Source organism: Pelobates fuscus, chromosome 13 (genome assembly GCF_036172605.1).
Source record: "Pelobates fuscus isolate aPelFus1 chromosome 13, aPelFus1.pri, whole genome shotgun sequence".
Taxonomy (NCBI): domain Eukaryota; kingdom Metazoa; phylum Chordata; class Amphibia; order Anura; family Pelobatidae; genus Pelobates; species Pelobates fuscus.
The window spans coordinates 106,053,407-106,197,585 of NC_086329.1; the positions used below are offsets into that span (position 1 = coordinate 106,053,407).

General features: G+C 41.5%; 1 protein-coding gene across 1 annotated transcript; it reads left to right on the forward strand.

The window, feature by feature from the left end:
• Positions 1-45,509: 45,509 nt before the first annotated feature.
• Positions 45,510-96,039, forward strand: LOC134582681 (uncharacterized). Its single transcript, XM_063439331.1, has 9 exons — positions 45,510-45,633; positions 46,871-47,200; positions 48,187-48,489; positions 48,680-48,799; positions 48,966-49,009; positions 78,619-78,709; positions 79,203-79,523; positions 92,873-93,190; positions 95,708-96,039. The coding sequence occupies exons 1-9, from the start codon at positions 45,510-45,512 to the stop codon at positions 96,037-96,039; spliced, it is 1,983 nt and encodes a 660-aa protein (XP_063295401.1).
• Positions 96,040-144,179: the final 48,140 nt, after the last annotated feature.

The window sequence follows — 144,179 nt, forward strand, 5'->3', positions numbered from 1 at the left end:
CACTAATTTATATATTGGATGGGTGAATGCAACTAGTTTGGGGTATGACTGGATGGTAAATGTGAGTGGTTGGAAGATAAGTGTCACAGGCATATGAGAGGGTGGTATGTGTGTGTGGAGGCTGCTTGTGGTGTTGCAGCTTATTGAGGGCACTGCCTGTATGGTTTTTGTATGAGTGTGTGTGACTGCTTGTGGTGTTGCATGTGTGAAAGTTGTCTATTTCTGAACTAGCATGTTTCTGGGGACACTGCATGTGTGGGATAGGCATGAGGCTATTCTAGACTTAATATAAGGCCAGGGACTAATGAAAGTATTTAGAAAATCGGGCAGACTAGATGGGCCGAATGGTTCTTATCTGTCGTCACATTCTTGTTTCTATGAGAGTTGTAGAGTTGCATGTGTGGGAAGGAGGCTATTGTGGGGTTGTGTGTGTATTTGTGTGGATGGGGCAGATTGCAGGGCCGTGTTTGTGTGAATGTGGATAGGAGCTATAGTGGTATAGACAGCTGTAGTGTGTGTTTGGAGGGAGAGGGTCAGTAGGGAAAGTTTGATGAGAATTCTGGGCTGTGAAGTATGGGAGCGGAGGTGGGATAGGGTTTGTAGTGTGTTTGGGTGGGTGATAGGAAATGTTGTGTGAGAGTTGAAGATGAAATGCGGCAGTTGTGTGTGTGTTGGAAGAGAGATAAAGCTGCGTGTTTTTTCATACATGTTGTTGCATTGAACACGTTGAACAGCCCTTCTCTCACTTCATTCCTCTTTTCTCATGGCCACCTTTAACTCACTGGTTCCCCTTATCTCCCATCCTTCCTCTATTTGCGTCTCCACTTCCAAGCATTCACCTTATTGCTGCCAGGTGTGGCTGGGGTTTCTCAGTAACAGCGGGCAGATGGAACTACAGGAGGTTATGTGGGGTTATAACGCTGACGTCATCTCCACGTGTGCTCCTGTAGGTCCATTGGCTGCCTGATGGGAAATGAGGACCTGCCACTGCGGATGCCTGGCGGGAAGAGAAAAGAGCTATTTCCCTTCTCTCTAGAGCACTCCGCTACTCCCACTGTACTACTGGTCATATGTTATGATAAAAAAGTGTTACCCTACATGCACACTGATCTCCCCATAGGCTATACTGTGTATACCATGCCGTGTATTTAACAATGTACACAGGGCCCAGTCTCAATCATGTGCAGATGTTATTGTTGTGTACTGGGCCTCTACCCAATCAAATTGTACAAGCAAGACAAAAAGAAGCAGCACAGTAAGGCCCCTCAGGGCCAATTGGGTCCTGTTTTAACTGCTCCATTTGCCCTACAGTATAGATGGTTCTGGATACAATGCCAAGATGGCTGCCTACACAGCTATCTTGTTTAGTAATCATATCAGTGTTTAGTATAGCTTAGTTCCATGAAAATAATATTATTGATTTGAAATGTCTTTTTAATCTAATTTATGTTAACATACTGTCAGGTGACAGAGCCGCTTTAATAATATTTTAACCCTTTATTTTGCAGTGTCAGCCTCCGGGTCCCGTATTTACCAACCTCAGGAGATCCTGTATCCGGATATCAATAGCAGCGCAGAGATCTCCTGTAAATCCAGAGAATCCTGGTGGGGGGGCAATGTGCGTTACTGGTATTATAGGAGAATGGGAGAAACTCTCACATTCTTATTAGATTGCAGAGATAACAAGACATCCAGTAAATATGCATGTTTATCTATTGATGAATATAGTACAGTTCTGAAAATACACAACGTGCAGAGGAACGATTCCGGAGTTTATTACTGTGCGTTTTATATAGATGCCAGCATTGGTAATGGGACAACGCTAATAGTATCAGGTAGGATATTTTTAATATTAGCAAATAGTCTATTTTATTTGAATCTATCTATCTATCTGTATGTCTGTCTGTCTATCTATTATGTTATTATTTATATAGCGCCAACAAATTCCGCAGCGCTTTACAGTGGGTAGACGAACAGACATGTAGTTGTAACCAGACAAGTTGGACACACAGGGACAGAGGGATTGAGGGCCCTGCTCAATGAGCTTACATGCTAGAGCGAGTGGGGTAAAGTGACACAAATGGCAAGGATAGTATTAGACTAATGACAGTTGCAAGAGAGGAATCAGTCCGGAGTTATTAACAGTTTAATTGATACGCTTTTATGAAGAAGTGGGTTTTTAATGATTTTTTGAATGAGTGGAGACTGGGTGAGCATCTTACGGAAGAGGGAAGTGAGTTCCACAGGAATGGTGCAGCCCTCGAGAAGTCTTGAAGGCGAGCATCAGAGGTGGGAGTACGGACAGAAGATAGACGTAAGTCTTCAGCAGAGCGCAAGGGCCTAGACGGGACAAACTTGTGTATAAGGCAGGATAGATAGGTGAGAGCAGAATTATGTAGAGATTTGAAAGCAAGAACCAGAATTTTAAACTGAGCCCTATATCTTACAGGAAGCCAATGTAGGGACTGACAGAAGGGAGAGGCGTGGGAGGTGCGGGCGGACAGGAAGATGAGCCTCGCCGCCACTTTCATTATAGACTGTAGCAAAGCAAGTTGGGAGCACGTAAGACCACTGAGAAGTGGATTACAGTAGTCAAGGTGAGAAAGTATAGTGGAATGGACAAGCAACCTAGTCGCATCTGGCGTTAAGTAGGGTCGGATGCGTGCAATGTTTTTGAGATGGAAGCAACAGGATTTGGCGATAGACTGGTGTGAAGGAGAGGTTGGAGTCAAAGAGAACACCTAGGCAGCGAGCCTGCATTGTGTAGCTGATGGTAGCACCGTTGACTTGGACGGAGACAGACACAGGAGTAGCAACACTTGAGGGAGGAAAGACCAGAATTTCAGTTTTGGTCATGTTTAGTTTAAGGAAGTGGGCAGCCATCCAGTTAGAAATAGCAGAGGCAGTCAGAGACACTAGTCAAGAGGGACGGGGCGAGATCAGGAGAGGACAGGTAGATTGGCATGTCATTCGCATATAAATGATATCCGACGCCAAAGGAGTTAATGAGTTTACCAACGAAGGCAGTATAGATAGAGAACATTTGGGGACCAAGGACTGAACCTTGGGGGACACCAACAGAGCGGAGTTGGTGAGAAGAAGCAGAGTCAGAGAAAGAAACACTGAAAGAGCACTGGAGGTAGGAGGAGCACCAGGAGAGAGCAATATCTTGTAGACCGATATTGCGGAGGATGAGAAGAAGCTGTTGATGATCAACAGTGTCAAAAACCGCAGAAAGGTCAAGGAGAATTAGGAGAGAGTAGTGACCACGAGATTTTGCAGTGAGTAGATCATTGGATACTTTGGTCAGTGCCGTTTCCACAGAGTGCTTAGCGCGGAAACCAGACTGAAGCGGGTCTAGCAGAGAGTTGGACTCGAGGAAGTCTGTCAATCTCGCATACACAACTCTTTCAAGGATCTTGTATGCAAAAGGCAGTAGCGAGATAGGACGGTAGTTGGATGGGGAGTTAGGGTCAAGGTGGGGTTCTTTAGAATTGGGGTTACAGTTGCATGTCTATCTATCTTTCTTTCTATCTATCTATCTCTATTATATTTATGTATCTATGTATCTATATTTGTATGTAGCTATCTATCTATCTCTATTATATTTATGTATCTATGTATATATATTTGTATCTATCTATATATCTCTCTATCTCTCCATCTATCTGTTTATCCTATCTTGACACATTCATAAGTCACTCATTCATAAGTCACTCAGTCTTTTGTCTTGTATTTTTTTGCGAATGTCTCTGGAATTCATCTCTGTAATTGTCTAATTTATATATGATGTTCCATTTAATACATTATTACACAGAGAGTCAGCAAAAATAATCTTCAACTCTCCACTCCACCCAAGTGTATACCCAATATACCACAGCCAACCAAAAAAGTGTTTATATTAAACAAAAACAAAGACTACTGGATTACTGGAGTGTCATCTTAAATGGCTTCTTTATTTACAATTGTAAAACCTCTTTACGATAACAATTTAAATAAACCCAATACTATCACAAAAAACGTTCCTGCACACAAAAAAAACAAAATAGTATATATCACTCTAAATTCAAAACAGTGAAACTTTATAAGTATTTGTGCATAGACAAGAGTGGGCATGGGAAATTAAGGAACCACTCCCCTGAGAAGAAAAATAATTTCCCACACACCAAGTCTGGAGCGTGATTAACCCTTATTCAGTGTGGGGGGTGGGGGGGTAGGGGGGGAACAAAACAGATCTTTACCAGCTTCTACCAACTGTGTCTGCGGAGATAGCTGGCTCTGTAAGACCAGGCATGGAGAAACCACAATAATGAAAGGCATATGAAAAGGGGGAGCAGCAGCAGGAGTCATTTATTTGCGATACTGTTTTTTTTTTTCAAAACAACGTAAAGGTTGAGTGGGCAATTGATGACGCACTCACCCATTCATCCCTTTCAGTTTTTGGAATATCCCCTTTTTTCCAATTAAACGTCCCATGCTGCCACTAGAGCACGTTTTTTTTGTGTTGTTTTTTTAAACTGGTGTATGGTCATTGACGCTACAGACTGGATGTGAGGGGAAACTTCTTGTCAGGGTGGAAGGGGTGAGTTGGTTGTCATCTGTCCAGTGCCCCTGACTTTTTCCTTTTATTTTTGGATAAATGTCCTATTTTGTAATTGAGATGCCACCTTCTCCCTATTTTTCTTTAATACACGATAGTAAAAATAAAATAATCAATCAATCAATCAATCAGTTAATCAACCATTATAAAACTTTTTCTCACTTTTTAAAATTTTTTATAATCCATATATTAATCCAATATTTTCAAGTTAGCATTACCAAAATGGCTGATATTGCATAGTCATTAGTCCAGACAATATTAAGAAGAAACGTGGGAAGTTGATGCTGTCGGAAGACAACCTAGGACAGTTACAAGGGGATAATTACACGAAACGGTAACTGGAGAAAAGGAGAATGTGAACTGTCTAAAGGTGTGAGTCAAAATTAAAAAAATAACCTTTAATAAAGAGTTGAGCGGACACCTGGATGTTCGGGTCCGGCGGGTTCGGGCTCGAAAAAAAGTCCGGGTTCGGGCTCGAACTTGACGCCGAACTTGACCCCGAACCCCATTGAAGTCAATGGGGACCCGGACTTTTGGGCACAATAATGGCTCTAAAAAACTAAAAAACTCCTGGAGAGGGCTAGATGGCTGCAAAGGGAAGTAAAATGGGGGGTAAGAGTAGGACAAGTGCCCTGCAAACAAATGTGGATAGGGAAATCAATTAAAATAACATAAAATACATAAAATCTACTGCTTAGTAGATAACTCCCTAATTCCCACAGTATTAGGGAGCTATCTACCAAAAGGCTGAAAGACCTAAATTAGTCTTTCAGCCAAATTTACTAATACTAAGTAATGATTACTTAGTATTAGGAAATTCAGCCCCTACTCGCTATACCATGAGTAGGGGCGTGTTTAGTAAAAAAAAAACAAAAAACCTATTGCCCCCATCCCTGTGAGATGGGTGGAGGCCCTAAATAAGATTGTGGAGGGGGACCTACTGCTCAGGGGTGGGGGCCCTAAATAACAATAAGGGGGGGGGACCTACTGTCCTCCCCCCCGGCCCCCACCCATGCGTGGTGAGTGGGGGCCTTAAATAAAAATTTACCCCCCCCAGTCCCCAGTCGAAACCCATAGTCACCCCCCTCCCCCCCAAAAAATTACACCTACTTATCCCCCTCATCCTAAAAATAATGAGGGGGGACCCTTATCTAAATACCTGTTAAAAAAAATAGACTTACCATTTGATGTCTTCTTTCTTCTAAAATCTTCTTTTTTCAGCCCCAAAACAGGCCAAATAAAAATCCAGAATAACCGACGCACTTTAAAAAAAAAAAAAAAAAAAAAAAACAAGCGCAAAAAATAAAAAAAACCTTCTTCACCCATGGAGGGCTCTGCGCAGACTGAGCTCTGCAGGGCGGGGCAATGCTTATAAAGCCTTGCCCCGCCCTGCAATTAGACTCAGAGCACTCTGATTGGTGGGTTTAAGCCATCCAATCAGAGTGCTCTGATATGTAAATAAAGAGACTGCTCTGTGTCATTTTACACAGCGTAGAAAAAGTTATTTAGAATTTTCCCACGCTGTGTAAAATGACACAGAGCACTCTGATTGGTGGATTAAGTAACCAATCAGAGTGTTATGAGTCAAATTACACAGCGTGGGAAAATTCCAAATAACTTTCTCACGCTGTGTAAAATGTAGGTTCCCCCCTTATTGTTATTTAGGGCCCCCACCCGCCACACAGGGGTGGGGGCTCGGGGGGAGGACAGTCGGTCCCCCCTTATTGTTATATAGGGCCCCCACCCACCGCACAGGGGTAGGGGCCACGGGGGACAATAGGTCCCCCCCCTTATTAGTATTTAGGGCCTGCCGCTCAGGGGTAATAGGTCCCCCTTTAGTTTAAAAGCCCCCACTCGCACGTCGCTGGTGGGGGTTTAGGAGGGGGAAAATTTATTTAACAGCCATTGGTTGCTCACTGTTTAATAGACATGCCCCTACTAGCTGGGTCACATGCTGCACTGGCCAATCACAGCCATGCCATTAGTAGGCATGGCTGTGATGGCTTCTAAGGGCACACGAGTCAAACGCTTGTTGTGATTTTAAACTCATTAATACATTTGAATTTCATCGTTTGCCGAACATCACATACAAATTGATGCTCTTCCCTGCCTGGTAACTAATGATACTATGTGACGTCGTCCATAGCAACTTGAGGGTCCAATCAGAAACATGGTTGCGCTATTTAAACCTAAAAACCTGGGCCATGGGTTCGCCCTTGAAGAGTCTTACTGGCAAGATGCTCGTCGGGGCTCATACACCCGACCTCTGTTTACCACTTGACTTTTTTACTAGTGGCATCACGCCTTTGTTGCCTCACCACGTTATATTTATTCCCTTTGATCAGTATACTTTAGTGGAGAAGAGCAGGGAAGGTGAAGATTTTTAGTGCAAGATAGCAGCTTTATATACGCTAGGTTCCTTCGAAGGCACAGATTCATGGATTTTAGAGCCCTTGTAGGCATAGATTCATAGAACTAGCAGTTATTAGGACGCTACTAACTAGAGTTAACACATTTCTAAACATTTAGGTACTCTAGAAGGCACAGCTTTCCGAGGCGTACTTAGGCAACCTAATCGATTTACTGCACTTCCTTTCTCATATATATTATGTTATGGGGGTTTAAAGTTTTGACCGACTGCACAGGCAACATTAGCCGAAAATAGTTCCATAAGTTTGGGCCTTGCAGTCGGTCTCCGTTCGCGGAACAAAAGTCACAAAATGTTTGTCATCTATGGCTATATTGGTGTTCGTGTGAATCCCCATGTTTGCATTAATCTTTCTACCGAACGGTGGCTCGTCGGGAGTTTCGGCACGAATTTATGGAAGTCTGGAGGTCTCAGCGGTGTTTGCCTAGTCGAGTGTCCAATTTTAGTTCCAGACACTCAACGGCAAAACACCGCTGTTCGGGAGATTAAGATGGCCGCCGCCACATGTAAAACTCCCGAAATGGTGGCCACCCAGGAACTTAACAGAGCGTTCATGAGTTTCCACTTAAGAGGAAATAAAACGAATTGGGAGGTTGATTGAAGCCACACTTTGTATTAAGGTGGTCTGGTGTTCGGTAGATTTAGTTCATACGATGAATGCAATGGGTCAATATAGTTTTATGGGGACAATCAAACGAATGCAAAGTACCGAAAGCATTTTAAAACACCCAGTGTTGCACACCTTTAGACAGTTCACATTCTCTTTTTTCCCGTTATCCAGACAATATTATATCTATTTGTGCAGGTCAGTACAATCATAACCCCCTTTTAATGTTGCTGTACTGTCTGAATGGCTCTGTTGATTGTTCAGCATCGTTCCTGAATTGTTTAAGAACTAACATTTTTCACTTTGCACAAGACTAATAAATACTAAACAATGTAATAACTTAAATATGGAATAGATGTATACTACATAAAAATTATCCCGTGAGGGGTTTATCACCTTGTTTTTATATTTACATTTATTTAATTTAGAATGCATATACACATTGCAGGACAATTGAGGACATTCATTTGATTCGGGCTATGCTGTGATCTGATCACTTTTCATGTAAATACATATAAAGTTTCACTATTTTGAATTATTTAAAGTGCTTATTAAAGCACTGTTTTGTTTTTGTGTGCCAGTATTGAGTGTATTTAAATTTCTATCTTAAAGGGGTAAAACAATTGTAAATAGAGAAGTCACTAAAGATGACAAAGTTTAATATTTACTGTGAACAGAACACCATATTATTGGGGTTTTATTACACAGCCATTGTTTATATATATATCTAGGAATATTCTCGTGCGCCCCATTTTTTGCTCTCCATATGTTTAAAGGGTAATCCAGTCGTGGACCCCTTGCTCACGGTGCCTAGAGAGATATCAGCTATGCCTCACTGATGATGCCTAACAAGGCTGAAACCATCATCTGGGGTTGCTGTATCTCTTGTGCAGAGGGAACTTGCTGGCATTTCAGATCTGGACTGCCCGTATGGGTGGGACCAGTCTGATATGTTTCAGATATGTTCTCTCTGTAATGGCACAAGATGAGCTAAAACCAGCTTGAGAACTGAGCAGGGACCCACCGAAGGGCAGGTTATTCTAGTTGCTGTCCGTTCTCAGAATACTCTTGCAACCTGTTTTTTGCTCTCCATAAGTTTAAAGACGTGGACCCCTTGCTCACGGTGCCTAGAGAGATATCAGCTATGCCTCACTGATGATGCCTAACAAGGCTGAAACGATCGTCTGGGGTTGCTGTGTCTCTCGTGCAGAGGGAACTTGCTGGCATTTCGGATCTGGACTGCCCGTATGGGTGGGACCAGTCTTATATGTTTCAGAGATGTTCTCTCTGTAATGGCACAAGATGAGCTAAAACCAGCTTGAGATCTGAGCGGGGACCCACCGAAGGGCAGGCTGCTGCCCGTTCTCAGTATTCTCTTTCTCCGTTTTTTGCTCTCTTTATCTGGGAATAGCTTCATTATAACATTTTAGGATTACATGTATTTTTGAGTAACATTTCAACAAATGAAAGTTTGCCCAACCAAGTCCAGATATTTACCTTCTCGAGGGTTCTTACAATTCACAATGATGGAAACACTGAGGGATATTTATGAAAGCATCACTGACACTTTTACTTCTAATTTTCAGATTTTTGGTGCAATTTATTAAATCTGTGGGTTTTTTTTTTGATCTTTTGCTTTTTTTGCACCTTAACCACACTAGTTTTTTGACAATACTACAAATTTACAATTTTTTTTGCCATATTTTTTTCTGACAGAAAAGTGTTTAATTTCACTTCTCTCTGTCTCACCACTTTGAAATCGGCAGTCTTCCGAACTGGACATTTCTGCATAAAAATGACAGATTTAGATCACTTTTAGAAGACGTTAATATATTAGATCTAAATAATGATGAAATTGAACCGTCACTTTTCAGAACACTTTAATAAATATCCCCCAATTATTGATCACACATACATGGTGGATGACATAACTGAGATAATGCCATAAAATATGAAACATTTGAAAGTATGCTTAAGTTCTTATGTTTTTGACAATCCTGGCTCCCTCACAGCATGCTAATGGACTGTAAATCTCTGCACTGATTTGTCAGTGTGATAGGTCAGGGGTCCCACATTATAAGAAAACTGTACAGCCCCCAGGTTCATTCATGCAAAGCAGAAATAGAGATCTTCATACAAACTGAAAACCAGTCTCAGGAAGCGTCATTCATTATCCAATTTATCAACCCATACAGCAGGAAAAACTCTTGATCTCTGTCAGGGTGGCGGTCCAGGGACCTAGACACTGTCCGGGTGGCGAGCGGACGACCGGGACCCAGTATGCCTGATGTTGAAAGTAGGAGTCACAGTGTGGAAGTGGATTAGCAGGGTCTGGAACAGGGTAACCGCACGCTCCCTGGTGTTGAGCACCAGCGTTTGTGCGGCCACATAGGAGGGCTCTGATGCAGCTTCAGCGGATCCCAGGAACTAGGAGCATGGAAATAAGCAGACCTCCCAGGAGCTGAATAGGGAGGCTCTGCAGCAGGAATGTATCCAGTACAGAAACAAGGAAAGACTAGAACAGATACCAAACATGAAAACAAGACAGAACTAGTAGAACACAGAACCAGAGAAGGATAGGAAGTTAAACCCAGAACATGTACACAATACATAAGGGAAACATTAACAGAACAGGGGCAGGACAGGACTGTACATGGACTGGGAATACAAAATAAAACAAGACAAGATATAATAGGCAAAACAAGAAGAGACAAAATTAAGTACTATATCTGAAAAATTATGGTCCTACTCTAACTGCCTAATGTCTGCTAAATGAACCATAATAAAGACTTGAGCAACTGCCAGCAGGGACCAACTGAAACAAAAGGAATCATGGAAAAGGAACGGGAGTGGCAACATAAAGCAAACATTTAAAGCAATCCTGGAGACTGGGAATTCCAGGAACGGAATAAAGGAATGAACCCAGAAAACCCAGCATAAAGAAAACCAGACATAGAATAGAAAAACCGAAAAACCAAGAAAAACTAAACAAGAATTGTAAAAAGAGTACTGGATACCAGATGCCATGCCAGAATGGTCCGCAGCCAGGAACAGGATGTGACAATCTCGCCTTCATCAATCTCTGTACCGCCTCTAATCTCTACTTCTGCTAACCTCATTCCCTCATCTGTTATATGTTAATTCGCACACGCTATAGCCAAAGAGGTTTCTGCTCTGCTCCAGTACTCCCGCCCCACCACCTGCTCCCCCAGATCCAATTTCCTCGCATCTCATCCATACTCTGTCTTCTTCTCTTTCTCTACCTCTCACTAAAATTCTCAATCTCTCTCTCTCCTCCGGCATATTTCCATCGCCCTTCAAACATGCAACTATAACCCCAATTCTAAAGAAACCCAACCTTGACCCGAACTCCCCATCCAACTACCGTCCTATCTCGCTACTGCTTATTGCATCCAAGGTCCTGGAAAGAATTGTGTATGCGAGATTGACAGACTTCCTTGAGTCCAACTCTCTGCTAGACCCACTTCAGTCTGGTTTCCGCGCTAAGCACTCTGTGGAAACGGCACTGACCAAAGTATCCAATGATCTACTCACTGCAAAATCTCGTGCTCACTACTCTATCCTAATTCTTCTTGACCTGTCTGCGGCTTTTAACACTGTTGATCATAGACAGCTTCTTCTCATCCTCCGCAATATCGGTCAGACAGTACAGCAACATTAAAAGGGATTTATGATTGTACTAACCTGCACAAACAGATAGAATATTGTCTGGATAACTGGAAAAAAGAGAATGTGAACTTTCTAAAGGTGTGAGTCAAAATTAAAAAAAATAACCCATTTCTGCTCCTCCTACCTCTCATAGTGCTCTTTCAGTGTTTCTTTCTCTGGCTCTGCTTCTTCTCACCAACTCCTCGAATGACATGCCAATCTATCTGTCCTCTCCTGATCTCGCCATTGCACGCATCCGACCCTACTTAACGCCAGATGCGACTAGGTTGCTTGTCAATTTCACTATACTTTCTCACCTTGACTACTGTAATCCGCTTCTCAGTGGTCTTACGTGCTCCCAACTTGCGCCGTTACAGTCTATAATGAAAGTGGCGGCGAGGCTCATCATCCTGTCTGCCCGCACCTCCCATGCCTCACCCTTCTGTCAGTCCCTACATTGGCTTCCTGTAAGATATAGGGCTCAATTTAAAATTCTGGTTCTTGCTTTCAAATCTCTACATAATGCTGCTCCCACCTATCTTTCCTCCCTAATACACAAGTGTGTCCCGTCTAGGCCCTTACGCTCTGCTGAAGACTTACGTCTGTCTTCTGTCCGTACTCCCACCTCTGATGCTCGCCTTCAAGACTTCTCGAGGGCTACACCGTTCCTGTGGAACTCGCTTCCCTCCTCCGTTAGATGCTCACCCAGTCTCCACTCCTTCAAAAAATCATTAAAAACCCACTTCTTCATAAAAGAGTATCAACTAAACTGTTAATAGCTTCTGACTGATTCCTCTCTTGGAACTGTCATAAGTCTAATACTATCCTTACATTTTGTGTCACTTCACCCCACTTCCTCTAGCATGTAAGCTCATTGAGCAGGGTCCTCAACCCCGCTGTGGAATTTGTTGGCACTATATATAAATAATAACAAAATAATAATAATAATAATAATAATAATAATAATAATTATCTTTTTATAAATAAATCCAACAGTTAGCTTTACTGTTTTCAGTAGAAATCTGACAACTGAACTAAGTCTCCATGAATATAGAACTGTGCAGTCTCTCGTGATATCACCTGCGTCAAATATATGGTTAAACATATGTATAATGTATTACTTTTTCCCCTGACTCCTCTTAAATTTAGATAATACCCAATCAAACAGCTCAGTCCATCTGCTGGGTTGGGCCCAGACTCTCCTCCGTGACACATCTATCCAGCTGGCGTGTGTTGTACGTGACCCTTGGCTTGTGGTCCGTGTAAACTGGAACATCTCTGGAATCCATCACACGGGCAGGATGGTTACTATGGAAGATCCCAATGGGACCTGGACTTTCCTTAACCTCATCTCAATTCCCAGAGACACCTGGGATCGCGGGGAGAGTCTGTCATGTGACGTCTGGTTCAATTCCTCTGCTATCAGCGTCCACAGAAATATACCCAAACCAGGTAATGCTACTTCTAAATCTTTATTCTACTTGTTGTTCATAATATGCGAGATGGAAATAAATGGAAATATTTCATCATAAAGATCACAGAAAAACGTAACTAGAAAAAACCTCAAAGGGGAGGTTCTGTTCCATAAAGTGTTTGAAAGTACTAAAAGTGGCATATTCCACTTGCGACTCCTCCACTTCTAATTTTTAAAACAGATTTCATTCCTTCCTTAAATGTAACAAAATGCATTCAAACTGTACTAAAACATGGATGCCTTGTGTCTAACCTCACATAGGATTAGTCTTGAGAACCAAGACTATATATCTCTGTATGTCAGTGGTTTCATAGGTACATAAAATAGTGAAATAGACTGAAAAAAGACTTGTGACCATCAAGTTTTTGCTGTTGATTAAAAAGAAGGCAAACCCAGTTAAAACAATTTCCAATTTTGCAACAAACTGCGAAAAAAAATATTCTCGACCCTAGAATGGCAGTCAGAGCTCTCCTTTAATTAAGAAGATGTTAACCCACATATTAAAAATGATATCCCTGAATATTATGTTTTTGCGACTATTCATCCATTTTATCATTAAACATTTGTTCAGACTCTGATAAAACCACCTCTTCAGGCAAGGAATTCTACATCCTTGTTGTTCTTACTGTATGGAATCCTTTCTTTTGGCTTAGACTAAATCTCCTTTTTTTCAGTCTAAATATATGACTTTGTGAACTGATCATGAGTAGAGTAGAAGGCAATGGTTTGCATTTCCACACAGTATATAGAGGGTATACTGACTATCTACAGAAAAACAAAACAAAACAATAGTGTAATACAGCAAAAATATAATGATAATGCGCCCAATTGAACTGCACTCACAAGATGGAGATGTATAAGCTCGCCTTAAGGTGCCTCCCTTCAGATCAGTAGCGTACACACAATCCATGGGCCCCCGCTTAATTCCCCCCACCCGACAGACACACACACATACAGAGACACACAGACAGACAGACACATACACACATACATACACGCACAACACATTCATACAAAGACACATACATACAAACAGACAGACAGGCACACATACATACATACAAACAGACAGGCAGGCACACATACAGACAGACACACACACATACAGACAGACACACGCTACACATACATACAAAGACACATACATACATAAAAACAGATCGACACAGACACATACATACAGACAAAAAATGTAAAAAAAAAGGTGCGCTATGCCTTTAAAAATTCTAAAGTGCTACAAAGTGAAAGAAAGTGTCTGTGCATTTTATGCTATAATAAAATAAATATCCAGTACAATAATACTGAAGCAATGTGCAAAATCACAACTGTGTTCTGTGTTGAAATATATAAAACAACTTACTAAAGAAATAGGGAAGTCACACTATAGCATAATACTGTATGGTTGAAAACAATAAATGGATAGGAAAAATGAAACAAAACTCACTTTTCTGGCTAATGTCCTCAATATGGGACTGAATGTAGATAAGAATGGAAGTATTCAGGACAGCAGCTGAGTGTAACAACGCTTTATTCCCATAAGGTTAAAAGTTCACAAAGAATGTGAGCATACCCTCTCTATATCTCACAGAAGTTCATACTCCTTTTGCAGTGAATTTCAAAGAACCGCGGCTAGCACTAGCGGTCTTGTAAAACAGTCGGCACTTGCAGGGAGTTCTTCCGGAAGGCGGAGCTACGTTCTGCCACGTGTGGACGTGATGACAGCGTGCGTGTAAAGACGTGATGACGCGTTTCGCCTGGACGACTTCCTCAGATCTTTGTAGCACTTTGTAGCACTTTAGAATTTTTAAAGGCATAGCGCACCTTTTGACGTGATGACAGCGTGCGTGTAAAGACGTGATGACGCGTTTCGCCTGGACGACTTCCTCAGATCTTTGTAGCACTTTAGAATTTTTAAAGGCATAGCGCACCTTTTAAAAAAATTTTTTATTAATTGGGTGTTTTTAGAACTGTTTCACTGAGAAAGTGCTGCTTTACCTTTTTTATTGTTCTATATTATTATTATTATTATTATTATTATTATTTTATTATTTATATAGCGCCAACAAATTCCGTAGCGCTGTAGAATGGGTGGACTAACAGACACATAATTGAGATCAGACCACGGGACGTACAGGAACAGAGGGATTGAGGGCCCTGCTCAATGAGCTTACATGCTAGAGGGAGTGGGGTATAGTGACACAAAGGGTTAGAGTAGGGGAATGAAATAGTTTGTTAGAGAAGGGTTTATTGAGTGCTTGGTAGGTCATTTTGGACAGTTGCAGGAAAGGAGTCATGGGGTGGGGGATGAGAAGCCTGCTGACAGTTTAATTGATACGCTTTAATGAAGAAGTGAGTTTTCAAAGATTTTTTGAAGGAGTGGAGGCTGGGTGAAAGTCTGATTGAGGAGGGAAGGGAGTTCCACAGAATAGGTGCAGCCCTAGACATATAAATTGAACCACAAAATTCCTAGCGCCTTTTTTTGCTTGATTTTTTTTGTACATACATACAGACAGACACACATAGACACACACAAGACACACATACATACAAAGACACATACATACATACAAACAGAGAGACACACATACGGACAGACAGACAGTTAGACACATACATACAGACAGACATATACACACACACATACAGACAGACACACACAAGACGCATATACAAACAAAGACACATACATACATACAGACAGGCACACATACATACAGACAGACACACACACACACAAGACATACATACAAAGACACATACAAACAAACACACACACATAATATTTAAGTCACCCTCCTGTTTCCTACCTTTTAGGGGCAGGAGGGTGACTTTCCCTGGGGTGCAGTGGTGGCTTAGGTTGATGGGAGTCAGAGTTTCCACTCTGCTTCCTCTCGTGCGGCTCTCTGATAGCTGGGAGGAGTGACCGGGGCAGTCACTTCCTCCCAGCTGTGATGATCTCATCACAGGGGGCCCGGTCGCGCTGTAAAAGCGCCCAGCGCTGACCGGGCCCCCTAAAAATCCATCTCCATCGGGTGGCCCTGACAGCATGGGCCACCCGATGGACCGCTTAACATGCGGCCGCGGCGGTTTGCCGCGCAGGCTGGGGCCGCATTGCTCAGTTGGCGGGCACCCAGTCGCAGAGGTCGCAGAGGTCGCAGGGGTCGCAGCTGCGACCGCTATATGTACGCCAGTGCTTCAGATGTTTGGGGGGTATATCCAAGACTCCCTCTCCACTGTTGATGTCATCACCACAGAATGGAAGGTTGGACTCAGGAAATTGTAAAAAGCATAATCTGCTTTATTGTAAAGGTATAAAATCTATAATAAAATACAGGCAATACTATGCGTTTCGTCTTGCAAAAGACTTCATCAAGGATCCACTTATAAAACAAATACAAATATAAAAGCAATCTTTCAATAAGGACAAAAGCAGATTATACTTTCACCAATTTCCTGAGTCCAACCTTCCATTCTGTGGTGATGACATCAACAGTGGAGAGGGAGTCTTGGATATACTCCCTTAACATCTAAGGGGAGCAAATTATCATTATACTTTTGCTGTATTACACTATTGTATTGTTTTGTTTTTCTGTAGATAGTGAGGTATGCCCTCTGTATACTGTGTGGCGCCATTTGATGTATAGGATACAGTCTGGAATATCTTAGAGGAAGCTGTAATATATTTATGATGATTAATTTTGACTTACACACTAATCCATTTTTTAGTGTAGGCCCACATGGTTCTTTTTTCTATATACTAATGGTTTGTATTGGCCCTGAAGAAATTTGCAGATTTCTATCATATTCCCTCTTAAGCACCTTTTTTTTCTAAACTAAACATTTCAATTTGTTAGTCTTTCTTCATATATAAAATCTTCCATTTCTCTAATTAATTTTATAGATGTCAGTGGACGATCTGTCTCCATCTGTTTACCGTTTCTGATTCCGGCCTTGGTGGGGGGAATTCTACTGCTGTCGGTCCTCTCTGTGCATCTCACCTGGATCTGCATGCAACCAGGGACAGGTCCTGGAGATTATATAAACCGCAAGAGAGAAGGTGAAACTTCACGGCAGCTTGAGTTCCAAGATTGTCTGTTCCCTGACCCTTTACAACTAAGGTTGAAAGGAATTCATAAATAAATTCCACTATAACCACAGTCTGTGACTGCTCACTTGGGAATATTAGTTATATTACAACTGATTTATAGAATCCTGGCCGTGTTATCCACACATAATAAATATACAAGACATTATTAGAGGTAACAAAGTGATGTGAAAGAATAATTGGTAGAGATGTCCCGAACAGTTCACCAGGAACTGTTCACCAGCGAACATAGCTTGTTCGTGGTCGCCGCGGCGGGCGAACATATGCGATGTTCGGTCCGCCCCCTATTCGTCATGGAGGTGGGAGGGTCTGGGAGGGAGGGTCTGCTGCTGATTGGCTGGCATGTGTCTTCTGACTGTGAGGTACAGGGTCAAAGTTTACTCAATGATGACGAATAGGGGGCGGACCGAACATCGCATATGTTCGCCCACCGTGTCGAACGTGAACAAGCTATGTTCGCTGGCGAATAGTTCCTGGCGAACTGTTCGGGACATCTTTAGTAATTGGGTTTCTAAAGCCGAGTGATGAAATATCGGACCCTAGGCCTTATTATTTAACCCTGTCTGTCTGTCCCAAAATCTAATTATTGCTATGGGCCCTATTCTAATCACTAAATCATTTCCTCTGCTTTCTCTTTCAGGAAGTGAAGCCTCTGTCTGTGTAACTGGTTCACAAAACAGAACGGAATCGACGGTATTAATAGTATTGTTACTGTTACTGTTAGTTTTGATTCAGAGATTAACAGGTTCCTCTAAGCACCATAATAACTAGTCATGATTAAACGGTTACAGATAGAGCATTAGCCATTTGCAGAAATCACACAGTGATAAGGCTACCCGCGGAGCAGAGAGACTGCTTTCCTTGCATCATCCTGTGTACATGTTTCCCATGCTGCGTGCATACGTAGGAACACTCTCTCAGTCATCCCTGTAACCTGAATGTGCATGCATGGCCGATGGTTTAGGAGATGGCTGCTCACAGACCGGTTTTACAGAACTGAACCTGGCTGTGTGTAAACTAATAGCAGCTGAGATATGACTTCGATCACAGTTACATAGATACAGTGCCTTGCAAAAGTATTCACCCCCTTGACTTTTTACCTATTTGTTACATTACAGCCTTAAGTTCAATGTTTTATTAATCTGAATTTTATGTGATGGATCAGAACACAATAGTCTAAGTTGGTGAAGTGAAATGAGAAAAATATATACATAAAACTATTTTTTAGAAATAGAAAACAGAAATTTGGCATGTGAGTATGTATTCACCCCCTTTGTTATGAAACCCATAAAAAGCTCTGGTGCAAACAATTGCCTTCAGAAGTCACATAATTAGTGAAATGATGTCCACCTGTGTGCAATCTAAGTGTCACATGATCTGTCATTATATATACACACCTTTTTTGAAAGGCCCCAGAGGCTGCAACACCTAAGCAAGAGGCACCACTAACCAAACACTGCCATGAGGACCAAGGAACTCTCCAAACAAGTAAGGGACAATGTTGTTGAGAAGTACAAGTCAGGGTTAGGTTATAAATAATATCCAAATCTTTGATGATCCCCAGGAGCACCATCAAATCTATCATAGCCAAATGGAAAGAACACGGCACAACAGCAAACCTGCCAAGAGACGGCCACCCACCAAAACTCATGGACCGGGCAAGGAGGGCATTAGTCAGAGAGGTAGCATAGAGACCTAAGGTAACCCTGGAGGAGCTGCAGAGACTGGAGTATCTGTACATAGGATGACAATAAGCCGTATACTCCATAGAGTTGGATTTTATGGCAGAGTGGCCAGAAGGAAGCCATTACTTTCATCAAAAAAGTGGCACGTTTTGAGTTTGCGAAAAGGCATGTGTGGGACTCCCAAAATGTATGGAGGAAGGGGCTCTGGTCTGATGAGACTAAAATTGAACTTTTCGGTCATCAAAGAAAATGCTATGTCTGGCGCAAACCCAAAACATCACATCACCTAAAGAACACCATCCCCACAGTGAAACATGGTGGTGGCAGCATCATGCTGTGGGGATGTTTTTCAGCAGCCGTGACTGGGAAACTGGTCAGAGTTGCGGGAAAGATGGATGGTGCTAAATACAGGGATATTCGTGAGCAAAATCTGTACCACTCTGTGCGCTATTTGAGGCTAGGATGGAGGTTCACCTTCCAGCAGGACAATGACCACAAACACAGAGCTAAAGCAACGTTTGAGTGGTTTAAGGGGAAACATGTTAATGTGTTGGAATGGCCTAATCAAAGCCCAGACCTGAATCCAACAGAAAATCTGGGGTCAGACTTAAAGATTGCTGTTCACAAGCGCAGACCATCCAACTTGAAGGAGCTGGAGCAGTTTTGCAAGGAGGAATGGGCAAAATCCCAGTGGTAAGATGTGGCGAGCTCATAGAGACTTATCCAAAGCGACTTGGAGCTGTGATTGCTGCAAAAGGTGGCTCTACAAAGTATTGACTTTAGGGGGGTGAATAGTTATGCACATTGACTTTTTCTGTTATTTTGTCCTATTTGTTGTTTGCTTCACAATAAAAAAAAAAAATCTTCAAAGTTGTGGGCATGTTCTGTAAATTAAATGATGCAAATCCTCAAACAATTTATGTTAATTCCAGGTTGTGAGGCAACAAAACACGAAAAATGCCAAGGGGGGTGAATACTTTTGCAAGGCACTGTACATAGTTGCATAGCTGAAAAGAGACTTGTGTCCATCAAGTACAATCAAATTACTGATGAATTATACTTTCTACATAGCCGCTTAACTGCCAATCTTTGTTCAAAATTGGGGTAAAATTATATTTTGGTGATTTTTAACATACACACATATAACAAGTATTTTTATGTGTATTTTGTAAACCTGATTAGTGCTACTCCTATACAAAAACCCAATATTGTATTCAGCTACATCTTCTGAGTACAAGGATACCCCCAATTTATACCTTTATCACTATCCTATGAAGTTACAGCATCATATGAGGGACCTGACCATTTCAGTTTCTACAGTTAGAGTTTTGATGGATGGATTAGATGGGTCTATGTCTGATTTGAGGCAGTACAGAAGTTTAACAGTTCAGAATACCCCATAAATGTATACTCAAAAGTAGACACCATAGGGTATGCCATATGATACATTTTGAGAATTACCGCAGAGCCAGTTGTTCACCAATGTCTTTTAAATTATGATTTTTTTTTTACATTTTTAAACATGCATCCTGGAATCTAACAGTTTATTTTGTAAATGTGATGTGTGCTATTTTGATACAAATCACTAAACCGTACTCGGCTATAACACTTGATTACAGAATGGTCCACTTCACATACCTGGCTCCCTGCAGCTTATAAACAAATGGCAAATTGAAGATGGGTCTATGGTACCTTTTGGGGCATTTTATTAGTTCACATATTGAAATTACTCCATAAATGCATACCATTTACAAATATAAACACTATGATGACTCTAATATCATATATTTTCAACTTTATGTAGGTGCCATTTTTTAAACAATGTTTAAGAAATTTGTGGCATTAATTTTTATTTTAGAATTATTTTATGTATGTTTTTAATGTTCATGTATGATACAGTAATAAAACTCCCTTAACTGTAACCAGCAACATTTCCTTAGTACAGCAATATCCCCTATGTGTACCTTTACAATGTATCAATCAACATACCAATCCTAATCTGAAAACAAACCCCAATCCTAATTCTACATCCAATCCTAACGCTCATCTTAATTCTAATCCTAACCCTAGCACTAGTGTTAGAGGGATTCCCTCTGTTGATGTCAGCATAGGGATTGTAATCTTAACCCTAATCATACCATTTAACTATAACCCTAATCCTAATCTCAATTTTAACACTAACTCTAAACCTAATCCTACACCTAATCCTAACCTAAATCCTAGCAGAGGGACTTACTTGTTAGTTTTAGAGAATCTGGCACAGTATTAAACTATCACCGAATTTATATAAAATGCATTAGTGTTTCAGTTAAACAGATATATGGAATGTTATGAAATGTCTCTTTATTTTTCAGGAAGGAATTGTGTATTCACAGCTGGACAGCTATTACCTCACTCGCACCAGAAACTAGAGTGCCTACATTTATATCCAGAATTCAGGAGGAATGCAGCATTTCAAGCTTTTCCCTTTAAAAAGCAATGATAATCCAAGCGCGCTTAGCAATCGGCTTTATATCCGCCCTCTGATATGACATGTCCTACTCGTTTTGTGTCAAAAGGGCTGTATAGAGCTCCGAGGGTTTAATAACCAAGTCGCTCTATGCTAGAAGAATGATACAAAGATCTCCAAGCCCAGTCTCCAGGACACTGAGTAATCACTGCTGAGAAAGTGAAATGCATTGTGTTTCCTGTACTGTCTTAAAATGAGTACTTCAAGCTCCAAATTTGCTACAGTTTGCCAGTGTCGCTGCCCCGTCTCCACTACTGCTGGTGGAAAGTCAGAAGCTCCTAAACAGGAGATTCCATTAGCTGTCCTAAGCTAATCCCTGCAATGTAGGACTAGCTCATTTGCTGAGAGCACTCACTACAGGTATTAGCTCTGGGAGAGAGCTTCCAACTCTTCATCATCAGTAGTGAAGGTGGTGGAACATCAAAACAACTTTAGATTAATAAAGCAATTTTAGTTTATAGATCATGATCCTGCAGTCTTACCGCCATTTGGGAGTTAAATCACTTTTTGTTTCCGTTTATGCAATAAGATCTAAACTTGCTTTAGAATTTTTATCTCCTGCTCTGTAAATTGCATTTTAATCACACACAGGATAATTTGCAGATTATAGAAGGCTATTAACAGAACAGGATATAAAAAATTCCAAATTTAACAGACTGTGCAAAAGAGGAAGTCTAAATATTAGTCCTCACTTTACAGAAAGTATTTAGGAAGGCTACGTAAGTCACATGCAGGGAGGTGTGCCTAAGGCTGTATAAACAAAGTGATTGAATTCTTAAATGGCAAAATATTGAGCAGTTTGACTGCATGAGCATGATCTTTGAGTCCAAAACTGCTTCATTGAGCTAAAGTTGTTGCGGTGCCTACAGTATCCCTTTTACAGTTTTCATGACACACACGTTATCAGTGTTAATACATTTTGGAATGCAGTAACACCTCTCCACATTTAATAGAAATGTGAAATATAATTTACTTACCAACACAAGCATTAAATATGGCCTTGATCTAATATTTTTGTATAATATAATATTTTGTATAAACTTTTACAAATGTTTTTTTTTCAGAATGTACATTTTTTTTTAAAAACTTATATCAAATACAAAAATATATTTAAAAAAAAATACAATAATATTACAATATTTTGTTTTTCTAATATTAATTAATTTTAAAAAAGGTTATCCAAAAATATTGAATTGAGGCCATTTTTTTTTAGTAAGCAAATGAGTTATATTTCACATTGTATTAACTGTTAAAACAAGGCCTAATTCGGAGTCTGTGGGCCTGATTCAATAAGCTTTCTAAATGTTTCAATACTGTTAGATAACACTTTCGGTCTGTTTTTCCATTTTGGGGTTTCTGGTATTTTTCCGTGCTGAGTGACCACAGTTGTTACTCTGTAGTTGATTAGTAATCCAGGAAGGTTTTATTTATTCTACTGTCTATGTCAGGCATAGGCAACCTTCGGCACTCCAGATGTTTTGGACTACACCTCCCATGATGCTTTGCCAGCATTATGCATGTTAGAGCATTATGAGGGATGTAGTCTACAACATCTGGAGTGCCGAAGGTTGCCCACCCCTGGTCTATGTTATCACTCAGGAAGTGGCAGCTGGGTGTGTTTTATCCACATAAACAATATGAATATTGGTGTCCATCTACACACACTTTGTGCTATTGATATTTTTCTTTTTCTATAACTTTTATAAATGTAACTATAAATGTTGCGCAGACTATTCAGTATTTGTCTTCCCAATAAAAAAAAAAAAAATCTGTCTCGTTTAAAATATTATAAACAGTGTGAAATGTCAATACACGTCTTACACAATGGGAAACATCGGCCTTTTTTGAATTTGTTTATATCAGAATTGGAAATTATTCCAGTCTGTTAGAAAAAAAACATTTTCAAATGATTTATCAGCAGCAGTCACCGAGTCTATGGGAATTTTTGTACATAAATCATTAGATTTTTTTTTTTCTTCTAACAGAATGGATTGATTTCTATATCTGATTCATCCGAGTTAAATTGAGGTCAATATTCTGTGCAACTCTTTGTTATCTTTCTTCTAGAATTACCTTTTTCATTTTATTAAAGATTTACCGGTGTTTTAAAAACCAGTCAGAATTTCTACCTGTAATCCAAAATAAATTAATCAAACTATGGGCTGTGGACTTATCAATTTTTAATAAATTTTAATCAATTTGAACCAATGTTTGTATTATTACACAAAGCACACACTGCAAGTTCCTGTGTGTTAACACAGACCGTACAGTACATACAGTCTGCTTTATTATTAAGCCGCTACAGGACTAGAATTGTGGTTTATCAGAACAGAAACAGCTCTGAAACTTCACACGTCTAACAAACACTGTCAGAAAGCAAGGCAATGGCAAGCTGCAGTTTTAACCGACAATTGTTTCTCTTGTTGCAATGTCCTTTATTTACAAAGTAGCACGGTAAGACAGTTATCGCCTAAGTTACGCAATAGTAAAGTTTATTGATCTGGAATGCTTACTTTTAATAAAAAAAAAAACTGCACCTGGTGATTAACTGCAAAATGTTGCTTAGTAATTAGCTGTGTTTGAAATGTAACTTGATTATTTTAACACCTCCATCCTAAAACACATTTATAAGATAGTTTCCCTCATAGATTTCTTGTTAAATTACTTATTTAAACCTAGACAGCAAGTCAGGGGTAGTGATGCAGGGTGTTCTGGCGTTGGAATGTCTACTGGAGGGAATGTGAGCAAGGCCGGCCCAAGACACTCTGCAGCTGGGTCCACCAAAACCCCTAACACAGACACAGTAGTAATTATGTGAGTACACTATAAGGTGTGTCTCTGGCAGGCGTCTGGATGCAGTGAGGGATGCTACTCAGAGAGTGATGTGGAGTGGTGGGTGGACATGTGGAGCAGTCACTAGCTGACATATAAATGGTGTCTCTCCTCCCATGTACGTCTGGCTGCAGCTGGTTGCTTACAGTCTTGTTCTCTCCTAGTGTTAGAGGAACTAATATAGTGTTCTGTGTCTTTAAATATTGAATGGATGGATACTTATTGGATGTTCGGGTTTGATTACTGTACAAAGAGCTGGTTGTATTGTGCTGCAGCCACTCGGAGAGGAAATGGTTAAATTCTCAGAATCAACGTCTGTGGACGGTGGTGACAATAGTTTTTACCACAATATATACCAGAAGCTGATCTCCTCTGCAACAGCCATGGACGTCCTGCGTTTACTGCTCTTTATCGAAGGTAAGGAAAGTCGTCTGGTGAGATTATACTGTTACATTATATACTAATAGGGCGTCATTTTATAAATATAAAGAACACGTCTAATACATTACAGTTTGGATCTTTTAAATACACACAGTGTTATTCACTAAGGTGGGAATTGTTGGAATTCAAAGTGAGTTTTACATTTAAATATCGGTACTGAAAACATTACAATATTTTGTAATAAGGTTTGAATTCTTGCCTAATTACACGTTAGTGAATAACGTCAAGATACATGCAATTACTAACAACCACTAGGGAGGGGCGGGGGTTATATAGGGCAAATCCAGGTCCTATTATGGAGCAAAATGATAAATAAGGAGCAATCACCAATACTTAGGTCATTGCACCTAGATTAGCACCTGTTGATAAATCTCCCACATGCTTTGTGAAGGGTAAAATGGATTTAAATCAGAGGAGACATGGCTAAGGTGTGAAGTGAGGACTAAATCATATTTCTGAATTGTTATATTTCACATTTTCGGCAATGCTGCACAACTGGAAAATATAGACATTACAATATAGACAGAACCAGTAGAAAAGGAGATTGAGCTCCCAATGTTACATTTACAGCAATTTTACATAAAATCTACAAGAAGGCTCATGAACATCGAGCTAGTCGGTGGAGATTTTATAATAAACTGTAGGTGCGAAACTAAGACAGAAATGGTAAATTACCGGCTGGGATTTTATGGAATGTTCTCTACCCAAACTCCATCATAGTGTAAGTAACCAGTATTTGCTACAAATTTACTGTAATTATTTTCTGATTTAAACAATCCATCTTAATCCTGATTTGTTCTTCGTACCAGCTATCTAAGAGCATGTTTATAAATATCCCTTAATAGTGTTAACGCTATAACTCATCGGATAGCTCACTTGGTTAGTTCACCAACTTTAGTACCCCTTGACTTTCTTCTTTCTCAGGTCACAACATAAAGTACCTTTGTGTTGGATAATAATATTACTTTCTAGAACCCAAGAAATACGTTCTTATTTGTTCAAATACCTCTATATTGTGATTTTTCATCTCACTGTTTATTGAATAAACTTATGATTAACTTTCAGAGCTGAGTAGTTTAGGTATAAATATAGTAAAAAATATTACAAATTCATTGTGCTCCAATTATTGACTGAAAGCGTGCCTTTAACTCAGTCTTTGTATCATATTAGTAAATATATTCTTAGCTCTCCTATTTGTCAGAGTTACATTTATAATGTACTAATATGGATGTATGTCAGTTAACTAATGTATAAGGTAATATATTGTGTACAATGTAATGTTACTGTACTGTGTGTATGTGTGACATCATTTATTTCAATAAGAAGAAGCTAAATAAAACTGGCCGCTAGCTAGACCGCCATTTCATAAAAGTTATAGTAAATATTCTTATTAGTGAGTAAATTCAATGGTTTCTCCAACCAAAAACAGTATTGTAATAAAACCCTGTTGTTGGGTGGAGTATGTCTTGCTGTCCTGAGAAGAAACGTCAATGTCTAATTCTCCCGTTAGCCTGTTCATCCTCTGGTGACGTCAATGTCTAATTCTCCCGGTAGCCTGATCATCCTCTGGTGACGTCAATGTCTAATTCTCCCGGTAGCCTGATCATCCTCTGGTGACGTCAATGTCTAATTCTCCCGGTAGCCTGATCATCCTCTGGTGACGTCAATGTCTAATTCTCCCGGTAGCCTGATCATCCTCTGGTGACGTCAATGTCTAATTCTCCCGGTAGCCTGATCATTCTCTGGTGACGTCAATGTCTAATTCTCCCGGTAGCCTGATCATTCTCTGGTGACACCAATGTCTAGTTCTCCTTGTAGCCTCATCGTCATCTGGTGAGGTCACTAGTTCTCCCAGTTGCCTGATCATCCTATGGTGACGTCAATGTCTAGTTCTCCCGGTAGCCTGATCGTCCCCTGGTGACAACAATGTCTAGTTATCTAAATGTGTGTGGATTCTGGGTGTGAATACATGTGTGAGTTTATCGCTTGTTATCTACATATTGAGTTTATTAATAACACATTAATATTTGCTTTAGTTAAATCCAGTTTTGTCCCCTTTATGTGACCCTGCGCTCATTATGGTGGACAGAGTTAAAGGCTTATTTAATCAACAGTAAACTCTGGTAAAATGATGGCTCTGGGAGAATTTAAATCATTAAACCTGAGTTATAAAATAAGACTAAGATTTAATGATGTTGGAGAATTATTTTACCAAATTTCAACGTTGGTTGTCACCTTACCACAAATCACAAACAGATCTCAGCCAGAATCTCATTCATACTAAATCTATGTCTTTATGTAATTCAAAGCTGGAACATTGATGATCATTAACCCTTTATTTTACAGTGTTAGTTGCTCAGGGTTTTCTAAGCCATCCTCAGGAGACCCTGTTTGTGAATATTAATGGAACTGCAAAGATCTCCTGCTCATCCAGTGAGGACCTCGAGGGGGGAAATAAGATATCATGGCACAAGAAGACACTGCGAGACGGTGACCCACCATATCTAGTTATAAACTGCGCAAACATGGAAAATATCCAGAAATATGAATGTAAATCTGAAACACACAGAGTCACTCTGGAAATATACAATGTGCAGATACACGATTCAGGAGTATATTACTGCGCTATGGTATATGTGTCTTCATTAATGTTTGCTAGCGGTACGGCTCTAATTGTTGAAGGTAATGTGGAGAATCATCCTTCTATATTATTGCAGCTATAACTTGTCTAAATTTAAATATAAAATGAATAAAACTATACATTACTGAGCATGGATTTATTTTATTCTTGAATCTTACAATACTTTCCTTGGTGACGCAATTCTAAAAGTTACTATTGTGAAACTGAAACACAGAGCATTATTTACTAAGCTGTGAATTGTGGAAAACTAACCAGAAATGTGCTAATTTGGGTCCAAAAAAATTAAAATGGAAACATTGTGTGGCGGAACCCACCTCGCCACTGGACATTGGAGGGGCCTGGCTGCCTGCCTCTTACCTGCTGACTATGGCCCCTGGAAAATTGGTACACTTAAAGATTTATATTTGGGCATATTGTACTGTATATTGCTGCTACTGGCCCTTTTAACAGCATCTATGGACACATTGGGACTTTTGGGACTACTGTCCCTTTAAGACTGTGAAGCATGTTCTAGTGTGCTGCCTGTAATATTGTATATGTATTCATGTGTTAAGTTTAGCCTGGGTGATATGTATGCAGCATTCATCTGATTGTTCGGTAGAATCACTCCATTTATTATATTGAGTGAAACTACCGAACAACCAGACCACCCAGGAATAAGTGTGCCTCCAATTACAGTTTGCAACAATGTTGCAAACGGGTAATTGGCAATCAGTGTAATGTATTCTTTGTCCTCTGGGTGGCCGCCATTCGGGAAACAAACACGTGGCGGCGGCCATCTTAAACTACCGAACAGCGGTGTTTTGCCGTCGAGTGTCTGGAACTAAAATCGGACACTTGACTAGGCAAACACCGCTGAGACCTCCATACTTCCAGAAATTCGTATGGAAACTACCGAATGACCCGCCGTTCGGTAGAAAGAACCCCATAAACAAGGGAATTCATTCAAACCCTCTCCAGGCTCTATAACACAGGCAATTCGCCTGTTTTCATTCCCTTGTTTGTGACCGACCGCAGGGCCAAAATGCATGGAACTGTTTTCGGATATGTTACCCATGCGGTCGGTCAAATCTTTGGAACCCCATATCTCACGAACCATTCATCCGAATTACTTGAATTTTGGATATGTTGTCCCCCTGAATAAGGGCTATCCAGCGATGCTGGATTTAAAGGTGTACCCCCGGGTTTTGGGGTACATCCAGAACTTGGCTGAAAAAGTGTACCGGATAATTGAGTTTAATGTTATCTGAGGGGAGGGGATGTGTGGGCTGAACCATGTATGTGATTGGTTATTTTATGCCTCCCCCTGGGTGTGGCCTGTATGTGGATTAGTGTAATAAAAGCCAGGCTGGATGAGCCAGTCCAGAGTTCCTGTTTTAACCTCAAAGTGATGTGTCGTCTCATTATTGGGGGAAGGATTTATTGTATGCTGTTCCAGTTGACTGCTAGGGGTACAAGCCTATTCGTATGGTTCCTATTCAATGGTCTACAGCATTCATACGCTTGGGAGAATTTAAAGTTTTCTTGGATTCGGTGATTATGGTGTCTGCCAGAGTGCTTGGAGCCCTCAGGAAGCACTAGGAGCATCCATTAACGGAGGTACCCAGTCGGGGTGCCAGGTGATCCGTTACATTGGTGGCAAGCGGTGGGATGGCGTCCTAGTGTGAGGTAAAGCAGCTCAGAGACACTGTTTGGATTTACAAATTGAGGGCAACGCTAGCAGTCGTGCAGCGCCCCTGGGAGCAGACAAGTATGGAAGGTTCTGGCTCTGGAGATGATTGGCTGGCCGAGGTGAGGCAGCGAGTGGCCGAGTATGGGGATGATATACCCATGGAGACACGCCGGGTGATCTGGAACCAGGTCATGGCTGAGCGAAACACAAGGCTGGACCGAGAATTCCGGTTGGCGAAAGAGAGGAAGTATGCTCAGCAGCAGGAGCGTTACAGCAGCCGAGTAGAGGCTGCATCCGAGGAGGTTAGCCGTCTTTCCCTGAGGCGGCGGGAGGAACCCGAAGTGGGGGTCCTCATAGACTGGTCCTGTGAGGAACCACAACAGGCAGGTAGAGATGGGACCAAGGTCTCTCCACCGGGATGCTGGGCAACCGGCCCAGATCCCCAGCAGCAGCCAGAGTTGCCAGGTGGGGAAGCAGGTGGCCCTTACTCACAAATGTTGAGGGGCCTCACGGGTTGGTCCTGGGAAGACCCACAGATGGCAGGTGGAGATGGGACTGCGGTCTCTGTACCGGCCCTACAGGGATGCTGGGCAGTCGGCCCAGATCCCCAGCGGCAGTGTGAAGTGCAGGGAGAGGAGAGCAGCGTCCTCCCTCCCCAGCGGCAGGCTGAGTTACAGGGGGCAGAGGTAGTTGGTCCTACCCCCCAGCAGCAGCGTGATTTTTTGGGAATAGAGAGCCCAGTCTCCGTTCCCCAGCAGCAGGACACTGAATTGGGAGGAGAGACAGTCGGTCTCCCTCCACAAAGACTGAAAGTAGGCATGGGAGAGGAGATTGTTACCTCCTCTCCCCAGCGGCAGATCATCAATGGGCAGAGTGTTCTAATGGGAGAGGAGCTGGTTACCACCTCTCCCCAGAGGCAGCTTAATGTACCAGGGGGAGACTGTAAGCCCCACACCAGCACAGATGGGACCGTGGTCTCTGTGCCCAAGTTACAGGGAGCTGAAGGGGCCGTCCTCCCTCCCCAGTGGCAGTGTGATTTGTTGGGAATTGGGAGCCCAGTCTCCATTCCCCGGCAGCAGAGTGTCCAGCAGGGAAGAGAGAGCCCAGTCTCCTTTCCCCAGCAGCAGGACACTGTATTGGGAGTAGAGACAGTCGGTCTCCCTCCACAGAGTATAGAAGTATGTAGGGGAGAGGAGCTTGCTACCACCTCTCCCCAGCGGCGGATCAGTAAAGTGCAGGGAGAGGAGAGCAGCGTCCTCCCTCCCCAGCGGCAGCCTAACACACCAAGGGGAGACAGTAAGCCCCACAACAGCACAGATGGGACCGTGGTCTCTGTGCCCAAGCTACAGGGAGCTGAAGGAGATGTCCTTGCTCCCCAGCGGCAGTCTACGGTTCAGGGAGAGGAGGTTGTTATTCCCTCTCCCCAGCGGCAGCACAGCTCACCAAGGGGAGACAGTAAGCCCCACAACAGCACAGATGGGACCGTGGTCTCTGTGCCCAAGTTACAGGGAGCTGAAGGAGCCGTCCTTGCTCCCCAGCGGCAGTCTACGGTTCAGGGAGAGGAGTTTGTCATCCCCTCTCCCCAGCGGCAGCTTAGCACACCAAGAGGAGACAGTAAACCCCACAACCGTGCAGATGGGACCGTAGTCTCTGCACCTACACCACTGGGGATAGGGACAGTCGGTCCTAGTCCACAACAGCCAGACAAAATATCGGAAGGGGAGACAGTCGTTTTTCCCCAACAACAGCTGTGTTCAACCAGGGGAGAGGACACCCTGGTTACTTTTTCCCCAAGCCTTGGACTTACAACTGGACACGAGTGGCAGGGGGCCATCTGGACAACTACCCCCTGTAAGGACAGCCAGCCGACTATCAGAGCCCCAGACCGACTGGAGGTCTGGAGTCTGGATAGTCTAAATGGGAAAGGGGAGAAATGTGGCGGAACCCACCTCGCCACTGGACATTGGAGGGGCCTGGCTGCCTGCCTCTTACCTGCTGACTATGGCCCCTGGAAAATTGGTACACTTAAAGATTTATATTTGGGCATATTGTACTGTATATTGCTGCTACTGGCCCTTTTAACAGCATCTATGGACACATTGGGACTTTTGGGACTACTGTCCCTTTAAGACTGTGAAGCATGTTCTAGTGTGCTGCCTGTAATATTGTATATGTATTCATGTGTTAAGTTTAGCCTGGGTGATATGTATGCAGCATTCATCTGATTGTTCGGTAGAATCACTCCATTTATTATATTGAGTGAAACTACCGAACAACCAGACCACCCAGGAATAAGTGTGCCTCCAATTACAGTTTGCAACAATGTTGCAAACGGGTAATTGGCAATCAGTGTAATGTATTCTTTGTCCTCTGGGTGGCCGCCATTCGGGAAACAAACACGTGGCGGCGGCCATCTTAAACTACCGAACAGCGGTGTTTTGCCGTCGAGTGTCTGGAACTAAAATCGGACACTTGACTAGGCAAACACCGCTGAGACCTCCATACTTCCAGAAATTCGTATGGAAACTACCGAATGACCCGCCGTTCGGTAGAAAGAACCCCATAAACAAGGGAATTCATTCAAACCCTCTCCAGGCTCTATAACAAAGGCAATTCGCCGGTTTTCATTCCCTTGTTTGTGACCGACCGCAGGGCCAAAATGCATGGAACTGTTTTCGGATACGTTACCCATGCGGTCGGTCAAATCTTTGGAACCCCATATCTCACGAACCATTCATCCGAATTACTTGAATTTTGGATATGTTGTCCCCCTGAATAAGGGCTATCCAGCGATGCTGGATTTAAAGGTGTACCCCCGGGTTTTGGGGTACATCCAGAACTTGGCTGAAAAAGTGTACCGGATAATTGAGTTTAATGTTATCTGAGGGGAGGGGATGTGTGGGCTGAACCATGTATGTGATTGGTTATTTTATGCCTCCCCCTGGGTGTGGCCTGTATGTGGATTAGTGTAATAAAAGCCAGGCTGGATGAGCCAGTCCAGAGTTCCTGTTTTAACCTCAAAGTGATGTGTCGTCTCATTATTGGGGGAAGGATTTATTGTATGCTGTTCCAGTTGACTGCTAGGGGTACAAGCCTATTCGTATGGTTCCTATTCAATGGTCTACAGCATTCATACGCTTGGGAGAATTTAAAGTTTTCTTGGATTCGGTGATTATGGTGTCTGCCAGAGTGCTTGGAGCCCTCAGGAAGCACTAGGAGCATCCATTAACGGAGGTACCCAGTCGGGGTGCCAGGTGATCCGTTACACATTGTTTTTCCAGTTTGGCAGTTTTGTATGACGCTATCAGGCTATCAGCTACGTCCCAGTCTGAGGCCCCTGATTCAAGTCTGGGACTGTGACAGAAGTAACTGGGGAGTGCTGACTCGCGCCAGTTTCAAGATTTTGGGATTAAACTATTAACTAATAGTTTAATAACTTATATTTTTGTGTATGGACATTTGAAAATGGTTTCTCAAATAATAATAATAATAATAATATTAAATATATTAAATTATTTGATTTAATGTTACAACAAAATATAGGATTTTTCATCTAACTGTTTCCTTTATTAGAACATGAAGGTTTTTTTTTTTCATCACCTTTTCAGACAGTTCCACCCGAGAGAGCTCAGTCCATCTCTTGGCTCCGTCCCAGACTCTCCTCTCTGACACCTTTATCCAGCTGGCGTGTGTGGTACGTGACGCTTGGCACATGGTCCGTGTGATCTGGAACATCTCTGGGATCCATCACATGGGCAGGATGGTCACTATGGAAGATCCCGATGGGACCTGGACTTATCTTAACCTCATCTCAATTCCCAGAGACACCTGGGATCGCAGGGAGAGTTTATCATGTGACGTCTGGTTCAATTCCTCTTCTGTCAGCATCCACAGAAATATATCCAAATCAGGTAATATCAATAGGCATTGCTAGGGGGAGCTTTGAGGGTTTTAAACCCCCGATATAGGTGTCTTTAAATGGGTCAGGAAGATATTAGTGGTTTTCTTTTCTTTTCATGTTATATCACTTAGTCATCTGATTTAAAAAGAAAGATCATGATTATAGTGCTTCACAGGGCAGTGTTGGCACGGGATGCTAGAGGATAGAACTCTACTCTACACATCTCTATGAGTTAGTGTCAGGGTTGGCTAAGAGGACTCTCAGCAAGGACAGAGACAGCGAACTAACAAACCCAAAGACAGATGGATAGGAAGAGGCACATTACCAAACCTAAATATATACTGTCTAACGTAAAGGAAGTAGCAGAACTAGGCTAAGAGAAGACTTCAGGCCAGGAATGGAACAAAACCACAATACCAGACACTGGCAAGGGTCAGGAGCACGGAGAATAGCAATGTTAAGAACAAGCAAGGGACTGGTACATGGAATCGCCCCAGGATAACAGATTACACAGTGACAGCAAGCAGTGTGCAACAGCATGAAATGGGAAATGGGTGAAATCCCACCAGAGCCAGTCACAGAGCGTTTACTGACACTTCTTTCATGAAGATCCAGGAGAACTTCAGTAGCACACTGCTCATGGGTAGAAAGTAGGGGACGTATCATCTCTTCAAAACCCCTTACAGAAGCCACACATATATACACACACATAACTAGACACACACACATACACACACACACACACACATAATTAGACAAACACACATAACTAGACACACACACACATACACAAATAATTAGACACACACACATACACATACATAGCTAGACACACACATACATACATAGCTAGACACACACATTCACACACATAACTAGACACCCACATAACTAGACACACACACATACACACACACACACACATAACTAGACACACACACACACACACATACACAAATAATTAGACACACACACACAATACAATACACATACATAGCTAGACACACACATTCACACACATAACTAGACACACACATAACTAGACACACACACACACACACACACATAACTAGACAAACACACATACACACACACATAACTAGACAAACACACATAACTAGACACACACACACACACATACACAAATAATTAGACACACACACACACACATACATACCTATAACTAGACACACACATTCACACACATAACTAGACACACACATTCACACACATAACTAGACACACACATAACTAGACAAACACACATACACACACATATAACTAGACAAACACACATACACACACACATAAGAAGATACACAAAAACCTAGGCCTTGATGTATTGTTCTTTTCAATACACTTTTCAAATTATTTAACATTGTTTAATAAACATTTTCAATTATTTTCAAAGTGTTAAAATATAAAAAAAATATATCATACCTAAAAATATATTACTATTTTACAAATATTATGATATCAAATATTTTTCAAAATATGAAATCATTTGAAAAGCTTGTCACTTGTCTAGTGTGGCATTTTACTGTCCCCTCTAAGTGCCACCTGGATCCATTGGACCTATCTAGACCCTTAATAATAGTCCAGTCATATACAGTTATATGAATAGTCATAGAGCTTCAGTGCTAGCTTCTGTGTAAACCTACATATTAGGTATCATATTATGCTATGTCAATTCTCCCTTTTCCAACAGAATTCCAATGAATCGATTCTAACGTTTGTGATTGTGTCTCTGTATTTCTTGCAGTCCATGGAGGCTATATCTATACATGTTCTTTCTTCCTGAGAGCCGCACTGACCGGGAGTCTTCTGCTGGCCATGGTCCTCTCCGTACATCTCTCCTGGACTTATATTCCCTGAAATACAGGGTAACTCCCATCACTAAAGAATTCACATGTTAAACAAATACTGCAACTAAAAATCTCCAAGAGATTGAGAGATGAGACTGGTAAATGTTTTTTTTACAGATAATTTATACATTCATATTGAATACGGATGTCCATGCAGCCATCTTTTCTTTTGTAATATGGGATTGTTAACTGATTTTAAAGCATCTCAATGAAATATTTTTATACTGAAAGAAAAAAAAAAGGCCCCAATATATCTGGTCACCACGATTATCCGATCTTGTATACACCAGAGTTTGTGAACTCACAATGACGTTAGATTGTCGAGTCATCGCTCGGACTGAAACGAGAACATCTGATCACTATTGGAGCTCTGCACGCAAAAATATTAGGTCTGGACGCAGACAGAGGGACCCATCATGCTGAATACTTCAAGTGTACATTCAGTGCAAAGTGTAAAATACCGTTATCGAACTACGGCAATGGTAAACGTGTAAAATGCAGCAATATCGTTAGATCGAACTACGGCAATGGTAAACGTGTAAAATGCAGCAATATCGTTAGATCGCACTACGGCAATGCCAACAGTGTAAAATGCAGCAATATCGTCAGATCGCACTACGGCAATGCCAACAGTGTAAAAAATACATATCAGGAAGTGTGCGCACAGAAAACAACCGTTTATCCATTGTCTCCATTTCTTGGATGTTGAAATCTTCAGATAAAAAGCAATATCCCTGTGTACATTTTTTTTCCTCTCCATACTGGTAATACTTTATAAACTCACCCTGTATTTTGTATTTCTCATTATGAATAAGGTTTCTGCTGATTCTAAATGAAGTCCTTCATAAGTAATCCATAGAGAGATTTCTGGGCACTGGTTGGCTACAAAATATCCCCTGATCATACCCATCAGGAATCACTGCGTCAGCAGACAACACATTCATTTACCATTAAGAAACAATTCCTATGCTTGTGTCATGTTACTTTGCATTATTATATAGTTTTACATTATTATGTGGTTTTATAAATGGCCACTTTGCTCGAGAGTCTGCAAAACTGTGGTTTTATTTATCTAAAGAACTAATTTGTATTCTCACTGCAAATGTCAGATGGAAACTAAACATGTGCAGAGTGGGATACAGGATTATTTTATAGTCTTAGTGTTAAAGCAAGATCCATTTATTGTCCGTTTTGTGATTTTATGTTTCTTTATTCACTTTTGGAGATAATATCTCTGTCTGGTTTTCTTCCAGAAGTTAATTTTGTCTCCAAATAAAATGTTTTTCTACTCTCAGAATAAAACTACAAACCATGTTTTGGGCATTTTTTTATCAGTGTATGGAATAAAAATCTAGGAGCATCTGTGAACAGATATACGTTTTTATTCCTTTTCTGTTTATGAATGGATTAACAAATCATATATAATTATTATTGAAAAACAAACAACCAAAAAAAGACAAATTTAACTTGGTTTAGTCTCGCTTTCAATTCGTGGAGGTTAGAATGTTGAAAAAAGTAAGTTGAAATTGAAATTGATAAAGATAATTAGGGTTATTTACTAATGTGAGAATTCAAAGTGAATTTTAAATGTAAGGTCAGAATAATCGAACAAGAAGTCAGCTATTCTATCAGTTTGGCTGCTCTGGCATTAAAGGACCACTATAGTATATAAACATACTTGTTTTCCTGGCACTATAGTGCCCTGAGGGTGCCCAACCCTCAGGGATCCCCTCCTGCCGGGCTCTGTGGGGAGGAAGGGGTTAAACTTACCTCTTTCTCCAGCGCCGGGCAGGGAGCTCTCCTCCTCCTCTCCTCCCTCTTCTTCCGTCACCGGCTGAATGCGCATGCGCGGCAAGAGCCGCGCGCGCATTCAGCCAGTCCATAGGAAAGCATTCTCAATGCTTTCCTATGGACGCTGGCGTCTTCTCACTGTGATTTTCACAGTGAGAAGCGTGGAAGCTCCTCTAGCGGCTGTCAGTGAGTCAGCCACTAGAGGCTGGATTAACCCTATTATAAACATAGCAGTTTCTCTGAAACTGCTATGTTTATTAAAAAAAGGGTTAACCCTAGCTGGACCTGGCACCCAGACCACCTCATTAAGCTGAAGTGGTCTGGGTGCCTATAGTGGTCCATTAAATAAAATTCCCTTTGATTTCTCACTATAGTTTATAACCCTGTGTATGTGTTGGAGAACATGATCGTTGAGGTTGTTAGATGACGTTGTGAGAGAACTTTACAGTTAACATAGTTGGGATTTACTTGTCAGACGCAACAAGATCCACCATATTTTTGGAGAGATATGGACAAGCAAAAGCCATGTGGAAATGATCTGCTGGTCAGTACCAGATCGTGTATAATAACTTATTAAGGCCTCAATTTAATATTTTTAGATATGCGTTTCAAATTATTTAATGTGTTGGGATATACTTTAAAAGCATTGCATATTTTAATATTTTGATAAATATATTTCGAAAAATATTTTAATTTTTTTTAATGCTGATATTTATACTATATATATATTACATGTATCATATACATTTTAATATTTTATTATTGTGAAGAAAAAAAAGTTTAAAGTAATTTTAAATTGAGGCATTAATGAAGGTGTAAAGCCTTTGTCTGGAGTAAGTTATTCTGTTTTGGGGATTAGATTCAGGGTTCACACGGTAGAATTTATGTTTGGATTCCATAATGTACAAATAATTTATATAGAGTGTGTTATGGAGTATATTATTCAGCATCCAAAAATAGAATTATTTCATAGAGAACCTTCATTGAAATTCCTTTGATATTGTGATTTCAACCATTTCTGTAAATTTTCATTGGACATTTAACCCAATAAACTCATTTATTAAGCTAGAGACAGGTGTTGCATGGAAAAAGTGAGTAAATTCACATTCTGAGGGCAATCAAATTGGCGCCATCCACCTAATCAGCCACACCAATACTATAGTATCAGGAAAACATTATTCCTGACAATTTAGTGTTCCTTTAAGTAAACTGAACAGAGAGATTTCTAGGCGCTGTGTGGCTACAAAACCTAGCATGATCATCTACAATAGAATCACTGTATCCGCAGATAACACATTTAATTTAACCATAAGAAACGTATCATATTTACATATAGCGGTAGATAAGCAAATCACTAATGCAAAAAAAAACCTATAGCAAACGTGATTGGTCAGCAGAGAACAAAGTGCCTCAGTAATTAAAGAGTGTCAATGTAAGCAAAGCCCCAGGGACTGAAAGTTTTCACTTGTGAGTACTTTGGGAGTTAAGGGTGGTATTATCCAAACTGCCTTTTAATATGTTAGGATGTTTTTTCTTTCAAGAATCACACTAAAAGATTGGAGAAGGCAAATGTAGTGCCCATATTTAAGGAGTGATTAAAATCTACACCTGGAAAATAACAAACCTGTGTCCTAATATGTGTGCATAGGAAATTATTGGAAAGGTTAATAAAGAATCATATTCAGGGATTCATTCCTGAATAACAATATCAGTAGTACTAATCAGCATTGTCTTATGAGAGACTGATCATGTCATACTAACTTAACCGCATTCAAGTGCTGCAGTGATCAATTTGGATTTTGCTAAGGCATTTAATACAGTTCCTAATAATAGATTACTACTTAAATTAAAAGCATTGATTTAAAGGATTATTCACTGAACTCCAAATGGGGCAAAATAATTTTGACTGTGTCCTGCGACATTCAGAATGAAAAATCCAGATATTGTTCATGCTAGTTAACAATGTCTGGATTTTGTGTACATTATATAAATATATACGTGGCCAGTACAAACAGTTCTCTAGTAACCTGTACAACTTGTCACCTATTTAGACTTGAAAAGTGGAGATTTCACCAACAACAGAGCTTAGTGTTCTTCACGGTAAGAACAATAAGATTTGGAATTACCTGCCCAACGTGGTTGTTTAATAATGTTCTGTACACATTTTAAACTTTCTTTATTAATGTATTTTTTTAAAAATATTATTATCAATAATATAATTATAAATATATACAGTAACAGCTTGTTCATCCAGAAAGAATCGCGTTGCCACTGTGGAGTCAAGAAGGATTTTTAGCACCTATTTTAAAAATTATAAATCACATCAATTGTGACTTTTGTCTTCTTTTGCATAGAAATAAGAAATACAGAAATGTGAAAGACTTAACTTGTTGGATATGGGTCTATCTTCGGCCTATATAACTATGTCTATTTGTGTCTTATTACATATTATTGTAATATTATTATTACAAATGTTTCATTTGGCCTTTTTTAAAGACCTATTTTTACATATGGTCACTATTCTTATTAGTCGTTTAAACCGTGGTTTTGTTTAACTGAAAACTAATCTGTATTCTCACCGCATGCAAATGTCAGATGGAAACACAATCTGTGCAGTGTATATAAGGGAATACAGAACCTTATTTTATTATTATTCACGGTTAAAGCAAAATACACATATTAGCAATTTTGTGATTTTGTAATGTGCTTTTGGATATACTATCTTGGCTAGTCTTTTTATGCAGGAATGTAATTTTTTCAACTAAAAAGTTTTTTCCTTTGATTTTTATCAGAATCAAAACTACAAACCATGATTTGCGGCAATTTTTATTGGAGTTTATTAAACAAATATCATTACCACTCTGTGAACAGGTATATATTTGTATTCCTTTTTGATAAACAACTCACTTTTCTTTTAAAAAACATTGTTTCTTTCTTCTTCTTCTACGTATATATTTATATTAAACAATCACAGCTTTCCCCCTTTTTTAGCAGTTGAATGCTTTTGCGCTAACAATCATTGAATCAAAACAAGTCAGCGTGGTTAAGGCTCGCTTTGCATTTGCTGAGGTCAGATTTTTTGAGAAAAGTAAGTTAATCAAATTAAAATTAATAACAGAATGAATGCCGGGGGAATATTACAATCTGTGTTGGGGAACAGGATCATTGAGGTTGCGAGGAAACCGTTAAAGTTAACATAGTTGGGATCTGCCTTTCACAGGCGACAAGTTCCACTGTAATCCCAATGGAAATTAACTGCTGTAATTAAATTAGCGATTAGAAACAAATGTTATATAATACATTAGTGAGGCCTTAATTTAATATTTTTAGGTAAGCCTTTTAAATAATTTAGTATTTTTGAATAAAATGTGAAAACATTTTTTCAAAATATTGAAATATTAAAAATACAATTTCTTAATTTAAAAAAAATATATATTTTTTTTTAAATATTAACTAATTGTATACATTTTATCCAAAAATATTAAATTGAGGCCTAAATTATAAGGTAACAAAAATGTTCAGCCTCTATCGGGAGAACCTTTGAGATCTCTTGTCTTTGTGAAGAATAAAAAAGAATGAATCCTTTTTAATCTTTTGAATATGAATATAATGGGCTATAACATACACAATCCAGTGCACTCATTCATTCACTAAACAGCAATTTCAAATCTCACAGAATGGAATAGTTTTAATTCAAAAACACCTCACCTAAGCAAAACTTGTGTGGGTTTAGTTACAGTATACGATCGTTCATTGCATAAGCCTGTCACAACGTCAATGTACCCCATTCTTGGCAGCACCCTATCATGTATGCATGTTCAGGTGAGTGCAGCCTCGTGGTTTCATATAATGGGCTATAGCAAGGATAGGCAACCTTCGGCACTTCAGATGTTGTGGACTACATCTCCCATGATGCTTCTGCATCAACATGGCTAGAAGAGCATTCTGGGAGAAGTAAACCACAACATCTGGAGTGCCAAAGGTTGCCTACCCCTGGGCTATAGCATTAAGGGCAGCAAAGTGATGATACTACACCTTCTCCTACCCACACGTACATACGAAGAGAGTGGAGATCCTGCGATCAGCTGGTAAATATGAAACCTATAGTGATAGATATATTGCTTCTCTTTATATTAGATTAGTCTTGATGTAAGGAACAAAAGCACAATTTAAAATGGCTTCTTTGTCTTTTGTTTAAGTGAATGTTTATCTAAAATAGCCGTTCAAGTAGAAATCCCACCACTAGTAAAGATGGCTTCCAACAAGTCGGCATGTTAAATATAAACCATGGTGGCTGCACAGGGTCAGTTCATATCTATATCAGCACTGCACGTTTTGACAATATTTATAAAATGCTACATCCTTCTGAAACAGCATTCTTCCTAAAACTTTTTAATAAATGAATCATTTCTACTGATTACATCGTGGCTATTGACCCGTATTGCTCCATGGAAGGTGCTGAATGTCCGAGTAGTACGATGGTAAGTAAAGAGCCGAGTTATACCCTGACTATACGGAGCTAGTAAAATGATTTAATGGTTTAGCTATTCTTTCATAATGGAATATTAAAGAGGTCTAGCCATGGGTCTTTAAATACATAGTAAGCCGTCTGGCAATACAAGGTTTAGCAGGAATTATCATTAACCCCTTCAGGACCGCTGACGGTTCAGGACCGTCAGCGGTAAAAGGTGCGTTTGGACCGCTGACGGTCCTGAACCGTCATAACGGTCTGGGGCTACTTACCTGATCGCCCTCGGTCCCCCGGTGGCGGTCAGCACTCCTCCCGGTCCAGGGGGACTGCCTGTCTGCCCGGGCAGTCCCCCCTCGGCAGATCAGGACCCCACGGCCATGTGATCACTCGATCACATGACCGCAATAGGTGTCCATGTGTCTGCCTGCAGGGGGACTGTCTGTGCTGACAGGCAGTCTCCCTGCAAGTGGAAAATAAAAAAATAAAAGTTAAAAAAATAAAGCAATCAGTGTAAAACAATTATAATATGTATATATATATATGATATATATACATGTATTATATCTATATATAATATATGTATATGTATCATATATATATAATGTCATACTAAGTGTATTTTTATATTTATATATACGTATATTAATATAAAAATACACTTATATTTAAATTACACACGAATATATACAATATATATAATTACTATATATATGGTATATATATATTATTATAAAATACAAATAATATGTTAATAAAAATAAATAACAAAAAATAAAAATTATTTGTAATAATTAAAAAAAAATTATATATATATATGCAATTTTATTCTAACAGTATTTTGATATTGATATATATATATACCGTATATACTCGAGTATAAGCCGACCCGAATATAAGCCGAGGCCCCTAATTTTACCCCAAAAAACTGGGAAAACTTATTGACTCGAGTATAAGACTAGGGTGGGAAATGCAGCAGCTGCTGGTAAATTTCTAAATAAAATTAGATCCTTAAAAAATTATATTAATTGAATATTTATTTACAGTGTGTGTATATAATGAATGCAGTGTGTGTGTATGAGAATGCAGTGTGTGTGTATGAGAATGCAGTGTGTGTGTATGAGAATGCAGTGTGTGTGTATGAGAATGCAGTGTGTGTATATGAATGCAGTGTGTGTGTATGATAATGCTGTGTGTATGAGTGCAGTGTGTATGTATGAGAATGCTGTGTATGAGTGCAGTGTGTGTATGAGTGCAGTGTGTGTATGAATGCAGTGTGTGTGTATGAATGCTGTGTGTGTGTATGAGAATGCTGTGTGTATGAGTGCAGTGTGTGTGTGTATGAATGCAGTGTGTGTATGAATGCAGTGTGTGTGTGTGTGAATGCTGTGTGTATATGAGTGCAGTGTGTGTGTATGAGAATGCTGTGTGTATGAGAATGCTGTGTGTATGAGTGAGTGCTGTGTGTGTATGAATGCAGTGTGTGTGTATGAATGCTGTGTGTGTATGAATGCTGTGTATGAGTGCAGTGTGTGTGTATGAATGCAGTGTGTGTGTATGAATGCAGTGTGTGTATGAATGCAGTGTGTGTATGAATGCAGTGTGTGTGCATGAGTGCTGTGTGTGTATGAATGCAGTGTGTGTGTATACATGCAGTGTGTGTGTATGAGTGCTGTGTGTGTGTATGAATGCAGTGTGTGTGTATGAATGCAGTGTGTATGAATGCAGTGTGTGTGCAGTGTGTGTGCGTGAGTGCAGTGTGTGTGTGTATGAGTGCAGTGTGTGTGTATGAATGCAGTGTGTGTATGTGTGTGTGTAATGCAGAGTGTGATGCAGAGCCTTGGTGGGGGGTGGGTATTTTTATTTTTTAATTATTATTTTAATATTTTTTTTTGTTTCATTACATGTTGTATTATTATTATTTTTTTATTTTATTATTATTTTTTATTTTATTATTTTTATTATTTTTATTATTATTAATATATATCAATTTTTTCGTCCCCCCTCCCTGCTTGCTAGCTGGCCAGGGAGGGGGGCTCTCCTTCCCTGGTGGTCCAGTGGATGGGCACTGTGTAGGAGGGGGCTGTGGGGGCTGCAGAGAGATGTTACTTACCTTTCCTGTAGCTCCTGTCAGCTCTCTCCTCCTCCGCCGGTCCGTTCAGCTCTTCTGTCAGCTCACAGTGTAAATCTCGCGAGAGCCGCGGCTCTCGCGAGATTTACACTGTGAGCTGACAGAAGAGCTGAACGGACCGGCGGAGGAGGAGAGAGCTGACAGGAGCTGCAGGAAAGGTAAGTAACATCTCTCTGCAGCCCCCACAGCCCCCAGTCTGTATTATGGCAATGCAAATTGCCATAATACAGACAATTGACTCGAGCATAAGCCGAGTTGGGGTTTTTCAGCACAAAAAACGTGCTGAAAAACTCGGCTTATACTCGAGTATATACGGTATATATATTTATATCAAAATACACTTAGAATGTAATGATATATATATATCTATGTATAAATAAATAAATAAAAATAATACGAAATATACATATGTCCATATACATAATTACATAAATAATTTCATAAATATACACGTAGACGTCAAATACATAAATATGTATATATATTAAAATTCTACGTGCGTATTTATGTAATATTTTTACCTAATTAAGTAATTTTAATGATTGCAATTTGAGGGACCTGCCTGCCAACCCAGGCCGAAAGTCCAGATAATTTAATTTGCTAGCACTGTGTTTAACCCTGTAACTTTCTATGACACCCTAAAACCTGTACATGGGGGTACTGTTTTACTCGGGAGACTTCACTGAACACAAATATTAGTGTTTCAAAACAGTAAAACATATCACAGCGATGATATTGTCAGTGAAAGTGAAGTTTTTTGTATTTTTCAGACACAAACAGCACTTTCACTGAGGATATTATTGCTGTGGTACATTTTACTGTTCTGATACACTAATATGTTAGGTGTGTTTCGGGGATTTATGACAGATAACGGTGTTACAATGTCACTATTGATACATTTAAAATATATATATATTGAAACAGCAATTTCCTACTTGTATTTATAGGCCTATAACTTGCAAAAAAAGCAATAAAGCATGTAAACACTGGGTGTTTTTAAACTCGGGACAAAATTTTGAATCTATTTAGCATTTTTTTTCATTAGCTTTTGTAGATAAGATTTTTCAAGTCAAAGATTTTTCAATCAAAGTCCAAAAACATGTTTTTTTTTAATTTTTCACCATATTTTATTATTTTTTTTAAATACAATATATGACATAATACAAATAATGGTATGTAAAGAAAGCCCCTTTTGTCCTGAAAAAAAACCAATATATAACTTGTATGGGAACCGTAAATGAGAGAGCGGAAAATTATAGCTAAACACAAACACCACAAAAGTGTTAAAACCGCTCTGGTCCTTAACGTACAAACATCGCAAAAACAGGCCGGTCCTGAAGGGGTTAAACATTTTATTCCACACAGAGATATTTGCTTTAGGGCAGACAAAGAACACATTAAGCAAATACAATGTGTTAGAGAACGTTATACAGGGTTACTCAGTAAAGGGACAATTATAAATGAATTTCAAATTTAAGGTCAAACCTACTGAGCTATATCAGTTATGCTTTCAGTTTGACTACTGTGGCTTTAAATTTGAAATTCACTTTGAATTCACCTTGAATTCTCACTTTATTAAATATCCCCGATAGAGAATAGAAAGTGTATTAAAGCTTGCTCTGTGTCAGATCAGAGATTATTCTGTTTAAAGACGTTTGAGACGTAACATTCCGAGTAACATTCTCTCTACATTCAAGAGTAACATTCCTGTATGAGGCTGATCTAACTGGTTTTACTCAACTGTTATACAATTGGAACATTTTATCTTCCATGGGACATGTGACCGAAAACTCATTAAATATGTCCCTGAGTGGGACCAGGCATAGCACAATCTATTAGCTGTTTCAGATCTGCTTTTTGTTTAAAAAATAATGCACAGGTTTCTTATCTATCTGTTTTAGAGATTCCTCATTCTAAATTCTAATCCAGACACATTGGTCACAGTTTCTGCAGACATCCCACTGTCCCTCACTAATATAGACTCAACCAGGACACAGTGGCTGCCTGGTGTTGCTGAGCCTCACATCCATTTACAGATTAAGGAACAACGCACACAAAAAGTAAAAAAAGAAAAATCCAGTTTTAAATTTTACAAGGCTACTTAAAATAACCTATGTTATCAAACAAATATGGGGATTCAGTTCCATCATATTGCCATATTGTGTTAAGCCTACCACTATGTCAAAGTACCCCAATATCGGTGGGACCTACACTGATTTTAACATGGGAGATGATCATGCTAACTGCAATACTTACTGCTTAAACTGCTTGAAAAGATTCTCCTCAAATTTATGCCTTTCTGTGGTCACCTCCAAAGGGGCCTCTATAGTGGTGGAGTTCTCAACCGAAAAATAATTTGGTCTGGACTCCAGACATACATACAAAAAAAGTGGGAATTGGGGCACAGCAGTCCCTATGACTCAGACCAGTAGGATATGCTCATGGAATAGGACCACTGAGATGTACAATGTTTAAGATGTTCCTATGAGGGCTCTGCCCATAGTGCAAGCTATTCAATTTTTTGTCTGTTCGCAGTGAGTGTATCTTGCACATGTTTACCTGAAGTCGTCAAGTGGGTGTTGTGAGATTGTGGGTTTTGTTAGTTCTGTAAACACAAAAAAAACAACAAAAAAAAAAACACCTCTCTATTTGCCCGTTTGTTCAATAGTAGGAGGAGTTCAAACATCTACATGAAGATCTTAGCATTTCTGGACGAAGAAGTGGAAGACGGTTCTTTGTTTAACTTTCTGTCTGAAGATCGTCTCTTTTACAACACTGCCATGAATCTGATCATCTTAATGGTGTTTTTAAAAGGTACAAAATAATCCCAGGTTTATATAAATTTTATATGCATTATTATTATTATTATATTAATATATTGCATAAAATCGCAAGTAGAGAACAACAGCATCTATCTATCTCTCTATCTCTCTATCTATCTATCTATCTATCTATCTATCTATTCTATCTAATCTATCTATCTATATATCTATCTATCTATCTATTCTATTCTATTCTATCTAATCTATCTAATCTATCTATCTATCTATCTATCTATCTATCTATCTATCTATCTATCTATCCCTCTGTTTGTTTCCTTTAGTATATATGTGTGTCAGATAACTTAGCTCTTTACTAACTCTGTATATCTGGTATGCAGCTCAGCTATTTACTAAACCCTAGGTTCCAGCGTGATTCAAATATGCTCAGATTTATTTAATTCAATGTATAATGCAGTCTCCTTTGTGTTTTTATGGATTTAATTAAACAGTGGCATTGATTTTTAGCCTCTTATGGTTGAGAGACACATATGGAGAATAAGAGAGAACTAGAATTGAGACTTAAATTTTTCTCCCTCGGACTGTTTCTGTAATATAATATCGTTATTCCATTATATGGGGTAGACCCATAGTGCGTACAGAAGGCTTTATGTTTGGCTTGCTTAATGTACAAACCAATATATAAATTGTGTGTTATGGAGTATATAATAGAACCTTCTGGAAATCAATCATTTCATTTTACCTTCACCGAGATTATTTTGCCATTTCAGCAATTTCTGTAAATCTCTAAACATTTGGGTCATTTAACCCAATAAATACATTTTACTGTATATCTATCTATGAAGAACGGAGCCATGTGTCTGTGTTCCATGCCATTCCATTGTCTGACACATTAACACTAGACTGAGTGTGTGCTATTTCTGTATTGTCTGTGATAGAGTTTGAGTGTCGGTAAAATGGTGACATGTCTTTATATGTCTGTGACCTTGGCAACTTAAAGAAAGAAAAGAAATACACAGAAATTAATACAGCCCAGATAGAACCAGACAGATAGAAATACTCTATTTATTTAATGAAATAATCATGTTAATACAAGGAGAAATCCTTTGAGTCCCCAAATATTTTTTGGGTGAAATTGCTTAAACTTGTTCTTTTTTACCATCTTTTGGATCAACAGAGAGACAGATATGTGAAAGTATGATACGATGGACTGGAGTCTTTTATCAGGATATATTACTATGTAACTGTGAGTTCAAACTTTTATTTCCCAGTTTCAGCTGGCCGGATAACCTTTTACCAATCTCAGGACATCCTGGTTACTAACGTTGGGGGCACTGCAGAGATTTCCTATTACCCCAGTATACCCTGGTCAGGGGGCAATATTTTCACCTGGTTTCATAAGAAAATGGGAGGAAGACTGGAATTAATTGTATCTTGTGTTGACAATAAGAGAGTAAATAAATATTCCTGTGTGATGTCTGATAACTATAGCATCGGCCTGGAGATCTACAACGTGGAGAAGAATGATTCGGGAGTATATTACTGTGGATTTCGTACAATAAGCATCTCATTTAGCAATGGGACAACCCTAATAGCATTAGGTAAGATACATTGTAATATCAGTTCATGATAAGATGGCGACTTTTTAGCTTGTATCCAAACTATATCAAGTCTAAAACAAAAATGTTTTACTGCAGGTAGCAATATTTCTGTCAAGCAGACACAAGTCATGTGAACAGAGCTTACAATTTTATTCAGCATTATATTAATTGCATCATCTACAAATGATATAAACATGGATGACCGTTGCACAAGATGTAGGTTGGAGCCATCTTCAGGTTTTGAGAGTTAAAAATCTGGGGAACTGGTAATAAACAGCCTTGTTTACTGGATGTGGGTTTGTGTACTCCTAACTGGATAAGGCGTTCCTCTTTATAATAATTCGATGTGGGTTTGTGCACTCCTAACTGGATAAGGCGTTCCTCTTTATAATAATTCGATGTGGGTTTGTGCACTCCTAACTGGATAAGGCGTTCCTCTTTATAATATTTGGATGTGGGTTTGTGCACTCCTAACTGGATAAGGCTTTCCTCTTTATAATATTTAACGATCTAATATTGAATAAGAGAACAGCATGGAGAGATCATGTAAGAGATTAGTATAGATAGGATTTTATCATGAACAGGGTAACAATCTAGGGACATGGCTATCGTAGCTGTTAGCGGTTGTTGAAAGAGTTCTTAAAACTTTGGTTTCTTTTTTCTCAAAATACACAAAGGCACTCTGGGATATTTTTAGCGACATAATAAAATTGCTAATTATAATAAAATGACATCACGCATGGAATCCCAAAAATACATCCCGAAATTATTTCCAACCCCATTATCTCCAAAATATATAGAATGTTTGTATATGACCAAAAATGTAATTTTGGAATTTGTAATATTTACCAAAAAACAAAAACCGAACTCGAAAAGGTAAGAAAGTAATGAAAAGGATGATTCTGCACTTACTCTTGCATTATTTTAAACCATCTTAGGTCATCTTTGCTAACTTTATTTCTCTGCAATATTCATCTTGTTCTCAGACAGTTCTCCCTCAGAGAGCTCAGTCCATCTGCTGGGTTCATCCCAGACTCTCCTCCCTGACAAATCTATCCAGCTGGCGTGTGTGCTACGTGACACTCGGCACATGGTCCGTGTGATCTGGAACATCTCTGGGATCCATCACACGGGCAGGATGGTCACTATGGAAGATCCCGATGGTACCTGGACTTTCCTTAACCTCATCTCAATTCCCAGAGACACCTGGGATCGCGGGGACAGTCTGTCATGTGACGTCTGGTTAAATTCCTCTGCTGTCACTGTCTACAGAAATGTATCCGATTTAGGTAACGTCAATAATCTTCTATAGCTGTGGGAGTTTTTTATAAATTATAAATATAGTGGGTGGATCGGAGGCTGAAGAAGACAATGTATAATTATCTGATTAGATACATCCAGACAAACACTTTTCTATTATGTTTCATGTAAAGCAAGTGGTGTCTGTCCCATTGACTACATTTTCTCGGCTTTCTACAGATAAATCCTATGGAGAATATCCTTCCACATGTTTATACTTTTTAATATTTGCCCCAGTAGGAGTATTCTTGCTCTTGTCGGCAATCATCGCTCATCTCACTTGGACCTACAAGCTATCAGGTAACAGTCTGTCCACAAACTGTATTTTATTCATTTTTTTCATTGAGGTTGTTTTGCACGGTATAGATAAACTTACTGCGTGATTAGATTGTGTAGAGGCAAATGATAATACATGTGCTTTTGTGATTTGTATTCTAAATAAAATAAAGTTTAATTAATTTTTTAGGAAATAAAGTACATTATGCAAGTGGATCAGAGAGCGATACCCAGGTAAATTTCCGATTAATTAATAAACTTAGTATGGTTTACCAGTTATTGTTGGTTAATATGCTTGCAATTTAATATCGATGTGTTTTTGTAAAGTAAAAAGAAATAGATTCATACATTCGTTTGGGAAGTCACTCATAGGGGTTGGAAAGCCTAAGCCGTAACTGAAGGTTAATATCGCTGTGAATTTCATTTTCAAAAACATTAACTGAAAACATTAGGCCGGTGAAATAGCTCAGTGGGCTAATTGGGTCGCAGGTTCAAATTCCGGCAGGGTTGAGTCAGCCCTTCATCCTTCCGAGGTAGATAAAATGAGTACCATTAAATTGGGTGATAGTAACAACCCCTAGATGTACTTGGAAACCAGAGTAATCTGAATGTACCTTTCCTGGTTAAATACTTTGCTATTATTATTTCCAGTATAATATACATCAAAAAGTCAATGTATTCTTATTCTGTGTTATTGGTACGTTATCTGGCATTTGGAATTTATCTGGCATTTGGAAAGCTAAATACTCAGTCTATCACTGAGTAATAATGTGTCATTCAACTTGTATTATGCAGTGTGGTCACACATGCTGATTGTGTTTAATTTAGAAGTTGAATGGAAGAGGATAGTGGGTAGTTTAGTAAAACAACAGTTCAAGGATGAAGGTTGGACATTCCCTGGTTTAGTGTAAAGAGAGTGTGAATAGAGTGGCACTTCCTACATAAAACAATCGGTAAAAACACATATAAAAATATAGCAGCTCTCTGTAAATACTCGTCAAATTACACAGTTTAAATGGTGAGACTCAGAAAAGGTCCTTTAGAGTTTAGGTGGTAAAAATAAATAAAAATTATCCAATAGTGCAATATTGTAACAATTTAAGTAAGTGCAATGTGTATAATATCTGCTCACAATTTTTAGAGCCTTTTTAAAAAGCATTGCTCTGAACATAAAGGCTTCCGTGCCCTTTTGGCGGCAACAGTGTCTCCTGATTACAGCCCGCTTCCCTCCAGCAAAGTGCTTATAATAGATAAAAGAAATGGAGAGCAAGCTAATCATAAAAATGTGTAATATAAAATTGCTGTGTATTTAGTAAGCTCACGTTTACTTGGAGCCCACAAAAGACTCCAAGTTTCTAGACCATTTGCCAAAATATGGGAACGCCCTTTTCACTTCCAGCTCAAAATGGAGAATACCAGGTCAGGATACACAGGTAAGTGTATACTTTATTATATAACAAAATAAAATAAATATCAAAATAAATATAGAAAATATATCTTTCTATATGTATGTGAGTACTGACTTGCCTATTGCTACGTATAAGGGAAAGTATTGTTGATTTATATTAATTTATTTAGCATTGCACATTAGTGTTTTGGAGTTGGGCAAGATCACGAAGTCCCTTATTTGAATTCCCTGGTTTAAACGAATGGATACAAAGTATGGACATAGCACAATAACTCCAGGAATTATCCAAAATATTCTTGGATTGGAGTCCTGTTAGGGATCGACCTGTGTATATTGTTTCATGTGGACTGATCTTCTCTTGGTTTCATTTTCAGAACAGAGTAACGTATTCAGAACTGGTATTTAATCGTCGCAATAATAACAGAAGAATGTATCTGGATTACTCCGAGTGCAACGAGGATTAAATAAAAAACAGCACTTATAATATTATTTACATAAAGAGAGAAATACAGGAACTATGAGTCTTGTATAGTTTATTTTACAGAAACAAATTTGTAGAAAAAAAGTATATTACATGTACGCAGTCTATTTGTATTACATTTATTAATACGTTGATATAACGTGAATTTTGGTTGTATGTTTTATTTCCTGTATCCTTTATTTCCCATTTAGCTCATTCCATTTGCTCTGCCTATTGCTAAACATTTCCTTTATAGTTTAAAACAAAACCATGTCCCCTTCATTTCTCTTCACCAATTCTTGTTTGACGTATTGCCACTCACACAAACCTGTGCTAGTCACTTTACTGATAGATCAGCAACCAGAATATCTTATAACCTCCCTAAATCATTGCTTACCAACATATCATGATAACATTTCCACATTTCCTGTAATACACCAAACTAATCACTCTCTCTGCCACGTTTTATTCCTTTTTTAATTAACTTTCTCCTCCCCAATGATTTGCTTGTTATGAGTGAAAAGTCAAAGAAATAAATACAAAAAATGATATACATATATTCTAAAAATTAGTGGAGAGTAGACCAATATTATTTGGAATACAATAAAGGTGCATTTGCAATTAAAGGATTTTTCAATACCTTGTCCAAGTAAAGGAAGAACGCGAGAGCCGCATCGCCGTCACAGAAAACCTTCCAATTTGAAAGTGTTGGAAAAATGTGTTGGAAAAAAGTCAAACTTTGACCCTTCTCGTATGTAAGCTCATGCGCAGCACCCTCGCCAGTCTGCGTTTATTGTTAGTAAGTTTGAATCAAGTTTAGGTCTTAACTCTTGTTGTAGCTGTAACTGTTCATACGTTACATTACTCTATACTCAAACTGTGTAATGACGCACGTTATGTTGGCGTTAAAGGATACTCAATGTATTCGTGTACAAATATAATCCATGGATACCTGCATTCACTGCCACGATTTTTAAAGTCACTATATTTAAAGAGAATATTTACTTCCCTGTTAATTACATCAGTGAATAAACTTTTGAAAATCACCTACGTGTGTTAACCTTTTTTTCCATGAGATGTTTCATTTATTTTGAAACCCAGTTCAATCCAGAACAGCCAATACAGGTAGCCAAGATTGAGGCACTCAGTTAGACACAGCAGCAGCAGTGGGAATTTCTACATTTAAAGAGACACAGCAAAAAAAAAAAAAAATGTTGCTTAGAGTGTCCCTGCTTAGATATTGTGTTTAAAGGGACACCATGGTCACCAGAACAACTATAGCTTATTGTGTTTGTTCTGGTGAGTATAATCATCCCCTTCAGACTTTTTGCAGTAAACACAATTTGTTTCAGAGAAAATGCAGTCTTTACATTACAGCCTAGGGATACCTTCACTGGCCACTCAGATGGCTGCTAGAGGTGCTTCCTGGTGCAGTGCTGCAAAGTGAGCAGCAGGGCCGGTGCTACCTGTAAGGCGACCTAGGCAGCCGCCTAGGGCGCACCTTAGCAGGGGGCGCCGGATCCCTGTGCCCGGAATCACCGGTGCAGCTCCTCATGCTGCGCAGCCTGAGCGCTTTTACAAGCCTCAGACGGCGCAGAACTGCTGTATGGAGGGCGGCCACAAAGGCCAAATAAAAAACCATAATAACCGAAGAATAATACAACCTTCTAGTATGGGAACGTAGGTTGCAGTGTCTATAAAAAATACAAACTGCACATAGTGTGATCAATGTATATTATAGAGAAGACACGCAATGATAATGAGGAAAACTCACAAGAGGTAAATGAATGTCAGACACATCACCCTTAATCAGGTGAAGTCTTCAGTAAAGTATCGAAAAAGTCATCTTACACTTAGGGGTAGAAAGAGACCAAAAGATAGAAATAAAAATATAAAAAATTATAAAAAATTATATATAAAAAATTGTAAAAAATTATTACAATTGCACTTATAAGATAACAGGATAAAAAGGCATATCTCCACTTCAAAGTGGAACAGGTATAATGCAGCAATGTAAGTCCCCAGCGTCTGAATTCTACACGTTTCGCCCTATGGACTTCCTCAGGGATGTTCTTCCTCTGTTGACAGTCTCCGTTTAAATATCCTGCTTAAAATGAAGAGACGGATTCCACCTGAAGTATATTTGCGTTGTGTGCGTGTCACGCTGAGACGCATATGTCAATCAAGCGTCACTTTCGTTTCCTGTCTGGCGACTGCTTTTAACCCCTTAAGGACCAAACTTCTGGAATAAAAGGGAATCATGACATGTCAGACACGTCATGTGTCCTTAAGGGGTTAATGCATGTGCGCTCAGTATAGAACATAGAGAACGGGCTAATAAGAAGCACCACGAAACACAAGAAAGAAAGTATCTACATATTATTGGGACCAAATACTTCAAATAGATATAATATGATCTAGAGGGACTTACGTGTTCACAGAACACGAAAAATGTTTTAAAACTACGCTGGACGTCCTCACGCCATGTATAAGGGTTTCCTATGGGGAGGTCTAATGCGCGTGCCGGCGGGGGAGGAGAGTAGGCAGAGCCTGACCCGGCGCTGAGGGACATCGGTGCTGGACTCCGGTAAGTCACTAAAGGGGTTTTAACCCCTTCAGCAACTTGGAATTGGGGGTGGGAGGGAGAGGGGCACTACAGGGTCCTGCAGTGCCAGGAAAACATATTGGAGAATCCCTTTAAACACGGAAAATGTTTTTAGGTTTGGGCTAATTGATTAGTTTGAAAAAAAATATATATATATATATATTTCAAGTGGTCGAAGAGTCTTCCAGATGATGTTTCATTTGATGAATTTCATTCACACAAACGATTTTGGAAATATTATTCGCATGAACCAAAATGTAGTGAAAATTAGCCAATCAGTGAACTGTCCAGTTTGGTTGTTGCTACAGCTGAGCCAGAATGGAATTGGATTGAGACATAATTAGTCAAATCTTTCAAATACAGAACAATTTAAATAAAACAGGGAATCACAGGGGGAAAAAAAGCTTTAAACAAGTTCTCTGTGTTTTTACGGTTTATTCAGTGCTGTTATTGGCAGTAACATTTATTGTAAAACCAAAAAAATCCTCCAGTTTCATCATTCTATAAGTTAACAAGATAGGAGTGTCTTACCTGACGTGATCTGCTTCCTGATCTCCAATTGGTCGAAGTGTTTAAAATACCAAAACAGGTTTTGGGGTCAGTAAAACAGGAGATTGTGTATGTATTTATTTCATATAGTTGTTCTTATAGAGCATTCTTATCCATAGCACTGTACAAATTACACAGAACGGACATGGGTGATTATACAGACAGAAAGATATGTAATTAGAAACAGTGATACAAAGTGAGCAGAGAACAAGGATCATCAGCTTTGTGAGGATATTTATGGGGTGATAAATATTAAAATAATATTTTCATAAAAACTATCAAAATTAATTTAATAATTTTTATTATATCAAAATTGATATCTTGGCACTGTACCCCGAAATTAATAATATAAAGCTAAGAATTACTCACGATATTAATTCTTTTAGGTCCTAGAGCAAGCCATTAGAGGATTTTACCTCACACAGTGATCACAATTTTTTTTTTATAAAAATATAATTTATTGTGACAATAATAATAAAAATAATAATAATATGTAACATGCGTGACAATCAGTGAATATTTAGTATAACATAGGCATACAATATGGCAATGGTTTAACACAATACAGCGGCTGAGCAACCAGCTGTCAAGAACTTAACAAGATTTATGATAGGGCACTTCACTTAGAAACCAACTTCATACAGAAAACAGAATTCCACAGAATACAACAGTGCAGCAAGAAGCAATAAAAACGTTGGCTGACAGTTAGAGCACACTGATTAACTCTTCCAATGGTGGCTGCAATCCTCACAGGTAATATAATATCCTATTATGTTGCAATTTTCAATTAAAGCAATGTTCATACCAGATCATTAACCATTCCTGGAACCATCCAATAAGAATAATCTACCCGATTTTACATTAGCCGAATCTTACTTCCCCATATAAGATTCTCTATCTTATATCAGAGCAATTCAATACATCTGGATAAATGTGGCATGCTAACATCTGACAAATTTATCATTAATATATCGTTATCTTTATTCCACCTGCAGGAATGGAATTTTTATAACCATATATTCTTTAGTTAACTAAGATTTCTAATGATTGAAATCTGACCGAGATTTATCCAGGCATATATATTCCTGCTATAAGTCAATTTGTAATTAATTTAAATTAATTAAATAAAACCAGCATAATTACCAGTTATGTTGTAGATTATCTTATCAGATGAGTAGATAGTCCCAGGAACTTGAATGCAAGTATGATTAATATATATTGGATTGTATGTAATAGAAAAGTGGTGTTGGTTAGAAAGTAATAGTACAATTTTAATTGTCCAGGAAGTGTTTCTTGAGTTGTGTCCAAGAGAGTTTGAATGTCTGAATGTGTCCCCCCCTGAATCTCCTTTTTCCGTACTTTTTAAAGGGCCAAACTCTCTGCACACTGATGTAGAATTATTAAAAATCTTTATTGAACTTGTACTGAATTATTGTACTAACTCCATTTTAACCTCACACTGGGACAAATCCTCCATTTTGTCCTCATTACCTGACTTCTCCATTTTAAAACTACATTACATGACAGAATTTCCCAGCACATTTAATACAAAGGACAAAGACTGTATTTTCTATAAAGACATGACTAACCAAGAAACTGCTGAATTTCCCCTAACTCGCAACATAGTATAATTTGAAGGCCATGAGAACACTGTATTAATGAAATGTTCTATTCATAAGAGACCTTTCACCTGACCACAAGACCTGACATCACTGACTGTGTAAAATGACGCTCCAGCCCCCCTTTCCACCGAGTAAACCTCATGTTAGGGAAGATGGCGCTGGAGCCCCCTGTCCCCACCCGTGTCCAGAACAATACCACCTCTCGGTGGGTGGACACTTAGCTAACCACTTAGTTTTTGAGCCAATTAATTATATTGATAGGTGGACACTAACCCAGACACTTAACAATTAATCCAATTAATGATGTTTATTTACTGATATCTTGATAATCAATGATGACGCAAAATGCCTCTTAAAAGGGCCTGCGAGCCCGCTCTTGCTTCACTTGCCAATAAATTTCCTCGAAGTTATTTTAACCTGAACTCCGTGTGTCAGTCTGAATTACTTCAGCGTATATACGCAATTCAATTTTCTTTAATTTGGACAGGAACAGATAGACATTTAAACATCTTTGTTTACTGCTAAAAAAGTACCATAACAACTTTGGCGCCCAACGTGGGGCCCCGGGCTATGTCTGACCGGTGAGCCGTCCTAAGGAAGACGCGGTTGGACGGAGGAATCCGGGGGGAAGGAAAGGAGACTGATCACCTCCAGGTACACGGTAGAGACTTCTGCAGAGCCACCGGTATGTTCCGGCCCCTTTGATTGACCCGTCCACGTGTCTGTGACTGCTTCCCGGGAGGACATCAAAGACAGGTAATATCTTGCCCGGGGTCTCATTACTCATTTGTTTACCTGCATTTAGTCTATCTGTTGCCTGGGTGTGTTTGTATTGGCATATTATAGCGTGAGTGCCCGGGCTGAGTGTTTATTTGTTTCCCCTTTGGGATAAAGGGGGGTGGACCTGTGGTAGTTTGCCTGGGGGTCCTGTGTTTGTCTGTTGCCCCTTTTGGGATAAAGGGGGGTGGACTCGGGGGATTTGCCTGGAGTCCTGTTGCCTGTTTACTCCTTTTAGGAGCCACGTGGCTGTGGCTGTAGGGAAAAAGGGGGGGTTGACCTGTGGAAGTTTTCCTGGGGGTCTTCTTTGCCTGTTTACCTCTTTTAGGAGCCTCGTGGCTGTGGCTGTATGGAAAAAGAGGTGTGTTGGAACTGTGGAGACTGTGTAGACTCATAGTTTCCTGTGATCCTTCTTGTGTCACTTTGATAGTCTAGCTAGCTTCATTGTGCACGTAGCTCTGTTGCAGAGCGGCGGAACCCTCCAGCTCTGAGTGCTGAGTTGGGGGCATTCCTGACCTCGGAACCCTCCAGCTCTAAGTGCTGAGTTGGAGGCATTCCTGACCTCGGAACCCTCCAGCTCTAAGTGCTGAGTTGGGGGCATTCCTGACCTCGGAACCCTCCAGCTCTAAGTGCTGAGTTGGGGGCATTCCTGACCTCGGAACCCTCCAGCTCTAAGTGCTGAGTTGGGGGCATTCCTGACCTCGGAACCCTCCAGCTCTAAGTGCTGAGTTGGGGGCATTCCTGACCTCGGAACCCTCCAGCTCTAAGTGCTGAGTTGGGGGCATTCCTGACCTCGGAACCCTCCAGCTCTGAGTGCTGAGTTGGGGGCATTCCTTATTTTTATTTGTGGAGAGGGGGATTCAGGCAGGCATTGCTTGTCTCCCGCACCACGTGGTAGTGAGACTTATAAGTGGGTCTTATAGGGGCACTACGGGAGTGAGGAAAGGGATTACTGTTGATTTTATTTGAACTGTGATGCATGCACTGTATTTCAATTGTATTGTTGTCTTGTTTGTTTAATTGGGAGTCATTCAAACTCCTGTGTCTGTCTCTAAGGATTACTCCTTACCTCTTTACCTTTTCTACACTTCCTATATTATTACTCTATCCACTCCTATTTCTCTTGATAGAGAAGTGATTGGTCACACACTTCTCACCCCCGCTCCAATCCGTGTCTACCACCCCGGGTAGGCGGATTCAGTGACTAGTCTACGTTTTGGGAAGACGCACTTGAGGGGGGGCTCACCCTTCCTTGAGTGGCAGTCGAGCATTGTAGACGTTCTTGTTCATTTTCCTTTTCTTTCCCTATATCTAGGACGCTGGTGTAGGGGAAGGGGGAATATGGGGCAGGAATTGGGTAAGCCCAGTAAGGGCTGGCTTGCATGTGATTTAGTGGAAGACAGAGAGGGAGAGGAGATGGTTAAAGGTGTTGAAAAGATTGCTAAAGTATGTAAAATTGCTGTGCCGTCATGTGGTAGATTGCAGCCAGAAAGCTGGCGTAGGTCAGAGAAGAAAGGCAAGCTTACAGATAACGATTTATTAAAGACTGCTGAAGCATGGTACAGAGTAGCGAAGGCTATTCAGCAAGAAGGTTGGGTTGAGGAAGAAATAAATCACAAAGGTGTGAAATTGTTTGTGTATCATAATAACTGTGTTGCTGGGGTATTCCCTCAGCCAGCGCCCCAAAATGGCGCCCAGGGGATGTCTATCCCCAAGGTTCAGTCAGCAATAGGTGATAGCCAGCTGACTATGTTCCCCACTCCCAATCCTCCCAGCACCCATCCCGTCACCTCCCCTGTTTGCCCGGTCCTGAATTCTGATGGATCTTTCTTTTCCCCTTCTCCATCCCTAACATTCCCATCATCCTCATCCATCCCTGTGCCACCTTCTGTGTCTAATCCTAACATTTCATCTGCCATTCCTTCCCTGCGCTCCCTCTCCGTTGATAATCCTACCCTCCCATCTGTATTTGCTAACCCCTCCTCCCTTGCTACCGTCAATCTTGCTGCACCCACTCCGGCTCCTCCTTCTACACCCACCTCTACTAATCCCTCTCCGTCCTCTTCCTTGCCCGCCCCTACCACGGCCCAAGTTCCCACCTCCTTCCCTAATCCCTACCCAACTCTCCTGTCCTCTCCAGGTTCCGCCCCAGCCCCCACCCAGATGGCTTGGCCATACCCCTTCCCATACCCCATGTCCCTGCCCTATCCAAATTATCCATACCCCCTTTCCCAAGCCACTCTCCAGGTTCCGGTCATGCCCAGTCCGGCACAGTCTGCCCCGGATGTGCCCACATCCAACATGGCCACCGCTTCTTCCCTTAACCTCAATGCAGCTTCCTTCCACGCCTCCAATATGGCGGCCCCCAGTCATTCAGCACCCCTGATGCCGGTGCTTCCCGGTGATTACCTATCCCAAGATTATGACCCACTGGCGACTCCCGCATCCGGGACTCCCTCCCATCCCCCGGTTCTGTCACCTCAGGTGATCCCCTCACGTAGAAGGGCCCAGATCGTAGATATAGAAGAGGAAGAGGTTGACAGGCTATCCCAGGACTCATTGGAGGCTGCGGGAGTCTCGGCCCCCCGTTCCATTGATGATCCCTTCGGACATAAGGGTCGGGGAGAACGGGCCCCTCCTAAATATGTTGCCTTTAACCCCACACAAGCTAGTGCTTTAATGAAATCCCTCCCTGACCCAGAAAAGCAGCCTATGCCTTTTTACCGAGGGATAGTTCAGATTCAAAAGACTTATTCCGCCGCATGGCGTGACTTACTGAGCATTTGTGCTATTAAAGCAGGGGATGCATATTGGCCCAGCATGGCCCGCCACCTCAGTACAGATCTGCTTACAAGTGATGTTGATTACCCCTCCGGAGTAACTTTTTGCAACCAATTGAAAGACTGGGCTCAGGACAAACTTGCAGATCAGGCTGCTGGCCTTACTGATATTGTGCAAGACAAAGGAGAATCAGTGGAAAGGTTTCATGCAAGACTGTATCAAATGTTTACAGATTTGGGATTTGATCTTACTGACAAAATTCATTCACAAATGCTTTCAGGTGCGTTTGTCCAAGGTGTTAAAGACTCCATACGCAAGGGAATCATTGCTGCACGCCCTGAATATAAGGTTGTTCCCCTGGATACTTTACTCCTAGTTGCTAGAGGTCTGGAATCTGCCCAGACCCCCAGAAGGCCCAGTTCAGCTCCCCTCATGGTGTCCAGCACCTCCCCTGCCCTCAAGGGTACTAAACCAGAGACTATAACTTGTTTTAATTGCAAGGCTATAGGACATTATAGAAGTGACTGCCCTGAACCTAAAAGAGAGCCAAAAGAGCCCAGAAAGCCGTCCAAGCCTGCCCCGGCCCCTAAGGCCGAGACAACGGTTCCAATAGTTGAGGAACCAGATGAATAGGAAGTTGGCAAGCCTGTGTCTGTAACCCCTGTCATGGCAGTGTCTACAGGGGATAAGGGGGGGCCACTTGCCACAGTGACTTTACCCATTGAAGGCCAACCAACCACATTTCTTGTTGACACAGGTGCAGCCCGAAGTGTTCTACGGGAACAAGACCTGCCAGACCCATCTTTCCTGTCAAACATTGATGTCTCTTGTGTTGGAGTGGATGGCCAACCAAGACACAGTCCTTTGACAACCCCACTACGAGTTGGCACTAGCTTGCTTGCTCGGTTTGTAGTATCCTCCACATGCCCAATTAACCTGTTAGGCGCTGATGTCCTCTCACGCCTGCAGGCATCTATCACCTTCACTCCAGATGGACAAGTAGAAATGTCTACACCTCTATCTGATTCAGACACCTCAGCCTTGTGCTCCCTACCTCTGATGCTGCATTTAGAAGAACCCCGTGGGGAGGCAGCAGAACTGAGGTCCAATTTCCCAGATGTGTTAAAAACAAAGGTGCCTGCTAAATTATGGTCCTCAGGCCCAGAGGACATAGGTCACCTAAATGTCCCACCTGTGGTGGTAAAGCTTATTCCAGGAGCTAAGTTACCAAGAAAACCACAAAATCCTTTAAAACCAGCACAGGCTGCAGCCATTTCTATTCAAATCAAAGCACTCTTGGAGAAGGGTGCTCTAGTGAAATGTAAATCAGAATGTAATACTCCATTATTTCCTGTGAAGAAGAAAACTCCAAAAGGTGAGCCAGAGAAGTACAGGATGGTTCAGGATCTCCGTGCTGTCAATGAAGCAACTGTCCTGGACACCCCTCTTGTGCCAAACCCTCACACTCTGCTCTCTTGAGTCCCACCATCTGCAAAGTATTTCACAGTCATTGACCTGGCTAATGCCTTTTTCAGTGTTCCACTGGACCCAACCTGTCAATACCTGTTTGCTTTCACCCATGAAATGCAACAGTACACCTGGACTGTCATGCCCCAAGGGGCACAAAATTCTCCAAGTCAATTTGCAAGGGCCATGTGCACCATCCTTGACCCATGGCAAGCTGAACACCCAGAAGTTGTCTTGCTCCAGTATGTGGATGATTTACTGCTCTGTGGAGATGATATACCCACTACTGAAAAGTGTTCAATTAGTCTCCTCTGCTATTTGGCAGAACAAGGATGCAAAGCTTCACTTCTCAAGCTGCAATTCTGCCAACCTTCAGTAATTTTCCTTGGTCATTGCCTATCTCAAGGTACCAGACATCTCACTCGGGACCGAGTCAGAGCAGTTCTGGATATTCCACCTCCAAGGACTTCACAATCTCTTCATGCCTTTTTAGGCCTCATTTCCTACTGCAGAGCTTGGATCCCAGAAGCCTCTCTGCTTATGCAACCTCTCTATGATGCACTCAAGTCAGATCCATTCTGCCTGACCAATGAAGCTCTGGAAAATTTCAACTCCCTCAAACGTGCCATTGCTTCTGCTCCTGCTTTGGGCCTACCAGACTATACCAAACCCTTCAAATTATTTGTCTCTGAAAGACAAGGCCATGCTACAGGAGTTCTTACCCAAACTAATGACTTAAGAGGCCGCCAGAGGCCTATTGGATATTTCTCCTGTCAACTGGATATTGTGGCCAGAGGGACCCCTTCCTGCCTTAGGGCTGTTTTTGCTGCAAGAGAACTTATTGAAAGAACTGCAGACCTGGTCCTTGGCCACCCTCTGGTTGTTTTGGCCCCTCATGACATCTCGGCCATTATCAACAAAGTCCAGCTCAAGCACGTGTCTCCTGCCAGACACCTGCGTCTACAATGTCATCTTCTTCTGCCTGACAACATTTCCATATAAAGATGTCAGGTTCTCAATCCGTCCACTCTCCTTCCACTCCCTGAGGGGGGTATCTACTATGGGTTTATCATGGATGAAACCTACATTTACCTTCTCTGTGGGTGCATCAAGAGAATGCATCCAGATTTAACATTTCATGAGGATGAGACACCTCTCTGTGAAGGCCCGGATTATGCCTTCTGTACAATGTGGTACAAGCCAAACATTACTCCTGAACCTTGTTATGAAGATGAGCTTTATCACTGGACGGAGGTGAAGCTCACTGCTCAAGATTTCTACTGTGACTCTGAAGGCAATAGCATGGTCCTGATCCAACTGCCCCAGAACTCAATTACCTGTACCGTCATTGGGATACTGCTATTCCACATGTTCCCGTTACCAAGTTGAAAACAAAATCATGGAATGATCTTGGGCCCATGGCAAAATTATGGGCCACCATGGATGAACCACAGCTACAGGAAAATGGTATTGTGAAATACCCAACAACTGATCTTCTTGAAGCATGGCCACGCCATTTCCTGGAAAAAGAATTTCAAGACCTGGTCATAGTGAATGATTATGACCCAGAAACACCCCATGACTGTTTTGAACAGATGAAAATGGAAACAGTACACTTACCAACTATGCATGAGAATCCATTACCAAATCCGGATTTTACCCTGTTTGTGGACAGTTCAAGGTATGCTGATGAAGAAGGAAAATACCATACAGGATATGCCGTAACCACAACAGATGAAGTTATCAAGTCATCACCTTTACCACCAGCAATGTCTGCGCAAGAAGCTGAATTACAAGCCCTGACTTCAGCATGCAAAATTTCCGAAGGAAAACGTGCCAACATCTATACAGATTCAAGATATGCTCTGGGTGTGGCACATGACTTCGGCCTCATTTGGAAGACAAGAGGATTTCTTACCACTGCCGGTACACCAGTCAAACACAGCTCTGCAATCAAGGAACTAATGGATGCCCTCCTACTCCCTGAAGAAGTGGCCGTTTTGAAAGTCAAGGCACATGGGAAGTTGGATACAGATGAAGCAAAGGGCAACCATTTGGCTGATCAGGCTGCTAAGCAAGCAGCCAGAGAGTTGCAGGAAGTGGATGAAGAAGTGTCCGGACAAGAAGAAGAAGTTCCTATCTTTACCTTGCAAACTCTTCCTACTGATCTAAGAATTTTGCGAGAACAGCAAGCTGCAATTACCCCTGAAGAAATCCAGAAATGGAAGAAGAAAGGAGCTGTCCTAAAGGACGGAATATATTACAACAACTCTAAATTTTGCCTTCCAAGAAATTTATATCCAGCAGTTGTCCAATGGGCACATGGGCCTGCACATCTGTCAAAAGACCTAATGGCCGCCCTCATTGGAATCACAACATTGATCAACAGCTTCTGTAGGGCTTGTGTCATTTGTGCAAAATGCAATCCAGGAAGACCAATCAAGGTGCCTGCAAAACACCAAGCAAAACCCATGTACCCATTCCAGAGAATTCAAATTGACCATATCCAAATGCCCAAGAGTGGGCCTCATGAATATGCACTAGTAATAGTGGATATGTTCTCAGGCTGGCCAGAAGCCTACCCAGTGGCCAATATCACTGCAAAAACAACCGCAAGACGCCTACTTACAGACATTGTATGTAGATTTGGACTTCCAGAAGTCATTGAAAGTGATCAGGGCCCAGCTTTTACAGCAACAGTGACTAAAGAAATTTGGACTGCTCTGGGGGTGACCCTAGCCTTCCACACCCCTTACCACCCACAAAGTAGTGGTAAAGTAGAGCGCATTAACGGCACTTTAAAAGCCAGAATGTTAAAAATGTCACAAGAAACAAAGATGCCCTGGCCAGAAAGCCTGTCAATAGCTTTATTCAGCGTTAGGCACACACCTAGAGGGAAGCACTCATTATCCCCATATGAGATTCTATTTGGGACAGCACCCAGACTAGGTTGTTATTATCCGCAGCAGTTACAGCTTCAATCTGATGTTTTAGTAGACTATGTAACTGAACTTGCAAGTGCCTTAAACAAAATACATGCCCAAGTTTTCTCTTCAATTCCAGATCCCGATTTGGATACAGGTACCCACAACCTGCTTCCCGGAGATTGGGTTCTGGTCAAGAAGTTTGTGCGGAAAAACACCCTGGAACCAAGATTTGACGGGCCATTCCAAGTTCTCCTAATTACCGCAACCTCCATCAAATTGGCCGGCAGGCCACATTGGATCCACGCTTCCCATTGCAAAAAGTCTCCTGCCCCAGAGGAAGCAGATACCGCACAACCATGTACCTCTGGTACATTGTCTCCTTAATTAGTTTAATTAAGGCCCAGCAAGTAGCCATCACTAAAGATGTTAGTGGGTACACCTTCTGGTATAATTCATCATGTACCCACGTGGCTACCTATACCTTTGATTATTGTGACATTGTAGAATGCCCATTCCCTACATCACAAATTCAGAATATCTATAGAGATATCCCTCATGCAAAAGACCCATATGTTTGTGTAGTTGACAGACAATGGGGGCACAATTGTGACCATTGGGGGGCGGCGGGATGGAATGTCGGGCCTGCCTGGGGTTACAAACCAAAAAGTGCCTTATCTAAAGTAGATGACCATGGTAGATCCCTCCTTCAAAGAATGACTCTGAGAAAGCCTGGAGGAGGTACACCAATGAAATTAATTCTAAATATTGAGCATCCAAGTCCAACAGATGCAGACCAGTACGTAATGGGAATGTATTGGAAAAAGGGTTCCTATAACAAGTTAGGGCATTTCTACCTCAAAGATATGTGTAACTCTTCTGAGTGGCAAGGAGCTACTCATATGGTCTCAAATCCATTAAAACCACACATCCAGTCCTTTAAGGACATGATGGCCATTGCTAACCCCACCTTTGAAGATACCATGGCCGCTGAGACAGGTTTTAATGATGTTAATCTATGGTTAGAATGGATGAAATATAATGCCAACAAACATAACAAAACCGCATGCTATGTGTGTGTGGCGGTGCCCGGCCTCATCTGGGCACTGTGCCTTTAACCCTGCCAGTAGATATAGAAGAATGTGTTTTGAGTCTTTTTGCCTATCACTACAATTTCAACAGGTCCATATGTCAAGCATGGACAGTAGAGTATCCTCTTCTAGCCAAGGATGTCAAACCCCCAGATGGTATTACCGTATATAAAGGTAATTACACTTGTTATGCTAATTATGATGGAATTGGTAAATTCTTGGGTAACTTCTCTAAGGGGTATTGTGCTACCTACAGAAATGTCTCCATGGACTTGTTGCAGTTCCATACTAGATCATTAGGGGATATTTACTGGTTGTGTGGGGATTTACAGCTAAGATCCAGAATGGACAAGGAATGGTGGGGGGAGTGTACTTTGGCTAAAGCCATTATGCCCATACACATTATCTCTGACACACACCTCAACACCCATGAGTCCAGTCACACTAAGGTTAAGCGCGAAGCCCCAGTCAAAGGAAGTTTTGATCCTCACATTTATATTGATGCCATTGGGGTGCCTAGGGGGGTGCCCAATGAATTTAAATCAAGAGATGAAGTTGCTGCAGGATTTGAATCACTTTTTACCATAGTTACCGCAAACAAGAATTTAAATTGGATAAATTACATTTATTATAACCAACAGCGTTTTGTTAATTATACCAGAGATGCCCTCCAGGGATTAGCCGAACAGTTGCAGGCCACATCCCAAATGGCTTTCCAGAATAGAATGGCCTTAGATATGATTCTAGCCGAAAAAGGAGGAGTATGTAAAATTCTGCCCGACACCATGACATGTTGCACTTACATCCCAGAAAACACAGGCCCTAATGGTAAAGTTACATTAGCCATAGAAAAATTAAATGAGCTCTCTGAAGAGTTGAAAAGGAATTCTGGGATAAAAGATCCCTGGGACAGATGGTTTGGTTGGATGACAGGATGGCAAAAGGCTTTAATGCATATTGGTATGGCAATACTATTTTTTCTTTTTATCTTTGCTCTTCTCTTTTGTTGTGTCTTCCCTTGTCTGAGAAAATCCCTCATGAAGACTGTTGACCAAGCGGCACCCACTTTCACACATCTTGAAGTTGATGACCAAGATTTCCAGGATCTCAACTCACCCTGTTTACCGCTGCAAACTATCCCTTTTGTTGATAAAGTGCGAGAGTTCTAGGAAGGGACCAGCTTAGGGACAGCATCTGTCAGTGAATGGTAAAGGCCCCGTGTGGAGAAGTGGTGGGCAAGCCACCATGGGCCACCCATGGGTGTGAAGTGTTCGAGAGCCATACTGACGATGAGTTAGCCCATTAGGGTCAGAATTAGGGACAGACTTGCACTTTGCATTAACACCTAGCTAGCGGCCACGGGGTTTCTGTGCCTTTTGGCTAACACGTCTTCTGGTATTAACAAATAAAGTTTATCTCTTAGAATCTAACATTTCATAGGGGGGACTGATGTAGAATTATTAAAAATCTTTATTGAACTTGTACTGAATTATTGTACTAACTCCATTTTAACCTCACACTGGGACAAATCCTCCATTTTGTCCCCATTACCTGACTTCTCCATTTTAAAACTACATTACATGACAGAATTTCCCAGCACATTTAATACAAAGGACAAAGACTGTATTTTCTATAAAGACATGACTAACCAAGAAACTGCTGAATTTCCCCTAACTCGCAACATAGTATAATTTGAAGGCCATGAGAACACTGTATTAATGAAATGTTCTATTCATAAGAGACCTTGCACCTGACCACAAGACCTGACATCACTGACTGTGTAAAATGACGCTCCAGCCCCCCTTTCCACCGAGTAAACCTCATGTTAGGGAAGATGGCGCTGGAGCCCCCTGTCCCCACCCGTGTCCAGAACAATACCACCTCTCGGTGGGTGGACACTTAGCTAACCACTTAGTTTTTGAGCCAATTAATTATATTGATAGGTGGACACTAACCCAGACACTTAACAATTAATCCAATTAATGATGTTTATTTACTGATATCTTGATAATCAATGATGACGCAAAATGCCTCTTAACCCCTTAAGGACACATGACATGTGTGACATGTCATGATTCCCTTTTATTCCAGAAGTTTGGTCCTTAAGGGGTTAAAAGGGCCTGCGAGCCCGCTCTTGCTTCACTTGCCAATACATTTCCTCTAAGTTATTTTAACCTGAACTCCGTGTGTCAGTCTGAATTACTTCAGCGTATATACGCAATTCAATTTTCTTTAATTTGGACAGGAACAGATAGACATTTAAACATCTTTGTTTACTGCTAAAAAGTACCATAACAACGTCATTAGTTGATCGGACGAATAGGGAACTGTAGGTGTGTCTACCTTACAGACTATCATCTAGTTTTTGGTCAGTAGATGGCGCAATTACATCACCAACATTTCTTGTCCTGGAATGGGTTAACTGTAAATGATGATGATTTTGACGTCATTACTTTATCTATTTTATGACTGCATAAATCTAATTCCTGTCAATTTCAAAGGATTTCCCCAGTCTTTGTGGCGGCAATTTCGCAATTCTGGAATAGACACCTCCTAACCTTAATTTCACCCTGTACTTACAATGGGACTTTGTAAGATTTAGAAAGTAAAATGAATTACTAAGTGTTATCTGTAACTGTTATCTGGTTCTTGTGTCTGTGTTTAAAATTATTTATATTCCACTAACATTCATTTCGTTGTTCTGATTTACAAAATATATAATGTGTCTGGGATTTTAAGTTGTTTTTGGTAGTTACAGGTCACAAAGCACAAGGAGTAAAATAAACTTTTAATGTGGAGCGATTTTAGAATTTGGTATGTTTGTCTTGTAAGCTTAATAGCCATAAAAGAAAACAAAATTGCCACACAAAAGTATATATTTATATAAAGTAGACATCACAGGCTATTGTCCTTAGGTTGTTTTGACACTTTCTAAGTAGCCATTTCACCACCAATCTCTGCTAAATATTGGAGTAAAATTTTGTGTTTTGGGGTTTTTGGCACACAAACTTATAACAAAGAACTTCTCATGTGTGTAGGAAATTGGCATTCCGTGAAATCTTTGTTTGTCACATATCAGTTTTCATAACAATCGAATCAAATATCTTGCAGTTAACTTATGTTTATTCAAACATAACAATCCATCTGGTAATAACAAATGTCTTTAACATTCTTTGTCCAATACAGAGAGCAATTTTCCAGTTGTTATCCATTTTTGATGTTAAAGGTATTGGCCACGAATTCTAAACTACAATCAGTTTTATGGGTTTAAAATTCAGTTACAGAGGGGAGTATACATAAGATTGCCTTACTTTAAAATAAGTGGCTATCTTAGAAAAAGGGGAGTTACTTAGCATCATTTGAAATCTATGATTAAAGTCATACGTTATATTTGGCGGCAAGCTATGTAAGACAAAGAACTTCTATATACATGATGTAATGAATAATTGCCTGTAGAAATGTGAGTCTTCAAAGGAATTCAGGCTTTCAAGGCTAGGTCAAAGGTTACTATAAACAAGCCCTTCAACATCACTCTTAAAGTGAACCAGATGTGGTCTCCATTCCTTATACAATGAAAGTCTGTAATACTCTATAGGCCAAGGTATGGCTTCTCAATTTCAGTGTTCTTGAAGCAATCCGAATAAAACTTATAATATTTATATCAACACATTAAATACATTTAAAGTACATAATAATATTTTTCAAGCCCCTCTTTGATGCTTTATGTAAATATAATGCATCATAATAACTTATACCAATTATTTATGGGATTTTAATTTTTGTTTTCTGATATTGATCTAAGTATCAGTTTACAAGGAAAGGCATTTTAACACAGCCATTTCCAGTTGTCTGTATTGCTTTTTACACTCCAAGAGGGAGAAGCAAGTCATTTTAACCCTTTCATTTCTGAACTCCTAAGAACAAAATTCTTGTTACAATTACCTTTACATTTTTCACTAATTCATTAATTTACCTTGGGCATTGATTTTACCTAACATTAATAATAACGGTATCATAGTTATTATGCTGTGCAATTGTATACAGTTTATATTAACCAGAAAACACAATCGGTTTGATTTAGTCCATGAAATATTGTCCTCTCCAATCGAATCCACAAGCACAGTCTCTTTGAAAGTCCATAATGTCCTTTGAAAGTCCAAACAATTTGTCCTTTTATTTAAAATCATACAGGTTTTTGTCCATGTAAAACAGTATTGGTTCTGTAATGAAAAACAGATGGCAGTTTACTATTCTTATACATTAGTAAATGTCTTATACATTAGTAAATTTCTTATACTTTAGTACATTTCTTTTACATTGATCACTAGACACAAGAATTGATTTATTACACTTTGTACCAATGTTTGCTTTTTAAACCTATAACACAGTTTGTCCTAATTTTTATTCTTAGACTAACATAAGGACCATAAGGACCTTCCCAACTTGCTTTTCATAGACCTGGTGTTTTAAATGATTTACCATTGCCTTATAACCTGGCTTAAACATATCTGCATAATTTCCCTGTGTTACTTCTTTATATGTATTTAATTTATTTTTACATATATAGCGCCATCAGATGCCGTAGCGCTGTACAACTTTAACACATAGTTTACCATAAGGGACGACATTTGAAGTAGCAAACTTCAATTCTAACAATAGATGTTCCTGTAATACTTTTAACTATTCAGCATGTTCTGCTGTAACTTGGAACAAAAGGTTTATTAGGGAAAGTGATTACATAGTTCGACATGTCACTAACTCATGCGGTGACACTTGAGTTTGGATTTGCAGGAATAGACATTAATACTCCTGGTAAATATGTTAACCAATTACTCTTATCTTAAAGCATTTTTATTTCTATTTTATTTTATTCATTTTAATTTATAGAGTACCATGTGCTTTTTGCCAAAGGAACTCTCTGCAATTTTGGTTTCTTGTATTTAGGTCTTGGATTAATTGAACACATATGAGACACTTCTGCAATATATTTATACACTTTTTGTTTTAAATTAGGATGATACAATTTATTTTGCAGGACCTTAAATAGTTGTCCTGTACCCAAATGCCCTGTGTACGATGATTGAATACAATCAGCTCTTGTAATAAGCCACTAGGTACAAATGTTTGTGTTTCATTGTGTTTAACCCTGTACATGCCAGTTTCAGTATCTAGGTCCATTCTTTTTATACTGAAAGCTACATCCTTCCATTCTCTATCTGATCTTATAGGGTATTTGTTATTTGTCTTTTTACTAACAGTTGCACTCATTAGATTTTCCAAGTATTACAACTCCTCAGACAAAGTTTCCTTTGATTCCTGATCTACAAGTCTGTTTCACAACAACAAGTTAAACCTTTATTTTCTGCTTAATTAAACAGTTCTGCCAGAATACCTGCATGTTTTAAAGCTTTATCCTGAGAATCTACCATTCCTCGTTTCTCCATATTGGGAGGTGAAGTGTTAAAGCTTTAACTACATAACTGCTGTCACTGATTACATTCACTGGGTCATATATTGTTATTTCTAGAACTTTCTTTACAGACTCTAACTCCGCTTTCTGAGCAGACATATGGCCTGGCAGTCTATCTTTGCAATTCTTTTGTTTAATCGTCATATATGTCATAACCTGTGTGATGTGATCCATCAACATAAAATCTCGTCACTCCACATACAAACTAGAAATCCCTTGTATTATTTGCTTCTCAAAAGGAGATCTGGATTATATTTCCATTTCCTTCTGACATCAAATCAGGAATAGCATATCTTTTACTGGTTTCTACCCTGGGTGGTTTATTTTGTAACTGGCTATATACTCCTAACTCAGAACAATTTTGTAACAGTTTTAGATATTTGGGGGGTTTGTAAATTTATCTGTCCAAATCCTGCCATTTGTTGTGTTGCTTCTAAAGCCCATCATACAGCCATGAGCTGTTTTACATAGGAAAACATTCATCTTTCCGCTGGATACATAATTTTAGAAAAATATCCCAGTATTCGTAAAGATTCATGCTACCTTTGCATTAAACTGCTATTAATGAAGAGACACCTGCGTAACATTGAACAATATATGGTACTGTTTCAATGGGAGCAGCTAGCACAGGCGCTTGTGTGAGAGCATCTTTTAACAGATTTAACTCTTTTCAACTTCCCCTGTCCAGATGATCTTATCTTTTATATTTTAGCATATTGCATATTGTATAAGGGTTTTGCTATCCCTTCCATATCATATATAAATTCTCTGCTAACATTTATCAAGCTTAAACATTTCTGTAGATGATACACTGTCATTGGCCTTGGCAATTGCTGCAATGCTTTAACCCTTGCTGTACATGGCGTTTTACATTCTGGATCTATATTAACTCCTAGGAAAGTAAATCTTTCCTTCAAGATCTGCACTTTGAATGTGTTCAGTTTTAACCCATTATCTGCCAGTGCTTTGACTAATATCACACAGTATCTGCTCATGCTCTTCCCTTGTTACTGTTTGAACTAACAGATCATCAACATATTGCAATATCTTATTCCCATTCCCCAGGGGTTCCAATACTTGAGCCATTGCTTTATGAAAGTAAGCTGGCGAGGAGTGGAAGCCCTGTAGCAACACCTGGAACAGATATTGATGATTTTTAAAGGTAAAAGCATAGCAATACTAGCTATCTGGATTGAATGGTATAGAAAAGAACACATTGACTATATCCAATACAGAAAGTACTTAACATTAGCATCTATTTGCGCCATGATATCTGATGAGATTTACTTATTCACCACATACGTGTCTACAATTAAACCATAAGTGCCATTGGCTTGATTATTAGCCAAATGGTGACTTACATTTGGAATTACCCACTCTCAACACTCCTTGAGATACCAATGCTTTTATCACCTGATTCACACCTTCTTCTTATTCTTTGGGATCTTATATTGTTTAACTGCAGGGGGTCTAGAACTACAATTACAACTTGCAAATTCACTATCCCACACTCTTGTTTAGACTTAGAGCACACTGTGGGGTATTTAGTTTTAAGATATGGTACAACCTCATCATCTTGTTGTATAGAAGGTGACACTTCACTCTGTTTTACAGTTATATCATGACTAAACTATCTTAAATTATTAGGTTTAACCACTCAACCTGTTTTGCTCTCACCTAAAGCTTGCCATAAAACCAAATTTAATAACTTACATTTTTAAAGGCAAGCGTGTTTTATTAGAGTCATTCCTGCTCCTGTTTCTAATAAAACTCTGTTATTTTTCCCTCTAGTCTTCCATAAATATATGGTCGCCCATCTTCACTTCGTTATCAGCATGATAGATCTGATAATAGCTAGGGGTTTCACATCCCTATTTATTGGTGAGTTTAGGCAGATTTTACTTGTCGATTTGTGACACCTTTCTTTCAATGGCACTTAACATCAGTATACACTCTTCACATGAATTTGATATGTGAGGGGGGGTTGGTTGAAGATGTATGCTCTGTTTTTACAGCTGCCACTCTCTGTAGATTCTTATGGTCTGGGAAATTCAATTTTCTTTCCCTTTCACTGGGTAAGTTTTTTTCTTCATATTTAGGACAATATCTCCTAACATGACCTTATTGGTTGCAATTATAGCATACCATAGAATTACTCTAATAAAACCCTATAATATCTATCTTGGGGTGTGGCCGAATAGTTTTTAGTACCCTGGTAATTTTGTTAATTTTGTGGTCTTTCCTTAAACCTCACTCTAAAATTACCATATTCAATTAATAACCTCATTTCTCCTTCTACCTTCTTCACTAGACACATTTTTAATAGGGGCCAGTCCTGCTGAAGTATCCCTAGACAAAAGTGTGTCTGTGCAACATTTTAGTTATTCCTGTGTTTTTCCTTTTTAACAATTGCAAGGATTTCATAATTTCCATAGCAGCAAAATCTCTTAATCTAGCTCATTTGGTTACCCTGATATTATAGAGACATATTCACTAACACTCTGCCTATGTTACTCTTTAGACATAGTAGACGGTTTTGTGTCAGTAATCAAATTCCATGCCTTATTCCTTAAATTAGCACAAACATGTATATCATAATTTTCTCCATTTAAATTAATCAAAAATAGAAAATTCTAAACTATTCAAACCAGTTTCACACTGTACAACCATTAGCAATATATTTGGAAACAATCCCTGCAACTAAACTCTGGGCTTTTCACATTCCTTATCCTCCAACACATCAATGAGTTAATTTTTAACCCATTCACTTAATGAGGCTGGCAGCCAGATCAAACGACATCTGGTGGCTACCACATCACTAAATTTTCGTTTATTCATTTCACCTTCAAAAACCCTCATATTGTAAAAAGGTCCTCTCTGCTCATCATATTTAGACACATTTTTAATCAATCTGGCTAATCTGAGAGTTTCCATCTGACCCTTTTCCTTGCACAATTTCCCAATTTTTCTATATCTTTTCTTCTCTCCTGCCCTTTTCACACAACTTCTACTTCCAAACTAAAATCCAAATCTTTCAGATTTTTCCACAAATATCTGTAACATTCCCCATACTAACAATTTTTGCAAATTGTCAAAATTAGTAACAACGTCTAATATTGACATGTGAGACATTGTTTTATGGGTTCTATTTAACAGATCAGTCTGATTCTTAAGCATTTCTTTCATTATATTAAAATCTTAATTTCCTTGACATTACTTAAACCTTTCAACAACTGCCGAGAGTCTGAGTTTTTGTTTCAACTAATGTTGCATCCAATGCACTCTCAAAAGAGAGCCATGGGGGGCGATTTCCTTCTTTTAACACTTTTAAGGAGATTTACAGTTTAGCTAGGGGCTAGGTAAATTACTAGACCTTGCAACAACACATATATTTTTCAATTGTTTTTAACAACACATTTCTTTTTTGTTTCGATGTATTACAAACATAACAATTACTGGTCTTTTTAAGTTGACACCATTCCTTTATAGAATATTTAGTTTCCAGAAAGCCTTTTGCCAGTAATGCAACTTTTCTTTCCCTTTTAACCACATTGCTTTGCTCATTACCAGTTAATCTGTCTAACCATTTCAATACACAATAGCGTTTTCAGGATTAACTCTTTTACAGACAGATCCTGTTACATTTGACAGCAGTCTTTTCCTGCCAATCCATAATTAACTAAACAGTTAATACAATTTGTTTCAATATACATATGAGCAACTTCTACAGACATGTTAAAGACACATACCCTTGAAGTATTTGATTTCCACAGGTGTGCGCATCATCTGATGGAAGAATACTTTTTGGAATATGTAGTTATTTCTTGAGAATCCTCCGAAATGCCATCTTCGATCTGCAATTCGTCATAACATTTATTTCTTCATAAATAAAGTATGGATAAAAGGATCCAGATTGTCATCTCAATTATTATCGTCAAAATTATAATATATTATCAATATATTATCGTCATATTCTTCCGTCAGTACTGAGCATTTCCACGTTCGAACGATTTCCCCTGCGCAACTCTATTTTCGCATAGTAAAACTGAATGTTTAAATAAAGGATTTTTGGGATGCCATCCTGCTGTATCAGTCAATTGTGTTTCTCCTGTTGCAAGCCGGGTACTAAAGCTTTTTTCTTCAGGGAACAATTTCAACTTTTCTTCAGTGAGTTTCTTGACTTCTTCTTGTAATCTTCTTGTAGCTTGTAGCAGTCATAATTCAGGCTTAATTCAAAAGTTTGCTGTTGGTGCCCGCATTCTCCACCATTAAATGTAGGAAATTGGCATTCCGTGAAATCTTTGTTTGTCACATATCAGTTTTCATAACAATCGAATCAAATATCTTGCAGTTAACTTATGTTTATTCAAACATAACAATCCATCTGGTAATAACAAATGTCTTTAACATTCTTTGTCCAATACAGAGAGCAATTTTCCAGTTGTTATCCATTTTTGATGTTAAAGGTATTGGCCACGAATTCTAAACTACAATCAGTTTTATGGGTTTAAAATTCAGTTACAGAGGGGAGTATACATAAGATTGCCTTACTTTAAAATAAGTGGCTATCTTAGAAAAAGGGGAGTTACTTAGCATCATTTGAAATCTATGATTAAAGTCATACGTTATATTTGGCGGCAAGCTATGTAAGACAAAGAACTTCTATATACATGATGTAATGAATAATTGCCTGTAGAAATGTGAGTCTTCAAAGGAATTCAGGCTTTCAAGGCTAGGTCAAAGGTTACTATAAACAAGCCCTTCAACATCACTCTTAAAGTGAACCAGATGTGGTCTCCATTCCTTATACAATGAAAGTCTGTAATACTCTATAGGCCAAGGTATGGCTTCTCAATTTCAGTGTTCTTGAAGCAATCCGAATAAAACTTATAATATTTATATCAACACATTAAATACATTTAAAGTACATAATAATATTTTTCAATGTGTATTTTGTAAAGTTGGCGTGTGCTATTCCTGTCCAAAGTTTTATTATGTGTTCAGTTACTTCTACTGAGTACAACGGTACCCCCATTGTATATCTTTGGCACTATTTTGTGAAGCTACAGTGCCATATAGGAGACCTGTCCTTTTCAGTACTCACAGTAGAATTTTGAGAGGCGGATTTAATGGGCCTATGCTTCAATTTGGGGTATTATAGCAGTTTGACTGTTCACAAAAAAACCAACAAAGGCCTAACATTTGTAAAAGTAGACACCTCAGGGTATCTCATATGGTGCATTTTGTGCTTTAACATGCCCACATTTTTTTCACCAATGTATGCCAAAGTATGTGGTAAAAAATAATGTTGAGCATTTTTTACATATGGATTACATTTTTGCTGGGCATTTTGTGCATTTCATATGTGCCACTAAGTTCAAAACCCACAAATTATGCTCAGCTAAGCCTTCTGGGTAAAACAATATGCCCAATGTATGACCTAGACACTATTTTGTGAAGTTACAGTGCTGTAAAAGAGACGTAACAAGTTAAGGTTTTTAAGTGTGAATTTTCATGGAGGGTTTTGAGGCGTCCGTGTCCCACTTTGGAGCACTTGAGCAGGCTACATATTACAACTACACCATAAAGGCATACCATTTCTTAAAGAACACATCCCAGGGTATTTCCAAAGGCATATTTTGAACCTTAGCGTGGGATCATCTTTCCGCTAGCTTGTACCAGGTGTAGTGGTAATAAGCATTTTTTCTGCCTTTTTGACACACAAAGTGAGTTTGCACAGTATATTTTGCAAACCTTATGTGTACTACGACTGTATACTACTTCATATGTTGCTCAGCTATGTCGGCAGAGTACAGCAATATCCCCGTATGTACCTTTGCCAGGTATATGTGAACATTGAAGGGGAACATTTGAGACACAGCCATTCCAGTTTTTTTTTTCAAACTTGACGAGGTCCGTCACTCAAGGGATTGCCTTAACGACGAGTGACGGACCTCGTCCGTCACCCGTTAAAATTAACCCCAGATCGCCGCAATCGCGGCGATCGCGGGGTTAATGGTGCTCCGGTCTGCCTCTGTATTAGAGGCAGACCGGGAGCACCGACTTGCGCTGTCCCAGCACATGTGCCCGCTCTGACAGCATGTCAGAGCGAGCACATGTGCTGTGTATACTCACCTTCCGCCTCCCTGCACTTCCGGGTTCAGTGTGAAGTGCAGTGATCCTGCCCCCTGTCAAAAAATAAATAAAGTTAAATTAAAATCCCACCCCTTTTAACCATTTTAATAAAAAATTAACTTAATTATTTTTTTTTACCCCTGAGGGTTATTTTTTTTTTATTATTATTATTTATTTTATTAATTCATTTAAATATTTTAAAATTATAAATGTAGCTAGCTGGGGAGGGTGGAAGTTAGTGGGGAGTTGAGGGATTTAGTGTTAGGCTAACTAGGGGTTAACGTTAAAAAAGTTTTAAAATAAGCTTTAAAAAGTTAAAAAATGAAGTTAAAAAAAAGTTTTAATAACGTTTAAGTAAAAAATAAAAAAAAATAAACCCTTTACCCAGTCCAAATAAAAATTAACCCCTTCCCTGCCAGTCGATCACTGCCTACAGTGATCAAAATACAGATCACAGTATTATACTGTGATCTAATTTTTTTTTAACCCCTGACGATTAACTTTTATTTATTTTTTAACCCTCGGGGTTTAAATTTATTTAATTAACTAATTTAAATATTGTATAATTAAATATTTTGCTAGCTGGGGTGGGTGGGAGTTATGGGAAAATGGGGAATTTACTGTTAGTGCTGCTTACTGCTAGTTAGGGGTTAACGGTAAAAAAAAAAAGCTTAGAAAAATGTTAAATCTGTAAAAAAAAGTTTTACGAAAGTTTAGGAAACTTTAAAAAAATTAATAAGCAAAACAAAAGTTTAAAAAATAGTTTTAAAAAGTAAAAAAAGTTTTAAGAAGTAAAAAATACATTTAAAAACGCTCATTACCACTACACCTCGAACAAACTAGAGAAAAAATGATCCCACGCTAAGGTTCAAAATATGCCTTTTGAATTACCCCAGGGTGTATTCTTTAATAAATAGTTTGTGTTTGTGGGGAAGTTTCAATAACCAAAAATTTAAACTACTCCAAATTGGAACATGGACTCAGCATAAAACTTCAAAGTTAGAAAAAAAACTGAATGGCTGCGTCTCAAATGTGCCCCTTCAACATCCACATATACCTGGCAAAGGTACATACGGGGGTATTGCTGTACTCAGACCACATAGCTGAGCTATGTCTGCTGAGTACAAAAATGAGTTCAAACCCCTTTCTGCTAACATTGCTGTTATCTATCGTCCCTCTGGTTCCCTTCTCCTCTTCCTTGACCACTTTGCTGTTTTGCTTCACTACTTCCTCTCCTCTAATTTTCCATCCTTAATTCTTGGGGACTTCAACATTCCCATTAATCTATCCTTGTCCTCAGTAGCCTCAAAACTATTTTCAATTACCTCCTCCCTTGGGCTATCACAGTGGGCTAAGCCCCCACTGGTAATACCCTTGATCTTATTTTCTCTCATTAATGTACAATCTTTAATCTCTGCAACACTCCATTTCCTCTCTCAGATCACCACCTCTTATCATTTGCTCTCAATAGCTCTCAATACCCCATCATCACAATCCTAAACCCCTTAAAGGAATCTGAATTATATTGATCTCCAGCAGCTATCAGCTAATATTGATTCCCAACTTCTATCCATCCCTGCTTTCTCCTGTCCCTCACTGGCTATCTCCTCATATAACACTACCCTCACCTCTGCCCTAGATGCTGCAGCCCCGCTTCAAACATGCACCTTGAGGAGAACATGCCCCCAACTGTGGCACACTAAATCAACACGCTACCTGCAGAGATGTTCTTGTTCTTCTGAACGCTGCTGGAGGAAGTCACGCACCCAGGCAGACTTCCTCCACTACAAATTCATACCGCACAGCCCTTGCCAACAGTCATACTTTTCCTCCCTCATTGACTCATGCCCCAGCAATCCCAGGCATCTTTTTAATACCTTTAACTCCCTTCATTGACCTGATGTGGCCACCCCCCCCCAAACCAACCTTACAGGCGATAGCGTGGCATGCTACTTTACTGACAACATTGAACATCTAAGGAAAGAATTCTCACTGCCTTGCCCCTCTCTTTCTCAACCACACGTAGATCATGCCTTTACAATAAATTAGAAATACCAAGTAAAACTGTCCTTTTATTTCAGATCTCCAGGATCTCTCAAGGAATCGTGATTTTCCGTTTTAAAGATTATAAGGAAATGTACAGTGTTTTCATTCACTCTGTTAGTGTTTCTCATTAATTTTTAATAAACAAAAACTGTGTCTGTGTGAGCGTTACTGTAAAGATCCCATGGCAAGCAATGGGTGTCAGAATAAGTTATAGGGGAACGTACAGCTGTACTCTATCTGCTATATTATCTCTTTCTCTGGGAAGAGGGAGATGAGAGGATGGAGCTAGGGGTCCACTAGATTCTGCATTTTTTTTTTTTTGCAAATTAAATGTTTCTTTGTAATAAGACTTTCTTAGGCGCCTTGAGTCTTATATTGGTCAGTTTTGGTTACTGACATCCTGCACAGCACCTTCCGTGACTGCGTCCCGCATCCTGCCACGTACAGAGACACGGCCAGACCCAGCCCCTGTGGTTGTGATGGTTTCTCAGTGTATCTATAATTGCAGTCACTGTATCTCCAGCCTGTTACAGACATTATGCTGCATCCAACTGCATGGATCCCCTGTATGTTACTGGCAGCATTCCTCCCGGGATCAGGTCAGTAAACTCTCTATATTGGGACAGAGGATCTGATACAGTGACTGATGGGAGGGATAGAAGGCTTACCCCGGCAGGCTGGGTTTCTCCTAAAGGGCCAGACTGACTCAGCTCTTCACTCTATTACTCTGGCCTGGGGAGAGCTGGATGGCTACTAGTAAACGTTATCCCATGACATTCAATGCAGTAAATAAAATGGGATTTATTGCTGTTAATTACATTAAAAAGAGAAATAAAAATAGAAAATGTTAGATCTCCAAATGTGAGCTAGATCTGCCATGAACTATATGTTGTGATGATACAATTCATGTTCAGTTCAGGTTTATTCACAGTTTATTGAGAATGAGGTGCTGCTCCCCTAAAGTGATTCCATTTTATTAATATGTATCTGAGTCCCAGTCATGTCATTTACTCAGCAATGTAGTGATACAAAATGAGGATATATCGGGTTTATTAAATTGTTTATATTTTATATTATTTTATCTCCATACAGCTCAGCGTGACCTCCCTCTCCCAGTGTCCGGCCTTTTATATCAGTCTGTCCGTCTGTCCAGTGATGTCAGTCTGACACATCCTGTAGAAGACGTCTCCTGGACATTTCAAAACAATGGAGAAGAAATCAGAATCGCAAAGTTCCCAAACTCAAAGTTTAGGGTCTCTAAAAGCAATCGGTTTAATAACCGCCTTGAACCATCTAACATGACTGGATTAACCATCCGAGACCTGAGAACAGAGGACAGCGGGATATACACAGTGACAATAACGCTTACAAACGGAGTAACACATCAAGCATCATTTAATCTCACTGTATACGGTGCGTATTCATATCACAGCATCCAATAACTGGCCAGTTTACTCTCTAGTTCAGGCTTAAGCAATGTGCATTAAATGTGCACTGTGAGTTAGTGAACCGAAAGATCAGAAATTAGCATATTGCCTGACGCACGGTTCGGTGCTTCCAAGTAGTGCACCTTCATCAGGTTTAATATTTCCTCTCTCTTTCCTATCCTGGTTCTACCCTGTCTACTTGTCTAGTTAGTTTTGAATGGAGAAGGGGACTATACATACTTTTGATCTACATTTTGTATCTCTCTGATCATATGGTACCAGTACCCGAAGGCTCCTGACTCTTACCTGGTTTTCCCCCCCTTCCTGTCTCTTACCTGTGTCCAGGGAGAGGGGGGGAGCACACTACATTCCCTGGTGGTCCTGTTGCACAGCATAGTTGTCCAGAGAAGAGGGGCCCAGGACTCTCCACCTTTGATTCACTTCTAGAAGCAGCAGGTCCTCTGTTCTCGCAATCCACTATGGCAACCCGCAGCAACACTCTTGCGGATCGTGAGAACAGAGGACCTGCTGCTTCTGGATGTGAAACGAGCATGGAGACTCCTGTAAGCGACCCGGTCCCTTTACATAAGACACAGTGTGCCCCAGGCATCCCCCTAGTCAGGGGCACCCAGGGGAAAAAAGCCCCCTCTGCCCCCTCCTTATTATGCCCCTGTCCTGCAGGACTACTAACAGGAACAGTGTTCCTGCTGTGTAAAAAAGTGCAGGAACGTCGTTCCCAAGTGTTCCTGCAGGACTCGAGCTATACAGCCCTCACAGAGCAAGGTAGGGAGGCTGGGTGGACCTCTTCTGTAAGTCAGTGATTATGTGTTTGGGTCTGTCATTGCGTGTGTATATATGTGATTTTGTGTTTGTTTGTATGTATATGATTGTGTGTGTGGGTCTGATTGTATGTGTTTATGTATATGAATATGTACATTTGTGATTATGTGTGTCTGTGTGTGTAGGCCTGTGATTGTATGTGTGTATTTCTGTGATTGTGTGAATTATCGTGTGTCTTGGTCTATGATTGTGTGTGGGGATGTGACTGTGTATATATTTACGTGACTGTGTGTGTTTGTGCGTGTGTGTGTGTTTGTGATTGTGTGTATGTATGTGATTGTATGTATAGGTCCATTAATGGAATAAAACAGATATAGACCACCTAGGTGCAGTGAATGCAAAATCGATAAAAAAAGGTAATTACCTCCCTTTTTTTGGATGTACGGTATAACAAAAGGATTCCTCTCAATCCTCATATACAAATAACAAGAAAAATATACCTAATAACATAAAATGGAAAAATAACTCATAGGGTAATAACGTTATAGTAAGGAACCCCTAGAATTTAAGGTTGCACTCACAGAGTAGCAGAAAATTCAGGCTCATTAGTATTATGTAGGTTCCACCGGATTCAATGGCATTCAGAAATCCAAAAGTTCATGTGGAAAGAAATGAAAAAGGAACATAGTGCAACACTAATATATGGTAAAAAAATGCACGCTTTAATGGTCACACTAACAGAAAAACAGTAGGTAAAAAGCCCATCAATATAGTCTCCAGTCCAAATCTCAGCGATATATGTAACAGGAAACCTCACAGATATCTTATGCAGAGCAGAACAGAAACATAAAAAATAAATAAAGTACAATCAGAAACTAACTCACAGACTTCTTCAGGAGTATAACAAGTGCTGGTTAGTGCATAAATATGTGCTGTAATGTGTAGAAACTGGAGTTTTGCTATTAAATGTCCCTCCTTCGGCTGTCAGCCAATACCTTCGTTTCTTCACATGTGTTGTAGCATCTGAACAAGCTACAACACATGTGAAGAAAAGAAGGGATATAATATGTGTGTGTGTGTATGTGTGTTTGTATTTAACTGTGTGTATATCTATGTGATTGTGTGTGTGTGTATGTATGTGATTGGGTGAGTTTACATCTATGATTATGTGTTTATCTATGTGACTGTGTGCATAGGTCTGTGATTGTATATGTGTGTGTGAGCTTGTGATTTTGTGTGTGTATTTGTGATTGTGCATATAGGCCTGTGATTGTATGTGTGCGTGTGTGATTATGTGTTTATAGGTCTGTGATTGTGTGTGTATGGGTGTGTGTGTGTGGGGGGGGGGGGGGGTCTGTGATTATGTGTGTGTCTATGTCTGTGTGAGTGTACCTCTGTGATCATGTGTGTATGTATGTGACTGTGTGTATAGGTCTGTGATTATATGTGTGTGTGTGTGTGTGTATTTGTGATTGTGTGTATAGGTCTGTGATTGTGTGTGTTATTGTATGTGTGTGGGGGTCTGTGGTTGTGTATGTATGTGATTGTATGCGTGTGTGGGTCTGTGATTGTGTGTATAGGTCAGGAACTGTATGTGCGTGTGTGGGTCTGTGATTATGTTTGTGTATGTATGTGACTTTGTGGGGGTCTGCGATTATATATGTTTCTGGGGGGGTCTGTGATTTGTGTGCGTGTGTGTGTGTGATAAAATGCTCCAGATGTTTTGAGACGGTATATAGGTCTAAAACCAACAAGATCAAGGGAGAGAGCTTTTTATAAGTGGAAAGATAACAGTTATGTTGAAGGCTATAGAAGAAGATTATTAGAAATGGAAATTCAGTACTATAGACGGACCAGAAGGAGGGAAGTCAAGACAGAATGAGGTATTGGATTGGCAGAGGAGATGGTGTGGTGGGATCCAGTGATGATGAGATCATAGTCAGAGATATTGAATTGTTAGTTTGTAGACACTGTACAACAAGACTCACTAATTATAAACAAATGAAAAACATAATACATTGATGTAACAATATAAAAATATAAAATTTTATATGTAGCATTATAAATATTGTTAAAGGGACTCTCCAGTGCAAGGAAAACAAATCTGTTTTCCTGGCACTATAGAATCCTGGAGTGCTCCTCTCCCTCCCACCACCCCATCCCATGTCACCAAAGGGGTAAAAACCCCTTCAGCTACTTACCTACATCCAGCGCCGAGGGACATCCGCCACTCTCCTCCCCCCCGACAACGTCAGCTAGTGGGGGAGACCTAATGTGCATGGCCGCGCGCATTAGACCTCCCGATAGAATAGCATTATTCAATGTTTTCCTATGGGGAAAATCTGACGTTAGAGGTCAGATAACCGACCAAAAGTCAGTTTGGATTCCAGAAGCCCTCTAGTGGCTGTCTGTTATACAGCCACAGATGGCAGACTTAGAGCTGCAATGTAAACATTGTATATCTCTGGAACTGCAATGTTTTACATTACAGCACTAAGTGCAAAAGGGTTACAGCACCCAGACCACTTCAGTTAGCTGAAGTGGTCTGGGTGCCTGGAGTGTCCTTTAAGTGCTACATAATACATTGTTGCCATATAAATATTAATATTAATAATAATAATAATAATAATATGACATGAAAACAAATACAATAAAATAAATCAAAATACAATAAACATTGAAGGGGGCATGGTCTGACCGTCGATGAGACTAGACGTGTCTCACTAGAGCTCCCGGCGAAACGCGCCCTAATAGCAGACATAAGCGACCTTTATACACTTTTAACTACCCCAAGATACCTCCAGACATGGAGAAGAGGCTCCCCAAAAAGCAGCAGAAGCGGGGCGCTGAATCAGGCGGTACAGTCCTGGATCTCATGTCGGCACAGAAACAGGGCCGCCTGGGGTCCCAAGATGGCGCCGGCGCGACCTCGCAGACATCGCCTCGTGCAGAAAGGGAGGTGTCCCCTGACGATCGGGACACTGTCCTGGCCAAGCTGGCGGAGGTGAGGACATTCCTAGCGGGCGAGATCGCCAAATCTACGGCGGTCCTCCAGGCCGAGATTGGGGCCCTGGGAGAGCGTAGAGGACCGCGTGGACCGCGTGGAGGCCTCGACGCAGGCTCATAACGCCGTAGTGGAGAGGGTGAACGGCATGGCGGCGCAACTGGTGGCAATGGATCTCGCATTCGAAGATTTGGCCAACCGTTCCCGACGAAACAATGTCCGCCTGCGAGGCCTACCTGAGAGCACTGATGAGGACCTCCAGGGGCTCTTGCTTACGAGCGAGTGGAATGTCCCGATCTGGGGCCATGTCGCTTGGGGGGTTCATCCTAAAACTAACAGAGGCAGCAGAGTCTTAGCGGCGTGTAACGTATTTCTCAATGGCGATTAAGATAACCACTTTAAATGTTAAGGGACTTAATGCCCCCAAAAAGCGACGTCTTATGTTTCGGGCCCTGAAAAGGTTGAACTCGGACATTGCTTACTTACAGGAGACTCACCTCCCTAAACAGGCTACTTTCCGATTGCGCGACCATGTCTACACGGGCTCCTTGAAGCCAGGTCACATCGTAAACGTAACGGGGTCGCCATAGTTGTTAAACGCTCTTGCCCCTTCCAGATGTCGGCCAAGGATGTGGACCCAGGGGGACGATACATCATAGTTACCGGAACGCTGCATTCCCACGTCGTACACCTGATAAATATATATGCCCCGAATCAACCGGACGCTGGTTTCTGGACTGCGCTGCGTGATAAGGTAGCCGCACTACCACATGGCATGATTCTTCTGGGAGGAGATTTCAACGTCACACCGTGTCCGGCGATGGATAGGACCTCAAGAGATGGAGGTCCGAGATCGCAGGGACGTGGGGGGCAGGACCGTCTGCTTAATACCTTTATAGCGGATACGGGACTGGTGGATGCTTGGAGGGCGCAACATCCTGTTGACAGAGATTATACTTTCTACTCTGCTCCCCATGGAACCTATTCTAGAATAGACCTATTCCTAGTAAATGCGACAAGCTTCTCCAGGCTCTCGGGCTCTGAGGTTGGGAATATTTCATGGTCCGACCATGCTGATGTCTCTATAGTCTTAGGTAATCTCTGTACGGCGAGCCCCTGGTCCTGGAGACTGAATTCATCGTTGCTGAGAGATGAGTCGGTTCTGGACGGCATTCGGAAGGCTATTACTGATTATTTTCAGGTTAACACCACCCCGGACGTGAGCATTAGCACGGTTTGGGCGGCACATAAGGCGGTCATAAGGGGGGATCTGATCAAACTGGCCACGAGGAAGAAAAGGCTGAAACACCTTCAACTGGAAACCATACTTAAACGGCTACGGAACTTGGAGCAGAAACACCAATCTACCCCAGACGCTGAGTTACTCGGTCGACTGGAAGCAGTCAGACGGGACATATGCACCCTCCTACTAGATGAAACAGCTAGGGCCATGACGTGGTCCAAACGGACCTATTTTGATAAGGCCAATAAAATGGATACGCTGCTGGCCAGAACGCTGCGGCCCAGGCAACAACGGCCCCACATTACGGCCATCAGACACCCGGATGGCACGACGAAAACTAAACTGACAGACATCGCAAAGGTCTTCGAAGATTACTACAAACACTTGTATAATCACTCACCGATTGATCAACCGACGGACGGACAGGAGGACCATGGCGTATCACAATATCTGGACGGTTTTGGCTTGTCCAAATTATCAAGGGTCGCAGCGGGAGAACTAGCAGCGGAAATCAGTATTGAAGAAGTGGACAAGGCCATATCGAGCCTGAAGGGGAACAAGGCACCGGGCCCTGACGGATATGATGGGTCGTATTACAAGGCCTTTCGGGAGGAGCTCGCGCCTCAACTGGTGACGCTGTTCAACTCCTTAAGACAGGGAGGGCGGTTGGGTCCTGACATGTTATTGGCTACGATCGTTCTGCTACCCAAGCCAGATAAGGATGTACACCTACCTGAAAACTACAGGCCTATATCGCTGATCAACCACGATATAAAGATCTTGGCTAAGATACAGGCGGACAGACTGAACCCGCTTCTGACATCACTTATTCACGCCGATCAGGTAGGGTTCATACAAGGTCGGCAATTGTTCGAAAACACCAGGCGAACGGTCGATTTGATCTGGAAACAAGTAGCAACGGGTACACCTTCCCTGGTAATATCTATTGATGCTGAGAAGGCTTTCGATAGGGTTAAGTGGAATTTCTTATTTGCGGTGTTATCGCACCTTGGATTTCCGGAAGAATTCGTGCAAGTCACAAGGGCAATGTACCATGACGTAAGGGCCCAGATACAGATATCGGGGGCCCCACTGACTCCCTTTAGCCTACACAACGGAACCAGGCAGGGATGTCCTCTCTCTCCCCTCCTTTTTGTGCTGGCCCTAGAGCCTCTTCTGCAGGCAATTCGCAGACACCCGAACATTTACGGAGTAGCAGTTGGAGGGGAAGAATTTACTGTATCTGCCTACGCAGACGACATCCTCCTCATGGTAACGAGCCCGCTTTCGATGAGTCGATGACAGCATTACAGAGAGTTATACGAGAATATGGAGACCTGTCCGGATACAAGGCAAATATCCGGAAATCCAGCGCGATGCCGATTGGTATGACAGCTGAGGATGTCGCTCTGATACAGGACACTCACCACCTGCGGATGGAACCGCATTCCCTCAAATACCTGGGAGTTCATTTGACGGCAGATCCGAACCGACTGTACTCTAGCAACTACGAACCCATGCTTCGGACTTTGATGAGGGATATGGACAACTGGTCTGACAAGTCTATCTCTTGGCTGGGTCGCATTCACTCTACCAAGATGAATATTCTCCGGCGTATACTTTTCCTTTTTCAAGCTCTCCCTATCCGCGTCACGAAATCGCAACTGCAGCCGCTACAAAGGGCGATATGTAACTTTGTGTGGCACAATAAGCGGCATAGAATAGGCAGACAAATCTTATATAGGCGCAAAGACAGAGGGGGATTGGGGCTTCCAAATTTGTATTACTACTACTTGGCGGCCCAACTGTCGCAGGTGATTATGTGGCATTCCCCTGTGGGGGAAAGGAGATGGGTGGAAATAGAATCTTTGATGGTAGGTCTCGACGTCCCCCAATTTACGATGTGGGTTCCTAAAGAACATAGGCCCATGATAAGGGCGACCTGCCCGGCCATCCTTAATGCTCTTCAATTATGGGATATGAACTGCACCAAGTTCGGACTCACTTCATCCCCTTCCCCTATGACCCCAATACTTAGGAATCGAGCGTTCCCACCTGGTATGGCCCCTAGGAACTTTTGCAATATAGAAAAAAATGGGGTACAACGGTATTACCAACTCTACCGAGAAGGGGATGTAATCCCTTTTCAGGACCTCCAACAAAACACCCACCTGACTCCAGCAGATTATTTTAGATATGTCCAGATAAGGGACTTCGCTAAGAGACCCTGTATCAAGACAGCGGCCCAGGGACAGTTTACTTTCTACGAGAGACTATGTAGAGATGAATCTACCCCAAAAGGGATGATCACCCTCATGTATGCTCATCTTAGCACGGAAACTAAAGAATGGGGTAAATTGACGTACATTGATAGATGGGAGCTGGACCTTGGGGAGGAACTAGAAGGAATCGAATGGCAGGAGATCTGGGAAGCAACCAAGAGCGCTTCTATATGTGTCACACAACAAGAACAGGCATGGAAAACCATGCTCAGGTGGTATACTACCCCGATAACTTTACACAAAATGCACAAATTAGATACTGACGACTGTTGGAGGAGCTGTGGTTTCCGAGGTACGTATCTCCATATGTGGTGGGAATGCCCGAAAATCCAAGGTTTTTGGAAGGCTATTGAAGACTTACTAAGGCAGACATTCGGCAAACCCCTCCCCTTAGACCCATGGGTCTATCTTTTAAATAGAACTATAGAGGGATGGACGAGAAGGGAGCAGAAATTGGTACGGACGATAACCTTGAGTGCGCGCAGAGCTGTAGCAGCGGCATGGTTAACACCTGGGGGACCGGAGTTTGGGGGGGTGATATCTAGGATAAGGGACAGCAGGATCATGGAGGACCTCACTGCCAGGATGAGAGGAACCATAGCGGCTTTCCAGAGGGTTTGGGAACCGTGGGACAATAGTGTCCTGGGAACTAGGGATGATTGATGGGATAGAATTATGATTTCTACCAAGACCCGATACAGCCGGATCATCGGTAATCGGAAGTTCCTTAGCTCGCTCGCCTTCCCCCCCCTCTCTCCTTCTTTCTCCTTTTCTCCAATTTTCCTTTTCTCTTTCTCTCTTCTCTTCATATTTTCCTTCTTGATACATAACACCTTGGTATACGAGGGTATCTTCTTATATTATACCTTTTTCTCACTAATATTGGCTCAGTTCTCGTAGACATTGTTTTTTCCTAGCACAGGCATATGTGTCCTGATGGAGAGATGGGGATACCTAAAGCTCACTCCTATTTGAGTAGAACTAGGGCTCCTGTTCGGGGTACATGGCCTGATTAGCAATACAACATCGCTGACGAGAGGCAGGTAGTCTAGAATTCCAGAGGTGGGTTACCTTTAGGGTCGCTGTTATACCTTTCTGCTCTGGAGGATGTTATATAACATTGTATACTACTGCACAAGCTTTATTATTGAGCTGACATCGTTATTCCTCTCATAAACAACAGCAAGGAATTTATATAATGTATCTATAGAAAATGAAAATCCTCGATGGGGGACGAGTGGTGTTGAATTCATTAAGTGGCTTGTCGTACTAGCTGATATTGTTATTCTTACATTCTTGTCTGAGTCCTTTTATATATCGGCTTCTGCGCAAGCCGTCAAGTTGTATTATCCTTGTATTCCCTATCGTGTGCAAAAATAAAGAATTAAAAAAAAAAAATACAATAAACATTAAATTAAGCCACAAGATGGCAGTGTGCGTACATGACATTGACTCCATTATTTTAGGAATACAGCACTGCATGGGAGCATTGGGAATGAAAAGTGTTGCTCCTCCAATCACCTGCTGTTTATAAGAATGAATTGAGAAGGTTTCCTGCGAGAGCCAAGTCTGCCTCAGTTCTCAGTGTGGAATCGCCTCTAGTGACTGTCAGTAAGATGGCTATTAGAGGTGTGTTTAGCCCTACATAAATGCAATGTTTTACAATACAGGGCTAAAATGGCAGTGCCCCTGTCCCACAACCACTTTGTTGAGACTAAGTGGTCAGGGTGCCTATAGTGATACTTTAATTCACAGAATAATGTGTGAATTGTGGGGCTCCACTGGTAGGAATTATATCCAGAGACCCAATTTTATAATAGGCTTTTGTTTTATTTAAAAAATGTATCCACCAAATGTGGATACAAAATAGAGTAATTATTTCTTTAACCTCTTCCTGTTATTACGGCGTAATATGACATCGGCAATATAACGGGCTTAAAAGCCACTGCGTAGGCAGAAAATGACGTAACGGCTTTGAGCCCCAGGAGCCAGCCGCTACCTCCACAGCGATCGGCTACTCCTGAATCCTCTGCTGAATCCGGACCCCACATTACAATAATCAATAATTATCAATTACTGTTACTAATAATTACATAAATATAAACATAGACTGTATTTAAATGTATACTTATGTTATCTTTGTAGATAATTAAGTGATTGTATTAATTACAATGTGAGGGACTTGCCTAACAACCCAGGCAGAAAGTCCAGATAATTTAATTTGCAAGTCCTATATTTAACCCTCTAACTTTCCACAACATAATACCTGTACATGGTGGGTCCTGTTTTACTCGGGAGATATGACTATTTTAAAACAGTAAAATGTATCATGACGTTGATATCGTCACTGAAAGTGCAGTTTTTGTGTAAAAAATGCAAAAAAACAAATATGAACGCTAACTTTGGCCAGGGTTTGTGACAAAGTGACTAACAACAAAGAATGAATGTACCTCATTTTGAATATCCTGGACTGTCTACTTTTTCAAATGTTATGCCATGATGGGGATAATTCTCATTCCTAGGCTGCCATACCTTCTCAAAGGCAAATTAACTAATCTGGAAAATTTGCAAAAACAGAAATGGGCATGTCTTATATTTGACCCTGTAACATTTTCAAAACCCCATAAAACCTGTACATGTGGGAGTGCTGATGTACTCGTGCGATGTTACTGAACACAAATCTGAGTGCCTTAGAGCAGTAAAACGTATAATGCTAATGATATCATCGGTGAAATGGCCGTTTGTGAAAGATGCAAGAAACAAATATGAAAGTTGATTTGGCTGGTGTTTGTGACTAAGTGGCTACTAGAAATGACTGGACCCCATTTTGAATACCCTGGGTTGTCTATTTTTTCAAATGGTATGCCACGAGGGGGGTAATTTTCATTCCCGGGCAGCCATACGATCTCAAAGACAACATAACTAACCTGGAAAGTTTCAATGTGTATAAACTGAAAAGGGGAAAGTGCTATATTTGGCCCTGTAACTTTGCAAAACCACATAAAACCTGTGCATGGGGGATTTTGTTGTACTCACGAGACATCGCTGAATACAAATATGTCTGTTTTATTGCAGTAAAAGCTAACAGTGTTATGACACTCACAGTTAAAATGTAGAAACCAAATTGCTTCCACCTTTTTAGAATTTATTTATATAAAATTATGTTTCATAGCTAAGCATTTGATGTGAAATTAAAGTCCTTTTTCATTTAAATAAAATAATATATATTAAGTGTGAGTGTACCTAATAGAAAAGAGGTCAATTATGATTGAACAAACATTCAGCGCAAATTCCAGGATTTGTTTTGATTTTGTTTTGATCTGAATGTGTACAACTGGCTCCGTCCTTAAAGGGTTAAATGGATGGCCCAAGATGGCTGCATTAAAAATAAAATAAATTAGAAATAATAAAAGTAAAACGGTCGTTCTTTTGCATCAGTTCTCCAGGATAGACTTTTCAGGCTGTAACATCTACAGGAAATGGCTGAGATCTCTCGAGGAGTCATGGTTCTCCTATCTGTAAAGTGTATGAAGAAATGTACAGGGGTTAAATTCACTGTGTTAGTGCTTCATATTCTGTCTAATAAACATAAACTGTGTCTATGTCAGTTATAGGGGAACGTACAGCTGCACTGTATCTGCTATATTATCTCTTTCTCTGGTAAGAGGGAGATGAGAGGATGGAGCTAAGGGTCCAATAGATTCCACATTTTTTCCAAATTAAATGTTTCTTTGTATTAAGACTTTCTTAGGCGCCTTGAGTCTTATATTGGTCAGTTTTGGTTACTGACATCCTGCACAGCACCTTCCGTGACTGCATCCCCCTTCCTGCCACGTACAGAGACACGGCCAGACCCAGCACCTGTGGTTGTGATGGTTTCTCAGTGTATCTATAATTGCAGTTACTGTATCTCCAGCCTGTTACAGACATTATGCTGCGTCCAACTGCATGGATCCTCTGTATGTTACTGGCAGCATTCCTCCTGGGATCAGGTCAGTAAACTCTCTATATTGGGACAGAGGATCTGATACAGTGACTGATGGGAGGTATAGAAGGCTTACCCCGGCAGGCTGGGTTTCTCCTCCCTCAGGAAGGTAAAAGCCCCAGGGAGGGGCAGTTACTGTGCATGTTATGACCTGTAATCCTGTTAGGGATCCCTGGGGCAGAGGATCCAGAGAGCAGGGTGGGAGCTGATCCAGCAGCTGGAAGGGAGTCCATGTCAGGATTTCCACCTGGCAGTGGGGGTGCACAGGGAAGATAACTGCAACTTACCTGGGTTTAAAGGGACACTATAGTCACCTAAACAACATTAGCTTAATGAAGCAGTTTTAGTGAATAGATCATGCTTCTCAGGTTTCACTGCTCAATTCACTGCCATTTAGGAGTTAAATCACTTTGTTTCTGTTTATTCAGCCCTTGCCACACCTCCCCTGGCTCTGATTGACAGAGCCTGCATGGAAAAAAACTTGTTTCACTTTTAATCAGATGTAATTTACCTTATACAATTGTATCTCTATCTCTGTAAATTGAACAGGAGGCTCTTACAGAGTCTAGCAAGCTATTAACATAGCAGGGGATAAGAAAATCTTAATTAAACAGAACTTGCAATAAAGAAAGCCTAAATAGGGCTCTCTTTACAGGAAGTGTTTATGGAAGGCTGAGCAAGTCACATGCAGGGAGGTGTGACTAGGGTTCATAAACAAAGGGATTTAACTCCTAAATGGCAGAGGATTGAGTAGTGAGGCTGCAGGGGCATTATCTATACACTAACCCCTGCTTCATTAAGCTAGAGTTGTTTTGGTGACTATAGTGTCCCTTTAATTAACAGGCAGTTTTTAAAGGGCCAGACTGACACAGTTCTTCACTCCAATTATCTGGCCTGGGGAAAGCAAGATGGCTACTAGTAAACGTTATCCCATGATATTCAATGCAGGAAATAAAATATGATTTATTCCAGTTAATTATATTTCAAATGAAAAAGTGAGTGATATGATGTGATGGGATATTTCTACAGTCATTACCAACTTGTCATGAACTATATGTAATGTAATAATTTATGTTCAATTCACTTTAATTCACTGTTAATGGTATAAACCCCAGAATGAGGTACTGCACCGCATTTTAATATTATGCATTTAAGTCTCAGTCATGCTGTTATCCTCAGCAAAGTACTAAACAAAACGAAGATTTAATATTAGTGACACTATCCCTTTAAGACAAACTCGGGCAGTGAATTTACATGTTGCTGCAAAGATACGTTATTTGGCAAAACATAAAACAAGAAATCCATACTGCCCTCATTTTATTGCCTTATTATAACTTATTGCATTTGTGAAAATGAAAGAAACACTCCAAGCATTATATCTACTTCAGCTCACTGTTGTAGTTATGGTATCAGCAATGTCCTGGTGCCCCTCACATTGTACGTAGTCAAATCATTTTTACCCCCTGTCTCAACTACTAATGCCAGAGAGCTGAAATTAATCAGCCGACACTCTAAAAAAAAGTGTTTTTGTGAACTCGAAAAGTGACAGATCTGCTTTAAAATGTGGTGAAAGGTTCAATCCATTTTTAAAAGGTGCATTTCATACCCAGTAATGGGAGAGTGATGCGTTATTCGCCATAAATAACTACACAGAATAACTGTGAATAATTACAAAATCACTATAACCCGCAATTCAGGATCTGCTAACCGTTCGGTACATTCGTAACGTACCGGACATGATCTCCTGCCCAGAGGAAGGTGTTATATAACGGACAAAACACGTTGAATATGTTTTAGGTTTTACAACACAAGTTATTTATTTTTTCTATTTTATTTGTTTTTAGAATATTTTGTCTTATTGTGTAAAGTGTCTGTTTTAGAGATTGGGAGATATCTGTACGGATACAGGTTTAACACAAGTTTAACACAAAGAGGGTCCTGACAGTTTGTTATAATTGTTGGGTTTACAATATATACCGCGCATTAGGGTAATAGGTAACAAATATCAGTTAAATTAAATGTATCTTTATTTTCTCTGCAGCACAAGATGTCCCTGTCCAGGTGTCCGGCCTTGTAAATCAGTCTGTCCGTCTGTCCCGGGATTTACATCTGACACATCCTGTAGAAGATGTTGTGTGGACATTTCAAACCAATGGAAAACCATTCAGAATTGTGTTATTCAGTAATTATAATTTTAAGATCTATGAGAGTCAGTTTACCAGCCGCCTTGAACCATCTAACAACATAACAGAATTACTAATCCGAGACCTGAGAAGAGAGGACAGCGGGATATTCACAGCGACAATAGCCCTTATAAACAGAGTAACACGTCTGTTATTATTTAATCTCACTGTATACGGTGCGTATTCACAATGAGGGCCATTTATTTAGGAAACTCAGTCAGCACCTTAGGGTGAATGTTGTCCTATTAGATCCAGTCATTAAATATCAATAATCTGTATTTATAAATGGATGTATTAACATACTGTAAGTTTAAAAAAGAAGAAGAGAAATGAGCTAGAAGGCCACCATACATACAAGTATGAGGTGGAAGACTGCTCATTCAATTGGTATATACCCCTGCAGTAAATGTACTTGCATAGAGAGGGGGGGGGGGGGGGGGGGGAGAGACAAAAGAAGGGGAAAAAGGACAGAGGGGGAGAAAACGTGGGTATGTGTACCTTTAATAGAACAGAGAATACATAAATAGTAATAAAATCTAACTGGCACTATACATGGCCAGGAGGGAAATATCCCTTACAAAAAGTACAAACTAGTGAGATACTGACTCACAAATACTGACTAAATCCAACACAATTGCAAAATACTGGAGACCAGAAGTGGTCACAAAAAATTATAAATTACAAATGGAGTGTTGGTCTTAGCAGATAAAGCCTACCAGAAATCCGGTCTTAGCAAATGAGTCCTGCCAGAAATCTGGTATAAGGGCAAAGGGGTATACTGGATAGAGATAGGAATATGAAGTGAACCTTGGTAGTAATGGTATCCCTGGAGAGAGCAGAGAGTTTACTAGTGCAGGCTGACAGGTAGATGTATGCAGATGTGGATAGCCGAATAGTACTTACCTAAGGCCTAAGGCTACAATCCATATGAGCAAGAACTGAGAACTAAGGACTGTTTGGGGAAAGTACTATTCGGCTATCCACTCTTTTTGCCTGACATCATCCTGGTGGCTCACCTATCGATGTGAGGTCGGAGGTGAACCAACCAAGTCCGCGGACGCCGTCCTCACCGGCTGCTGCAACATTCACTTGGAAGAAGACTATCACCATCCACAGCCATCCAGGAGCATCGGTCAGGTCATATAGCCATTTTTACTTTCTCCTACTTTGGGACAGTTCTGCAGTATTTTATCTATTCATATTTTTGATGTTTCATTATTTTTGCGGATCATTATTAATCTAATAAAACAACTTTTTAATCTACATGTTCTACAAGTCATTTTGGATTCATACGGATTGTATCTGAATTGCCATTACAGTAATTACACAGTATCACTTGCACATCTATTTTGATTGCTACAATTGCAATCATCTTTTTGGCGGTCAGCCCAGATTTTTTAGATGAGAGACTGAAATCAGGCTGTCAGTCTGCAATACTAACAAGCCTCAGTCCTATCTCTACTTCTGTTTTGTTTTGTTTTATTTGATTATTTTTATTTTTTCTTTATTTTCTTTATTATTATTTTTTGTCTTTCCTTTGTCATGAAAGTATATTAATTCATAATTACCTCAGCTGATTCTGCTATTTATTTTAGCGGATCGAAGGTGTTTTATGATAGATATTTAAAAAGACTGTTGTGCACTATTTATCAAATTCTACGTTGGGACTTACACATTGACATTTGGACTATTTGCTGCTACACATTACTAAAGTATCTTATATAGACTATTATTTTGATACCTTGCACTATTACGGATTAGGCTACAAGTTTTGTGATTCATACAATTTAGATTCTGTATATATTTTTATATTGTACTATTGTATGGTATATTTTCATCTACACTCTGCAAGCTCCTGGATATTTGTATTTTCCTTATAGTTTATTTTTGTACAAACTGATTTTGCTGAACTGAATTAAATTATTTTTTTTTTTATTAATGTACACATTAATACTCTGCGTTCTCCACCACAGTCTGCATTCATACTCTGCACTCAGCTTTTACACTCTGCAATAAAGGAATACTCCGAACACCACAACAACTTCATCTCAAGGATGTTTTTATAGTGCCTGAAGATCCCGGGTGCTCTCTTACCATAAGGGGTTAAACATCTGTCCATTTGGACAATCATCTTCCTCCTCTTTCCCTGGACTCATGGGAATGCTCGGACTGTGTGCCGACACTCTCAGCCTATCACTGGCTTCCAATTGAGGAAAAATACATGAGACAGATAAGCAGTTTCTTACACATTTTTCTCAATAGTAGACTGGTGATAAGCTAATGCTAATGCTCTCGGTCTATCACTGGGACAGAGTCTGAGCCTTCCGATTTATGGCCAGAGGATAAAATACATGGACTTGGAGATGAGGAGCTGTCTGCACCTATTTAGGTATAAACTGTTCATAAATGGTTTAATTCTTTAAGATGTATTCAGGGACCTCCAGGCTCTGTAACATTCCTTTAATGCTCTATATTAGCGTTTCCCAAACCAGTCCTCACGGCCACCAACAGTCCAGGATTTATGTATTTCCTTGTTTTATTCCAATGGAGATACTGACAAAACTTGGACTGTTGGTGGGTCGTGAGGACTGGTTTGGGAAACGCTGCTCTATACGTATCACACAGCACAACAATCCATATGGATATATTAAATTATAGTTATTATAAGCTGAACTGTTTGTTTATTATTACAGAACCTGTTCCTGTCCCGGAGATAAAGACTGAACTGGATATAAACTCCACCAACTGGTGTAATTTTACTCTCCATTGCTCCGTTCCTACAATCACCTCCACACTGTCCGTCAGCTGGCAGTGCAGACACACAGACACTGAGTACTGTCCCTTTAATCACAAAGTGTATAATAATAGGCGCACAGTCCGGATCTCTCTGCAGCCGCAGTCACGTCACTCACAATTCCTGTGTTTGGTACAAAACCCTGCGGACAAGAAAAATGTGTCTGTTTATACTCAGGAAATCTGTTCTGATTTTGGAAACAGAAAAAAAGGGTCTGAAAAAAGTGAGTGACTCCGAAATATTAATTAAACTAATGCAGGAATGGAAGAGGGAAGTTTATTGTGAAAATATTAGATACAATCAGCCAGATGCACATCGGATTATTTGATTGCATCTCAAAAAGAAATTGATGTGTTTGGTGCAAAACCCTGCGGACAAGAAAAATGTGTCTCTTTATACTCAGGAAATCTGTCCTGAGTTACAAAATAAACAAGAATTCCCAGATTTTACTAGTATCATGACGTAAAGTCATGATTTTATTAAAGACACGGAGGCGAGTATTATGCATAACTCTTTCTTTATTTCCTCAGCAGCAAAGATAGAGGAATATAAATATTATCAAAAATGAAAGAAAAAACTGTATAGGCATAACAGGCAGCCAATCACATCATATAGGAAGTAGCTATATAAGTCCTGTGTCTCCCACAATCCCCCTCTTTCTTGCGAAACCGAAGACCAGGTAAGACGAACGATGCTCCATTAGATCCAAACAGGAAACAGCAGACAATGCGAAAACTTCAAGCTACAAAAGATAGAAAAATATGGTAATTTCCAAACTCAAAACTGTAGACTTACCAAACATAACTGTGAGGAGCCATACATAAAACCGGATTCTGAAATATAAAATATATAGAATTAGAAACCAGCAAAAGCTTCCAAAATCATCCAAAACATGATAAAATACATGATAAAAATACATGATCTAAACCCATGATATAAATACAGACCTGATTGAAAAAACATACCTGAATCGTATCGAAGCATCTCTTATCCCAAATCCACACCGGGAGGGTGGGAGGGAATAATACTCGCCTCCGTGTCTTTAATAAAATCATGACTTTACGTCATGATACTAGTAAAATCTGGGAATTTTATTAAAGACACGGAGGCTCATATTATGCAAGTTCAAAGCTGTGCAACCACTTGAGATGCGATGTGTTCAATGGGTCTGAAGTAGAAGTCTCGAAAGGTCGATTCCCGAGACCAATCCGCCGCTCGCATAATGTCTTCCAGTCCACATCCCACTGAAGATGCTTTCGAAGCCATCGCGCCCCGCACAGAATGAGGCGTAAATACAGAGGTGTCTATACCCGCAGAAGATAGTAGCCAACGCATCCAACGTGCCAGAGTAGGAGTTGAAACTGGTCGGTGAGGCGACCTGAAAGATATGAACAGATCATGCAGACCTGCTGAGCGAAGGGAACGTGTAGCCTCCAGGTAAGCTTTGATGCAATCCACCGGGCAGAGTGCCGGACAACCTGAAAACCTAGGGTATGTTAATGACTTGGATGCAGACTTAGTCCTCCTGGATATGTCAAAAGTAACGCCCTCCGGGGTGAACGCAACTGCGTCCCAATCCAGGGCCCTGACGTCGGAGACCCTCTTGCAAGAAATCAAGCAGAGTAGCATCACCAACTTGGATGACAATTGCTTGAGAGTCAGTTCCAGGTTAGGGTACCATGATGATAGGAACTGTAACATCACGTTGACATCCCAAAAGGCAGAAAAACGAGATCGAGGAGGACGAGCAAGGCGAATACCCTTGAGAAGGCGACATACAAAGGGGTGTCTGCCGACAGGGGAACCGTCCAAACCCTTGTGGCCGGCCGAAATAGCCAAGCGGGAAAGGTTGATCGTGCGGTATGCCTTGCCTGAATCAAACAGGAATGTGAGGAACTCCAGAATCAAATGTAGAGGGGCAGATACGGGATCCACTGCCCGTTCCATGCACCAACCAGACCACGATCTCCATGAAGCTCGATAGGCTGAACGAGTGCCTGGGGCCCAAGCGTTATCGAGGAGCAGGAGAGTTGCCTGCGGAACGTCTGGGACAGTCCAAGGTCCCCTGAAAGGAACCACGCTATCAGGGGTAGCTGGTGTTGCAACACCAGCTCGTGTGAGTTCCCATCCGGATCCTGGAAGACAGGTATCAGCCGAGGGTAATCTATCGATAACTCCATCAAGTGAGGGAACCATGGTCGCGATCTCCATAGAGGGGTTATCAATGCCAAACGACAGTCGTGGCGAACCATCTTCGAGATTGTGCGCGCGATCATGTTGAACGGGGGAAACGCGTACAGGTGACCTCGTGGCCATTCTTGGAGAAAGGCATCTGTCGCCACCGCTGCTGGGTCCGGCCTCCAGCTGTAGAACTCCGGCAGCTGAGTGTTCAGCCGAGATGCGAACAGATCCATCTGAAATCTTCCCCACAGCATGTCCAGGCCCTGGAACACCGAAGCGTGTAAACGCCAATCTCCAGAGTCTCTTAAGTGTCTTGAATTCCAATCCGCTCCCGAATTGTCCAGACCCGGAATGTGTTCCGCTGTTACCGAAACGTTGTTGTAGAGGCAGAACTGCCAGAAATCTTTCGCCAGAATCGCCAACATCTTGGACTTCGTACCCCCCAGGTGATTTATGTAGCGGACCGCCGATACGTTGTCCATCTTGAGGAGAACGCAGCAATTCGCTCGTCCTGGGGTAAGGCTGCGGATCGCGAACGCCCCTGCCAGGAGCTCCAAGCAGTTGATGTGTAGTGACTTCTCCATGTCGGACCATCTGCCTCCTGTGGAAACGTCGCCACAACGAGCACCCCAGCCGTGCAAGCTGGCATCGGACTCGATCACTACGTCTGGGATGGAGCCGAAAATCGCTCTCCCGTTCCATGCCTCCATGTGTGCCAACCACCACACCAATTCGTCCCTGGACTCCGTGTCCAAGCGTATCCGAGACTCATAGGAGTGACCTGACCGAAGGTGTGACCCCTTGAGCCGTTGGAGGGCCCGGTAATGTAGCGGGCCTGGGAAGATCGCTTGAATAGAGGCCGCGAGAAGGCCAATTATTCTCGCCAGCTGTCTGACGGACAAGTCTGAGACACGAAGAGCCCTTCGAATTTCCTTCTGGATGGCTTTCACCTTTGAACACGGTAGGAACAGAAATTGTTGGACGGAATCCACTCTGAAGCCCAGGAACTCTATGGACTGGGCGGGAACTAGTACCGACTTGTCCCAGTTGATCAGAAAACCCAGCTGCTGTAACAGGTTGGTAGTCCACTCCAGATGTAGGAGGTGGTCCTCCTTTGATTGGGACAAAATCAAAATGTCATCTAGGTAAATAATGAGGCGGACCCCGCGGGTTCGGAGGAACGCCACTACAGGCTTCATGAGCTTGGTGAAGCACCAGGGAGCCGAGGAGAGACCGAAAGGCAGGCAAGTGAAGCGCCAACGACGCCCGTGCCATGTGAAATGGAGGTAGTCTCTGAACTCCAAGGCAATGGGTACCGTGAAGTAGGCGTCCTTCAGGTCCAGTTTGGCTAGCCAGTCTGACTGGCGTAGAAGGTCTCTGAGGCAGTGTATACCTTCCATCTGGAAGTGTTGGTAACATAGGAAGGCGTTGAGGGGACGAAGATTTATCACAGGGCGAACTGCGCCCCCTTTCTTGGGCACCAGGAAAAGATTGCTCGTAAAGCCTACTGCGGCGAACGGCAATTCCTCTATAGCGCCCTTGGATAGCATTTCCACGACTTCCGTGGAAATCATCTCATCCTGATCCGGTGGAAGAGACAGATCTCTGGGAGAACAAAACTGGACAGGCATGGAAACAAAGTCTAGACGGTACCCCTTTACACATTGCAGAACCCAAGCATCCAACGTGATATTTTCCCACTCTCGGTAACATAAAGCCAGCCTCCCCGCCACCTGAGCGGGAGGGGAAGAAAGGGTACTCACCGTAAGGACGTCTGCTGGGGGTACCACCGCGGGGGTATCTGGAGCCCCAAGCCCGACCTCTGGCTGGGAAGAAGGGAGGGGTTCTCTGATCCTGAAATCCCCGGGAGGGAAAAAAGGAACCTCTGGTCGCGCGGGATGCGCCTCGGAAACCACGGCCGGGTGGACGGTTCCTGCTACGCCCGGCCCCTCCGAAAACCTTAGGCGCGAACACGCGCTTCATGTTCGCCTGTGCCTTGTCAATAGCAGTGAAGGTCTTGACATACGACCCCATGTCCTTAACGAAAGAGGTGCCGAACAGCAAACCCTCATCGGTCGGCTCAGGCTCCGCCACATTCATGGCGACCAGCTTAGGGTCGATCTTTAAGAGAATAGCTTTACGCCTCTCTGTAGACATCGCCGTATTGGCGTTCCCCAGTAAGCATATGGCCCGTTGGACCCAACCTACGGCCACATCAATATCCAAGACCGAGTCGCCAGTCCTGGCAGAATCAAGAAGCTCGTATAGCTTTGAGAGGGGTCCTAGCGTATCCAGGATCTTGTCCTGGCACCCCTTCAGGGAATGGTCAAGGCCCTTCTTGGGCTTCCAGCCCGACTTGTTTAAGAACTGGGCAATCTGCGGGTCAATGTCTGGGGTCTTACAGGCAGCGCCCGGGAGGGTAGGGCGTGGGCATTCGGCACGCAGTTTATTACGGCCTTCCCTAGAAAGGGGGGTGCGGATGCGTTTAGCCACATACTGGGCAATATGGTCCGGGGGGACCCATTCAGCGGACCTGGGGTGACGCAGGTCGTCTGGGTCAAACAGGGGGTTACCCTGCGGGTCGAGGATTGTCTTGTCGTCCCCAGAGGGGCCTAATATCTGACCCTGGGCTTTGGCAGAGGACCCCGAGGGGTTCACGCCCGTAAGGGGCAAATCCTCGCCAGATATCTCATCATCAAAGGAGTCATACTCCATAACGTCGGATTCTTCCTCCACACTCCGGTCGGTATCCGACCCATCATCAAGGGCTCTAGCCCGTTTCCACAACCTAGCCTTTTTAGCCCGGCCAGGGGCTCTTGTGCGCGTGGGGTGCGCGCTATCTGTGACCGCCTGTAGCGTGTCAGTCATGGCAGGTAGTACCTGCATCGAGGAGTGGGAGCCGACATTTTTAGATTTGGCCCTAGCCTTACGGGCCCCAGGCACAGTCTGAGTAGGGGAAGGGGACCCCTCACCCTGGGGGGTAGGGGTAGTCATAGTAGGCAATACCATAGAATGCAGGGAGTGGGTAAAAGAGGAGGAGACAGCCCCCATGGCTGAGGCAATAGCCTTTTGTATAGAAGAAGCCATAGTGGCCTCCAGTAGGGCTTGAAACTCCTGAGAGGCCATAGGGCCCTCAGTATTATCTGAGTGAACGTCCCCAGGGGGGCCTGCAGGGCCATCCTCCCTATCCTGCATACTGGAATAACAACAGTGAAGGGACTAAATAAAATAAATTAAATAGAGCCACTAGGAGATAAGGGTTGATTAACCCACAGCAGAAAGAACAAGAACAAGAAGGACCAGACCGTCAGAGTGCCAGGGGATCCAGAGAGGGAGAACGAGGCGACTGACCGCGCGGCAGCACAGCAAGCAGAGCAAGGTCCGCCCAAAATGGCCGCCGCACGTGAGGGAGGCGCTCGCGGCCGGGCACCCGGCGGGGGAAGGGGCGCGTGCACCCTACCCGCGCGGGCAGCCCGTGAGCGGGGAGAGGAGAGCACTCAGCCTCGGCCGCGGAAAGAGAAGTAGTCACGGCAGGGAGGCAGTGCCCGGACCGGCGCGGATGCGCGGGAGAGCAGGGGAGGGAAGGGAAGGAAAACCTCCCGGTAGAGGGATAAAACCCCCAGGGAATCCTGGAGCACACTGACGGTACAGGTCAAACAAACAGGGAAAATGCACAATAAAGGCAATCAAGGCAAATCAATTCAAACTGAATACAAACAAATGTAAAACAGCAATCAGAATATCAGAATCAGAGCAAGAGCAAAAAACACTTATCTGTCTGAGGAAGCAGCAAAGAAAGAGGGGGATTGTGGGAGACACAGGACTTATATAGCTACTTCCTATATGATGTGATTGGCTGCCTGTTATGCCTATACAGTTTTTCTTTCATTTTTGATAATATTTATATTCCTCTATCTTTGCTGCTGAGGAAATAAAGAAAGAGTTATGCATAATATGAGCCTCCGTGTCTTTAATAAAATCAGTTAGGAAAGGTGAGAAATATTGTGTTTGGTTTATATTGATAAACAAGTCCCAGAATCCTTCATTTATACAGAGAGCCTGATAGAACTGCAGTGAAAACAAATTTGAACTGATACAAATTTATTGAAAGAATACTAAGAATTATTATAACAGATGTTGATTGGTCTTTGTTTTATTCCTTTCAGATCTCTATTATTATCTTATTATTAAGCTTCCCTTGGTCTGTATTTACTTCCTGTTAACCGTATTCGCTTGTATCACATGGAGGAATGGAAGGAAAGGTAATGTCTGTATTTACTAACATCTCTCCTATCCTTTAACACCATAATCACTCTCTGGAAGTTAGTGTTATCTAGACGTCAATTTTGAATCAGTCAATTATTCCTTACACTTGAGAAAACTGTAAGATATAAAAAATACAATGAATGACAAAGTGTCCCCTTATAAACCTATTGGTCAGATCCCCATGCCAGGTGCTTTCTCCCAGATATATATACAGGCACACACGTACACACTGACAGACACAGTAACACATTCAAACACACACATGCACACAGAGATAATCACTCATACATGTTCATAAACACACAAACAGATACAGATTCCCAGGCACACACACAGATTCATACTGACAAACACACACAGATTCATACAGACAAACACACATTCAGATACGCACTGACAAACACACAAAGATTCATACTGACAAACACACACAGAGATACACACTGACATATACAAACAGATCCATACAGACAAACACACATACAGATACACACTGACATACACACAGATTCATGCAGACAAACACACATACAGATACGCACTGACACACACAAATTCATAATGACAAACACACACACAGATATGAAGTCCCACAAAACACAATGGTAGCCACACTCTCTCACAGACACATTGCAGAAAGATTCACAGATCCACACTCCCAGACATACTTAAACACACAAATTTAGAAAAATATGTATACTTTTTTTTTAGTCACCCTTCTGTGTTGTGTACATGACATATGCATAGTCGCCTTTTCGGCATAAGCGGTATAAACAACCCCCCCAAAACCCAAGGATACTCAGACACCATATGTTTGGGAAAATTATCTCAGCTTTAGTAATAAATAAAATATATAAATTATTAACCCCTTAAAGGACCACTATAGTGCCAGGAAAACATACTCGGTTTCCTGGCTCTACCGTCAGGGTCCCACTCCCACATGGCTCTAGGGGGTGTAAGGGGTTAGATTTACCTCTTTTTCCAGCGAATGGGCAGGGGACTCTCCTCCTCCTCTCCTCCTCCTTCTCATCGTCATCGGCTGAATGCGCATGCACGGCAGGAGCCACACGCGCATTCAGCCAGTCCAATGCTTTCCTATGGACGCTGGCGTGTTCTCACTGTGAAAATCACAGTGAGAAGAGCGGAAGCGCCTCTAGCGGCTGTCAATGAAACAGCCACTAGAGGCTGGATTAACCCTATTATAAACATAGCAATTTTTTGCATTTTTTGCTGTTTGTGTTCAAATGCAATTTGCATCTCTCTCATTTATTGTACCAACACCTATTATATATCATCGGTTTTTAGACAACAAAAAAAGGCTTTAATTTGATGTGACATATACATATATAAATTCTAATTTATTACAAAAAAAATGCAAACAAATGGGGAAAAAATGCTTTTTTCCACACGTTTTGGCAATAATAATGTGTGCATAATATGTCTAGCTTAGAAAAAGTAATTCAAAATCAATTAATGCATGTGTCTTGATTTACAAAGTACATAATATGTGTAGGATTTCAGTTTATTTTGAAAGTTACAGGTCACAAAATACAAGGGCTAAAATATAATTTAATTTGAAACAATTTTAGAAGTTAGTATGTTTGTCTTATAGGTTTAGTAGCCATCACAGAAAACACATTTGCCACACAAAAGTATATATTTATATAAAGTAGACATCACAGGCTATTTACCTAAGGTTAATTTGGCACTTTTTGAATAGCCATTTAATCGCCAATCTCTGCTAAATATTGGAGTAAAATTGTGTTTTTTCTTTATTTTGGCATATACACATATAACAAGGTTTTTGTAATGTGTATTTCGTAAAGCTGGTGTGTGTTATCCCTGTACAGAACCCCATATTGTGTTCAGCTACATCTGCTGAGTATAACGATACCCCCATTGTATGCCTTTGCCCCTATTCTGTGAAGCCACAATGCCATATTTCAGTTTCTATAGTTGGAATTTTCATAGATGGTCATATGTCTGATTTTGTGGCATTATAGTGTTATGGATAGAAATTATTGTTAGTAAAATGTCTATTTACTGTGTATGCCTGTAATCAGTAGTTGCTCAAAATGGCCACTGAGCACCCCCTCCCATCGAGCAAAGAATGTAAAGAATGTCATGAACTAAGATGGCGTCTCCCAGTGAGAGCTGCTCCCAGAATGATGGTGACATCACACTTTGGAGGACGTGCATTAGATAAGACGCTTAACACTTGACCAATTAAAGATGTATTCTCTCTGTTATCTCATGTTTTGCATATGATGTATTTCTGCCTTTATAAGGGGCTCCCCGCTCCCTTGATTAAACATTTTGAAGTCTTCCATTAACCTGAAACCTGTGTCTCAGTGTGATTTACTTCAGCATGCATGCATTCTATTTTAAGCAATCTGAACAGTGGCAGATACTCAAGCAAACACTTGGTTTGGTCTAAAACAATAGCAGTTTTACTGTTTAAATAACCTCACAGAGGCCTTCCATTTGAGAAAGCAGACACTCCACGGTATCTTATTAGGCATATATTATACCTTAACTTGCCACCAATTTTTCACCAATTTATTTCAAATTCTGTGGTGATAAAAAAACAATAACATTTTTTTTACATACATGTTGCATTTTCGCTGGGTATTTCGTACATTTGATAAGTGTCACTATCATAAATTCCCTCTAAGTACACTCAGTTACCTCTTCTGAGTAAAACAATAAGCCCAATGTATGACCTAGACACTATTTTGTGAAGTTACAGTGCTGTAAAAGAGACGTGACAAGTCCAGGTTTTTAAGTGTGAATTTACATGGAGGGTTTTAATGAGTCTGTATTCTATTTTGAAATATGTTAGCAGGCTGCTTCTTTCCAACTACCCCAAAAAGGCATACTATTTCTTAAAAAATACATCCCAGGGTATTTCAAAAGGCATATTTTGAACCTTAGCCTGAAATCATTTTTCCGTTAGCTTGTACCAGGTGTAGTGGTAATAAGCATTTGTTATGCCTTTTTGACACACAGTGAGTTTGTACTGTATATTTTGCAAACCTTATGTGTGCTACGGGTCTATAATGCTTTATATGTTGCTCAGCTATGTTGTCTGAGCACAGCAATACCCCCATATGTACCTTTGCCAGGAATATGTGGACATTGAAGAGGCACATTTAAGACAAAGACATTGCAGTTTTTTCAAACTTTACATTTTTACGCTGTGTCCATTACCCACTTTGGAGTTTTTGTTAGTAGGTTAATTATTCCAACTACCCCAAAAAGGCATACCATTTCTTAAAGAAGACACCCTAGGGTATTTCAAAAGACATACCGTATATACTCGAGTATAAGTTGACCCGAATATAAGTCGAGACCCCTAATTTTACCCCAAAAAACCGGGAAAACTTATTGACTCGAGTATAAGACTAGGGTGGGAAATGCAGCAGCTACTGGTAAATTTCTAAATAAAATTAGATCCCCCAAAAATTGCATTGATTGAATATTTATTTTGTGTTTATAATGAATGCAGTGTATGTGTGTATATAATGCAGAGTGTGTGTGTGTATGAATGCAGTGTGTGCAGTGTGTGTGTATATAATGCAGTGTGTGTGTGTGTGTGTATGAATGCAGTGTGTGTGTGTGTATGAATGCAGTGTGTGTGTGTATGAATGCAGTGTGTGTGTATGAATGCAGTGTGTGTGTGTATGAATGCAGTGTGTGTGTATGAATGCAGTGTGTGTACATAATGAATGCAGCGTGTGTGTGTGTAGGAATGCATTGTGTGTATATAATGCAGTGTGTGTGTGTGTGTGTGTGTGTGTATGAGTGCAGTGTGTGTGTGTATGAGTGCGGAGTGTGTATGTGATGCAGAGTGTGTAACCTTGGTGGGGGGTGGGCATTTTTATTATTTTTTTTTATTATTATTATTTTAATATTAAATTGTTTTTTTTTATATTATTAAGATTTTTATTTTATTTTAATATTATTACATTTTTTATTTTATTATATTATTATCTAATTTTTTATTTATATTTTTTTTGTCCCCCCCTCCCTGCTTGATACATGGCCAGGCAGGGGGGCTCTCATTCCCTGGTGGTCCAGTGGCATGGGCTGTGTAGGAGGGGGGCTGGCAGCGAACTGTAACTTACCTTTCCTGCAGCTACCTTCTCCTGCGTTCCGGTCAGCTCACACTGTAAATCTCGCTAATCCGTGGCAAGGCTCAGACGCCGCGGCTCTCGTGAGACTTAAAGTGGAGCTGACTGGAACACAGGAGAAAGGAGCTGCAGGAAAGGTAAGTTACAGCTCGCTGCCAGACCCCAACAGGACCGTCGGGCTTGTAATGAGCCCGGCGGTCCTGGTCTGTATTATGGCAATGTAAGTTGCCATAATATGTTTACACTTACCCTAGATTAGGGTTACCCTAAATCTTGCTGCTTTAAATCTGCCGGTCTTTTCGTCCGGTGAGCGGTCTTTCACTGCCGGACGAAAAGACCGGCAGATTTAAAGCAGCAAGATAATGGATACATCAAACCCGATTGAAAAAGCCCACATAGCGTGGGTGAAACGCGTCTCGGAGCTGAAGCCATCAACTGGGACTTTATATTTATCTTTTATTATTACAGGATCATTTTATTATCTTTTGATTTTATACTTAAAATAAATTTATTTTTTATTAAATCCTATTGGCTTTCCATCCTATCTTGCTGCTAAAGAAGAGTAGGTCCCCCCCTCCAGAGGCACCCAAGTTTACATTGGCTCAGAACAACGTGAGCACTACCATAACTACTGCATGTGCAATTTATGTTGTAACACAGTACACTAGGAGGTTTCTCCTTTTTCTTTCCTTCTCTCCCTGAGGAAACTTATTCCAGTTAAAGGGTGCAGTGTCTCCATACGACACTACTGTGGAAGTGATTTGAGCCTGTCCTTTCTGAGGCTCTAACCCATGTGAGTTTGATTATTGAAAAATTATCACAATACTCTTTCACCTACACACTTACACTATATTGTGTTGTATTTCTTTGTTCCATTTACATGTATCAATATACATCTGAGATTTAACCCTAATCTAGGGTAAGTATAAACATATAGCGCTGCACTCATTTGACTAGTACGGTCTGGATTTTTATCCAGTCTATACTAGACTCACTTTGGTTCATCTTTATACTTAGTGTGGGAAAGAGAGCACCCACTAGAGTGTGTAGCTGCTTTCTTATCACTCTATTATATAGTAATCACCATTTTTTTAAGTTGCCATAATACAGACATTGACTGGAGTATAAGACGAGTGGGGGTCTTTCAGCACAAAAAATGTGCCGAAAAACTCGTCTTATACTCGAGTATATACGGTATTTTGAACCTTAGCGTGAAATAATTTTTCCGCTAGCTTAAACTAGGTGTAGTGGTAATAAGCATTTTTTATGCCTCTTTGACACACCCAATGAGTTTGTAATATATATTTTGCAAACCTTATATGTGCTACAGCAGTATAATACTTCATATGTTGCTCCGCTATGTCATCTGAGTACAGCAATACCCCCCCCGTATGTACCTTTACCAGGTATATGACAACGTTGAAGGGGCACATTTGAGACACAGCCATTTAAGTTAGAATTTTTACGCTGGGTCCATGCCCCACTTTGGAATTTTTTTAGTAGGTTGTGTTTTCCAATTACTTCACAAAGGCATACCATTTCCTAAAGAAGACACCCCAGGGTGTTTCAAAAGGCATATTTTAAACCTTAGCGTGGGATAATTTTTTCGCTAGCCTGTACCAAGTGTAGCGGTAATAAGCATTTTTCCCTTTTTTTTTTTTACTTTTTTAAACTTTTAAAGTTTTTTTTTTAACTTTTAACTACTTATTTTACTATTTTAAAACTTTGTTTAAACTTTTAAAACGTTTTTTTAACTTTTTAATTTTTTATTTACGGTTAATCCTTAATTAGCCTAACTGTAAATCCTGTAATTTGCCCACTAACTTCTACCCACCCTAGCTAAATAAATAAATGTTTTAGAAATATTTAAGTAACTAAATAAATACATTTCACCCCTGAGGATTCAAAAAAAATAAAAGGGGCTAAAAGAAAAAATCTGATCACATTGAAATACTGTTATCTGTATTTTGATCACTGCAGATAGTAATCAAAGGGCAGGGAAGGGGTAAAATTTTATTTGAAAGAGGTGAGCGGGGGTTGGATTTGTTACTAAAACTTGTTTTTTTACAGCGAGAGACAGATCAGCACCGATGTGTCTCTCTGCACTTCACAGCTCACACAGAGCTGCAGGGAGACAAATCGGGTTTTACTGCAGCACATGTGATCGCTCTGACTCAGGAGCTGCAGGAAAGGTAAGTTACACAAAGCAACACAAAGCGGCAAAGCAGCCGAATGACAGGAAGAAGCCGACAACCCCTTAACTGCCTCCACCAACGACATATTGTCGGTGAAGAAGATAACTTTTCTGTTGCTCAACAGGTGACCCCACCACGCTAACGCCACGACCAAGGGGAAGAACTCCAAAAATGCTGAAGAGCGAATGAGGGAGCTGGCCCCATCGCTCCGCGCACCAACCTGCAAAAAAACGCCTCGAACCCAAGACTCTGCGACACATCCGTGAACAGTTCCAGTTCAGGTGAAGACACTGCCGGTTCCCAAAAGTACACCCAACCATTAAAATCCTGAAGAAAGACCGCCCGGACATCTAAATTGGCCTTTATGGAGGCACAAAATGATGGGGGGGGGAAGTAACACCACTAGTAGCTTTGGACAGGATCCTTTTAAATACCCGCCCCACAGGGATAATCCAGCACGCAAAATTCACCCTGCCCACCAATGACTGAAATGCCCGCAAGGTAACCTTCTTGGCCCCCCGCACCTCCGTCACTGCCTGCCGGAGCGCCAGTAACTTATCGTCTGGCAACCTACACTCACCTCGGAACGGATCTATCTCCTGGCCCAAGAATGACTAGCAAGTGGTTGGCCCCATCGTCTTGTCACCCGCCAGCGGAATCCTGAACACACTTTCCACCCATTCCAGCATCCTCAATCCGCCGGTCCCACACAAAGTAAATTGTCAAGGTAATGGACCATAAATGTTGTGCCCGCCTCCACCTTGACCACCCATTTCAGAAAAATGCTGAATTTCTCAAAATACGTGCAGAATATGGAAAACTCCATGGGAAGACAGAGGTCAACGAAATACTGCCCCTAAAGATGATGACATTTTGGGTGGATGGGCAAAAGCTGAAAGGCCGGCTGCGCACCGAACCAACTCGCGCACTTGGTCGAATGAGGCATACGACACCTAGCAGAGTGACTTGTCAATATAATCATTCACCGACGATCCGTGTGGGTACGATAGATGATGAATGAGTCGGTAATTACCGTGTTCCTTCTTGGGCACCATCCCTAACAGTGAAACCCTAAGATCGCACAATGGGGGCTCCCGAAACGGCCCCGCCATCCTTCCCAACTGCACCTCCTTAAGCAGCTTGTCCCACACTACAACTGGAAAGTCCCCACCTACTTCAAATTGTGGAGGTGACGTATAACCACCCAATCCCAGTATGGAATCACGAACCCCTGCGGAATCACGAACCCAACCCGCAGCAGAATCCCTTCTGTTACATTTTAATTTTTTATTTATTTTATTTTTTATTTTCTATTTATTAATTTTAATTTTTTAGATTCCACTACATTCTTATATAGAATATTTCTACTCTGGTTATATTTCCAGGTTGTATACATATGTTGTATGCTTATTGAATGTGGTCTCCACTTTGTTGCTTCTTGTTTCACTATTTTGGGTGATTAGTGAGGTTCACCTGGGACCCTTTCAATCCAACAGACTTATTATCTGTGATTAGTTTGTATACTACCCTATTTTCACTTTATTTGTACTTTATGCAACAACTGGACGGTCCTAGCTATCAGCCCCTGGCAGTTCTCTATTCTTAAAGCTGTCCACAGCCAGGGAACTCAATGTATCCGAGCGCCAGGGAGCTCCTCCTGAGATCTACATCTTCTGACAAATTTCAATACAATTACCATTGCGTGGAGGGACCTTCCTGAATTCAGTGGATGAGCGAGTTACAGATAGACCAAATTTAATAAAGTTGTTTTAAAGCAGATTAATCACTTTGCAATATCTTTAGTTTCCTTATTCCCTATATATAATCCCACATTTCAATACACCCATTATGGTACTGAGTAATAAAAATCAAAGTGTGTAAGGCACTTCAAATTAAATGGAGCTAAAAATGTGTCAAACTGATATATACACACACATGCTTTCCCAAAACACTTAAAAACAAATATAAACCAAAACATGTAAATATACCGGTAAGGAAATAAACCTTTCATTTTATAATTCTAGCTCCAACTGAGCCAGTATTGTGTCTAGATTTCCACCTGTCTAAACACTGACAGACAACGGAAAACAAGGCCAATGCTTAAATCTGGGTCCGGACTTAAATTATCTGAACTACATGGTTGCTGGAAAATAGTTACAAAAAGTCTTTGGTGGAGCTATAAGGATGAAGTGTGCCAATGCAGTGGTAGCCTGCTGCCACAAAAAAAAAAAGAGAGAAAAAAAAGATATGAAGTCATATCTGCTAAACAGTAAGTAGCTAGCGGATAGCTAGCAGTTGGGTAGCCACTGGTTCACCCCAAATGCACCACGCCGAATGGTGCCGATTCTTTCAGGTTGACGAAAATCTAACCAGTTTGGTTTGTGAATATGATAATTGCCAGTCTGGTCTGAATTTTGCCCATCTGGACAAAATGTGATTTTTAGTAAACAGACAAGTTTGTGCAGTATTATGAAATGAAGATAAAAATATTTTACTCAAAATGTTAAATGCAATTAACATGAAATGCCACAAGATGGCAGCGTGGTCATGTGAGGTTATAATTCTCGCACATTGATGCAAGAACAACAAGAGAATGTGCTTTGTCTGCATTATATCTCCTGCATCTACAGGAAATGGCTGAGATCTCTCTAGGAATCATGGTTCCGCTATATAAACGGGGAAGTGTACAGGATTTTCATTCACTGCGTTAGTGCTTCTCGTTCTTTTTAATAAATATGAACTGTGTCTATATGAGGGTTACTGTACAGCTCCCATGGGAAGCAATGGGTATCAGAAAGGTGTTATAGGGGAACGTACAGCTGTACTCTATCTGCTATCTTATCTATGTCTTTATTTTGGAGGAAAAAAAAAGACAAGCAGTGAAGCTCAGGTGCCGGTAGGTTTTGTAAAATCCGGCATTAGACATCAGGTAAAAAAAATAAAAAAAAATACTTTTTACTCAAAGCTCTATTAATACATTCTTGCAGCAGAAGTGAATGGAGTGTGTTTAAGGGGAATGGTCACTTATCAGAATTTCTAATATTTTGTTTTCCTATTCTCTATATTTAACATATTTGATTTTTCTAAAAATCAAATGTAGAAATCCACACATCTTATCCTGTAACTATTTTAGCTCCCTGCCAATCATTGTTCTAAGCTCTGTCCTTTGTAGCTGACAGTCATCATGGAGAGAAACATACAGAGAGGAGGAGAAATAAATTTCACTGGATTTTGTCCAGATGGAAACAAACTGGGGGTGGGACGACCCATGATCAGTGGTTGGGGGATACTTATTAAACAGGCAGAGCAAGTGTCCCACCATCCCCCACCCATAGGTGGAAGCTGAGGGCCAGTGGCGTACATACCAGGTGTTAAGACCTGCAGGGGTGATGGTACTGCAGTCTCCTGTTCTTTTCCCAGCTGCTGAGTACAAGTGATTATAGCTCCAGCAGGGGGTAGAGATGAAAACAGCTTCCCAGACAATCCTTCCCAGTAGTTAGAATATTCCTTCCCCAAACATGAGCCAAGACTTCATGAAGGGTGTAACAGAACTAAAGCTTTATTGAAACAGGCTGGCTTTTATGGGGATCCTCATGCAAGAGGACCTCCCAAAACAAACAAACATATCACCAATCACTGTACAGTATTTTCTTAATACACGCCCTCCCTCTGCCTGGGAGATAGTGAGATAAGTTAAGGAGTAAATCAATTATCTCCAGGCAGAGGGCACACATTTTACCCAAACGTTGGAACACCCCTTTCCCCACAAGGTATCCCCACAAAATACATATCCCCTGATAGCCCCGATCTGGGAGGTAAACATATCCAAATTTCACCCAGATCGGTTCAGGGGTTCTTAAAAAGTGTGGAAGTCTTGTTTTGACAAAAGCGGTCAAAATACCGAAGATACCCTCCTGGCTCATAGGAGCGATTGTTCCCCTGGTCCATACGAACATAACTACCGAATGCCGCTCTTCTGGGTGTTCGGCAAGTAGGAGAAGCGGGCGTTCGGTAGTTCAAAGCGGTACTTCGTACGGTCGAGTGTCCGATTTTAGTTCCAGACACTCGACGACCAAGTCCCACTGACTCGCCTCGTGCGAACAAGATGGCCGCCATTTTCTTTTCCTCGTGGCGTTCGGCTATACGAACAGCGACCACCCAGGGAACACTTAATTGTCGGTGCTTTAGATCACAACAAGCCAGGAGGGAGGTCGGGGTTCGGTAGTTGCAAACTGCCGAACGAATAATCCACTATAGGCAGAAAAAGGAAACAAAATACACAGAAATAGAAGAAAAGGTCGGATGAGGTCTCTTTTCTTCACACCAGGGTTGCAGGGGTCGCGGCTGCGACCGGGCTCGGCCCACCAGGGGGCCCGGCCGCCCCTGTGCCCCGCTATGTACGCACTGTGGCCAGCCTCTTCTTTTGGGGGCCCAGGAGCCGGCTTATAACCCAACCTTCTCTCGAGACTGCGAGATTGGCATGGGAATATTCCATGTTTTGTTGTGTCAGGTCTTGAAATGTTTTGTTGAATTTTTGTCGCATTATTGTGACAAAATGGGTAATTGCTATGGGTAATTTGTTTCAAAAGGTATGGCTAGAGTATTGGGGACCCCTAACCACCTGTGGGGGTTAGGACAATAGCGCAAATTGTACGAGGTGAACCTGTCGTGTGGAAGATGAAGGCACAGGGAGGTTAAAAACGTCCCTTACAGTAATATGAGGGTCTTATAGAACCCCCATAAGCTTTTTTAAATTTATTTTTCTCTTTTATGTGGCAGCTGGTTAATCCTCACAGCGCTGAGGGTCATTTAACTCATGTCTTCGGCAAGCAGCAGCATATTATATGAATTTTCTATAATCCGGCCCAGATTTGAAGCATCCAGGCATGGATGTGAAGTAGCGTTCAGTCCAGCTGTACTGCAGCCCTAAATCAGACTCATTTGAAGCCCGAATCTCAAAATCCATATATTGTTATAGTGTAAACAATGCCCGTATTTCGTAGCCTGAACGGCCCGAACAGCACTGCATGGTTTTGCCATATTCGGTTGGAGGCCATTTGAACTTTAATGAATAACCCTGGCTGTATATCTGTCATATTTTTTCACCTGTTGCTTGTTTTGCATCCTAACCAGGGCCGGACTGGGAATTAAAAGCAGCCCTGGAAAAAAATATTTACCAGCCCCATAATGCATCGCGCCAGCATAGTGTGCTCCCCCCTCTGTCTCTTTCTCCCTCCTTTCCCTGTGGCACTCTCCCTCTCCCTCTGTCTCTGTCTCCCTCCTTTCCCTGTGGCACTCTCCCTCTCCCTCTGTCTCTTTCTCCCTCCTTTCCCTGTGGCACTCTCCCTCCCCCTCTGTCTCTCTATTCTCCCCCCTCTGTCTCTTTCTCCCTCCTTTCCCTATGGCACTCTCCCTCCCCCTCTGTCTCCCTATTCTCCCCCCTCTGTCTCTCTATTCTCCCCCCTCTGTCTCTCTATTCTCCCCCCTCTGTCTCTCTATTCTCCCTCCTTTCCCTATGACACTCTCCCTCCCCCCCTGTCTCTCTATTCTCCCCCCCTCTGTCTCTTTCTCCCTCCTTTCCCTGTGGCACTCTCCCTCCCCCTCTGTCTCTCTATTCTCCCCCCTCTGTCTCTCTATTCTCCCCCCTCTGTCTCTCTATTCTCCCCCCTCTGTCTCTCTATTCTCCCCATTCTGTTTCTCTATCCCCCCCTCTGTCTCTCTATTCTCCCCCCTCTGTCTCTTTCTTCCCTGTACCCTCTACCTTTCTCCCCACCCACCTGAGCAGGGCTGGTGGAAGGATTTTTGCCGCCCTAGGCAAAAAAACTATTTGCCGCCCCCCCCCCCCCCTATGTTGTGACGTAACAACCATATGACTTACCCATCTCTGCTTATTTGCCCAGATTACAGTAAAGCCACTACATGCTGCACATAGGGATGTGCAGTGTATTTCAGTAGGATGTGTACCAGGAAATTATTCCCCTATGTTATTCTTTTAATATTATGTAATGTGAATATTTATTAAAATGTTGAGTGGATGTGTGGTGTGGGTGTGCGTCTTGTGTAGGGTGGCTGTAAGTGTAGTAGCTATGTGTTAGGTGTATGTTGTTGTCAGGATCGGGACAGGGATCCAACACGCAGAGTACAAACAGGTACAGGATACGTATACTGGACCTTAGAATGGCCGGACTAACGTACGGAGAGTATAGAGAATGGTCAGAGACAAGCCGAGGTCGAGGGAACGAGAAGACAGGTAAGCGAGGAACAAGCCGGGTCAAGGATAACAGAGGTAAACAGAGTAAGTCAAACTAGCCGGATCGGAACCAAAGGAATAACTGAAACCACCAGAGCACTGTGTGACTAGGCAGGCTAGAACCACGACAGGGCAATGAGCAATTGAGGAAAGCACTGTTAAATACCCTGGTTCAGAAGGGTAGACACGCCTCCGACGAGTCCTGATTCGTCTGCAACCAATTGAGTGACAGGTCGTTCCGGGTTGGCGTCATGACGTCGACTTCCGGACGTCCTGCTAGAAAAGGAAGTGACTCCCTCGCGGCCGGCATTTATGTGACCGGGTGGACCGCGAGGAACAGGGGAAACAGGCCGTCCGGATGGATAAACGTCTAAGTCTCTACCTCTCTCAGAGGTAGAGACTTCAGGTACCCTGACAGTACCCCCCCTCTCAGATACGCCCACCGGGCGGAAAGAACCGGGACGAGATGGGAAGCGGGAGTGAAACGCCCTGCGGAGACGAGGAGCATGAACATCCTCTTGAGGTACCCAACTCCTCTCCTCAGGACCATATCCCTTCCAATCGACCAGATATTGTACTCTCCCCCCGGAGTTTCGTGAATCGATGATAGTGTTAACCTCATACTCCTCCTGACCCTCCACCTGAACAGGGCAAGGGAAGGAGACCGTGGAGGAAAATCTGTTACAGACTAGTGGTTTCAGCAATGAAACATGAAATGAGTTAGGGATGCGTAAGGCAGATGGAAGAGCTAGACGATACGCAACTGGGTTAATTCGAGTCAGCACCCTGTAAGGTCCAATATAACGAGGGGCGAACTTCATGGAAGGAACTTTTAAACGAATGTTTCTAGTACTCAACCATACTCTATCACCTGGAACAAACACCGGAGCCGCCCTTCTACGTTTATCAGTGTGTTTCTTAACCAGCATAGAATTGTGCAGAAGAATTTGTCGAGTCTGATCCCACAACTTCCTCAAATTGGCAACATGAACATCAACCGACGGTAACCCTTGGGAAGGGGAAGCCGAGGGAAGAATAGATGGATGAAAGCCATAATTCATGAAGAAGGGGCTTGAATGAGTAGAATCACAAACGAGATTGTTGTGTGCAAACTCCGCCCAAGGAATCAAACCAACCCAATCATCCTGGTGTTCAGAAACAAAACAACGTAAATATTGTTCAATCTTTTGGTTGGTGCGTTCAGCAGCTCCGTTAGACTGAGGATGATAGGCAGAAGAGAAATTCAATTTGATACCCAGTTGAGAGCAGAAGGACCTCCAAAAACGGGAAACAAATTGGGAACCTCTGTCAGATACAATTTGGGAGGGTATCCCATGTAGACGAAAAATCTCCCTTGCGAATATCTCTGCCAATTCGGGGGAAGACGGGAGTTTAGGCAGAGGAACGAAGTGAGCCATCTTGGTGAATCTGTCAACCACGGTGAGGATAACAGTCTGTTTTTTAGAGATAGGTAAATCGACAATGAAGTCCATAGCTAAACAGGACCATGGTTTCTCTGGAACCTCTAAGGGATGCAGAAATCCACATGGGAGCGTATGAGGTTGCTTAGTCTTAGTACAGACCTCACACGTACCGATGAAATCCTTAACATCCTTACGCAAAGCAGGCCACCAGAAATCTTTGGAGATTAAAGCATACGTCTTGCGAATGCCAGGGTGCCCAGCTACCTTGCTGTTGTGGAAACACCGTAACACCTCCAGTTGGAGACCAGGAGGAACAAAGTGTCTATCCCCAGGAGTCTGTTTAGGAGCTAGATGTTGTAACTTCATGATCTCGGCAAGCAACGGAGAATGAATCCTGAGATTCGTGTTGGCGATGATATTACATTTAGGGACTATCGAGGAAAGAACTGGCTCAGCTATAGTGGACGGTTCATATTGGCGAGATAAAGCATCGGCTTTGGAGTTCTTAGAACCAGGTCTATAAGTAAGCACATAATTGAAGTGAGTCAGGAATAAGGACCAACGAGCTTGTCTGGCGGATAGGCGCTTAGCCTCCCCAATATAGGACAAGTTCTTGTGGTCCGTTAAAATAGTAACAGGATGTAAGGTCCCTTCTAATAAATGTCTCCACTCCTTTAGGGCCATAATGACCGCTAACAGTTCCCTGTCACCGATGTCATATCTGCTTTCAGGGCCAGATAGTTTCTTAGAGAAAAACCCACAAGGGTGTAATGGTTTGTCCACCCCTAACCTTTGTGACAAGACAGCACCTACTCCCGTCTCAGAGGCATCGACCTCGAGTAGGAACGGCAGAGTCGTATCAGGATGGACTAAAATTGGGGCAGAAGCAAAAAGTTCCTTGAGAGTCTTGAAAGCAACAAGGGCCTCAGTAGACCAAGTCTTAGTATTAACCCCTTGTTTGGTCATATTGGTAATAGGCGCAATAATAGAAGAGTATCCCTTAATAAAGCGCCTATAATAATTAGAGAACCCAATAAACCTCTGAATAGCCTTGAGTCCTTTAGGCAATGGCCAATCTAAAATAGATTGGAGTTTGTCAGGATCCATCTTAAAACCTTCCCCAGAAATCACGTACCCAAGAAAGTCTATCTGAGACTGGTCAAAACTGCATTTCTCCAATTTACAGTATAAGCCATGTTGCAGAAGTTTGTGCAATACCTTTCTGACTTGTCTGTGGTGGGTCTCAATCTCCCTAGAGTGTATAAGTGTAGCGGTACTTACCCTCTCCAGGGGCCGGCCGGGGTCCTCTCTTCTCGCCGCGCGCGGTCCTGCTCCTGCACGAGCCGCGCGCGGCTCAGCCAACGATGGGATCAGTCAGGCGGGCAGTGACCGCGAGAAGCGGTCACATGTCCCGCCCGACACTAAGAGCGCGCCGCGCGTCTCGGGCGCGCTCTTAAAGGGACAGTGGGAGACTAAATTAGAATCAGTCTCCCATTGGCCCCTGTCAGGCCACATTCCCCATACACTCACGTTTTGGGGGCGTGGATATGACAGGGGCCAATCAAAGTGAACCTTAAGGGTATTTATACTCACCTGTTTCCCTTGCTCTTTGCCCTATCGTGGTTTCTGTCCAGTTCCCTTTAGTGCTTGTATCGTTCAGTTGGTTTTTTGGTGCTTGACCTTGGCTTTGTTCCTGACTCCGCTCTCTCCTTATCCTTGCTTGCTTATCCGCTGTTTTGTTCTCTGTGTACCAGTCCTCGGCTTGTTCTACGTTACGCTGTCTCTCAGTTCCCTTGACCTCGGCTTGTTCTGACTCTGTCTTTCTCTCGTCCTAGTCCGGCCATTCTAAGGTCCGGTAAGACAAACTCTGTTCTTGTCTCGTGACTGTTGAACTATTCCTGCGTGTTGGGGTATATTACCGTGACATTACGATAGGGCCATGGACCCCGCAGGTTTAGGACAACAGATGGCCACTCATGAGGCTAGATTCGCAGAACAGGATCACCGTATAGATCAAATGGCTCAAGCCATCCAGACACTGTTATCCAGATCAGCTCCGGTACCTGTACCTGCGCCTCCTGTAAACCCTATACCAGATACTGCTAATATGCCTAATGCTTCAGCACATCTAACCCCGCCACCTAGGTATGGAGGGGACGCTAAGACATGTAGGGGATTCCTTAATCAAGTGGAGTTCCACTTTGAAATGTACCCACGTTCATTTCCCACTGATAGATCTAAGGTGGGTTTTCTTATGTACCAACTTACGGATAAGGCACTAGAATGGGCAAATCCTATTTGGGAGGCTAATGGGCCTATGGTACACGACTTCACTAGCTTCCTCGCAGCGTTTCGTAGAACTTTTGACACGACTAAAAGGTCAAAAAATGCCGCCAGGGCATTAATGAGAATAAAGCAAGGATCTAAATCTGTAGCCGATTATGCTATTCAGTTCCGTACCCTGGCCTCACAGGTAGATTGGACTAATAATGGGCTTACTACCGCGTTTCTGGAAGGTCTGTCTGAAACTATGTTGGATGAGGTAGCAGCTAAGGACCTCCCTGTACCCCTGGAGGACCTGATTGACTATCTTATCGATATAGATAACAGGATCCGTGACAGGTTATACACCAGGTCCAGAAATAGACATTTTTTTCCCGTTAACTCCCCTAGAGCTGAGACTCCCGAGGGATCTAAAAGTTCTGAGGAGGAACCTATGCAGTTAGGGGTTGCCAAACTCACTGACGCTGAAAAGCTTTATAGGAGAAAGGAGGGACTTTGTCTTTATTGTGGTAGGAGGGGTCATATGAGACAAGAATGTCCCGTGCGTCCGGGAAACTATCGCACCTAAGTCCGTATAGAGGACTGGCCTTGGGTGTGACATCACAGTCCTCACATTTGCCTCTTAATAAATTACTTCTTCCTGTTTCCCTGCACCTTGATAGTAACTGCATAGCAGGGAATATACTAGCCCTGGTTGATTCCGGAGCGGCCGAAAACTTTATTGATTCCAGTTTTGTCAAAGAGAATAACATACCCACCAGAGAGAAGGAGACACCCTTGGCCGTTGAGGCCATAGATGGTAGACCATTATGCTCTCCAGTTATCACTCATGAAACTGTTCCACTTCATATGTCTACAGGGGTGTTACACTCTGAGACCATTCGGTTTCAGATCATTACTTCTCCTTCCTCTCACCTCGTGTTAGGGTATCCTTGGTTACGTACTCATAATCCCACCATTGATTGGGAGTCAGGACAAATAGTTTCTTGGAGTGATTCTTGCCAAGAGTCTTGTGTTGTTAAAGTCACCCCTTTGAATTCTACTCATATTCCTCCCGTGCCTACGGTCATACCCTCTCAGTACCTGTCTCTTAAATCTGTTTTTGATAAAAGGGAGGCTGAAAGATTGCCACCTCACAGGCCTTACGATTGTGCAATTAATTTATTACCTGGTACGATGCCTCCCAAAGGGAGAATATATCCTTTATCTCCTCAGGAGAATCTGGTTATGGAGGAATATATCAAGGAATCTCTAGAGAAGGGATTTATAAGAAGATCCTCTTCCCCGGCAGGGGCTGGGTTCTTCTTTGTATCTAAGAAAGATGGCGAATTAAGGCCTTGTATTGACTATAGGGGCCTTAATAAAATCACCGTCAAAAATGCGTACCCCATACCTTTGATCACAGAACTTTTTGATAGGCTTAAACAGGCCACAGTTTTTACTAAATTGGACCTTAGGGGTGCTTACAACCTCATACGTATCAAAAAGGATCACGAGTGGAAGACTGCTTTCAATACCAGGAGTGGCCACTACGAGTACACTGTGATGCCCTTTGGTCTTTGTAACGCCCCAGCAGTTTTTCAAGAATTTATTAATGATGTCCTACGTCAATTTATACATACATTCGTTATAGTATACTTGGACGACATATTAATTTATTCTAATGATTTACAGACTCATCACATGCATGTTAAATTAGTGTTGAGAACTCTTCTGGTTAACGGTCTCTATTGCAAACTCGAAAAATGTTCATTTGATCAATCTGAAGTCCAATTCTTGGGTTATATAATCTCTGCCAAGGGTTTTCGTATGGATCCCAAGAAACTGTCTGCCATTATGGAATGGCCTCTACCCCAGGGTTTGAAAGCCATTCAGCGTTTTCTGGGGTTCTCTAATTATTATAGGCGTTTTATTAAAGGGTTTTCTGCCATTGTAGCGCCTATAACCAGAATGACCAAGAAGGATGGTAATACTCATGTCTGGAAACCAGAAGCACTCGAGGCCTTTGAATTCTTGAAAGCTACATTTGCCTCTGCTCCTGTTTTACAGCATCCTGTCCCTTCACTGCCCTTTATTCTTGAGGTTGATGCTTCTGAGATAGGGGTAGGTGCTATCTTGTCTCAAAGAGATTCACCTGAAAAGCCGTTACACCCTTGTGGCTTCTTTTCCAGACAGATGTCCAAAGCAGAGAGGAATTATGATGTAGGCAATCGTGAACTCCTTGCTATCATTTTGGCGCTCAAGGAATGGAGACATCTGCTAGAGGGTACCAGGGATCCTATCCTCATTTTAACGGATCACAAAAACCTCTCATACCTTAGTGAAGCAAAAAGATTGTCTTCTAGGCAGGCCAGGTGGTCTCTGTTTTTGTCTCGTTTTAATTACATAATCACTTACAGACCGGGTGATCGTAATACTAAAGCTGACGCTCTGTCCAGACAATTCGAGACTACTGACAAACTCGAGGTCGATGTTACCCCTGTCATTCCGCCTGACAGAATAATAGCGACTACTGTTCTTTCTATTTCGTCTTCTCTCTTACAAACTATTCAGGCTAAACAAAACTTGGCTCCTGAGGAGAGGCCTGCTGATAAGCTATTCGTTGATATACCAGAGAGACGAGACATCTTGTCATTATATCATGACACTAGAACTGCTGGACACCCTGGTATTTCTAAGACAGTCTCAGCAGTTTCTAGATATTTCTGGTGGGCTTCCTTGCGCAAGGACGTCACCGATTACGTTAATGCCTGTAGCACTTGTGCCAGTATGAAGTCCTCCCACAGAGTTCCTTGTGGGTTGTTGCATCCGTTGCCCATACCCGAGAGGCCATGGTCCAATATATCCATGGATTTTATTGTTGAATTACCTCCCTCTAATGGTAAAACTGTCATCCTGATGATTGTGGATCGTTTTTCTAAGATGGCTCATTTTGTGTCTCTTGTCAAATTGCCATCATCCAAGGAACTTGCCTCTATCTTTGCCGGGGAGGTGTTTCGGTTGCATGGTATTCCCACTTCGATCGTGTCCGATAGGGGTAGCCAGTTTATTTCCAGATTCTGGAGAGCGTTTTGTGCAGAGATGGGTATCTCCCTCTCGTTTTCTTCAGCCTACCACCCCCAGTCTAATGGAGCTGCTGAACGTGCCAACCAATCTCTGGAGCAGTATCTTCGCTGTTTCGTGTCCCACCATCAGAACAATTGGGCTGACCTGCTTCCTTGGGCTGAGTTTGCTCGTAATAATGCTGCTCATGAATCCTCCGGTAACAGCCCTTTTTACGTTGTTTATGGCCGGCATCCCGTGGTTCTTCCAGCTGCATTCTCCTTACAGGGCATGCCAGCTCTGGACGAACATTTGGCTAGTCTACGTAATACTTGGGAGCAGGTTCAGTGTTCTTTGGTGGCCTCAGCTGCTCGCAAGAAGGTTCAGGCTGACAAGCATCGCAGGGCGGCTCCATCCTATGCTGTGGGAGACCGGGTTTGGCTTTCTACTCGCAATATTCGTCTTCGTGTGCCTTCTATGAAGTTGGCCCCTCGTTTTATTGGTCCTTTTCGTATCTTGCATGTGGTTAATCCTGTCTCGTATGCATTGGATCTTCCAAAAAATTTACGCATTCCTAACGTGTTTCATACCTCCTTGTTAAAACCCCTCCTGTGCAACCGTTTTACTCGGCATGTCCCCCCTCCTCCTCCGGTTTCGGTGGAGGGCCATGAGGAGTTTGAAGTGGCGGCTGTAATTGACTCTCGTTTGCTTCGGGGTCGCCTCCAATATCTGGTACATTGGAAGGGCTATGGGTCTGAGGAACGCAGTTGGATTTCCGCTGACGCTGTTCACGCTCCTCGCCTTGTGCGTTCTTTCCACGCTCGTTTTCCTGCCAGGCCTGCTCCTCCCCACCCGGTGGGCGTGTCTTCAGGGGGGGGTACTGTAGCGGTACTTACCCTCTCCAGGGGCCGGCCGGGGTCCTCTCTTCTCGCCGCGCGCGGTCCTGCTCCTGCACGAGCCGCGCGCGGCTCAGCCAACGATGGGATCAGTCAGACGGGCAGTGACCGCGAGAAGCGGTCACATGTCCCGCCCGACACTAAGAGCGCGCCGCGCGTCTCGGGCGCGCTCTTAAAGGGACAGTGGGAGACTAAATTAGAATCAGTCTCCCATTGGCCCCTGTCAGGCCACATTCCCCATACACTCACGTTTTGGGGGCGTGGATATGACAGGGGCCAATCAAAGTGAACCTTAAGGGTATTTATACTCACCTGTTTCCCTTGCTCTTTGCCCTATCGTGGTTTCTGTCCAGTTCCCTTTAGTGCTTGTATCGTTCAGTTGGTTTTTTGGTGCTTGACCTTGGCTTTGTTCCTGACTCCGCTCTCTCCTTATCCTTGCTTGCTTATCCGCTGTTTTGTTCTCTGTGTACCAGTCCTCGGCTTGTTCTACGTTACGCTGTCTCTCAGTTCCCTTGACCTCGGCTTGTTCTGACTCTGTCTTTCTCTCGTCCTAGTCCGGCCATTCTAAGGTCCGGTAAGACGAACTCTGTTCTTGTCTCGTGACTGTTGAACTATTCCTGCGTGTTGGGGTATATTACCGTGACAATAAGTATGTCATCCAGGTATACAATAACACAATCATGTTGAAACTCCCTAAGGACTTCATTAATCAAATCCTGAAATACTGCCGGAGCATTACAAAGACCAAATGGCATAACCGTGTATTCATAGTGACCATAACGGGTATTGAACGCTGTCATCCACTCGTGTCCATGCTGGATTCTCACCAAGTTATACGCCCCTCTGAGATCTAACTTGGTGAAAATTTTAGAGCCCTTTAAACGATCAAACAGCTCTGAAAATCAAAGGAATGGGATAGGCATTTCTGATGGTTATCTTATTCAAACCTCGGTAATCAATACAAGGTCTCAGAGTACCATCCTTCTTTTTAACGAAAAAAAAACCAGCCCCGGCGGGGGAAGAGGATCTCCTAATAAATCCTTTTTCTAGATTCTCACGAATATATTCCTCTAGAACTGAGTTCTCTTGAGTGGATAGAGGATATACATTGCCCCTCGGAGGCATAGTGCCAGGTAGGAGCTTAATTTTACAATCAAATGACCTGTGTGGAGGTAAGGTATCAGCATTCTTCTTGTCGAATACTGCTTTTAAGTCCTGGTAGAGGAACGGTATTTGTCTCTCTGTAGACTGAGTGGAACTACCTGGTGTGTTTATTACAGCCAATGGAGATACCCTGCGTAAACACCTCTCCTGGCAGCCCTGACCCCATGAGAGTATCTCCCCTAACTCCCAATCGATAATAGGGTTATGTCTCTTTAACCATGGGTACCCCAGGACTATGGGGACAGAAGGGGACGAAATGAGCATAAGTGATAAGTTCTCCTCGTGTAAGATACCAACAGTTAAATTAACGGGTATGGTCTCACGGAAGATAACAGGCTCAAGTAAAGGTCTACCATCTATGGCCTCAACGGCCAAGGGTGTCTCCCTTAACTGGGATGGGACAGTGTGTTTAGTGGCAAAGGCTTGGTCGATAAAATTCTCAGCAGCTCCGGAATCTATCAAAGCCATAGTCTTTACTACTCCCTTCTCCCAAGTTAAAGAAACTGGTAGCAGAAGCCTGTGATCTTTATAATTATGAGTAGAGGACAAAATAGAAACACCCAAGGCCTGTCCTCTAGAGAAACTTAGGTGCGAGCGTTTCCCGAACGATTAGGACAATTCAGGCGTAAGTGACCTCTGACTCCACAATACATGCATAATCCCTCTCTTCTCCTGTACTGTCTCTCCTCTTCTGAGAGGCGAGTATTGCCTATCTGCATAGGTTCAGGAAGCAGTGAGGTAGTGGAATCAGGACTTTGAAATGCGGGATCTAATTTAAAGGAAGGTCTAAGGTTCCTCTCTCGAGTGTTTTGTCTCTCTCTTAAACGCTCATCAATACGAGAAATGAAAGAAATTAACTCCTCCAAATTTTCAGGGAGTTCTCTAGTAGCAATCTCATCAAGGATTACGTCTGATAGCCCGTTCAAAAATACATCTATATAAGCCTGCTCATTCCACTTAACTTCTGACGCCAGAGACCTGAACTCTAGTGCATAATCCACAAGTGTTCGGTTCTCCTGTCTCAGGCGCAACAGTAATCTGGCTGCATTGAGCTTTCTACCAGGAGGGTCAAAAGTTCTTCTAAAGGCAGCTACAAAGGCATTATAATTATATACTAACGGGTTATCGTTCTCCCATAGTGGGTTGGCCCATCTCAGAGCTTTCTCAATGAGTAAGGTGATAATAAACCCAACCTTTGCCCTATCAGTAGGATAGGAACGAGGTTGCAATTCAAAGTGGATACTAATCTGGTTTAAAAAACCACGACACTTCTCAGGTGAACCACCATAACGTACTGGTGGGGTAATGCGGGGAGAGGCACCTACAGTGGCTACCTCTAGGCCAGAACTTACAGGGGAGATAGAGGTAGTACGTGTCTCCTCTGGTGGATTATTGGCACGAGATAATAACGCAAGTCGCGCTAGTGCCATTTGATCCATTCTGTGTTCCATGGCTTCGAACCTAGGATCAGAGGGACCAAGCTGACTGTTTGTACCTGCAGGATCCATTGGCCCTGTCGTAATGTCAGGATCGGGACAGGGATCCAACACGCAGAGTACAAACAGGTACAGGATACGTATACCGGACCTTAGAATGGCCGGACTAACGTACGGAGAGTATAGAGAATGGTCAGAGACAAGCCGAGGTCGAGGGAACGAGAGGACAGGTAAGCGAGGAACAAGCCGGGTCAAGGATAACAGAGGTAAACAGAGTAAGTCAAACAAGCCGGGTCGGAACCAAAGGGATAACTGAAAACACCAGAGCACTGTGTGACTAGGCAGGCTAGAACCACGACAGGGCAATGAGCAATTGAGGAAAGCACTGTTAAATACCCTGGTTCAGAAGGGTAGACACGCCTCCGACGAGTCCTGATTCGTCTGCAACCAATTGAGTGACAGGTCGTTCCGGGTTGGCGTCATGACGTCGACTTCCGGACGTCCTGCTAGAAAAGGAAGTGACTCCCTCGCTTGTGACCGGGTGGACCGCGAGGAACAGGGGAAACAGGCCGTCCGGATGGATAAACGTCTAAGTCTCTACCTCTCTCAGAGGTAGAGACTTCAGGTACCCTGACAGTTGTGGCTTTCTGTGCGTGATGTATAAGGCTGGCTCTGTTTATAGTTGTGCGTGATGTGCGTGGCTGCATGTGGGTAGATGTGAGTGGTATCTTTATGTGTAGTGTGTGAGTAGCCATGAGTGAAAAGTTTGGGCCACTGTGAGTGATGTGTGGCAATGTGTGAGGTGTAGGAAAAACATGTAAAAAGTAGAGGAATTTCCATTTAGCATAAGATGGGAAGGGAGAATCAGGGTTAGCTCTAATTGTATTGGGGGTTTGCTGTTGATTGGGATCTCAGGCAGTACATGGGGGTTAGGGGCTGTAATGGATATAAGGAGCAGTAGGGGTGGGTCAAGACCTGTAGTGTAAGTGTCAGGGGCAGTATTGGTTGATCAGAGGCAATAGTGGGGTGGGGTGTTTTGAGCTGTAATCGTGGTTAGGTGCTGTAGTGGTTGCTTAGGGGCAAGAGTGTTGTTAGGACCTGTAATGGGGGCTGGGGGCTGTAGTGGGTTTACAAATTTGTGTGTGGGGGGGGGGGATTAGGGGCAATAATGGGGATTAGAATCAGGAAAGAGAGAGCCCTGGACTGTGGCTCTGCCTAAATGAAATGTTCAGCTTTAGGCAGAGCCACAGTCCAGGGCTCTCTCTTTCCTGTAAGTATGTAATCTCTTACTTTGTCACTATCACTCCACTTCCTTCTCTTATCACCCCATAGCTGTACCTCTGCCTCAATTTACTATTTATTAACCTCTTTCTCCTCAATCCCCCGTTATTTCTGCTCTAACTTACCTCTTTCTGGTGTGTGGTCACTCTCTCTCTCCTCCAGCCCCTGAGCAGCATGCCCCTGCAGTAATCTTTCCTCCTGCAGACAGCTCCTCCTTGCAGTGTTTACCATGTGCTGGGAGAGTGCCCACAGCATGTGAGTAGAAGGAGGAGGGGACATGTTGTTACTCCCTATCCCCTCCTCTTATTCAGGACCGAGCACTCCTCCCAGCACACAGACAGCAAGACCTGGTAGGGAGACTTCTAGTGCGGCCAGGTCTTTCTCTATTAAGGGAAAGTGAGGGGGCGGCCGACACCTCGCCCGGTCAGGGAAATCTTTTTATCTTAATGCCGGCTTGTTCAGCAGCAGGCTCTCCTCTGCGGCGCCCCCAGGGTGCTGGTGGCCTAATGAAAGCGCCGGCCCTGCACCTGAGAGGAGTCAGGGGGGGGCAGCCACGTTCCATGCTGCAGCCTCGCCGGTCCGGCGGCATTTCTAATGCTGGGGGCTGAAGGAGGAGGGAGGAGCATGTATCTGTACCATGCTCCCTCGCGGTTCCTGTGCTGGGAATTGTGGGAACCGCGAGGGAGCATGGTACAGATACATGCTCCTCCCTCCTCCATCAGCCCCCAGCATTAGTGACAGGAGTGCCGCCGGACCGGCGAGGCTGCCACCCGGTCCGGCGGCTCCAGTGTGGAATGCGGCCGCCGGCCGGCCCCCTCAGAGTGTGTGCCACCGGACCGGCCACCCGGAGGCACATACATTCCCAGCGAACCCCCCAGGTGCCGCGGCCCACCGGGAAATTTCCCGGTATCCCGGTGGGCCAGTCCGGCCCTGATCCTAACCTTCATTTTTGAAGATACGCAATTCTTTCTACCTCTTGTTTCGAAAATAAATGTGTTCCATGTCACATCTTTTCCCACCATAATTAATATTTCCGTCGTCCTAAATGGATATTTTGCGAGAACTGCAGAAATTTAGAATCAAGGAAGATGTCACTTTTTAGAACAGTTTAATAAACTCAATCAATATGATAAAATGTAATTATCACTTTTCAGAACACTTTGATAAATAACCCCAAATGTTTCTCATTCTCTTCATTTGCAGAATTTGCCTGGTTTTGCCTTGTCTGAATTGGATTATGATGTCATTTGCTAAATCATGAATATAAATTTCTCATTTTGTCTTGTCTTGTCTTGTCTTGCACAGACATGTCACAATGCTGCCGCCCACCCCATGTGTTCCCTATTAAGGGTTAATAAGTATATAGGGATTTAGAAAAGTACCCTTCTCTGTCTCAGAGATTTTGCGAAACTGGGGACTGTGGCACAAACTATTGACTCCAACGGCATCTGTGGCCAGGCCCCTCATTTATCAGATCCATAATGCAGAAGACACACCTCCATATTAGTAATATCATTATTGTCCAGATCTGGATGTCAGTGATAGGTTGAGAGTGTTAGCAGATGGGCTATCACCGACATCCAAACACAGGTGGCATTGATATTACTAATAAAGAAGTAGAAGCCCCAGTGATTTAAAGTGGTCATGGTGCCTGGACTCTGCATGACCAGCATTTCACTTGAAACCACTGCACATACAGAGATTAACCCCTGTACTGCTGGAGGCTTATTGAGTTGGAATGTGGGATTTCAGAGAAATGGAAGGATCCTATCCAGGCATGCACCCCACACTCACTGTCCCTAGAGAGGTATCAGCTACACGTCACTGACAAGGGCCAAAGTAGGCCAAACTGATCTTCTATGGTTGCTTTATGTCTCGTGCAGACAGAACTTGCTGGCATTTTGGTTCTGGACCGCCCTTACGAATGGGTTCAGTCTGATATGCAAACGGTATAGGTTCTCTCTGTATCGGCACAAGTGAGCAAAAACATTTCTTTAGACATGAGAGGCCACTGAGTGTCTGTAAGCTTGTGCCTGTTCTCAGAGTTCTCATAGTGACTGTTTTTGTTGGATCCTATTTGGTTCAGCATGGAGAGTTCCACCCTTATAGATGTCCGTGTGCATTAGAATGTCCAGAGAAAGCCAACAATATCTATCATATATACTGAACTTTTATAGTGGCAGTACAATGGGTCATAAATACACAAATATCATAATATATATATGAGTAAGTTATCTTCTTGCGGTATATTGTTTTATCAACATTTTAACATTTTCTATTATCTCCACACAGCTCAGCGTGATGCTCCTGTCCAGGTGGCCGGCCTTTTATATCAGTCTGTCTGTCTGTCCTGTGATTTCAGTCTGACACATCCTGTAGATTACGCTCTCTGGGAATTTAATACCAATGGAAAAACAAACCCAACCGCACGTTTCTCAAATTCAGGGATTATGATTTATAACAATCAGTTTAATAACCGCATAGAACAATCTAACAATGGGACAGGATTAACCATCCGAGACCTGAGACCAGAGGACAGCGGGATATTCACAGCGACAATAATTCTCACAAATGGAGTAACACATCGAGCATCATTTAATCTCACTGTATACGGTGCGTATTCACATCACAGGATCGCCCAACACGGCATCAAAATACACCAACATCAGTGTGTCCTGTATAGGGGACATGTATGTTATATTTGATGTAAAATAATAAACAATCACAGCGATTTGTTGAAATCACTAGTCAGTATAACTCGATTTTACATCATCATTTTTTAACATAAAGACCCGTTCTTGTTGCTGGTTATAATTGTAATAATTGCAGACAGATAAAGATTTCATAGTTTGAATAATAACTTTTGAGATTAGTTTAATAGGTATATCAGATCTGATTTTGTTATATAGCATTAGAAATACAAAAATAATGATAAAATCCTTGCAAGGTGAACGATCTCCAATTTCATCTGTTAATCACTCATATTTGGAGGACAACTTGAATGAAAGGTTTTCGTTGTGTGTAGATTTGCAGAATAACTTTGGGATTAAGGTTTTTTTCTGAACTTTGTTTATTCCATAACATTTTTTCGTATATAAAGTGCATGTTCTCTCTGCAGACACAACTTCAATTAACTTGAATTAGTGGAATTAATTTATTAAAAGTGTAACTATTGCATCTATATATACTGCCTAATGCTACATAACTAATCCTATTTCATGCGGAATAACCTGGACTGTTTTGTATGTTAAATAGATGTTTCCACCAGAAGCATTTTAGTAAAAGAAATCTGATTTAAATTAAAAAAAATATATATATTTTTCCTAAAACCTTTTTTTAAATAAATTTTGCAAAGAAATACGAATATCTCACTATTAAGAAATAGAATGCTATTTATTTGTACTTGCCCCCCATGGGTTAAAAACATGTCAGCCCTCCCTTGGGGAGAATACTTATCTTACCGTACTGTGAGTGCACGTTTGAGAGCTTTATATCCCCATGTCTTATAGAATAGCCAGCAGAAGTGGAGGCTGGTACATAGGGCAAGTCGGGGTACAACGACAAATTTATTGGCATTGTAAGGACTATTGATAAGTGTGTGTTAGAAAATCACATGAGTCTGTCATGATTATATCTGCCCTTTGCTGATGGGTGGAGATGCAACTGGATTTGAGCACGGCATACCCTAGGGTTAAGTAGGCAGAGCCCAATAAGTCGGAGGGGCAGCACCCCATCAGCTTTAAACTTCACCTACCACCACTGTCACAGAGTAGCCTTTAATTAATTCATCAATATATTTGACTAAATAGTTTGTTTCCCATTATAGAACCAGTTCCTGCCCCAGAGATAAAGACTGAACTGGATATAAACTCCACCGACTGGTGTAATTTTACTCTTCATTGCTCCGTTCCTACAATCACCTCCACACTGTCCGTCAGCTGGAGCTACAGATACAATGTGACCGAGCACCATCTCTTTAATGAAACGATATATGATAAAAGTCATGGAATCAATCTATCTCTGCAGTCACATAACTCGCAATTCCTGTGTTTGGTACAAAACCCTGCGGACAAGAAAAATGTGTCTGTTTATACTCAGGAAATCTGTCCTGCCAACAGACAAAATCTACCTAGTACCAGTAAGTGAAAAAAAATGTGTCTGTCTATACACAGGAAATATGTCTTGGTTTTAGAGAGAAACAAACAAACAGTCATATGGGAGGTAAAGGATACTGAGCTGTTGGGATTCTATATTCATAAACCAGTACCAGAAGCCTTCAATTATCAAAGAGACATTACTATAACTGTAATTCAGATATTTATCTGAATAAATATGATCATTGGAAATCAATCTTTAGAAAGTTAGAGACTGAACAAATTGAGGATTAAAACCACGGAAGAGGACACAGTGTAAGTCAAACTGGAAGAACTAGCTGAAAACATAATTAAAGCAACAAAAAAAATTAAATGTGAGAAAAAACAGAAATGATTTAATTGTAATAGAAATGATTATAACATGAATTAATGGGTCTTTGTTTTATTCCTTACAGATCTCCATTATTATTATCTTATTATTAAGCTGCCCTTGGTCTGTATTTACGTCCTGTTGACCGCATTAGCTTGTATGACATGGAGGGATGGAAGGAAAGGTAATGTCTGTATTTACTAACATCCCTCAGTTATCAATTAATTAACATGATGATCACAATCAGGACACAGGGGACATCTGGGCCATTTTATACACCAATGTGCAGGGGGGAAATACACAGAATATACTGCTATGCCCAAATATCCCCACGTAGTCGCCAAATGTAAATTGGTAGAAGTCATGAATGCAGCCCCTAAGCTTCTTTCTTACCTCGGCAGCTATCCCGGATATTTGGTCTTTGATTGATTAAGTCAGTCCCAACCAGTTCTATGAATAGTTATTGTGTGTCTGTCTGATAAGTACTCTGGGCCTCTGAATTTATTGGTAACTGTTTGGCAGCATTGAATACATTGTTTTTTCTCACTCTCATTATTTTTGCTAACATAAACACTGGCTCCCTGAGTTTAACAGTTTGGTTGATTTGCACACTGTGAAGGACTCTAATGTAGATTGATTTAATAGATTAATACCTGGATTGATTTTACTGAATTGATCAAATAAAAGTTACATTTTAGAGTTTCAATTTTAATTTCAATGTTGGCATTTGTTTTGTCTACTTGTCTGTTAGCAGATTCCCTAACCCAGTGCTAATACATAAGTTATTTTTGTATTCGACAGCAAATACAATACAGAATATAGCTGTAGATCTACAAATAGGATACACAAAGGAACATATAAAGTGTAACACTGTATAACATAAAAGTTATGGCGCAAAATAAAATAGCACTCACAGGATAAAGTGGAATAAATCGCTTAAGGGTACCTCCCCCGATACATGTGGGGGGGCTAATCCAGAACGCCTTCTTCCTGTAGAAGTGACGTTGCGAGTATGGAAAGCCGGACTAAGGTGTCAGGTGAAAAAATAACTGCTATTTATTGTATAAATTGTGATTATCGTTTTGATTTGTCACTTTGTTTATTTAATTTAAATGTATTATTATTCTTGTTGCTGAAACCTTTTGGAGGATCCCTGAGGAAGCCCTTTGGGGCGAAACATGTAGGATTACTCCTAGCAACTTACTTTGTTTTGTTTTTAGCATTTTTATACTTTAGTGTTTTTATGCACTTTATACACTTTTAATCATGCGGGTCAAAGGCCGGTTACAGCCAATCGGATCCATAGGAGGGGTATTTAGGCCGAGTTCTCCTCTTGCTCATTGCCCTGTCGTGGTTTCATGCTTATGGTTATCCGAGAGTGCGTTCCTGATCTTGACTTTCTGGTATTTGACTTTGGCTTTGTTTTGACTTCCCTGATATCTGATATCCTTGACTTTTGGCTTTCTCTCATCTTTGTGTCTGATTCTGTGTCCCTGACCTCGGCAAGTATTTTGACTATTCTTGGAGAAGTTAAGTTTGGCCATTCTAAGGTCCAGTTATACGTTATCCTTAGGTGTGACACAGTACTTTGTGCTGGATCAACTAGTAATCCTGACATTACAACATGGCCATAGGTCTTGCAGAATTGTGTCAGCACATAGCAGCTTGTGAGAGAAACCTAGAGGAGAATGATCACCGTATGGATCAATGGGGTCAAGAAGGAATTTTTTTCCTAGCTTGTTGCAAAATTGGAAGTGCTTCAAACTGTTTTTTTTGCCTTTTTTTGGATCAACAGCAAAAAACATATGTGAGGAAGGCTGAACTTGATGGACGCAAGTCTCTTTTCAGCTATGTAACTATGTAACTATGTAATTTGCCCATGCTTTTAGCACGCTCCTTACTAGGACGGCTCATTTACAACTTGAGGCTTCTCCAATTTTCTCACCACTGCCTAATGTTCCTACACCTATAGTATATAAGGCACCTACGATCTCCTCTGCCGCATTTTTCTTGTAGTATCCAGGAATGCAGGGGATTTCTCAATCAGATTGAGTACCACTTTGAGGCCTCACCTAGTTAATTTCCTTCAGATAGAGCTTAGATTGGGTATCTGATGAACCAACTTAAAGGTACGGACTTAACCTGGGCTAATCCATTGTGGGAAAGTAATAGGAGTATCGTTCATTGTTACCAGGAATTCCTGGCGGAATTCAAACTAACGTTTGAACCATTAGGCAAAGAGGAAGACGCCTCCACTGCCCTAATGCATCTCAAACAAGGGAACCGGTCTATCTCGGATTATGCCATAGAATTTCATACCTTGGCATCTGAGGTAGACTGGACTAACAACGGATTAATCGCTGCTTTTAAAAAAGGATTATCTGAAGTTATACTTGAGGAAATTGCTGCCAAAGACCTACCTAAGGGGTTAAATGACTTTATTACCTATGTGATGCAGATCGATAATAGACTCAGGACCAGGGAAATTACTAGAAACAGAACTAGACGTTTGACTATGTCACTAGCACCTCGATTCTCCAAACCTGTTGTCCCTGACCTCTCGACACTGTCTGAACCTGAACCTATGCAGTTAGGGGTTACAGGACTGTCTGAGGCAGAGAAACAGTATAGGAGAAGAGAAGGTCTGTGCTTATATTATGGCACGAAAGGACACATGAGAGATGTTTGTCCTATACGTCCAGAAAACTTCCGCACCTTAGAACTTTAAGGGGATAGGTCTTAGGTGTAATTCCCAAAGCAGATTTCTCCTTGACATTTCCGCCTTTTGCAATGAGGAGAACTTTTCATGCAAAGCCCTGGTTGACCTGGTGCGGCTGGTAACTTTATTGATTTGTATTTTGTTAAAAAAAAACACTATAACAGTCAGGGAGAGATCATCACCTCTAGCGGTTGAAGCTATTGATGGGAGACCCCTATTTATGTATTTATTTTATTATTTATTTATAAAATATTTTACCAGGAAAGATACATTGAGATTTCTCTCGTTTTCAAGTATGTCCTGGGTCCACAAATCATTGCATTGTTACAGTTAGTGTACAATAAAATACAAATACAATACTAATATACAATATATACAAAATTTAACATAGAACAGGTAGGAAATATATAATCAGCCATGACAGGTGCATTCTGTTTTGAGGTATGTAGAGAGGGATCTCTTAAAGGACTTTAAGCTTAGGGAAGATTTTAATTTGTGCGGGAGGTCGTTCCACAAATGCGGTGCTCTGTAGGAGAAGGAGGATCGGGCTGCTTTCTTTTTATATTGAGGTAGACTAAGTAAAGTGTTGGTACTGGATCGTAGGTTGTAGGAAGTGGGAACAGCTGGGGAAAGCATTGTGTTCAGGTAGGGTGGGAGTTTCCCAGAAAAGCTCTTAAACACAAGGCTGGAAAGATGAAGGGTGCGTCTGGATTCCAGCGACAGCCAGTTTAGTTCTTTTAGCATGTCACAATGGTGGGTCCTGTAATTACATTGTAGCACAAATCGGCAGAACGAGTTATACAATGTATTGAGTTTATTAATGTGGGATTGCGGTGCAGATACTACATCCCCATAATCAATGATTGGCATCAGCATTTGCTGTACAATCTTTTCCTTTACTGAAGGGCTTAGGCAGGATTTGTTTCTGTACAGGGCACCTAGTTTTGGATAAAGTTTAGATGCAAGCTTTTCTATGTGCAGGCCAAAAGATAGATTGGGGTCTAACATCATACCCAAGTATTTGAAAGAGTGGACTGCGTTCAGTGTGCCATTTGAAATTGTTTTGATGGATAGATGGGAATTGTGTAATTTGTGTAATTTAGGTACTGTTCCAAAGAACATTGTGACAGTTTTGTCAGTGTTCAGGAAGAGTTTGTTTTTTGCGATCCACTTTTCTACCTCTGTAAACTGGTCTTGGAGCACAGCCTCAAGCTGCGGTAGATCGGAATTGCTCGCATAGATTACCGTGTCATCTGCATACATGTGTACATTTGAGGATTTGCAGACATTAGGCAGATCATTTATAAATAAGGAAAATAGTAGGGGGCCGAGAATGGAACCTTGGGGAACACCACACGTGACTGGGAGAGGGAGGGAGTCGCTGTCAGAAATGGACACATATTGTGAGCGTTCCGATACATACGATCGAAACCAGTTTAGCGAATGATCACCAATACCTGAGTTTTTGAGTTTGTGCAGTAGAATGTCGTGGTCTACTGTGTCAAAGGCCTTAGCAAAATCAAGGAAAATAGCTCCAGTTAGGTCTCCTTGTTCCATGCCAGTTTGGATGTCATTGCAAACTTTTAAGAGGGCAGTTGTAGTGGAGTGATTTTGGCGAAAGCCCAATTGATCAGGGGTCAAATAGTTTGATTGTTGGTAATACTCACATAGTTGCGTATGGACACATTTTTCTAAGATTTTTGACAATACTGGGAGCAATGATATTGGGCGATAGTTAGAAACCAAATTAGTGTCACCACTTTTATGGATAAGCACTACTCTTGCAGTCTTCCAAAGTTTGGGTAAGTATCCAGACACCAAGGATTCATAAATTAGAGTTGCGACGGGTTTAGCAATTGCCGGCGCACTGAGCTTCAACAGCATTGCTGGGATTTGGTCAGGTCCGGACTGGTTTTTCATTTTTTGATTATTAAGATGTTTTTCAATGACACTAACAGGTACAGGTCTAAAAATGAACTTGTCTATATTGGGCGTTTGCAAATTTAGTGAGACCTGATCCACATTTGTAGTTTCAGGATGTGTGCCATTTATTAGCTTGGCAATCAGGGCAGTAGAGCATCCGACAAAATAATTGTTAAAGGCATTTGCTACATCTAAGGGAAGTTGCAGGGTTTGGTTATCCACTTTGACAGTGGAGGATTGGGAGTGGATTGGGGGAGTTTGCAGTTTATTTATGACTTTCCAAAAGTTTCTAGGGTTTGAGATGTTATTGTTCAGATTTTCATAGAAATATTGGGCCTTGGCCAATTTTGTTTGTTTTGTGCATATATTTCACCATTGTCTATATGCACAGTGATCATTCATAGAGCCAGTACGCTTAAACTTTGACCACAAAGAATCCCGAAACTGGTACATTTGGATGAGGTCAGCAGTGATCTAGTTCATATGTGCTCCTTTTACCCTCACCTTACGCAGCGGGGCATGCAGAATCCAAATTTGTAGGAGTTCAGACTGAAAGAATTCAACAGCACAGTCTAGATCTGGGATAATGTTTAATCTGTGCCATGGGAGGTTCTTGATGTCCTTTAGAAAGGATTCAAGATTGAATTTTTTGAAGGACCTAGTTATTTTAACCTTGGGTGAGGATTTAATAGCCTTTATTTTGCGCACACAGTACACTAAACAGTGATCACTGAAAGTGTTTGGGAGAACACTGGCCTCCTGGATTCTATCAGGAGAAGTGGAGAGAATCCAATCTAGCAGGGTATGGTTAAGGCTTTTAATGTTTATGCGAGTTGGGGAGGAGATTAATTGTGTTAGCTGCAAAGTCTTAAAAAGTGTGCAAGAACTATTATTTTTAGGATTCAGACAATCAATATTAAAATCTCCAAAGACCAACAGTTCACTTTTAGGGTTTTGAGCAATGGTTTCACTAAGGAGATGGGCTATGTCAGAAAGGGAATGCACAAGGGAGCTAGGTGGGCAGTAGATTCCTGCAACAATGATTGATTTACTGCACGGGATCTCAATTGTGCCAGAAAGGAAATCAAAGGTGGCAGGAGGACTAAGGTTTTGTAAAGGGGTAAACTTTATGGAATTGTCAACATAAATAACAATGCCTCCTCCTCTCTTTGTTCTGTCATTTCTAAAACATGAATACCCCTGTATTGCAATGGCGGTGTCTGGTATTTTAGTTGTTAACCAAGATTCTGAGAGCACAATGATTTTTGGTATGTAATGGGAACACCAGGCTTGCAGTGCATCCAGTTTAGGGAGTAAACTACGGATGTTGCAGTGCACAAAAGCGAGGCCTTTTTTAGTGGGGAGATTAGGACTAGAATTAGCTGGGGGACCAGGGTTAGACTCCACATCATTTGCTAGTGCAAGTAACATAAGTAATAGGAATTTGGACATCATTTTTGTTTGGCCATATAGTGAATGGGATACTTTATAATTTTGTGAGGTGGGGGTAGGAGGGCTATTTTTTAGAACTCTCCACCAGCACTCAGCAGATAAGTTACAGGAACAAAGCATGCCATGGTGTATGATAATTTGTGTTCCAGTTTGAGGTGTGTGCTTATGCTGGTAGTGGAGTGAACAAAATTGAATTGAAAAAAGGATTATTAAGAATATCAGTATGGTTATATTTGGATTCATGTTAGTGGTGTGTAGTTGAAAATGAAACTGAAACTGAAATTGTGAAAAACAAAAATTAAACAAAAAGTATATAGTATTGGTGTGTGAGATATCTATTTGTAGGGAGAGAGGGTATGTGTTCTATAGAGTTAAGAGATTGGAAGGGTGTGCTGATCAGTGTTTGCACCTGTCAATTTCAAGAGGTTGAAAGTTGTGTGGGAGACTATCTATAAATGTAGAATTAAGCATGGGGTGGGTGGGCAACCATTGATTACCCATGAGACCTTGCCTATTTGCATTCCGATAGAAGCTTTGCAGAAGGATGACATTACTTTCCAGATAATTGCTTCCCCTTCTTGTCCCATCGCATTAGGTTTTCCTTGGCTCATCAAGCATATCCCTCATTTTGACTGGACTTGAGGGGAAATACTGGAATGGGGTAGAGACTGTCAGGAAAGATGCATGTTACCCAACTCTAAAAAAGTGGGCATCGTTGCTTTACCCGCTGCTATGTCTCCAACTCCCGAAATTCCCATACAGTATTGGGAGGTTAGTGAGCATTTAGTAAAAGCCAGACTAATGCTCTTCCTCCACACAGATCTTATGATTGTTCCATTGATCTGTTGCCTGGGGCTATGCCTCCTAAAGGAGCCCTATATGCCCTATCCCCACAAGAAAGTAAAATCATGGATGAGTACATTAAGGAATCTTTAGGTAAAGGCCATATACGTAAATCATCCTCGCCTGCTGGTGCAGGGTTCTTTTTTGTAGCTAAGAAAGATGGAGAATTACGACCTTGCATAGACTACAGGGCATTAAACAAGATTACTATCAAAAATGCCTATCCCATTCCCCTTATATCCAAATTGTTTGATAGACTCCAGGGTGCCAAGATCTTCACTAAGCTTGACCTTAGGAGTGCGTACAATTTGGTGAGAATTAGGGAGGATCATGAATGGAAGACGGCGTTTAACACTAGGAGTGGGCAATACAAATATCTTGTTATGCTCTTCGGGTTATGTAATGCTCCAGCCGTATTTCAAAACTTCATTAATGATGTACTCAGAGACTATATTTACTCTTTTGTGCTTGTATACCTGGATGATATCCTTATTTATTCCCCCGGCATCAAAACTCATCATGATCATGTCAAACAAGTTTTACAAACTTTGCTTAAAAATAGTCTTTATTGTAAACTTGAGAAATGCGTATTTGATCAACATGTTGGTTTCAGATTTTGGGGTATAACATTTCTGCCTCTGGTTTCTCGCAAACTAGAGGCTGTTCTACAATGGCCATTACCCAGTGGGTTAAAAGTCATACAGAGGTTTATTGGTTTCTCTAACTATTACAGGAGATTCATCAAAGGTTTCTCTTTGGTAATAGCCCCCATCACCAATATAACACGTAAGGGGGCTAATTGTACTATATGGTCTAAAGAATCTAAAGAGGCTTTTGAGCTTCTTAAACAAATGTTCGCATCTGCTGACATATTAAGACATCCTGACACTAGTAAATCTTTCCTACTTGAGGTTGATGCCTCCGAGACAGGGGTCAGAGCTGTTCTTTCTCAGAGAGAGAGTCAGGATGCCCCTTTGCATCCTTGTGGTTACATCTCAAGAAAGTTGTCTCCTGCCTAGCATAACTGTGACATTGGTAAAAGAAAACTGTTACCCATCATACTAGCGCTTAAGGAATGGCAACATCATTTGGAGGGTTCCAAGGATCCCATTCTGATTATTACTGATCACAAGAACCTGGCATATATTGGGGATGCCAAGTGACTGTCTTCTAGACAAGCTAGATGGTCATTATTTTTTGTCTCGCTTTAACTTCATTATCACCTACAGACCCGGTTCTAAGAACGTTAAAGCTGACGCCTTGTCTAGGCAATTTAACGTTGAATCGGATCTAGAACAAGAGACATCCCATATTATTTCTCCCGAGTGTATTATTGCATCCACTGTCCTTTCTTTATCGTCCCTTTTGCTCCATGCTATCATGGAGGCTCAGGCCCAGGCACCTTGCAACAAACCTCAAGATAAATTGTTTATTCCATTGTCTGACAGGAAAGAGGTGCTGAAGGTATTCCATGACAATGTGACCGCTGGGCATCCGGGTGTTAATAAAACTGCATCCGCCATTTCCAGGTCATTTTGGTGGGAGTCACTCAGGAGGGATATTAAAGATTATTTAGAAGCTTGCTCTGTCTGTGCAGTTTCGAAGGTTCCTCATAAACTTCCGTGTGGACTGTTACAGCCACGTCCTATACCCAGTATCCCATGGTCTCATTTACGATGGATTCCATTGTTGAACTGCCTAGTTCCAATGGGTATACTACCATCCGCATGGTAGTTGACCGTTTTTCCAAGATGGCACACCTTACTCCACTTAAAAAATTGCCATAGTCTCAGGACCTGGTGCACAGATTTATACGCGATATTGTCAGGCTACATGGTATTCGTCAAAATATTGTGTCTGACAGGGGTTCCCAATTTGTGTAACAGTTCTGGAGTGCATTCAATAAACAGTTGGGCATTGAATTGTCATTTTCCTCTGCTTACCATCCCCAAACTAATGGTACGGCTGAAAGAGCTAACCAATCACTTGAGCTGTATTTATGTTGCTTCGTCAATAGTACACAGTCTAACTGGGCTGAATTATTGGCCTTGGCTAAATTTGCAAGGAATAACGCTACCCATGACTCATCTGGGCATAGTCATTTTTTTGTCAATATGGGTCGTCATCCTGCTGCTCTCCCTGCTGTGTTTTCTGATATGGCTATCCCTACTCTGGATGATGACCTTACCTCCATTTGTGATACCTGGACTAAGGTTCACTCTGCTCTTGAAACTGCGGCTGCTCGCTTTAAGTTTCATGCGGATAAATGGCGGAGTGCCAATCCAATTTACCAGGTGGGTGATCGGGTTTGGTTATCCTCACGCAACATGAATTCCCAGCATGAAGTTTGCTCCGAGGTTCCTTGGTCCTTTTTGTGTGGTTTGGAGAATCAACCCTGTTTCTTATTCTCTGGCCCTTCCAGCATCCTTACGTATACCTAATACTTTTTATGTGTCCTTGCTCAAACCACTTGTTTGCAATCGGTACACAAGTCCAATTGTTCCCCCTCCTCCTTTGGTTGTTTCTGGACAGGATGCGTACGAAGTCTCCTCCATCATTGATTCCAGGTTTTCTCATGGTTCCTTACAGTATTTGGTTGGTTGAAGGGGGTATGGGCCTGCTGACCGTTCTCGGGTTTTGGCTTCTGATATCCATGCTAGCCGTAAAATTCTTTTTCATGCCAAGTTTCCTCTCAAACCTGGTTCTGCCTGCCCGGTGGGCGTTCTTCAGGTGGGGGTAATGTCACGTATTCATCCGCACATAAAAATGTGGTTAATGGCATTTACTGTCCTGGCAGGAAAAGTTGTGACAAGCAACATTACTGTCCTGGCAGGAAAAGTTGTGCCGGGCAGCAATTAAATCCACAGGAGGGTTTGTGTGGAGCAGCAATCATGCAAATGGAAACCTGGTAATTGCCTTTGGGGTAAAAGGCCGGTTACAGCCAATCAGACCCATAGGAGGGGTATTTAGGCCGAGTTCTCCTCTTGCTCATTGCCCTGTCATGGTTTTATGCCTATGGTTATCTGTTTTGACTTTCCTGATATCTGGTATCTTTGACTTTTGGCTTTCCCTCATCTTTGTGTCTGATTCTGTATCCCTGACCTTGGCAAGTATTTTGACTATTGTTGGAGACATTACATTCGGCCATTCTAAGGTCCAGTTATACGTTATCCTTAGTCCTAGGTGTGACACAGTACTGCGTGCTGAATCATCTTGTAATTCTGACACTCTGAATCCTAGCACACAAACAGGCACACACACAGACACACTGTATCCCCAGCACTAACAATGCACCAACGGCACACACACAGACACACAATGCACAGCTAGCACACAGACATACAAACTATGCATCCCCAGCACACACACAGACACACACTACACCCCTAGCACACATACATATGCACACTATACCATACATTCCCAGCACACACACAGACACACACTGCACCCCAAGCATACAAACTATAAATCCCCAGCACACACACACAGACATACACAGTGCATCCCCAGCACACACACAAACAAACTGCATCCCCAGCACACGCAGACACACACTGCACCCCAGCACACAGAGACACACACTGAACCCCAGCACAAATACACACATTAAATCCCCAGTATACAGTGAACTGTATCCCCAGCACACACAATGCACTCCCAGCACACACACAGACACACACTGCACCTCTAGCACACAGACATAGTTACATAGTTACATAGGCTGAAAAGAGACTGGTGTCCATCAAGTTTAGCCTTCCTCACATATGTTTTCGCTGTTGATCCGAAGGAAGGCAAAAAAAAAAAAAAACAGTTTGAAGTACTTCCAATTTTGCAACAAACAAGGACAAACATTCCCTCCTGACCCCAGAATGGCAGTCAGATTAATCCTTGGATCAAGCAGCATTTACCCTACATGGAAAAAATTATATCCTTGAATAATCTGTTTTTGCAAGTATGCATCTAGTAGCTGAACATCTGTATGAACTCTGATAAAACCACTTCTTCAGGCAGAGAATTCCACATCCTGATTGTTCTTATTGTAAAAAAAAAAAACCTTTCCTTTGCCTTAGACTAAATCTTTTTTCTTCCAGTCTTACACACTATACATGCCCAGCACACACACAGGAACACACTGCACCCACGAGCATACAAACTATACATCCCTAGCACACACACTGACAAACACTGGTTCTCCAGCACACACAGACAGACACACACTGCACCCAAAACACACACACACCACAGCCCAGCACACACACACACACACACTGCACCCCCAGCACACACACACTGCATCCCCAGTACACAGACATACACTGCATATCCAGTACACAGACATACATTACATCCCCAGCACATGCACAGACACACAAAACATCCCCAGCTCGCTCACAGATACACACTTCATCCTCGGCACATGCAGAGACACACTACATCCCCTACACAAGACACTGTATTCACTACACATACGGTATAACACAGTGGATGTGGGTGTGTTGTGCTGTGTGTGGCTTTGTTGGACGTGGTTTGGGAGGAGGGTCAGCATTTTACGTTTGGACCCAGGCAGCACAATGTCTTGGGCCGGCCCTGAAGGGTAGAAATACGCAATCTTGGCACAATAGATTGTTCGAAATTACTTTTCCCTTGATGCTTAGCTCACAATTATTCTACATTTCCCATGGTGCTTATCTACAGATGATGATACATTTGCCGTGATGGTAGTTGAGTTCCATGGGAATACAGTCGGGGTACCAAGTGGTTGCTTAGGATAGAAACCAGTGATCCAGGGTGGGTGAAAATCTGATGACTAAGAATATGTTATTTATCAGAGATATCTCTATTTTGTTTTAATCAATGTTCTCCCCATTCTATTTTACAGCCAGCTCTGATCTCACCTCTTGTCTGTGATTCCTGAAGTCTCCGTCCCTCACTCTATTCTGGCCCTGCGGACAGATTTCTGATGTCTCTCGATCTCTCAATATGAGAAAATCAAATCATTAATTTTGATGAATTTAATTAGCAGAAGATCTGAGTTTATCATCTGGACTTTGGCAGATATTAGGACCGTTCTCGCAGACTATTTTAAGATATATCACCATTAACAATGTGATGATCTCATTGCTATGTATTAAAAGAGCTGAGATTGGTGTAGCCATCGTAGTTTCCTTCGATCTGTGCCTTCAAAATGAGAGCGTGACTTCTTGCCATGACCCAACTGACACTCAGCATGTCTTCAAATCAACCCATCTCCATCACTCACACTCGATTTTATGTCCCTTTGGACCAGCAGTAAAAGTAAGAGGTGTCTGGGGATCAAGACCTGTGAGAGAACAGGAGTCTGTGCGAAAAAGCAACTTTTATTAAACTATCTCTCTCTCACGGGTTATTCTCTCTCTCTAACTAAAACTGAGCTCAGTACATGTTTAATTTGTGCATCCCATGGATGGTCCTAGTTATTAGCCCCTGATATTTCTCAACTATTCAAGCTGTTCACAGCTACCTGAGCTTGAAAACGTTACACCCACATTGCATTTTTGCTCTGGAACTGAACTTTGTGGGAACATAATGTAGCCGAGTGCCAGGAAACTCAATGTAACCAGGGAGCTCCTCTTGAGTTCTGCATCTTCTGACAAATTTCAATACAATTACCAGTGTATGTATCATGATCCAGGTACTGGTGGGACCTTCTTGAATTCAGTGGATGAGCGCGTTACAGATGGGCAAGACTTAAGAAAGAGATAATTGTTGTCTTAAAGAAGAATAATCACTTCTCTGTATTTTTAGTTTACTTCTTCCCTAATTATAATCCCACATTTCAATACACTTATTATTGTACTTGTCAAAGAGCAGGGACTGATGGGATCTAAAAGGCAAATTAAGCTGATGAACGGGTTACAGACGACCAGAATTAATAGAGAGCAGATTAATGTGTTAAGGATGTTCTTTCCACAAAAAAAAAAAAAAGAAAAACATCCAAAGAAAAATTGGAATGTGTTTCAAAGAGCTTTGCCTTATTCTCACTCATTATAAAAAAAAATGTTTAAAAAAATTTAAAGCACAACTTTGGTACATGCATTTTTTTCACATTCCGTTCAGTGGCGTGCACACAATCCATGGGGCCCCGGTGCGAAACTGGTCCATGAGCCTTCACCATGACAGACAAGCACACATACATACAGACACATACAGACACACACACACACACACACACACACAGACATACAGACACAGACACATACACAGACAGACACACACACACACACACAAAGACACATACACAGGGGTGTAGTTACCCAGAGGCAAACAAGGCATTTGCCTTGGGCGGCACTTTCTGGGGGGGCGGAGTATACAGTGGTTATGGTGCTTGGAGTTTTCCTTTAATTCTCTGTATCAATAATCACACTATTTATTTATAC

What these genes read in the sequence shown, in the direction of transcription:
- LOC134582681 (XM_063439331.1), top strand. Translation starts at nt 45,510, where the DNA reads ATGAAGATCTTAGCATTTCTGGACGAAGAAGTGGAAGACGGTTCTTTG. An exon ending in ATTTAATCTCACTGTATACG is followed by an intron (nt 79,524 to 92,872) that starts GTGCGTATTCAT and finishes TTTTCTCTGCAG; the next exon opens with CACAAGATGTCCCTGTCCAG. An exon ending in ATTTAATCTCACTGTATACG is followed by an intron (nt 93,191 to 95,707) that starts GTGCGTATTCAC and finishes TTATTATTACAG; the next exon opens with AACCTGTTCCTGTCCCGGAG.